General features: G+C 44.4%; 2 protein-coding genes across 3 annotated transcripts; one reads left to right on the top strand and one right to left on the bottom strand.

Annotated features, from left to right (window-relative positions):
* The first annotated feature begins 49,111 nt into the window (after positions 1-49,111).
* On the top strand, positions 49,112-69,342 carry GSG1 (germ cell associated 1). 2 transcript variants are annotated; one of them, XM_060194401.1, is made up of 6 exons: positions 49,112-49,329; positions 60,276-60,612; positions 62,357-62,404; positions 63,685-63,837; positions 65,227-65,338; positions 68,921-69,342. In XM_060194401.1, exons 2-6 carry the CDS (start codon positions 60,276-60,278, stop codon positions 69,267-69,269), a joined length of 999 nt encoding a protein of 332 aa, XP_060050384.1. In that variant the 5' UTR covers positions 49,112-49,329; the 3' UTR covers positions 69,270-69,342. The 2 variants fall into 2 exon arrangements, with proteins under 2 accessions (XP_060050384.1, XP_060050383.1); XM_060194400.1 differs by having other exon boundaries at positions 62,357-62,527.
* A 738-nt stretch (positions 69,343-70,080) lies between these two features.
* FAM234B (family with sequence similarity 234 member B) lies at positions 70,081-132,853 on the bottom strand. Its single transcript, XM_060194399.1, has 13 exons — positions 132,725-132,853; positions 115,319-115,717; positions 104,502-104,600; positions 97,058-97,255; positions 94,827-94,957; positions 89,060-89,207; positions 88,430-88,571; positions 85,188-85,331; positions 84,922-85,003; positions 82,977-83,135; positions 81,675-81,792; positions 73,859-74,079; positions 70,081-72,780 (listed from the first exon to the last, which is right to left on the bottom strand). Exons 1-13 carry the CDS (start codon positions 132,759-132,761, stop codon positions 72,775-72,777), a joined length of 1,884 nt encoding a protein of 627 aa, XP_060050382.1. The 5' UTR covers positions 132,762-132,853; the 3' UTR covers positions 70,081-72,774.
* Positions 132,854-144,179: the final 11,326 nt, after the last annotated feature.

Raw genomic sequence — 144,179 nt, 5'->3', positions numbered from 1 at the left:
AGAGCGGGCTGTGGGGCCTTTTCGGGAAGGAGCTGACAGTGGAAGGAAGTGCAGGGTAAGGAGGAGGCAGGGTGGAGTAGCACACACTGCCAGGGAGTGGACATCATGTTCCTGATCACTCTTTCCTCCAGCTGTGCAGCCACACGGCCACTGATATTCTTCCTCTGAGGAACCCGCCTCATCCCATCATACCCCCAATTCACCCTAGAATCTACATCATCCCCTGAAGGACCCCCGATCTCCCACAGTCACAGGCCTCTACTGCTGCTGTTCTCTGTGTTTACAAAGCTCAGTTTTCCACCAGGCTCAAATGACACCTCCTCAAAAAGGTCTTCCTAGATGTCCTCAAAGTGAGAATCTTTTTCCTCTATGCTTTCACAGCACTTTATACATTCATCCAAACTTCTGTGTGATGGAGGCCCTTCACTGACATGGATTTAACTATGATTTAATCAGTAAACAGATGAAAATGAAGGAGCAAAGAAGGAGAAAAGGAAAGAGAAAAAAAAGAAAGTCTAGCTGAAATGCAAAGAAAAAACAAAGAAGTTTCTTAGATTTGAGTTAGGGTTTCTTGGTGGTTGCTTTGTTTTGAGGTGTGACTTCCTAAACTATTCACCATTTCACATTATATGCCGCCTTTCGATATCCTGGATTATGATGTGACACTTCTTCTATAGCATCATGTGGTGGCCTTGCTGACTGTCCCCCTACCCCCATCTTGAGCTGTGAAAGAGTGGCTGGTTGCGATATTTATTTGGGGGTCCCTGGGGCCCAGCACAGTGCCTGGGAGACAGCTGGGGTTCACAAAAGACTCGTTGAAGAAAAATTCAAATGATTCTAGGGCTTCCTCATCCCACTCCACCCTCAGTTACATCGACACCAAGGTCTGAGGGGAAGGGCCTCACCACTCACCTCACAAACCCCCATGTGTGCCACCACCCCACCCTTCTTTGAAGATACTTAACATGAACAAATCACTTTCTGAGGCAGTACTCATCATGTCTGTGTTGGAAAGAGACAAAATCCAGCTTGAGAAGAAAGGAAATTGTCCTAGTGGTCCCTGTGGTCCCAGAACTATGGATGAAATTAAATAGGTCCTGCTGCTGCCCCCACCACCATCACTGATGACCTTCCCTCCAGAACTGGAAGCCTCACCTGAGTGGAATGATTACACTGCCTTTCTGCTATCAAGACTTGAGAAACAGGGGATCACCTCCATTTTCTGTGGTGATGCTAAGTCTGCCTTTGACACCCTGGTCATCCATCTGGAACTTTCCAAGTGATCTCCAACCTGGGAATAAAAGAGGGAGAACATATTGGTGGAGAAATCAACTCTTAATCATCTTTCATCACAGATCAGTGGCAGGATCTCAGTGATGACCTCAGGCATGTTCCCAGAAGGAACAGGAGCTCCAATTGTGGGGAGCACAGAGCACGGGGATCCATGGGAAGGACAGGCAATAGGTCTGGGCTTTTCTTTCTTTCTTTCTTTTTTAATTTTTTAATTATAAAAAGGAAACATTCACTAAACCATAGGATAAGAGGGGTACAACTCCACACAATTCCCACCACCAGAACTCTGTATCCCATCCCCTCCCCTGATAGCTCTCCTATTCTTTAACCCTCTGGGAGTATGGACCCAAGGTCATTGTGCGATGCAGAAGGTGGAAGGTCTGGCTTCTGTAATTGCTTCCCCCGCTGAACATGGGCATTGACAGGTCGATCCATACTCCAGGGATGGGCTTTTCAATGTCTTTCTCTGCTTATCTCCTCCTGCCCTTGCTTGTTGTAGGGTATCTAAACTTCTTGATTTCTCATTATCCATTAATTCAAGAAACTTCTGAAAGTGCTGGACCTGATGCTGAGTATTTGGCCTCAGTGAGGGAGACCTCAGTCTCTCCAGGAGACAAGCAATGAGAAATAATAAAGTTCAGTGTGGCATATGCTAGGAAGGCTCATAAATCAATGTAACAGAGCGTCCATGAGAGGTGACCCTATCACCTGGAAGAGGAAATAACAGAGACAGCAGGAATGATAAGTAAAGGACCACTGTACCTACCCTGCGTCAGATATGGTCTAGGTACTTTACACAGATTAATGTTTTCATCTAGCAATCCCATTTCTAGAAACTTATTTGAAGGAAGTGAAATCAGAACCATGAAGAGGCATCTATGTTTCCATGTACACTTTAGCATTATTTACAATAACAAAGATATAGAAAAAAACATGCTTACAGAAAAAAATGTAGATGGGTAGATAAAGATGCAGTATAAATATCTACATTGAAATATTGCATAGCCATAAAGAAAAGAAATCTTGTCTTCTGCAACAACACAAATGAACTTTAAGAACAATTAAAACAGGCTGGAAAGACAGCATAATGGTTCAAGCATAATGGAAAGACTTTCATGCCTGAGGCTCTCAGGTTCCAGGTTCAGTTCCCAATACCACCATAAGCTATAGCTGAGCAGTGCTTTGGTCTCTCTCTTTCTTGATTGTTTGCTTGTTTATTTGCCTTCAGGGTTATTGCTGGAGTTCAGTGCCTGCAGTAAGAATCCACTGCAACTGGCAGCCATTTTTTCTGTTTCATTGACTAGGACAGAGAGAAATTGAGAGGAGAGGGGAAGACAGAGAGGAGGAGAGAAATATAGACACCTGCAGACCTGCTTCACTGCTTGTGAAGTGACCCCCCCCCCCCCGCAGGTGGGGAGCCAGGGGTTCAAACCTGGATCCTTGCGCATGTCCTTGCACTTCGTATTATGTGCACTTAACTGGTGTGCCACGGTCCAACCCCCTGGTCTTTCTCTTCATACCTCTCTCTCTCTCTCCCTCCCTCCCATTAAAATAATAATAAAAAAGATGATTACATTATGTGAGATAAGTCCAAAAGAGACAGAAGACAATTTAGAACTTTATGAGAACAACACAGCACTAGGATGGTGCTGTGGTCCATCCCCTACCCTTCACTACACACACACACACACACACACACACACACACACACGAACATATAATAGAGGATGCTAGAGGGAGAATCTGGGCACCTGAAAAGGAAGAAAGAGGAGACCGAACAATGCAAGGCCTAGGCATGTTGAGATGATATCAACTGGTGGTTAGAGTTGGGGTCGGGGATGTAGCTAAGTGGGAAACAATATGTCTTGCAATTCTGAGGCCCTGGGCTTAATCCCTAGCACCAAAATAATGAATTAATTAACTGATTAATTAATTAAAAGGAGCATTGTGCAACCTTAAAAAAAAAAAAAAAGGAAGGAAGGAAGAGGGCCAGGGAGATGCTCAGCGCGTAGAGCAGGACTTGTCTGCATATGGTTGCAGATTTGATTCCTGGGACTGTAAGAGCCAAAGCTGAGCGGTGGTCCAAACTCTCCTCACCCCCCTCACCCCTTCTCATGGAAATTAATAAGTCTTTGGAGAAATCATTAAATTTTGGGTGGGGGTAGATAGCATAATGGTTATACAAAGAGACTCTAATGCCTGAGGCTCCAAAGTCCCCGGTTCAATCCCCTGCACCACCATAAGCCAGAGGTCAGCAGTGCTTGGGTAAAAAAATAAATAAATGATAGATAGATAGATAGATAGATAGATAGATAGATAGACAGATAGATAGAAAATTTTAAAAATAAATTATTAAAATTTTAAAGACCTAGTGGTCTGTAAAAGATTTTCACGCAGGGAGTCAGGTGGTAAGTGCAGGTGGCACAAAGTGCAAGGACTGGCATCATAAGGATTCCGGTTCAAGCCCCCCCCCACCTGCAGGGGAGTCGCTTCACAAGCAGTGAAGCAGGTCTGCAGGTGTCTATCTTTCTCTCCCCCTCTCTGTCTTCCCCTCCTCTTTCCATTTCTCTCTGTCCTATCCAACAATGATGACAACAATAATAACTGCAACAATAAAACAAGGGCAACAAAAGGGAATAAATATATATATATATAAAAAGATTTTTACGCCTAAAACCCTGAGGTCCCAGGTTCAATCTTTTTTTTTTATTTAAGAAAGGATTAATTAACAAAACCATAGGGTAGGAGGGGTACAACTAGGTTCAATCCTTAGCACCATCATAATAAGCCAGGGCTGAACAGTGTTCTGGTCTTTCTTCCTGTATCTCTCTCATTAAATATAAAATAAGTTAAATATTTAAAGTATTTAATTAAATATAAAATAAATTAAATATTTTAAAAATAAATAAAATCACGTGGATTTGAGGTGATTGACCTAAAAGGTGAAGAGCAGTGTGGAAGAAGACTGGAAGGAAGCAGGGCTGAAGGGAGGAGAAGAGCTAAGGGCAGCCCTGGTTCAGCAGCATGGAGTCTGGGGGAAAGGCAGTGCAGGGGCTGGGGGGGGGGTTGGAGGTGGTGGCTCTGGCTCCTGTAAAGTCATTATCAGGGAGAGGAGCCACAGTTCTCTCTGTAACGTAGGTGCCACGTCTCTCAGCAGCAAAAGAGTGGGCCTCAAGCTGTGTGTGGGCAGTGAGACCCAGCACAAGGAACTTACACAGTTAATTATAAACATGAAAGAATAATAAGAATTAAGAGAGTGAGAGATAGAGACAGAGATCAGAGATTGCTCCATCATTTTATATGATGTTGTAGTCGAATCTAGGGCCTCATGCATGCAAGGCATGCCCTCTGTCACTGAGTCACCTCCCAAGCCCTGAATGTAGTTGTGAACAGGTTCCTCCACCTTCACTTAAGACAGAAGTTGGCAGAGGTCAGGTGATGGTGTACCCAGTTGAGCGCACTATATGCAAGGACAAGGGTTCAAGTCTCCCCCCCCTCACTACCTGCAGGGGTGGGATGTTTCACAAGTGGTAAAGCAGGTCTGCAGGTGTCTCTCCTATTCATTACCCCTCTCTGCCCCTTCCCTCTCAATTTCTGTCTTATCAAATAAAAAAGTATACATATATTTATATATACATATATAATGGCCACCAGGAGTGATGAATTGGTCATGCAAGTACTGAGCCCCAGTGATAACCCTGATGGCAACTGAAAAAAAAAAAAAAAAGACAGACATTGGTATGTGACAGTCTCTCCCAACCCCTCCCAGCCAAATCCAACATAGTAGGTAGGCATTGCCTACTTGTGCCCATTTTTACCTTTTTTTTTTTAATTTTTTTATATTTATTTTATTTATTTATTCCCTTTTGTTGCCTTTGTTGTTTTATTGTTGTAGTTATTATTGTTGTTGTCGTTGTTGGATAGGACAGAGAGAAATGGAGAGAGGTGGGGAAGACAGAGAGGAGGAGAGAAAGATAGACACCTGCAGACCAGCTTCACCGCCTGTGAAGCGACTCCCCTGCAGGTGGGGAGCCGGGGTTCGAACCGGGATCCTTATGCCGGTCCTTGTGCTTTGCGCCACCTGCGTATTTTTACCTTTTTAAAAAAGAATATTATAAGGGGGTCAGGCATTGGTGCACCTGGTAAAGTACACACATTCACATGAGTAAGGACCCAGGTTCGAGACCCCACTCCCCACCTGCAGGGGAAAAATGAAGTAATGAAGCAGATCTGCAGGTGTCTCTCCTTCTCTATCTCCCTCTCCTCCCTTAATTTCTATACATCCTATCAAATAAATACAAATAAAGGGGAAGAAAACAAACAAACAAAAGCCACTGGGAGCAGTGGATTCATTCTTTGTGCTAGCACAGAGCCACAGCAATAACCCCAGTTGCAATAAAAAATCAGATTAAAAAATAGTAAAAATGAATTAAATGTGTGTAGCAGTACAGCCACCCCTGCTTTCACTACCATAGGGCAACAAGGAGTAGTTGTAACAGACTATGCTGTAAAGTCAGAAATATTTACTATCTGGTCCTCTATGAGAGAAAGAAAGAAAGAAAGAAAGAAAGAAAGAAAGAAAGAAAGAAAGGGAGGGAGGGAGACAGGAAGCAAGAAAGAAAGGAGGGAGGGAGGGAGTGAGGGAGGAAAGAAAGAGAGAGAGAGAGAGAGAAAGGAGCTTGCATTTGATCTAGAATTTTCTTTTCAGAAGTCAACAGAACCTAACATGTGCTTCATTGCCTTGCTGGTTGGCTCTGGAGTGCAAACATCTTCCCTGGTAAGGACATGCAGAGAGGCCTAGTCCAAGGAGCAATGAGGAAAGGCAGCTGGGGGCTGGCCAAGTGGTCCCAAGGTCAGGCTCCCAGTAGACCTCCATTCCACCTCCACTGAAAGCTCTAACACACCCCAGCATTGTGAACAGCACATCTCCAAGATAGGGGTGTTTGGGAGCCACAGAGCAAAGGCCCTGCCTGGGGGTGACTGAGATGAGAGCAACACTTCTGTGTGTTTACGCTTGTTTGTCTTCATTATAATTAGGCTGCCAGCTCCTCGGGGTGTTGTTAGCCCATTTATTCAAGGTTACTAAAGTCATTCAAGGTTCCAGGACTGTGCTAGGTGCTGAGGATCCAATGATGAGAAAACACTGTAGGGGCTGGGGAGACAGCATAATGGTTCTGCAAAAGACTTTCATGCCTGAGTGTCTGAGATCCTAGGTTCAATCCCCAGTGTGTTTATCTTTCCCTCTGTATCTCTCATATAAATAAAATATTTGCAAAAAGAGAAAGAAAGAAAAAGAAAAAGGGTCTGGGCAGCACATGTTATCAAGCTCAAGGACAGGGATTCAAGCCCCCTGGGGGGGGTGGGGGGATTCACAAGTGGTGAAGCTGGTCTGCAGGTATCTCTCTCCCCCTCTACCTCCCTTTTCCCTCTCAGTTTCTCTCTCTGTCAAAAAAAGAATACATAAAATAAAATAATTTTTTAAAGAAAAGAAAAAAAGACAAGACCATTGGAGTATCCTCGCCCAGGACAGGTGCTGTTCTGCTCTGATGCCAGCTCTGCACCAGTCCTTCTGCTCAAGCCAGCTCATGCGTTTTATCCACTGGGTTCAAGGTGTTTCCTGACCCTGGGCTGACCCTGTGGCCCCATCCCTCTTCTAGGCATTCTCCTCTCCCCATCCAGACTGCCCAGGTCGCCTGACTTACTGCAGAGGGTGGGGGGCACAGAGGAGCTGCCCCCCCACCACGCCTCCCCCAGCCTTTCCAGAAAAGCCCTCAGGATTCCTGTGTCTCAGCAACCAGCCCTTCCAGTTGGGCCGAAATTTCCTGCCCTGGCAGACCAGAGGCGTTTTCTTGTTTTGGCTTCATTATAAATGCTCTGCACAATCCAGGCAGCCCCACCCTCTACCCCAGTGGCAAGAAACCCATTCCTCTTGGACCTTTATTTTCATTTAGCAAGGGGCTGGGGATGGGGCACGGATAAAACCAAGGTCCATGAAAATGGAGGGTCCTAGTCTCCTGCTCTTTCCATCCCTCTCCTTCCACAGTGCCACCCCCCCCCACCAATCATCAAACACTTGACCTGGTGCCCAGGGAGAATGCAGCTGCCTTAATTGAGCTGCAGCATATAATGTCACAGGAGTCGGCAATAATTAAAGGATAAAGCAGACATCTGTGTCTTCAGAAAATAACACATAAGCACATGGCTCTGGGTGCGTAAAACTAATAACAATGTCATGCTAATATAATTAATGCCTCATTTATTAGGTCTAGTGGGGGGAATTAACTGTTCCACAAAAGTGACTCTCCGGGATGCCTGGCGCCTCAGAGCTGGGGCCACAAAGGACTTAGTCTTCAATGTTGTGGGAAGCTTTCTACAACCTGTGCTAGTCTTTGTTTTCCTAAGTAAAGCTCCACCAATACACTTCCTCCAGAAGGCCAAGGTCAGGTCTGTCCTTCCACATCCAGGCCCTGGTGGTGTACTTGGACTCTCAGTCAATGTTTGTAGAGCAAATAAACAATGATAACCTACAACACTAAACTTTAGGTGTAGAAAAATAGTAGTAAAGTCTCTGGCGCTGGATTTGTGGGGAGCAGCTGGCTCTTCCCTTCATCCCTTCTGCCTTCTTCAGTCTCATGTCTGCTTTTCTTATTCTCCTGCCTCCTCCCTCCATGAAGCTGCCAGCTTCTCCTTTCTGTTTTGAAAAGTTCCTTCCTGCACCATTACCATGTTGACGCTGATCTTCTGGGGCTCAGGCAGAAGCACATTAGGTCATGCCTAGACTCAACACAAATATCTCTGGAGAGGTGGAACAGCTCAATGAATTTTCAGTGCCCAGGTTGGCCACTCAGTGGCCTTGTCCACTTCCTCCTGGTCCTTCAGCTGTTCTAGGTGTTTGCCCTGTGAGTAACCCCCAGGGAAGTCAAGCATCACTGCCACAGCCATGATAGAAACTCCTCCTTGTAATGAAGGTATCACACCCGGACTTGGACTTCTCACTGTGTCATCCAGGAAAAAAGATGGCTTATGGTCTCAGACTTTCACAGCCAATCTGACTAGTTTCTCTACATGTGGGTGCCATAGCCAGCAGGGGTCACACAGCAGATGACTTACAGCTCCTTGAAGGAGGCTCCAATTCAGGGACCAGCCCTGTCCCTAGTACATGCCCAGTCTTCCATCTGCTGGTGTTTTAGGGTCAACAGTCTACTGAATACACACACACACACACACACACACACACACACACACACACACACACACACACACACACACACACGTCTGGTGGAGGTTCGATGGCTTAAGGAATCTAGCACAGTAGGTTTAACAGCTTCCAGAGAGTTGAGGGAACCTCAGCTTTAGGCTAAACAGCTTGTAAAAGATTCATTTGACATCAACCAAGAACTCCCATAGCACTTCCAGGAGGAAGGAGCTGGGGGAAGGCAAGGTGGCAGCAGTGAACTGTGCACAGCAGTGAAGGAGGGAGGGAGGGATGAAGTGAGCCTACGCCCAACAGGGCTGGCCCTTGGCGTGGCCTCTCAAACCATCTGGGCTCCAAAGCAAACCAGCTAAGGCATGTGTTTCCTTCCCACCAGGTCTGGGGCAGGGCCAGACCAGACAGAGGCTGGCACTGGGTAGGCTGGAGGAAAGGAAGGACCAGGAGGCAGAAGTCTGGCTTGACCCTGAGCCCATAGATCAGGTGGCCTTGGCAGGAGCTCCAAACCCTTTAGAACCCTCTTCTGAGTCTGTAGACCCAGCAGCTCCAAACCCTTTAGAACCCTCTTCTGAGTCTGTAGACCCTCTTCTGAGTCTGCATCCCTCAGCTCACAGCACCACATGGGACTCTGTTGCCTATCTCTGCAGATGAAAGCATTGGCAAGCCCTCTGCCCAGTTCTCAGCTGAGTCTTTGTACAGTGGCTTTTCCCAGATGGGGGTCAATAGCGCCTCTACTATAATTTCCCTGTGGAGGACAGATTCCATAGCCCAGAGACAGCTGTGGAGAAAGGATGCCTTTGTACACCTCAGCTGCCCCTCTGACTCATTTTCCATCTCAGCAATGACCAATGAGGGCTCCTTCCATGCCAAGAGGGACCCTTTGAAGAGGTTCGATTCTAAAAATACGTGGCCCAAAACAGGACTTTCTCTCTATTAGACTGTGCAGTTGTAAACCCAGTTTGCTCCAGACTTTTCCTTTTGAATCTTTCAGAGGAGATGATGTCTTTCAAAGCGAATAGCTGCTTTCTAATAATGTCTCCTTTCTCATTTAATATGGGGCCAAGAATCAAACCCAGGACCTTGCTGCATGTTCTCAACCACTGAACCACCTCCCCAGACCAATTTTCTTTATTTTATAGTTTGAGGTTAAAAAAAATATAAATTTAAATAGATAAATCAATTAAATATCAATTAATAAATAAACAATAAGTATCAACATACAAATAAATCAATATAAAATAAATAAAATATAAGATATAAAATTAATCAATATAAAAATAAATATCAATTTAAATAGATAAATAAAATAGGAAAAGCAAATATTAAAAAATATATATTTTAATCTTGAGAAAAAACACTGCTCCAACTTCCATGGAGTTCCACCCATGTTTGTATTTGGTGTTCTCTTGTAGTGCTAGGGACTGAACTCAGGGCCTCAGACTTCTTATCATCTTATTTAAGTGAGAAACTACTGTTATTTGAGAGATGCATCTGAAAAGAAAATATATATTTTCAGTGTTTTATTTCTGAAATAACTTCATCCTGTCACTGCAAAACCAAACTAACCAAACAAAACAAGTGTAGTGAGACCTTTCTAGCTTCTTGATTCTAAAAACCTCATACTATATGGGATGATCTCACTCACAGACAGAAGTTGAAAAATAAAAGAAAGGAAAACACAAAGCAGAGCTTGGACCAGAGTTGCTGTATTGCACCAAAGTAAAAGACTCTGGAGTTGGAGGGAATGTTCAGGTCCTAGAATATGATGGTTGAGGAGGACAGTGGAGGGGGAGGAGTGAGATTGTTATCTAGAAAACTGAGAAATGTTACACATGTACAAACTACTGTATTTTACTGTCCACTGTATACCATTAAACCTCAATAAAGAAAAATTAATTGATTAATTAATTAAAAAAATAAAATAAAAACTAAAAACGCCATCCTATCTCTCACTATCCCCTCTGGCCTGTCTGCTCTTCTTCCTGGCTGTCTTTCTCTCTTCATACTTCCAAATTTGCTAAATTTTGGAGTAAAATTCTGGTCAAAGGAGACAATTCTAACAAGTGTTTGGCTCTCATACAACTAGTTTCCTATTACAAGAGTTAGGTTAATCCCTCCCCATGCAAAGCTTTAATTAAAGATGGAGTTTAAAAATAGAACTACCAAAGCATCAGCAAGAAAATAGGATTTTTAAAACTATTATTAAGATAGGAGAAGTTTTCCTAAGCAAGAGACAAAACCTAGGCTGCTTAAGCAAAAATTGACGATAGACTGGCAGTGCCAATTTTCCATTTCTGTGGCTGAGAGACAAAATAATATCAAAAAGTAAAGACTAGAGCCAGTAAAATAGCTCACCTGAGAGTGTCTTCTTTGCCATGCACAGGACACAGTTACAAGCCCAGCTCACATAGCACTGGTGCTATAGTGTCTTTCCCTTCTTTGTTCTTTCTCTCTTTCTCTCTATCTGAACATTTTAATCTGGAGCAGTAAAGCCACAGAAAGGACTAAATAAATAAGCAAATAAAGTAGGAAAGAACCCGGGTTCAAGCCTCTGCTCCCCACCTGCAAGGGGGGCACTTTTCACAAGTGGTAAAGCAGGTCTTCAGGTGTCTCTCTTTCTCTCTCCCTCTCTGTCTCCCACTAAATGTCTCTCTGTTGTTCTATCCAGTAAAATAGAAAAGGAAAAGAAGGAAAAATGGCTCCTGGGAGCAATGGACTCATAGTGCTAGCTAGTGCCAAGCCCCAATGATAACCCTGGTGGCAGTAAAAATAAATAAATATAAAAATTTTCCATGGTACCAAAGTCTATGCAGAGGGCTGAGGAGACAGCATAATGGTTATTCAAAAAGACTTCCCTGCCTGAGGCTCCAAAGCAGTGCTCTGGTAAGGAAAAAAGAGAGAAAGAAAGAGAGAGAGAGAAAGGGAGAAAGGAAGAGAGAGAGAAAGAGAGAGAGAGAGAGAGAAAGGGAGGGAGGAAGGAAGGAAGGAAGAGAAATGAAAGGAAGGAAAAGAAAAGAAATAAGAAAAGTTTTTAAAGTTTTTACACAGCAAAGAAAAAGGAGTAAGGAGTTCTGTATATAATGACATGAAAGATCTCCATGGACATCACAGAATGAAGTGCATAAAGTAACCACTTACATAAAAATAACAAACAATCTATGGGTTTATGCAAATCCATGGGGGAAAAAAATGTTACAGAGCATATAGTCAATCCATGAATTCATCTCAGGATGAATGAAATTGGAGGGAGGAGGTCTAAAAAGCCACTGACTGACTACTATAGTGCTGGGGAATTTTGCAATGAGCACATGACACTTAAGTAATTTTCTTCTGTATCAAAATGGAGCCAAGATGCTAAGAGTAAAGGTTATCTAAGTAGCCCCAAACCAGCTTTTGAAGTTTACAACATCCAGTCAAGAATCCACATGTTTTTTGTTTTTTGTTTTTTCCTGCCTAACATCAAAAGCCTGCATTTGTGTAGACAAAAGAGAGAAAGAGAGGAAAGAGAGAGTGGGGTGGGAGAGAGAAAAAAGGAGGAAAGAGAGAAGAGGAGGAAGAAAGGAAGAGAGAGAAGGGTGAGAAGGAAACAAAACATCTGGTGCTCTTTTACCAGATATTTCTTTACTTTTCCTCTGAATGTCTCGGCATGCATGTCTATTCAGCCAAGTGGTCACAAGCCTGTACATCATGTGAATGTTCTTTCTTGCCCCAACTCCATCCCCCTGGGGCTGAGTCCAACTCCTGATTTGCTGCCTGGCCCTAATAGAAGCCCCACTGAGAGAAAAGCAGGCTTAAACATCATGGAATATATTCCACAAATGCCAGCCATTAGATGGGGGGGGGGGGTTACAAAAACTGCTACAGAAAAGAGGCAGAGATGAAGAGAAAATGGAGGTGGAAGGAGAAGAAAGTATGGGAACAGTTTTGATGTGCAAGTCTACAAGCATTCTGACCAGTGAAAGAACCCACAAGGAATTCACATGAACTTATAATCATTTCTGGCTTTTTTTTTTTCTACCAGGGTTATTGCTAAAGCTTGGGTTTGCATGATGAATGCACTGCTCCTGGAGGCCATTTTTTCTCTCTCTTTTTTTTAATATTTATTTATTTTCCCTTTTGTTGCCCTTTTTATTGTTGTTGCAGTTGTTGTCATTGATGTCATCATTGTTAGATAGGACAGAGAGAAATGGAGAGAGGATGGGAAGACAGAGAGGAGGAGAAAAAGATAGACACCTGCAGACCTACTTCACTACCTGTGAAGCAACTCCCCTGCAGGTGGGGAGCCTGGGGCTGGAACCGGGATCCTTATATCCGGTCCTTGTGCTTCCTGCCATGTGCGCTTTACCCACTGTGCTATTGCCCGACTCCCTCCTCTTATTTTTTTCTTTCTATTATATTTGATAGGACAGACAAGAGATTGAGAGATAAGGGGGCGATAAAGAGGGAGAAAGACACCTGTAGAATTGCTTCACAGCTCGTGAAGCATCCCCCCTGCAAGTGGGGAGTAGGGGCTTAAACCCAGGTGTTTGTGCCTGGTAATGTGTGTGCTCAACTAAGTGTGCCACTGCCTGACCCCTTCTTACAACTGTTTTTGTTCAGAAAAGCAAATAGGCCTGTAGCTATACTAGTGCTTTTTGTTTTGTTTTGGTTTTTTCCTGAGCCTGAAATCTGATATGCAGGTGGATCCTAATTATTGTCTGGGGAGATGATGACATGGCTGGGAAAAGGACCAAAAAGCTGGATCAGGGAAGAGAGTAGCTCCCTAATATGAGAAAGGGGTATAAATACTGTTGACTGTAAACCCCATCGATTTGATGTGTACAAAATGGAGGACCTTTCCCCAACACTTCATCTGCACTATTCCAGCCTTTAGGTCCATGATTGTTGATCAATTTGTTTGGCTTTGTATGTTAACTCTCTTTTCAGCCACCAGGTTCAAGATGCTAGCAGGATGTGACCAGACTTCGCTGGACAGACAACCCCACCAATGGGTCATGAAGCTCAGCTTCTCCAGAGCCCTTCCCCACTAGGAAAAGAGAGAGGCAGGCTGGGAGTATGGATCGACCTGTCAACACCCATGTTCAGCAGGAAAGCAATTACAGAAGTCACACCTTCAACTATCTGCATCCCACAATGATCTTGGGTCCATACTCCCAGAGGGATAAAGAATAGGAAAGATGGCAACAAAAGGGAAAATAAATAAATAAATAAATAAATATTAAAAAGTTAAAAAAAAATAGGAAAGCTATCAGGGGAAGGGATGGGATATGGAGGTCTGGTGGTGGGAATTGTGCGAATTTGTACTCCTCTTATCCTATGGTTTTGTCAATGTTTCCTTTTTATAAATAAAAAAATAAAAAGAAAAAGAAAGGAAGAAAAACACATGGGGCTTCCTGAAAACAGATAGAATGGCATGGCTTCCCTGAGAGTGAAGTTTCTGGCCATGCTATCCCATGTCAAGAGGGGTGTTTGTCAAAGGTGCAGTAACAGCCCAAGGTGGCAGAAAGCAAGAACTAGGGAGAGGAAGAACCAGCCCCTGAGTGACAGGGGAGGGTTTGTTTGTTTTGTTTTGTTTTGTTTGTTTTGTTTTGTTTTGTTTTGTTTTGTTTTGTTTTGTTTTGTTGCCTCCAGGGTTATTGCTGGGGCTCTGTGCCTGCGAATCCACTGTTCCTAAAGGCCATTTTTTCTCATTTTGTTGTCCTTGTTGTTATGGTTGTGGTTATTATTGTCATTGATGTTGTTGTTGGATAGGACAGAGAGAAATCTAGAGAGATGGGAAGACAGAGAGTGGGAGAGAAAGACAGACACCTGCAGACCTCCTTCAATGCTTGTGAAGAGACCCCCTGCAGGTTGGGAGCCGGGGCTCGAACCAGGATCTTTATGCCAATCCTTGTGCTTTGAGCCATGTGCACTTAACCTGCTGTACTACCGCCCAATCCCTGACAGGGAAGAGTTCTAAGCTGTGCAATCAAGTCAACAGCAGCTCAAGAAAATATGATAATAGGCAGAGTCTGAGAGAAATGGTTTGCTAAAGACATGTGCAACACGGCTATCTGAAATACACAAAAACACTTAAAATTCTACACTTAAATGCTTAAAATTCTGTTCTACCCCTTACTATTAAGGGGGTAAAACACACACATTACCAAGCACAAGAACCCAGGTTTAAGTCACTGATCTCCACCTACAGGGAGGAGGTTTCACAAATGATGAGTCAGTACTTCAGGTGTGTGTGTCTCTCTTTCTCTCACTCCCCCTTCTCCCTCAATTTTTCAATCTCTATCTAAAAAAATAAAAATAAAAAGGGAAAAAATGGCCACAAAGCATGGTGGATTCATCAAAACCCAATGATAATCTGCTAACAACAAAATAAAAATAGGGGGTCTGTTGCTATGTTTCATATTGGTTTGTTCCTCTTCCCCCCAACTCTGAGAGAATTGGTTTGGCCCTTGCTAGTTTCGCACCCCTTTTTCTCCCCGCCCCCTATGCTAAGGACGTGCAGAGTCCCAGCAGCAGGGGAGAATGATGGAGAAGCACATGGTGTGGTGATTTGCCCATTCGTGAATAAAGATTAAACTGCAGCTTCTCAGCCCAGCCGTGTGTCCTCGAGTCTCTCTCTACCGCCGCGACGCTAGCCCGGCCTGCTGGCGCCCCCGAACTTTAACAACAGGGGTCGGGCGGTAGCGCAGTGGATTAAGCGTACATGGCGCAAAATGCAAGGACTGGTTTAAGGATCCCGGTTCGAGCCCCTGGCTCCCCACCTGCAGGGGAGTCGCTTCACAGGCAGTGAAGCAGATCTGCAGTTGTCTTTCTCTCCCCCTCTCTGTCTCCCCATCTCTCTAGATTTCTCTCTGTCCTATCCAACAACAAACGACATCAACAATAACAACAGTAACCACAACAAGGCTACAACAACAAGGGCAACAAAAGAGAAAAAATGGCCTCCAGGAGCAGTGGATTCATGTTGCAGGCACTGAGCCTCAGCAATAACCCTGGAAGCAAAAATAAATAAATAAAAATAAAAAATAATAACAAAAATAGTCTTGACAATAAGAAAGTCCACAACCTGATCTAAAAGTGGGCAAAAGACCTGATCTGACATTGTACCAAAGGATAGTTACAGATGGCAAGTAAATAAATGAAAAGATAGTGGCCATTGAATGTCATTAGGAACCAGTCAATTAGATGATATTGAAGCAGACTGGAACAACTAATGTTGCGACAATGGCCAGATCACCTACAGCAACACAGAGTCAATACAACTCCTCACCCCACCCCACCCTAAGAACCCTATGTCTTCCCCTCAATCCTGCTGTAAGCCTAAATTAGTATTTGAAAAGGCTTTTCTTTAAGAGAAGAACTGAGCAGGAGGTGCAATGCACATGCCAGCATGGGCTCCTCCTGCAAGCCAGAGTCACTGACAAAACCAAACTTTCTTGGAAACAAGCAGAGCATTCAAATGAGCCACTACAAAGATAGGTGTTTGGACTAGGGGTATGGATCAACCTGCCAATATCCATGTCCAGTGGAGAAGCAAGTACAGAAGCCAGAACCCCCACCTTCTGCACCCCATAAAGAATTTTGGTCAACAAGTTAGCTTGGCAGTCTAGCAGAAAGACCCAAGAAGACAGACCCCATAAACCTGATTCTGGTTGGGTACAGCAAATGACACTCAGTGCTTAAACAACTGGGAGGAAGTCTAAGGTCGTTAGATAAAGAAAAGACTACAAACGCTGGATAAGGTCAAGAGACTGGCTCACTTAATAATGGCCTTTTGGGTCAATACCAGAACAGCCCATCCTCTGAGGCCCTAGTCAGGGAATCCTTAGTTTCCCACACAAATATGATGGGCCTAGACCTCTAATAGATGCCCCTCTATACCGTCACTGGTCACTTGTATCAGGAACATCAGCATAAGCCCTCTTGTAGGCCTCTTCAGAATCTTGCCCTTACAATAAAGTAGTAATGGCAGGGGAGCTGGGCGGTAACACAGCGGATTAAGCACAGATGGCGCGAAGCACAAGGACCAGTTTAAGGATCCCAGTTCGAGCCCCTGGCTCTCCACCTGCAGAAGGGTTGCTTCACAGGCAGTGAAGCAGATCTATAGGTGTCTATCTTTCTCTCCTCCTCTCTGTCTTCCCCTCCTCTCTCCATTTCTCTCTGTCCTATCTAACAATAATGGCAATACCAACAACAACAATAATAACTACAACAACAATAAAAAAACAAGGGCAACAAAAGGGAAAACAAATAATTATTTTTTTAAAAAAAGTAGTAATGGTAGGGCCTGCTCCACTCTCAAGAGGCTGGGTCATCCTACCCTGCCACTCTAGGAAGACTAGTCTTGAAATGAGTGCAGCCTAGAATGTCCCCAGCTATGACTATGAACTGTGAGCTCAGACCAACAGGGACTCAGAGGTTACACAGGCTCCTGTGTTAAATATGAATATATATATATGGATCTTTGGTCAGGTGGATAGGATAAATAGTTAATTTTATTCACAGATTTTATTCAAAACTGGTAGCTACTCTCTGCCCTAATTCAATTTTCTAGTTCTTTGCTCAACTCTGACACCATCTTCTCAGACAGTGTTTTTGTCTAACTCCATGTTAGCCATCAAACTCAAGCAAAAACCGCAATAGCAAAATACTTAAAATAGACTTCCCAGCTTCTTTCCACCCTAAGATTCCTATTATCATCTGCTCTACTCCTACCTTTTGGTATATGTTCATTAGTTATCTTGTTCTGTTTTATATCTTATCACCTTTCAGCCACCAAATTTCAGACACCATCATGATTCTGTCCTGATTCCCTATGCAGACGACCTCACCAATGTGTCCCAGAATCTCACCTCTCCAGAGCCCTATCCCACTAGGGAAAGAAAGAAACAGGCTGGGGGTATGGATTTGACCTGCCAATGCCCATGTTCAGCAGAGAAGCAATTACAGAAGGCAGAACTCCTACCTTCTGCACCCCAAAAATAATTTTAGTACGTACTCCCAGTGGGGGAGAAATGATAGGGGTAACATGACCAGAGGGCTCTGAACTCCAACTCCATCAGGATCCGGAAAGAGAAGAGGAAAAAGGGAAGAACATGTCGTGTATGTGTACTTGGAAAGGAAGAGTAGATGGGGCCATAGGAAAAATAGGCAAATAGATGCAGATGTAGACAGATAGTTGTAGAACATACAGATGTCTCATGCAGTGCTGAAGGCCTCAGGCATGCACTCTTGCACAATCTATCTCTGCGTTCACACAGGCCCAGAGACGCCCTTGCTTTTCTCCTTGTTTCTTCTTGCCATGACACTTCATCATGGACTTTCTGGCATGTGAAAATGGCCATTAATATCCTATAGTTATCACCGCTGCTTCACATCGCTGAAGAGAGCAAAATCAGAGTTCTGAAGGTCTTTGGTGTATGTTTCATAGGCATGCGTGGATGGAGATAACTCTTTTTTTTCTCTTTCTTGCTTGCTTGTTTGCTTTCTTGCTTCCTTTCTTTTATTTTTTTTTTCCTTTCTTTACCAGAATACTACTCAGCTCTGGCTTATGGTGGTGCAGGGGATTGAACCTGGGACTTCAGAGTCTCAGGCATGAGAGTCTCTTTGCATAACCACTATGCTATTTACCCCCACTCTCTTTCTTCCTTTTCTATTGCCACCATGGTTATTGCTGGGGCTCAATGCCAGCATTAGGAATCCACCAATTTCAGCAGCCATTTCCCCCCGTTTCTTTCTTTTTTTTTTTTATAGGACAAGAAGAAATTGAGAGAGGAAGGGGAGATAGATAGGTAGATATACTGATAGACAGACAGACAGACAGACTCCTGCAGACCTGCTTCACTGCTCATGAAGCATCCCCCTGCAGGTGGTAAATGGGGGTTCAAACCCAGGCCTGTATGCAGTGTAACATGTGTGCTCTACTAGGTATGCCAATACCCACCCTCTTGCTATCTGGAATTTAAAGGGGGAAAAAGTTCTGCTCAGAACAGGGGAATCATGCAGATGTATGACTCCAGAGGTGAAAGAAAGAGAGAAAGAAAAGAAGAGAGAAAGAAAGAGAGAAAGAAAAAAAGGAAGGAAGGAAGGAAGGAAGAAAAAGAGAGAAAGAAAGAAAAAGAAAGGAAGAAAAAGAGAAAAAGAAGGTCTTTGTGACAAACCTAGCTACTGCAACTCCTCTCCCGTTTTTTACTTCTCCTTGTTTCAATCATTTCCCCTACTTCTGCTTTTTAAAAAGTCATCATTATTGATTCAACCCCAGTTTAGAAAAATCATCAGATTCCAGAATGTTAGTTTCACACTGTGTGTGTATAACTCATTGTGCCCAGCTGCTCTCTGCTGTGGAACCCCCACCCCATACCCCCTCTGACAGCCACTAGAGTTTTTGCAAAGTCCAAAGTCCAAGAGGCAGTTTGGTTACTTTTTTTTTTTTTTTGCAGTTTTTTTAAAAAATCATTTTATTGGAGCTGGGGCCCTAACCAGGGAGTCCTGAGATTCCCAAACAGACATGATGGGCCTAGAACTCAAATAAATCCCTCTCTCCTTGTTACCAGTCATTTCTATCAGGAACAACAAAACAGACCCCTTTGTGGGCCCCCGTAGGACCTTGTCCTCAACTTGGATCAACAATGGTAGAGAATGTTCCATCCTCCGAAGGGAGGATGGACAACATACTCTATGCTTCACCTGAGGAAGATGGGTCAATACTGGGGCAGCATGGAATGTTCCTACTCATGACCACAGAATATGAGCTCAGATCTAGAGGGATGTGGAGGTCACACAGGCACCTAAGCTAATTATGGGCCCCAGAGCACATCAAATCGATGGGGTTTACAGTCAACAGTATTTATACCCCTTTCCCATATTAGGGAGCTACTCTCCTCCCTGATCCAGCTTTCTGGTCCTTTTTCCAGCCATGACATCATCTCCCCAGACAATAATTAGGATCCACCTGCATATCAGATTTCAGGCTCAGGCAAAAAAAAAAAAAAAAGCACTAGTATAGCTACAGGCCCTTTGAAATATAACCAAACTATGCCTACTAGCTATCTACAAAATGGAGGACCCCCCCAACACTTCATCTGCACTATTCCAGCCTTTAGGTCCATGATTGTTGAGCAATTTGTTTGGCTTTGTTGTTAACTTTCTTTTCAGCCACCAGGTTCAAGATACTAGCAGGATGTGACCAGACTTCGCTGGACAGACAACCCCACCAATGTGTCATGAAGCTCAGCTTCTCCAGAGCCCTTCCCACTAGGAAAAGAGAGAGACAGGCTGGGAGTATAGATTGACCTGTCAACACCCATGTTCAGCAGGGAAGCAATTACGGAAGCCACACCTTCAACTATCTGCATCCCACAATGATCTTGGGTCCATACTCCCAGAGGATTAAAGAATAGGAAAGCTATCAGTGGAGGGGATGGTATACAGAGGTCCGGTGGTGGGAACTGTGTGAAGTTGTACCCCTCTTATCCTATGGTTTTGTCAATGTTTCCTTTTTATAAATAAAAAGTTTTAAAAAGATTATTTTATTGAGAGGTTAATGGTTTCAGTATAGTGTTGATACATGGGTACAGTTTCTCATCTCCCCTCTTGGACTCCTTGAAGGGCCACCATTGTCAGAACTTGCTCCTCTGTGTGACCTAAAGCAGGTGGCTTTGTCCTTGGAGCAGAGCCAACCCAACCTTGGCTGCACAGCATGGGTCTTGCCAGAGAGAGGTATCACTTTCCATTCCAGGCACTACCTACAGCCAGAGTTGAGCAGTGCTCTGGAAAAAAAAAAAATCAATCACACACAGATCCTGACATGAAATCAGCCAAGACTGGCCAGGGCTATGCTGTGGGATTCCTGGGACTATGGAACTGGATCCAGAACCAAGGAAGGCATTTCAGTCCTGAGGCATCAGGCAAGACAGAATGGAACCATTCCAAGAATGGAACCCAGGGCTGGAGCTTAGCCCACCATTCATGCTCAGGCTCTCACATGAGTTAGACCTGGCAGCCTCCAAGCAGAAGAGGAGTAGTGACAGGTGTTAAGCAAAAGTGAGTCCGATCCTTGGATGGGAGCAAGTGAGAGGGCCCACAGCTTCACGGACAACTCTGGTTCTGACCTCAGCTCTACTGCTCCCTACCCGACACCCAGGAGCAGGCTGCTGGAGGACCAGTCTCTGCAGCTCTCTGCTAACTGTGCAGGTCTCCTAGAGAGGGACCAGCCACTCTCCACCGCAGATCTACCTTTTTCTATTCAAGATGTTTTAATTCATTTTACATGTGAAAATGAGAATGCCAGAAGTAGAGCCCAGGAGCCCACACAACCAAGTCCTATACTCTGCCCACTGCACTACCTCCCCAGCTGTTCCAATTTATCATTTTTAAAGACTTGTCTGTGGGGGCTGGCTAGCAGTACAACCAGTTAAGCGCATGTATTACCATGCACAAGGACTGGGGTTCGAGGCCCCAGCTTCCCACCTGCGGGGGGGTCGCTTCACAAGTGGTGAAGCAGGTCTGCAGGTGTCTATCTTTCTCTCCCCCTCTCTGTCTTTCCTTCCTCTCTCAATTTCTCTCTGTTCTATACAACAACAATAACAGCAACAACAATGGACAAAAAGATGGCCACCAAGAGCTGTGGATTCGTAGTGCAGGCACTAAGCTCCACCAAAAACCCTTGAGGCAAAAAAGAAAAAAAAAATAGAAAGGAAAAAAAAATGGTGGTGAATCTGTAGTGCTGTACCAAGCCCCAGTGATAAACATGGCAGCAATAATTGAATGCATAAATAAACAAATGATGTTTACTTGCTTATTTGAGAGAGAACTGGACCTTCACCTGGCATATGCAGTGTGTGAGATAGAACTCCTGACCTCATGCTTGCAAGGACATGGCTCTAGCCACTGTGCCACCTCCTGTGTCGTTCAGATTTACTTTTTCAAGGATGTCTGCACAGTGAACAGCCTTAAAGGACAGAGTCTTCCTTTGAACAAAAAATAAAGAAAAGGTGTACTGTGCAGAAAGGTTTGGGTCCCCTACACTTTCTCTTCTGAACTGGAAGCCACTCTATGTGCAGATAAAAATCTGATCCACTTGGTATATTTACCAAAAAATTCTGCCCCTAGCTTCCACAACCCATCTTGGAGAGATGGCATGAAAGAGAGGTGATAAAAGAAGCTGACTGCACAGCTAATGGGCTGCAGCCCACACAATTTGTATTAACAACACAAACACATTGTTCAAAACTCAGCTCATTTATTCATCTCCATGAAGATCTTTTCAACAACTCTGGGACAGATGTCTGTCATGTGATATATGAAGAGTGTTAAAAAAAAAAAAAAAAAGGCATCTACTCACTTCCAGTGAGCAGGCGTGGGCAGGCATGATGATTCGTGCTAGAAGGCAAGGGGCCCAGCTCTGACCTCTTCTGCTCCCACACTGGCCATCACCTGTAAACTGACTCTGAGTCTCTTAAGTCATGGCTCTACATAGCCATTACCAGGAGAAACTTGAGAGAAGTCAACAGGAAGGAATGATAATGGTTTCCCATCAGTCTTACAATCTTTGTGATACAAACTTTATGACCTGAAGAGAGGGAAGGCTGATAACAGCTGTTTGGAGGGATGCCCAGCTCCCTGGACTGATCTGAGAGGCTGACTTAGCCAGTAGTGTATTTGTGCATTTGTAGGGCATTTGCATCAGGTGTGTCACTGAGTACAGACCTAGCTATCACTAGTTACACATGCTGAGCTCACTGCCATCACTCAGAGACATGATTCCACTGGAGCAGCCCACCTGTGGGGAAGAGTCAGGATCAAACCTCAAGAGCCACTCACCACCATCAGGCCTCTGAGCCACATAATGTATCATCTCCTCTGAAGGGGGATGCTAATGGAATTAACTTCTGTGTTACATGATCATGGAGCAACAACTCTTATAAGCAAAAGCAAAGCAAGGGCAATCAGAGCCCAAATTAAATTCACACTACAAATAGTTGGTATATGTTTCTCACTTTTACAGCCATTTGGGCATACAGGTGGTTATTTCCTCTGTGGCATGTGCCTTACGGAAAGACATGTCTTGGTTGTGCCCTCATAGCCTAATAGCCATCCTTTTCAGACACATGGTTGACCAAAAGCTAGGAAGCCTCTTTCAATGAGTTATGCTGAAGATGCCAGATGGCTTCCACAGAGCCCCCACGCAGATCCAAAATGCTACTGCCACTGAGTCTAACAGCCCATACAATACAATGGGTTGGAGGCCAGGTGGTGGTGCAGCAGATTAAGTTCACATGGCATGAAGTGCAAGGACCAACTCAAGGATCCCCGTTCGAGGACCCAGCTCCCTACCTGCAGGGGGGGTCGCCTCACAAGCAGTGAAGCAGGTCTGCAGGTGTCTATCTTTCTCTCCCCCTCTCTGTCTTCCCCTCCTCTCTCAATTTCTCTCTGTCCTATCCAATAATGACAACAATAAGAACAAAAACAATGATGAACAACAAGGGAAAAAATGGCCTCCAGGAGCAGTGGATCTATAGTATAGGCACCAACCCCCAGTAATAACCCTGGAGGTACAGCAAAAAAAAAAAAAAATGGTTTGACCATCTGATCCTACAAATGTGGACTTACACTCCCCAAAAGGGCCAGGCTGTGGAAGTCTGTTAATGAACCAAATCTGACAACACTCCAGGGTTCTTGCCTCCTGTGAGTAGAACTAGCGGAGGAGGCCCTACAAGACAGTCTTCCCAGCTCCTCACCGACCATGTTCTTTTGCAAGCATGTGAGGTAAAGAGAATCTCTGGGAAGATGGCACGCCCCCTGGGAACACACACAGTGCATCGGGAAAGAAAGGGGATTTGCCTCTTCCCTTTACCAAAGCATCAGGGTTTTGCACTGTAACTGATCCAACCTTGGCTATTTGGGGTCTATGTGTGGGACAAGCCCTAAGTCTCCCATCCACAGTCACTGGGCCAGACAGCCAAGCAACCACGCTTGTCAAGAACCCAGAACAGAGAGCAGAGCACTCACCCCATATACCCCTCACTAAACATCAAAACAATGGGGCTGACCTTGCAAACCAATAATGATCATTGTTGATGCCTGAGGTGAAATGCTAACCTTGGGCAAGCCAAGATAGTCCTTCTGTAAATTAAGAGCAATTACAGGCCTGACAACAGATAGCAAATGCATGTACACAGGCCTTTGGTTCTGCAGATGAAAGGCCCACTGCCCTCTTCCTGTGTGAGTGTCCTACAGAAAAATTCCACATTCCTACCCTTTTCCTGTTTGGGCTGTGCCTTCCACTCTGCACCTGCCTGCTCCCCCCCCCCCCAGTCCAAGAAACAGAGCTGGAGGGGACTCTAGGGGGCTCTGTCTCTGGATTTCCAGGAGAGAAGGGAGGAGAAAACAGAGCAAGACTCCAGCCTAAACTCTGAACTGAGAGGGCAGCAGTGCAGCGGGTTAAGTGTGCATGGTGTGAAGCACAAGGACCAGTGTAAGGATCCTGGTTCAAGGCCCCAGCTCCCCACCTATGGGGGTCGCTTCACAAGTGGTGAAGCAGGTCTGCAGGTATCTATCTTTCTCATCCCCTCTCTGTCTTTCCCTCCTCTCTCAGTTTCTCTCTGTCCTGTCCAACAACAATAATAGCTATGGCAACAATAACAAACAAACAAAAAAACTCTGAACGAATATCATAGATGACTTAGAGTAAGCTCACTTCCAGCCTCTCATAAGGCAAACTCCAGATAAGGAACAATTTTGTCTATCCGAATGACTCTATTCACCTGCCATGCAATGTTTCAATGAGTGTTTTTGCCTCCTTTCTTCAAGGGCCTTGAACTCCTCCAGGATGAAAGGCCTTGGGCACCACAGTCAGGAGCCTAATAGGAACTAATGATGGGCTGTGGGGAACCCTCCTCCTCCCACGGGACACCTGCAAGGAGCCACAAGGGGCAGCTTGAAGAAGATTGAGCTCCTGGTGCTTCCCCAGAGTGACCAAGGGCCCAAGAAAGCAGGCAGAGAGGGCAGTGACATTGCTGCCACCAACAGCAAGGCTGGGCCTGAACCATGTGGCCAGATTCTGCCCCTTGTACCTTTCATTCAACCCCAACAGCAGCAGTCTGAGCTTCCAATCTCCAGGTGAGGAAACTGAGGCACAGACCCATGGCATCACTGGCACAAACCAGGATCTGAATCTCAGGGGGGCTGACTCTGGTAGTTATGCACTTGACAGGAAGAGAGAAGGAAACTTTGTCCAGTCTGTTTCATAAATCATCCGACCACATCAGGTGACCAGAGGACCCCACATGCTTCTGCATGGTCCTCTCTCTGCACCTCTGGTCTTGTCACTGGTGAACACCACCCTGGCCACCAGGCCAAGAATGTAGGTGGGCAGCCAAGGAGAGGATCAGTGGTACAGCGCAGGACTTGCATGTGTGAGCACTCAAGTTTTATCACCAGCACTACATATGCCAGAGTGGTGCCCTGATTTGTTCTCTTTCTCCCCTCCCCCCATAGTAAACCTAATAAAAAAAAATAAGAAGGAAGTGGAAGGAAGGTCAAGGATCTGAAGTGTTCCTCAAGTCTAAGGAGCTGCTGTCTCGGGCCAAGTTGAAAATTACTGTCAGCTCTGGGCATACACTTCCACAGACAGAAGACAGCTCTTTCAAAGTCCCATAGAACGACGACAGACCAGGTAAATCATACCAAACCAGGACTTGATGAAGGAATAGGAAATACCTAACCTGGAGAAGAAAGACTCAGTAGACAGGAGAGCCATTCTCCAACACCACAGAGGGAGATAGCCATGCTTGACCCCTAACCCCTAACCTTGAGGGAAAGGATTCACATCAAGGCAAAGAAACTGATTCCAGCTAATAATCAGAGCTCCAAAGCCTACGGAAGGGCTGCCTGATCTTAGTGAAGCTGTTTGAGTACATCTGTTGGTGGGGATGCAAATTGGCCTAGCCTCTATGGAAAACAGTATGGAGGTTCCCCAAAACATTAAAAATAGCTCTATCATATGGCCCAGCAGTCCTGCTTCTAGGCGTCAAGCTTAAGAACACAAAATCACTAACCCAAAAGAGGCATGCATGCCTATGTCTATTGCAATTCTATTGACAAAAGACAGAGTAGCAGCCCAAGTGCCCAGTGAACAAAAGACTGGGCACAGAAGATGTGGTGTCTACACACATGGAGTACCACCTGGATATAAGAAAACAGTGAGGGTGGTGGTGCACTTGGATGAGTGCACACACTACCTTGCTCAAGAACCTGGGTTCAAGCCCCTGGTCCCTCCACCTGCAAGGGAAAGCTTTATGATAGTGAAGCAGTACAGTAGTGTTCTCTCTCTCTCTCTCTGGCTCTCTCTCTTGCTCTCTCTCTCTCTCTCTACTTCTCCCCCTCTCTCTCTCTCCCCCTTCCCTCTCCATTTCCCTCTGTCTCTATCCAAAATAAATAAATATATAATAACAATTATTTTTAATGGGGGGTGGGGGGGAGTGACATCCTGCCATTGCTAGCACCATGGATGGGCCCAGAGGGAGTCTCACTAAGAAAAATCAATCCAGAGAAAGACAAATGCCGGATTATGCACCTCACATGTGAAATATAAAGAAACAAAGCAAGGAAACAGACAAAAGCCCAAACCAAACAAACCCTTGGTTTCTGACCGCAGAACAGAGGTTAGAGGGGGAGAGGGAAGAGCCGTAACAGGTGGTGGTTGGGGGTACAAATGCACTGGGAACAGGGGGACTGCTACCTTAGTGTTGGGGGTGGGAGGGTGGTAACAGATACTTGAAGAACTGTGACCCCATACTCCTGAGACACACAGATTTATAAACCAACCTGAGCTCGGTTAACAGCAACAAAGATACTGAAGAAACAAAAACAAGAAAAACCACAGGCATCCTTGCTAATAACATAGCCTTTCACTCTCACAAGAATCCTGTTTTGGGTCTAAATTACTGGTCATCCAAAAGAGAGAACCCAGCCTCTCAGATCTGGAGGAGTTGTGTCAAAAACATTTCTAAGCACACCGTTTTTAAATAGGCCTGCAAGATTTAGGAAAATAGAACTCCTGGTAATGAATGATAACTACAAATGATTGTTACACTCTGGTCTCTGCATTTCCATCATTTCCTGGGTGGTATCGAACCCCATTCCTTCTCTGCATGGCCTGTCTCTGCCACCCCTGAGGCCAGTAGGAACGCCACCCAGGAGGGCTGTGCTGAATGGGAAAAGGCAGGAAAACGCTGTCTGGCTTGCAATTCCCTGGCATGTGGCAGAGGGTGGAGAAGTGGTTGAGCTCTCTGAACAGGATGTTCTCTGGGTCCCTGGGAGCTGGGGGAAAGGAACCAAGGGCAAAATGGGAGGGGAGGGAAGAAGGGACAAGCCCAGGCCTGGTAGCTCTTTGTCCCAGGCAGAAACAACACTTGGGCATACAGTTGTATTTGCAAGTTGTGACTCTGCTGTGTTGTGTTTAGTGCTTCTTTAATTATTATTTTTCTTTTGGAGAAAATATGTCACAAGGATAGGAATAAAATATTTGTGGGTTTTGCTTTTAGTTTTGTTTGTTTTGGGGGGGCTTTTCTGGATAGAGAGACTAGAGCACTGATCTGTTATTTATAATATACTGTTTGGTTTTGTCTTTTTGGTGTCTATGTAGTTTTGGGGACTGAACCCAGGGCCTCACACAGGCCAGAGCTCTACCACTGAGCTGTCATCCCAGTTTGCAAAATAATCATTTAAACCACAGTTTATGGGGAGAGAGGGATTTACAGGAAATGACAAGCCAAAGAAGGAAAGCAACTTACAAGTGATACAGCAGGAAAAAAAGTTACACAAGAAGATGAAGTGAAAAGTTACTCAATTTTGCTGGGTCTGACCCCTGTGTATAGAGTATATATTCTCTTAATAAAAACAAAACAAGAATGTAAACACTGACAAATAGCTCACTTGGATAGTGCACTGCTTTGTCATGTGCATAATCCAGGTTCAAGCCCAGCCCCAGAGCACTGCAGGAAGCTTCAATGCTGTGATCTCTCTCTCTCTCTCTCTCTCTCTCTCTCTCTCTATCTGTCTTTATCTTTAACAGAGAAACTTTTATAATTTTTTTTTTAAAGATCAAGTAGTTTTCCACACAGCCTGGGTGTCAAGTCAAAGCAGCCTCAGCCTTGAGAGCAGGGCCCTCAGGCATCCTTCCAGTTGATGTACTTGTACTTGTATCAGTGAGGAGCATCAGCTCCATGCAGTTGGGGAGAGCAGGTCACACTTGACTTGGGCTTGTCTTTCCCTGCTCTAACTATGCCACTTTCTCCCCGCTGAGCCTGGGGTCCCTGAGTGTGCATACCACACCTGTAGGACAGTGGTAGGCACAGCTCCTTCATGGCTGAAGCTTGGTGATTCATGATTAAAATATGAGGGAGTTGATAATAGTCTGGAAGCTTCTTTCTCCCAGCCAAGTAATAAAACAGGGCCCAGCAGGAAGGGACTCTGTCCAGGAGGTCCTCCAGAGTCTGGAATGAGGGCCACGAGAATTCCAAGTGGAAGGGTAGGTGTGGATTTTTTCAGGGGGGGCAGGTAACTCACCTCTGTCCTATTTCTAGGCTGAGATTACAAACCAGAAAGGCTAAGGCAATCCCAAATGCACACCACTTTTCTGGAAATTTTGAGAAAGGGGGGTGGTAAACTGATGGTGTCCCTTCTCTAAAGGGACCTTCGAGGGCACAGAGAGGGGACTCATGCAGCACCATGCGTGATCCCACCACCAGCCGGGTCAGATTTTGCATCCGCAGAACAAGTGCACAAGAGGCTCCTTTAACACCATGAACTGAAACAAAGACTCTAGAAGGAGAAATCCAGAGAAGGCGGGGGGGGGGGGGGGGGGGGAGTGTCTGGGCAGAAAAAAATCCTAGAAGACCCTAGAACCAGCATGAAGCCAGAAGTGGCTAGGGGACTACTGTCCTGGGATACTCATTAGCACCCTAACACACAGCCACTGACCCCTGAATTGCCTGCCAGCAGCCAGAATGGGCTCAGGATAAGTGGGTGACAAGTGGGTGCAGAGGGGAGATGTGCTGGCCAGGGGGCATATCCCACACAATTTCTGTCAATGAGGAGAGCCAGGTGAGGGGGCTGCCTTACTTTGGAGCAACTGACAGTACAGGTCCTGAGCTGGGAAACCAGGGTTTCTGGGAGTGCAGGGGTGTGTGTCCCCTGAGATGCACAGCAGCCCTCTCAGAAGCCAGAGAGGTGTGCGATGCTGGCCGCCATCTCCGGGCAGGAAGCCAGCAGCACAGACCCAGGCCTGTGGGTGAGAGACAGCACACCAAGTCCCATGTGGCCCGTGTTGCACAGAGCCTGGCTATCCTGAGTGCTACCTCAGCAGAGGCTCCAGCTGCCCAGTGAGGTCATCTCAACTGATGCCATCACCCCCCAGCTCACAGGAAGAAAAACTGAGGCTCCAGGTGACCTGAGTAACATGAGGACATGCTTGAGCTCCCAGCCAAGGGACATGGCCCAGCATAGACTTTGGGTAGCTGCCCCCTGGGTTTATTCATACAGGTCTACTTTGTTTCAATACATGCAGTTGGGGGTCAGGAGGTGACACACTTGGTTGAACACACATATTGTTAGGAGCAAGAACCCAGCTTCCAGTCCCTAGTCCCCCCTGCAGGGGGAGGGGGAGTTTCATGAGCAGCAAAGCAGGTATCCAAGAGTTTCCCTGTCTCTTTCCTTCTCTGTCTCCCCATTCTCTCTCAATTTCTCTGTCCTATCAAATACAAGAAAAATAAAGCAAATATGTACAGTTGGCCCTCCACATCTATGGATTCTGCATTCACAGGTTCACACCCACCCACCATGGCTGTGTCCCTTAACTAGATTCATGAATATAGATCCTGCAGGCAGGGAAGGCAGACTGCAAGGGCCCTGAGCACCAGCAGATGTTGTCAATCACATCCCTCGCAGGACTGACCTCCAAGAGAAAAAGAAAAAGAAGGAAGGAAGGAAGGAAGGAAGAAAGGAAGGAAGGAAGGAAGGAAGGAAATAAGGAAGGAAGGAAGGAAGGAAGGAAGGAAGGAAGGAAGGAAGGAAGGAAGGAAGGAAATAAGGAAGGAAATAAGGAAGGAACTAAGGAAGGAAGGAAGGAACTAAGGAAGGAAGGAAGGAACTAAGGAAGGAAGGAAGGAAGGAAGGAAGGTAAGGAAGGAACTAAGGAAGGAAGGAAGGAAGGAAGGAAGGAAGGAAGGAAGGAAGGAAGAAAGGAAGGAAGAGGAAAGGAGAGAGGGACAAGTCCTCTCTATTTCAGAATGGATTTTCATCCAGGCCACCATGGATGCCAGTGCCAGAGACAGGAGAGGAAGAAGGGGCTCTGAGCCTGGCAAATGATAAGCCTCCCCTGGTCCTGCTCCCCACATGCACTGCCCACAACGCCCCTGAATCACATTCAGCAAAAAAGCAATCAGCAAGCCCCACTGTGTTAGAGCACATGGTGCCATGCAGTCCTCACCAGGCCCTGCTGGACTTCATGGGCACAGAAACAATGCTGTCTTTTATTTATTTATTTAGCTTTTTTTTAAAAAAAAGTATTTTCTTGTTTCTTTACCATAATACTGCTCAGCTCTGGCTTATAGTGGTGTTGAGGATCAAACCTGGGAGCTTAGAGCCTCAGGCATGAAAGTCATTTTTTGTAACCAGTCTGCTCTCTCCCCAGCCCACTGTCCTTATTCTCAAGGAATTTCTAGACTTAACAGGAATGGAGAGAAGATACTGTAAAAACACTTGGCAGAATGACAGGATTGAAAGGAATGAAAACAGAGAGGGATATTTCCACCAGCTAAAGAGTCACCAGAGGTTGTTCATACTTTTTTTCTTCCTCTCTCTCTCCACCCCCCACCCCATTTCTTCTCCTTCTCCTTCATCTTCTTAATAGAGACAGCTAGAAAGGCAGAGTGATTTCATCAGGTCTGGCAACACTACCATGTCTAAGGCCAACTGCTTTGCACAGCATTTCAGCCTGCTCACTGGCCTCAGTAAACAAAAATGGATTTGCATATTCTCAAAGGCAGGCTTGGATTTCGACAGCCTAGCACTTACTCGGACTACAACTAACAGGCTGCACAATTCCTTTCATCTTTCCATTCCTTTTATGCCAATTATGGTTATTAATAACAGCGGCGTCCGTTAATTAGACATGCCCTCTGTCTGGCACTGTTAAATGAGCTCTCTTCATTATATCATTTCACTCCCTCTAAGACTCGATGGAATAGTTATAATTATCTCCACTCTGCAGATAAGGAGACTGAGGACTTGAAGAGACTGCAGAAACTTGTGGAAAGTCACAGAGCCTGGGAAGTGGGAGAAGGGAGATTTGAGCCAAGTGCTGCCTGCACTGAAAGCTCCAAAGTTTATATTTCCTGGTTTTCATTTTATAGTATCTGTAGCGTGTAGAAAAGCTTTTATTGACTCCATTCTAAAGAAGACAGTGTCCCCCAAAGTCCTGATGAATTACCTGAGAGTTTCGGCTGTAACCTTACAAGCCCATCCTCCCTGCAGCCCAGCCCATCACCTCTGCTTGATACAACAACTCCTGATACCCAGAGGGAAAGCCTGGCTGCTGTAATTAGCCCTGAGTCTGAAGTATAAGCAAGGGTGCAACCCACGCACTTTTTAATTTTATTTATTTATTGGTGTCAGGGATGGAATCCAAGGCCTTGTGTATACAAGGAACGTGCTCAACCACATCCTTTGTCCCTTGCATTGTATAACCACTATGCTAACTCCCCCACCCTCTCCTTGCATTTTAAAATCATTCTGAAGTTGCTTCCTGACTTGTACTGCCTCAAAATCTGAGAAATTCTACCCATCAGTCAATGGAGAATACAGATGGTTTGGACTCCTCAAAGCCAAGGTGGGAATGACTTACATTTCAGAAAGTTGCTGCCCTGGGCTCTCACAGAGATACACAAAGCCAGGTGTATGTGACCCTGAGCAGACTCCCATGCACAATGATCCACATCAGACTATCAGGTATATAGGGGTCACTTGAGACTCCTCTGAGATTCCTCTCAGCTGGTCTTGTCCATGTATCATCTGTCCCCTGGATAAACCACCTTCTCAGAACTTCCACTATGCATATGTATGTATGTATTTTGCTTTTTTACTTTCAGATAGAAACAAAGCGGTCAAGAAGCAGAAAGAGAACGAAAGAGTCAACACCATGAAGCTTCTTTCAATGCAGTGGGGGCTGGGCTCAAATCTGAATTGTAAACATGGCAAAGAAAGCAGCACACTATCCAAATGAGCTATTCCACTGGCCCCTTCTGTTGTATTTGCAGATTATCCTTGTCAGTTGAGCACAATGTGTCCATCCCTGTGGCTTTTCAGTTTGCACAGACCTTGCCTGAGGGCTTCCCTCCTGCGGTGACCTATCAGGAAGTCACATGTCACCATTTGTAAAGTCACAGCCTCAGGTCCCAGGGTTACCACTGGGGCTCAGTAACTGCATGACAAATCCACCACTCCCGACAGCCATTTTTTCTTCTTTATTTGATAAGACAGAGAGAAATTAATAGGGGAAAGGGAGATAGAGAGGGAGACAGAGACACCTGCAGTACTTGTTTCACCACTCGTGAAGTTTTCCCCCTTTGTAGGTGAGGAACAGGGGCTCGAATCTGGGTTCTTGCACATAGGAACCTGTGGGCCAACCAGGCATGCTACCACCCAGACCCTGGAAATAGGAATCTTAAAAGAGTGAGTGATTATGAATGCTGACTGATAGAACATAGGACAATGAAACTTATGCCCAGTTGATGCTAATCTGTGGTGAGGGAAATCAACCCTCCCACCAAAACACTCAAAGTTTACTGACTTCCTAGCAAATTGCCATAAATCTACACACATGGAAATGCCTTTACATGTTTAAAGTATTCAAGTCTGTTGTATCTTTGTTTTCCACGTTCAAACTGTTCAATTTTGTTGTTGACTTTTCATGTTACATTATGACCCCCTTTCATTTCATCTCACCTTTTTTTAATGACCAACTACCCAATTGGTCATGCAGCAAAAATGTTTATGCAAAGAACAATGGCAAAACTTTCAGACATGATCCCTACACATGCCATTTCTCTGTGTTATGAAGAACAAAAGCAATAAGGCCTAGGGGCATATACTCAAAATATGTGTGTGACTTGGAGGTGGGAATGGGAGTTGAAATACTTCCAGTTCTACCACCTCATCAGTTTCCTGGGGCTGCTCCAATGAATTGTCATGTTTTTTGATGGCTTACAAAAGGAGGAAGTTGCTCTCTTCAACTTCAGGAAGGTCAAAAAATATGAAAGTTTGCTCTGAGCCAAAAGCAAGGCATCAGCAGGGTCACTCACTCTCCCTCTGGAGGCTCCTGAGAGAATCTGTTCTTCTCTCTTCCAACTTCTGATGGCTGCTGGTGCTCCTTTGCTTGTGGGCCCACCACTCCAGCCTCCACCTCTGGGTTCATGCTACCTTCTCCTCTCCTGTGTGACTGACATCCCCCCCATTGTTTCCTTCTTACCTGGATACATAACACAGCACTTTGGACCACCCTGCTAATCTAGAACAATCCCCTCAATTCAAGGTCCTTAACATCATTTTATCTGCAAAGCTCATTTTCGTTTTCTTTCATGTATGGTAACATTCATGAATTCCAGAAATTAGGGCATGGGTCTCTTTGGGGATGGTTACTCTGATTGGAATGTACTTTGAGACTCTTGTGGCCACTTTTTCTGCTAAATGCTGTACCTAAATGCTGTTTATATTGCTTTTACCAGATCCAGACTTATAGGCTGCTACTAGACTCTTCTCCTAGACTTCAAAGAAGTTTCTCTATACCAGGACATAAAGTTTCAGCTACTATAATATATAATAACAAAACAACCTGGGGTTATCCATCCACTTCAAGTCAGCTTTGGTTAGTAAGGGAAGCACCTGTGTTTCGGGCAATGTGGGGCTGCAGAGATGGGGGCAGGTATAGACTTTACTCCCAGTAATGAGTCAGGCAAAACTAGAAAACATAGGGGGTCCCACTTTCCTTTATAAGCAAGAGTAGAATAAATGTTCAAGTAAAAGAAATTAATACTGGCAACCACATTGTGTCAAAAGCCCATATTCCCAAAGGATCTGGTATCTTCCCTGAATATATTCACATCTTCTCCCAAAACACATCAGGCACAGTTTAGAGTTTCTCTAGACACTTTGAATATAGGTGGAGAAACAGGCAGAACTGACTGAAAATTTATGAAAAAATTTTCAGGGATATAATATGAGGGGGCAAGAGGTGGTGTACCTGGTTGAGTACACATGTTACAATGCTACAATGCTTACAGACAGGGAGTCGGGTGTTAGCACAGAGGGTTAAACTCACATGGCACAAAGCACAAGGACCAGCATGAGGATCCTGGTTCAAGCCCCGGATCCCCACTTTCAGGGGAGTCACTTTACAGGCGATGAAGCAGGTCTGCAGGTGTCTATCTTTCTCTCCCCCTCTGTCTTCCCCTTCTCCATTTCTCTCTGTCCTATCCAACAATGATGACATCAATAACAACAATAATAATAACTGCAACAATAAAACAACAAGGGCAACAAAAGGAAATTAATAGATAAATTAAATTAAAAAATTAAAGAAAAAACAATGCTTAAAGACCCAGGTCCAAGCCCCCAGTCCCCCATCTGCAGGGAGAAAGTTTCATGAGTGGTGAAGCAGGGCTGCAGGTGTCTCTTTGTCTCTCTGCCTGTCTATTGCCTTTATCCCTTCTGATTTTTCTCTGTCACTATCCAATAAATAAATAAAATTTAAAAAGAATGTAATGTGAAGACAGACATCTATCCTTTCCCCAAATTTATCTATTGCTACAGGTTTTACCTAATTTGCTTTCTCATCTATGTTCTTTGCTCTCATAGATAAATATCATTGTAAGCCAACCTTTTCAGACAGCAAGAGAGACAGTAACAGAAGGAAAGAAGGAAAGATGTTACAACAACAAAGATTCCTCCAAAGGTGATGGGGGTCAGGCTTGAACCTCAGTCACATGCATGACAAAGCAAGTACACTATTCAGGTGAGCTATCTTGCCAGGCCAATACATTTCTCTAAGCCTTTTGATAGTAAGTTGTTTACATCATAGTCCTCTACTCAGTACATGGCTGTATATTCTGTAAGAACAGAAATGTTTTCTCATGCAACTATAGCGCAGATATCAGCTTTAGTAAATTTAAGCTTGATACAGTATTTTTACCTAGTCAGCCATCAAATTTCCAATTAAATTAGCTGACTTTTTAGAAAGTCCTTTATCTTCCTTTGGCTTAGAGTCCAGTCTCAGATCAGGTACTACATTTAGTTGTCATGTTTCTTTAATTTCCTCATCTGGAATGTTTTCCTGAACTTTTATGACACTGGCACTTTTGAAAACAGAAAGCTGTTTTCATTTGGGCTGTTAGAAAAGTCAAAATGTATTTTTCAAATAGAAAAACATAGAATAAATATGTTATGACTTTCCAACAGCCCAATGTTTACTCAGCTCATCCTCACCTTTAGATCCACGTGATGCCATCTCTGTCTGAACACTATGCATATACTAATGTGCCCTTCCCAGGTTCCACACTGAAAACACCTGATCTCATCAGCTTCCATCCTCAGATCAAAGTGTTAGCTGCTTTTCCTGCTGCTCTTTCCCTTCCAATTAAGAAGCAAACATTGGGGCTTGGGGTGGGGTGGGGGTGGGGCAAACTTAAAGATCAGGCAAATAAAATAAATGCATCCTATCAGAAATCTCTTGGCAAACATACCCATCCAAATAGGTTTTTGTATACCTATGTTCATAGCACCACAATTTACAACAGCCAAAACCTGGAAGCAACCCAGGTATCCAACAACAGATGAGTGGCTGAGCAAGCTGTGGTCTATATATACAATGGGATACTACTCAGCTGTTAAAAATGGTGAATTCACCTTCTTCACCCCATCTTGGATGGAGCTTGAAGGAATTTTGTTAAGTGAGATAAGCCAGAAACAAAAGGATGAATATGGGATGATCTCACTCATAGGCAGAAGTTGAAAAACAAGACCAGAAGGGAAAACATTAAGCAGAACTTGGTCTGGAGTTGGTGTATTGCACCAAAGTAAAAGACTCTGGGGTTGCGGGGAGGGTTCATGTCCTGAGACATGATGGCAGAGGAGGACCTGGTGTGGGGTTGTACTGTTATGTGGAAAATTGGGATATGTTAGGGTTACTATTTTACTGTCAAATGTAAACCACTAATCCCCCAATAAAGAAATAAAAAAAATCTCTTGAGTTTAACATCCACAGTCATTGTGTCTAAGCACTTCTTCATGACCACAGCTGTCAAATGATGACCTCCTAAGCCAACAGACCTTTCTCATGTACAGTAGGGCATACACCGCATAGATTTTATGAAAGACTCGCCAAGGTCTGTGCTGGAAAATCCAATAAAGCCAATGAGTATCATGATCTGTAGACATGAGAGCCAAGAGTCAGAGCACAGCTGGCCTGGCCCTGGCAAGGGACCACACCCTTTGTGACCTGAGACACAGCACTTGTCAACTACAGAGACAGGCAGATGTGCAGTCATCCAAGATACCAAACCCCAGGTCCCAGGAGCACAGGGTGAAGGGACAGCTTAAAGAACATGACGACCCTGCTGGCTGATCTCAGTGCACAGATAACACTGAGCAGGGACACACTGTGTATCGGTCACCATGTCAGAGAACTCCCAAGATACTTGCCATGACCTCCCTCATATATACTCTCTGTGCAACGCCTCCACACCGGGACCCAGCTTTGGACTGTGCCCCTCAAAGCAATCTGAAGGCTGTTGGGGCACTGGAGCTTGAACCCTTGGTTTGAGTCTTTAAAAAACTCACTTATAGGGAGTCGGGCGGTAGCACAGTGGGTTAAGCGCAGCTGGCATGAGGTGCAAGGACCGACGTAAGGATCCCGGTTCAAGCCCCCAGCTCCCCACCTACAGGGGGACACTTCACAGGCGGTGATGCAGGTCTGCAGTGTCTTTCTCTCCCCCTCTCTGTCTCCCCTCCTCTCTCCATTTTCTCTCTGTTCTAACAACGACAACATCAATAGCAACAACAATAACTACAAAAACAATAAAAAACAAGGGCAACAAAAGTGAAAATAAATAAATAAATATTTTTTAAAAAACAACTCACTTAAAAAGCAAGTTTGTTTTCAGTTAGCACAGTGTACAGTAAGTTATAGCATTCCTTTTCCCTGCTTTTATTCATATATTTGCTTACTTATCTGTAAATTTATCAACATGGATCTGCCAATTCCCCTTTTTTCCAATGGTTTCTCATTCAGTGCTACACTTAAGTACCCTGGAGCTCAAACTGCACCAGATGTAACCAATCACAATTCTTTCTAGGTGGCCCTGAGTTTTTGTGACTGTCCCCTCACCATCCTTTTTTTTTTTTTTTTAACGTTTCTTTACTTTCAGGCAAAGTGCTCTAATCTTGGCATATACACTACCTTGTGCCAGCTCCAGAAGTGGCAATTTCTTCAGGGCACTCTTGGCGTTAAAAGCCAAGATTCATCACAATTGGGGAGACTTTGCTTCCAGGCCCTTTCAGCAGGCAAAGCTAGAAAAAAAATAGATACATTTACACACATGCGTATAGATACAGTACAGTTTTGCACACATATACACATTTGTGTGTGCATGTGCCCATTCACACATGCATGTGTATGTGTGTGTGTGTGTGTGTATATATATGTTTGTGTGTGTACAAATACATGAAATCATGAGTTCACACTGATTGATGCCTCTAATTCATACCCACTCCCAGAGGACTTTTTCTTAGCCTATTTTTCCATCCTCTATTTTCATGCCCCTTTCCCATGTGGGGAACTATTCTAGCTCCCAACAGCATTCACACATTTTGTCATTTCCCTGAAGCTGGAACAGCTTCACAGCTGCTTGACACACATCCACATGAGAAATAAGGCTCATGCACTGAATGTGCAGGAAGTGGTTGCCGTTCTACCCCATCAACCTTCTGGGAGACTGAAGGTAGACAGTCAGACTTGGTGCTCATGAGGGGTATAGATTTACTCTTTCCTTTGACCCTCCCTTCACGGTGGAGAGAGTATGTGTCTTTCATCAACTGGATCCGTTAGTTCCCACATGTTTTCAGCTGTAGGTTTTTCTCTCCTTCCCCAGCTTGCTTTATTATATTTTTGAACCCATAAAACATCAGCCTGACTCCCAACATCAAAATTATAGCAGTATCTTTCTCAGAGAAGTGCCACAAACCACTGAGAGGCTCCCCCTCCTTCCCTCAGCTTCCCTGCTCTCTGTTCATCCTTCCTGTGTTTCTCCCCCAAAACAGTGAGCAGCTCACTATCATTTTTTCCTTTTTTCTTGTATAGGACAAGATGCCATCCTATACACAGCAGCTCTTAGATTTTCCATTCTTTCAGTTACTAGTCTCTAGAAACCACTATATATCAGGCCAGAGAAATAACCTCGTCTTGGTTTGCCACATATAGGTACACACTACTCCATTGTGTGTGTGTGTGTGTGTGTGTGTGTGTGTGTGTGTGTGTGTGTGTGATGCTTTATTCCACCCATCACTTGTACATGGAGGCCTGAGTAATTTCCAATATGTTATAATTACAGTTAATGCTGCAATTAGTAACTTTGTGGATAGTTTTGCATTGTCAGAGACACTGTTCCCAAGGTGAATTCCTAGAAGCAGGGTTTCCAAAATCAAGGGATTAACCAACACTCAAGCTCTTTTGTTTAACCATGCTAAATTCTTCTCAAGATGGGAGGTACCATTTTGGAGTCCCTCCAGCAATGAAGGAAAGTTCATGTTTCCCCACAGCCTCATCAACTAAAAACCCTGTCAATTGTATTACTTTTGCCAATCGAACAAATAGAAAATTGGCAATCATTGTATTTTTAATAACTCTTACTCTAGGGATGGGGAGATAGCCTACTGCTTATGCAAAAAGACTTTCATACCTGAGGCTCCAAGGTCCCACATTCAGTCCCTAGCACCACCAATAAGGCAGAGCTGAATAGTGCTCTGGTCTTGGCCTTCTCTGTTTCACCCTCTCTTTCTCTCTTTCATTAAAAATAAATAAATATTTTTTAAAAATTAAAAATAGAGGCCAGCTGGTGGTATACCTGGTTGAGCACACAGGTTATAATGTGCAAAGACCTGGGTTCAAACCTCCAATCTCCACCTACAGAAGGAAAGCTTCACAGGTGGTGAAGCAGTGTTGCTTGTGTCTCTCTGTCTCTCTCCCTTTCTATCTCACCATACCTCTTGATATCAGCCTATTTATATCAAATAAATAAAGATAATAAATGTTAATTAAAAATAAAAATAGGACTTCCGGAGGCGGAGCTACGAGCAGCAGCAGATCTGTCTCTCTCCTCTCCTCTCCTTTCCCACATCAACTAGGAATACCAAAGGATACCACTTGGGACTAAAACAAGACAGGACTAGAACGACTACAAGAACCCACCAAACCACCGGTGAGTGCAAACACATGTGGCTGGTGACAGAGAGGAGCCTAGGGAGAGACTAAGTGGCTCTTAACAGTCCGACGGTTTATCAGTTGAGACACCACCTCCAGTCTGTTCCACCAACAAGGGGACAGCTGAAGGGAGGAGAGGACTCCCCAGAGACTCACCAAGTGCAACTCTGAGTCTCCATTGCTACTGCCCTCAGAATCTGGAGCAACTGCAGGGAGGGTCACTGGGAGACAGAGATCTATCCAGGAAACTCAGGAGAAGACCTATACCTCCATGGCATAGCTGTGGGACTGTGAAAGTCTCCTTGTATAACCACTGGACTATCTCTGCCACACCCTGCCTTATCTCTTGGTCAGGAGTCAGTGATTAAGCTAAGAAGCCTACTTATAGTTTAGAAGCCCTCAGGCTCCCATAGCCTACAGAGAAGAAAAAAAAAAAAAGAGGCTTTTAAATCACTGAGCTCCAACTCAGGGATTAAAATACTATTGAAACAACTGTTAACTTCCACCACTGTGAACCCTTTAATTACCTTACTTAGACACAAGTCAAATAGTGATCAGTAACTTGAAAAGTACTAAGAGAGGGAACTCATAACATAATATATAAAATGGGTAAACCAACAAGAAGAAATATTGGAGAAACTAACCAGGACAACAGTCCAACAAAAAGCCCCCCAAAGGGTGAAGCAGAAAATAACAAGTTCAACATCCAAACATTAGCTAAGGAAATAATCACAGGAGTGAGTAAAGAGTTTGAAAGAATTGTAGTCAGAAATACAGGAACAACAAATAAGACTCTGAAAGAAAACACTAAGTATCTCAAGGTTATTAGATAACTAAAAGCTGAAATAGCTGAGCTAAGAACACAACTAGCTGAACAAGCTAAAACAGTATCCGAACAGGGAAACAAAATAGATGAACTCCAGAAAACAGTAGAGGGCAGAGAGAATAGAATCAATGAGGCTGAAGACAGAATTAGCAAGATCGAGGATGAATTAGAGAAAACTAAAAAAGGAGTAAGAGATCTCAAAAAGAGATTAAGATATGCTGAAAACAACAACAGAGACCTATGGGATGACTTCAAAAGAAACAATATACACATTATTGGCTTACCAGAGGAAGAAAAAGAGGGAGAGGAAGAAAGCATTCCTCAGGCCATACCTGAAAACCTCTCTAGTCTAGACAACATCAAAGACATAAAGATTCAAGAAGCCCAGAGGGTCCCAAACAGAATTAACCCAGACCTAAAGACACCAAGACACATCATATTTAGAATGGAAAGGAATAAGGATAAAGAAAGGATCCTGAAGGCTGCAACAGAAAAATAAAGAGTCACCTACAGAGGAAAACCCATAAGATTAACAGCAGACTTCTCCACACAAACACTACAGGGCAGAAGAGAATGGCAAGATATCTATCGAGTGCTCAATGAGAAAGGCTTTCAACCAAGAATACTATATCCTGCTAGACTGTCATTCAGACTAGATGGAGGCATCAAAACCTTCTCAGACAAGCAACAGTTGAAGGAATCAACTATCACCAAGCCTGCCCTGAAAGAAGTTCTGAAAGGTCTTCTATATACAGTCAGACCATCATAAATAGGACATATATCAGAACACTCTAAAACTCTACAAGAATGGCGTTAAAATATCTTCAATCTTTGATATCAATAAATGTCAATGGCCTGAATTCATCTATTAAAAGACACAAAGTAGGAAGATGGATCAGAAAACACAACCCAACAATATGCTATCTACAGGAAACCCACCTAACTCAACATGACAAACACAGACTTAAAGTGAAAGGATGGAAAACTATCATAAAAGCCAATGGCCCACAAAAAAGGGCAGGAACAGCTATTATCATATCTGACATGACAGACTTTAAAATAGATAAGAATAAAAAGATAGGAATGGACACTACTTAATGCTCAGAGGATCAGTCAATCAAGAGGACTTAACAATTATTAACATCTATGCACCCAGTGAGAAGCCATCTAAATACATCAAACATCTACTGAAAGAGCTACAGTAATATATTAATAGCAACACAGTCATAGTAGGGGACTGCAACACCCCACTTTCTCAATTTGACAGATCATGTAGGCAGAAAATCAATAAAAACATAAGGGAGCTAAATGAAGAGATAAACTAGGACTATTGGACATTTTCAGAGTCATTCATCCCAAGAAACTGGAATACACATTTTACTCAAATCCACATGGGTCATTCTCAAGGATAGACCATATGTTAGGCCACAAAGACAGCATCAGCAAATTCAAGAGCATTGAAATCATCCCAAGCACCTTCTCAGACCACAGTGGAATGAAACTAACACTTAACAATCAACAAAAGATTAGTAATAGTCCCAAAATGTGGAAGCTCAATAGTACACTTCTTAACAACTTCTGGGTCAAAGAGGGAATCAAGGAAGAAATCAAAATGTTTCAAGACTTCAATGAAAATGAAGACACAAGCTATCAAAATATTTGGGACACAGCTAAGACAGTACTGAGAGGGAAGTTCATAGCTATACAAGCACACATTAGGAAACAAGAAAAAGCACAAATAAACAGCCTGATTGCACAACTTAAAGACCTAGAAGAAGAAGAACAAAGGAACACTAAAGCAACTAGAAGTACAGAAATCACTAAAGTTAGGGCAGAAATAAATAATATTGAGAATAAGAAAACCATACAAAAGATCAACGAAAGTAAATGTTGGTTCTTCGAAAGAGTGAACAAAATTGACAAACATTTAGCCAGACTCACAAAACAAAAAAGGGAGAAGACCCAAATAAATCAGATAGTAAATGAAAGAGGAGATATCACAACAGACACCACAGAAATTCAACATATCATCCGGGGCTTCTATGAACAACTATATGCCACCAAGCTAGAGAACCTGGAAGAAATGGACGATTTCTTAGATACCTACCGACTTCCAAAACTAAGTAAAGAGGAAGTGGATAACATGAACAGACCCATCACAGCTAATGAAATTGAAACAGTTATCAAAAATCTTACTAAAAATAAAAGTCCTGGACCAGATGGCTTTACAAATGAATTCTACAAAACCTTCAAAGAAGAACTTATACCTCTACCTTTAAAAGTCTTCCAGAAGATTGAAGACACTGGAATACTCCCTGCCAGCTTCTATGAAGCTAAGATCACTCTGATACCAAAAGCAGACAGGGACACAACCAAATAAGAAAACTACAGACCAACATCTCTGATGAACATAGATGCGAAAATATTGAACAAAATTCTAGCCAACCGGATACAGCAGTATATCAAAAAGATTGTTCATCGTGACCAAGTGGGATTTATCCCAGGCATGCAAAGTTGGTTTAACATACGTAAATAAATCAATGTGATCCACCACATCAACAAAAGCAAGACCAAAAAACACATGGTCATATCAATAGATGCAGAGAAAGCCTTTGACAAAATACAACACCCCTTTATGATCAAAACACTACAAAAAATGGGAATAGATGGAAAATTCCTCAAGATAGTAGAGTCTATATATAGCAAACCTACACCCAACATCATACTCAATGGTGAAAAACTGGAAGCATTTCCACTCAGATCAGGTACTAGACAGGGATGCCCACTATCACCATTACTATTCAACATAGTGTTGGAAGTTCTTGCCATAGCAATCAGGCAGGAGCAAGGAATTAAAGGGATACAGATTGGAAGAGAAGAAGTCAAACTCTCCCTATTTGCAGATGACATGATAGTATACACAGAAAAACCTAAGGAATCCAGCAAGAAGCTTTTGGAAATCATCAGGAAATACAGTAAGGTGTCAGGCTACAAAATTAACATTCAAAAGTCAGTGGCATTCCTCTATGCAAACACTAATCTAGAAGAAATTGAAATCCAGAAATTAATTCCTTTTACTATAGCAACAAAAACAATAAAATATCTAGGAGTAAACCTAACCAAAGAAGTGAAAGACTTATATACTGAAAATTATGAGTCACTACTCAAGGAAATAGAAAAAGACACAAAGAAGTGGAAAGATATTCCATGTTCATGGGTTGGAAGAATTAACATCATCAAAATGAATATACTACCCAGAGCCATCTACAAATTTAATGCTATCCCCATCAAGATCCCAAGCACATTTTTTAGGAGAATAGATCAAATGCTACAAATGTTTATCTGGAACCAGAAAAGACCTAACATTGCCAAAACAATCTTGAGAAAAAGAACAGAACTGGAGGCATCACACTCCCAGATCTCAAATTGTATTATAGGGCCACTGTCATCAAAACTGCTTGGTACTGGAACATGAATAGACACACTGACCAGTGGAATAGAATTGAGAGCCCAGAAGTGAGCCCCCACACCTATGGACATCTAATCTTTGACAAAGGGGCTCAGACTATTAAATGGGGAAACCAGAGTCTTTTCAACAAATAGTGTTGGAAATAGTGGGTTGAAACATGCACAAGAATGAAACTGAACCACTGTATTTCACCAAATACAAAAGTAAATTCCAAGTGGATCAAGGACTTGGATCCACTTGGACCACAAACTATCAGATACTTAGAAGAAAATATTGGTAGAACTCTTTTCCGAATAAATTTTAAAGACATTTTCAATGAAATGAATCCAATTACAAAGAAGACTAAGGCAAGTATAAACCTATGGGACTACATCAAATTAAAAAGCTTCTTCACAGCAAAAGAAACCACTACCCAAACCAAGAGAACCCTCACAGAATGGAAGAAGATCTTTACATGCCATACATCAGATAAGAGTTTAATAACCAACACATATAAAGAGCTTGCCAAACTCAACAACAAGACAACAAATAACTCCAATCAAAAATGGGGGGAGTACATGGACAGAATATTCACCACAGAAGAGATCCAAAAGGCCGAGAAACACATGAAAAAATGCTCCAAGTCTCTGATTGTCAGAGAAATGCAAATAAAGACAACAATGAGATACCACTTCACTCCTGTGAGAATGTCATACATCAGAAAAGGTAACAGCAGCAAATGCTGGAGAGGGTGTGGGGTCAAAGGAACCCTCCTACACTGCTGGTGGGAATGTCAATTGGTCCAACCTCTATGGAGAACAGTCTGGAGAACTCTCAGAAGGCTAGAACTGGACCCACCCTATGATCCTGCAATTCCTCTCCTGGGGATATATCCTAAGGAACCCAACATATGCATCCAAAAAGATCTGTGTACACATATGTTCTTGGCAGCACAATTTGTAATAGCCAAAACCTGGAAGCAACCCAGGTGTCCAACAACAGATGAGTGGCTGAGCAAGTTGTGGTATATATATACACAATGGAATACTACTCAGCTGTAAAATATGGCAACTTCACCATTTTCAGCTGATCTTGGACAGACCTTGAAAAAATCATGTTGAGTGAAATAAGTCAGAAACAGAAGGATGAATATGGGATGATCTCACTCTCAGGCAGTAGATGAAAAACAAGATCAGAAACGAACATACAAGTAGAACCTGAAATGGAATTGGCGTATCACACCAAAGTAAAAGTCTGTGGGGTGGGTGGGTGGGGAAAATACAGGTCCAAGAAGGATTCAGAGGACCTAGTGGGGATTTTATTGTTATATGGAACTGGGGAATGTTATGCATGTACAAACCATTGTACTTACTGTTGAATGTAAAACATTAATTCCCCAATAAAAAAAAAAAGTCAAAAAAAGAAAAAAAAAAAAAGAAAAGAAAAAAAAGAAAAAGCAGCACATAGGGCACCAAAGTAAAAACCCTGTGGTGAGGAGTAGACATGTGGCTTCCTGGGCCGGTGGGGGGTGTGTGTGGATGGGTGAGATGGGACACAGTCTTTTGGTGGTAGGAATGGTGTTTATGTACACTCCTATTAAAGTGTAGTCATATAAATCACTAGTTAATTAATATGAGAGGGGGAAAATTGATTGTATGTCTCAAAGTTTTTAAAACACAGACTAAGTCTTTTTAATATATAGGCTGTGTATTTGATATGCAGACTCTCTCAGAAGCCTAGACCAAGTAGATCAGAAACAACTGGTGGCACAGCTATATACAAGATACTGGGTACTATACAGCAAACCCTAACAAAAGGACTTTTCAAAGTTAACCCAATTACCAAATAATGTGATGATAACAATAACTATATATTGTCTTTTGAACCCTAAGATAGCAGGAACCTCACATTTCCACTATAGAGCCTATATTTCCCCCAGTCCTGGAACCTTAGGATAGGGCCCACTTTCCTGCATGCCTCTCCCAATCCATATCAAATAACATTGCATCTGCCGATCACAACCTAGTCAACGCAACAATTGCCACCCCAGCATGCTTCACTTCAGACTGTGTCCAGAGACTTCAGGTGTGGAATGACAACCCTTCAGCTTCATTACTCAGGTGAGACCTTTCCTTTCATAGTATTCTCTAATTCCATCCAAGGTGTTTCACTTTCTAACAAAGTCTCAAAACCTAGATATACACCAGGTTCTGTGAGAGAGGACATATGTTTATACATATCCATAAACTAGTGCAAAATATATACCTGAAAGCAGAAATACACTAGAGTTTGCAGTGAGTACCCCCCCCCAACACTTCCTCTCCATTATTCCAACCTTTGAGTCCATTATTGCTCAACAATTTGTTTGGCTTTGTATGTTAACTCTCTTTTCAGCCACCAGGTTCCAGATGCCATCAGGATGCCAGCCAGGCTTCCCTGGACTGAAGACCCCACCAATGTGTCCTGGAGCTCCACTTCCCCAGAGACCCACCCTACTAGGGAAAGAGAGAGGCAGACTGGGAGTATGGATCAACCAGTCAACGTCCATGTTTAGCGGGGAAGCAATTAAAGAAGCCAGACCTTCCACCTTCTGCAACCCACAATGACCCTGGGTCCATGCTCCCAGAGGGATAGAGAATGGGAAAGCTATCAGGGGAGGGGAGGGGATATGGAGATTGGGTGGTAGGAATTGTGTGGAGTTGTACACCTCCTATCCTATGGTTTTGTTAATGTCTCCTTTCTTAAATAAAAAATAAATAAAAAAAAAAATGGATAGCCAATAAGATAGTTCATCTGGGAGTGGGCCTATTCTGCCATGCATCCAACCCAGGACTGGGCCCAAGCCCCATTGCACTGGTTGGGGGGTTGCGGGGATTGGGGGAATTTCAGTGTTGTGATGTCTTTCCCTCCATGTCTCCATGTATCTCTGTCTTTCAAGCTGAAAATGCTGGACCAGAGCAATGAAGTCCTAACAATGGAAAAAGAAAGAAAAAAGAAATACCATATGATCCTATAATACTACTCCTATGCATTTATCCAACGGATACTAAAACACTAGTTCAAAAGGGTAAATACACTCCTATGTTCATGCAGGTTTCTTAGCAACAGACACAAAGACAGACAGCCTACATGCCCATCAATACATGACTGGACAGATGAAGGAGCTTTGGGATATATCAATGGAACACTGTTAAAAAGAAAGAAGGAGGAAAGAGATAGAGAGGGGGGAGGGAGAGAGAAAAAGGAACATAGCAAGGAAGGAGAGAAGGAAGGAAGAAAGAGAAAGGAAAGGAGGAAAGAAATTATGCCTTGTAGGAAAAAATGGACAGAACTAATGTGATTATGCTAAGTGAAATCAGTCAGGAAGTGAGAGAGAATTACCAGATGGTTCCACTCAGATGTAGACTATAAATAACTAAAGCAAACTAGCAAAAACCAACAAAATAAACTCAGACTCAGTAAAAACTATGGCAGCTCTTGGTAAAAACTACCCCAGGGAAAGGGATGGATGGGATCTTTTTGCTAGTGAGAGGACATTGAAACTTTGGTAGTTGAGGGGCAGAGAGTCTTATACAGAGAGGTGGCACTGTAGCCCCTGAAATTCTATAGGCTTGTTCACCAATGACAGTGTCAACAGAAAGGTAATTCCCATCAATCATTGGCTTTGCCAGGAATGGCTTGAGCTGTGCTACCCACAACTAGCAGCTACTAGTCTCCAGTGATGCCTGAGTCCTTACAATGTAACTTAGGCTACTGAAGAAGTAAATTTCTCATTCTATTTCACTTGGAATTTTAAAATAAGGACTGGAGAGATCACACAATTTTTCTACAAAAGATTCTCATGTCTAATGCACCAAAGGGTCCCAGGTTCAATCCTTAGCACCACCACGAAGTCAGAGCTGAGCAGTACTTTGGTAATTAATCAATCTTTTTTAAAAATTTTATTTGTTATTAGTATTAGGTTACAAGACTGTAAGATTATAGTGTATAGTCCCACACCACACCCACCAACAAAGTTCTGTGTCCCCACCCTCCTCCCACCTCCCAAAGATAACACCACCATAGTTCTCACAGTCTTAAAAATAGTTTTCTTGCTTCTAGTTTTTTTTTTCAAGTTCATGTGAATCAGATCTCTAGATTCCACATATGAGAGGAACCATCTGGTAGTTGTCTTTCATTTCTTTACTTATTTCACTAAGTACAATCACCTCCAGTTCCATCCATTTTGTCCTGCAACACCTTTAGCTAATTGTCTGTTGATGGATATTTAGGCTGTTTCTACTCTTTGACTATTGTGAATAATGCACATGAAGATAGGGGTTCATACGTCCATTCAGATTAGTATTCCAGTATCCTTTGGATAAGTGTCTAAAGTGATATTACTGAATCATAATTGTAATTCCACTTTGATTTGTTGAAGGACTCTCCGTACAGTCTTCCAAAGGGGCTACACCAGTTTGCATTCCCACCAGCAGTGTAATAGAGTTCCTTTTTCTCCACAACCTCTCCAACAGCTGTCATTTCCTAGTTTGTTGATGTAAGCTATTGTCTCAATTGTAAGATGGTATCTCCATATAGTTTTAATTTGCATTTCTCTTATGAAAAGTGAAGTGGGGCGTTTTTTCATGTATCTGTGGGCCATGTGTATCTCTTCTTTAGAAAACTGTTAGTTTACTTCTGTGAGCCAATTTTTATTGGGTTATTTTTACTTCTTTTATAGATCTGTACCAATTCTGTATAGATGTTTGATATCAGTCGCTTATCAGATGTGCAGTGTGCAAATATCTTCTCCCATTTATTGTGTTGCCTGGTTATCCTTAGGTAGTGTGTTTTTTTATGTATAAAAGCTCTTTAATTTCTTGTAATCCCATTTATTTACCCTTTTGTTCATTTCCCATGGTTGTGGGGTTGAGGCTCCAAATGCATCTCAGATGTGAAGATCCTGCCAAGTTACATCGACATTTTCTTCTATAAATTTCAGAGTTTCTAGTATAATATCCAGATCTTTGATCCATTTTTATTTGACTTTGGTGTAAATCAATTTTTTCTAAACAGCTAAAATAGAAGCAGTGCAAACTATGTACTCAGCAAGGTGACATCTTGCTTTCAATGTAGCGCTGCTAAGATATCACTATTGCATTGCAGGGGGCATGTGCCCACTGTGTCTGGAGTGGGGAGGCACACATAGACCTGAACCCCTGATCTTGCATGCAGATCATGCTCTCTGCCCCCAACCTATGACCCCAGCCCATTTTCCTTTTATTATTTATTTATCTGTTGGGTAGAGACAACGAGAAACTGAGATGAAAGGGGATATACAAAGAAAGAGAGACACCTGAAGGCCTGCTTCACCACGCATGAAGCTTCCCCCCTGAAGGTGGGGAGTGGGTCCTTGACCTGGGTCCTTGTATATGATAACATGTGAGCTCAATGGAATGTCCCACCACCTGGCCCTGTTTCCCTTTCTTTAACATGGCTACTAGGACACTGCAGTGTCGCATGGGCTGACACTGTGTTTCCCTTGGAAGTGCTGGTTGCTAAGTTTTAGAGCTCAGTGTGATGGAGTTAGCACCACGGGGCAGGGGGGAACCCACCATGCTCAGAGCACCTGATTTACTGAGTCTCATGACACCATTCTGGGTGGTTCCAAGGTCATCCAGACCCCCAGTGAGTACCCCCAGAATGGCCCTATCTTTCTGGGTATGGAGGGTGAAGGCTGGGGGTGGGGCACAGTGACGCTCCTGCCTGTCACTGTGATGTCACAGAGCATAGCCCTTGTGTCAGCCAGACCCACCCAGGCCACAGTCCCAGCTGCAGGCCACCCCTCCATCCTCTCAGCCCATACCACCTGACCCCTCTGCTGGCAAGAGGGAGCCTGAGTCCTCCTCACTCCAGACCCTCCTCCCAGAGCAGCCCAGTAAGACCCAGCCGGCACTGGCGAGAAACAACTTTGCCCCAGAAGTGCAGAAGTGAACGAGCAACCCCCTCCACTGACTCAAGATGTTTACCTCACCCCGAAGGTAGGTCCCCAAGGTACTAAAATCCCAGGACCATCTCCCATGTGTCCTCTTAATGGGTGACTATGACACAAGTCACACAGACTCACCAGCTGCACTACTCCCAGGAGCTTGAAGACACATTGTGGGCTTACAGGAGACAAAATTGAAAGGTGTCCTTCCAGACTTTTTGTTGTTGTTGTTGTAAATTTTAGTATTTTTATTTATTGGATAGAGATAGCCAAACATCAAGAGGACAGAGGGAGATATGGAAAGATACAGAGAGAGAACTGCAGCACAGCTTCACCACTGGCAAAGCTTACCTCCTGCAGGTGGAAACCAGGGGTTCGAATCTGGGCCCTTGTGCATTGTGACATGTGCAGCATTCAACCAGGTGCACCACCACCCAACTCCCAGACTAGTTTTTACTGATAACCCTGGGCCACCTATATCTTGGTATCTGCATTCCCATCTGCTTCTGTTAAAAAAAATCCCTTCAGCTATTCACCTACTTTTTCCCTCTGCTCCCAGGGCAGCTGAGAATCCCACACAGAGCTCTTCTCCTTTCCCTCCCTCTGTGTGATTCAGTTGCCCAAATCTGGGCTCTGGTAGAAGGTACAGTGAGACAAGTGAACCAGAAGAGCAGATACTGTCTGCCAGGCGGTTCTGGGGCCACCCCAAGGCTGTGGTGGCCAGCTTGGGCTAGAATTTGCTGGCACTGAGAAAGCAGGATTTAGGCTCGCTTTGGTCTCAAGGGATCTGGGAGCATCTGCAGCCCCAGGTAGACCCTCTCCCTCAGCAAAGATGTCTCAGCTAGCCTGGGGAGGGGGTAGACCTGTGTGAGGGAGTGACTTGTCCCCCCATGTGAGAAAGCTGGAAACTGCCAACTAGAGCTCAGGGTCACCAGAAGAGAGAACACTGTTCACTTTCATCTAGCCTCTCTTAGGAAAAAGGGTATAAACTTAACAGCCAGGCAGAGAACACACACACACCCCAAGGTGGTCTTCTGTCCACTTGACAGGAACCTGGGAAGGACAACACATTGAAACACAAAACAGAGGCCCCAGAGTGGGGGCACAGTCAGCTACCCAGATTCAGGAGCCCAGAGTGAAGAGACCAGAAGTAGGAGACCCCTCAGAAGTGGAGAGGAGCACCAATGCTCAGAGTACATGAGCACTGAATGCTGGGAAGCACAGACACAGCACAGGGGAGGATCTGTTTCCTAGTAGACGTCACTTAATCCATTACCATCTGTGAGAAAGTACAGGGGAGGTGGCGGTCACTCCCCTTGTCCCTAGACAGCTTGAGTACTGGGATCCAGGGCAAGTCAGATCAGACTCTGGGAACATGGAGAGGGCTGTAAGGACTCAGGATTTGTGAGTCCAGCAGGTTGGGGTTCAGGGACAGTCCCCTTCCTCTGAGTTTCCACTTCACTGCCTCTGACCTTGTCATTTTCTCTGGGGGACACACTAGGGAAGGTGATATGGTGGACCAACCAGTGACTAATGCTCCAAACTGCATGGTCCTGGGCCTTTACCTCATATTATAGAAACCTTGAGGGGGAGGGAAGACAGAACCTGATTTGGGGCCAGGGCCTTTATGGGAAGGGCAGGGACATGCCTGGCCTTTGGGGGCCAAAGTCCCTAGAACCACCTGAGGAATTTTATCAGCTGACCCCACCCCTCTCTGCACCCCCTTCTGCCAAGCCCTATTGGGGGTCAATACTGGAGCCTTGGCAGAGTGAAGGCTAAGTCCTCTGTCAGGGTGGGACCGCTCCCCACCTCTGGGAGGGTCCCTGGTAGGCCTTTCTCATCAGAGGCAGGAAGACCCAGAGGAAGGGCCTCCATCCTTACAGCAATCTGCCCCTGCCCCACCCATTCAGGAATTTGGGAGACCAGTTGCAGGGCGTGGCCCTCCCAACAATGCAAAGCCTCTGGCCAGTCGCCTTGGCAACACCCAACTATTGCTAGGCAACCGTGGCTCCTCATAGTAAAGCTCCAGTGAGGAAAGGGGGAGTTGTTACTCATCAGACTGGGCAGGGACCAAGGGAATCTTGGGGACAAGCGGGGCAGCTGCATCCCAATTACAAGGGGGTAGGGAGCAGGAAAAGAAGGGCCTATGACTGCCACCAGAATGGAAGGGGGTTGGGGGTTGGTAAACTTAAGCAGAGTTTCCCCACTCAAGAGAGTGACACCATGGCTCACCGCCCTGCCCTGCGCCTGAGTGATTGCCCCACAGGAAATGCTGATGTGGCAGCTCCCCCTCAGTCCCCCTGCTTTACCCCCAGCTGCTTGGGCCTGGAAGAAAGGCAGCTTCCTCTCCTGGAAGTGACTGCCCTGGCCAAAGCACTCAAACAATTCCACTCAAAAGCAGAAGGGAAAGGCCACAGGCCAGGAGAGGCCCCCCAAATGCCTTTCTGTGGTCCTCCCTTCTGGGGACACCAGTGTTCCCAGAACTGGGAGGGGGGCATCTCAGCATAACTCCAGAGTGCCCCCTGATTCCCGAGCATCTAGGGCCATGTGGACATGAGCCTCTGATAACTGAGGTTAACCCCAGGCCCAACACTGAGCGTCTTGGGTAATGTTTGCATTTGGGACATGGGGGGGGGACATTTGGGTGGCACTGCTCTTCCCTACTGTCAACATGTCCTTAAAGCAGTGTGACACATGCTGTTACCAAGGACACACCACCCCAGAGGTTGTGCCCTCAGCAGGGAACCCCACAGCTGGGGAAAGGATAAATCCTTCCCATCTGTCACTGGCTTCTGTGTGATCTGTTTGTACCCCAGGCGCTGTGGACCAAAGATAACACTTGTCCATGAGGTCAGGCTTTGCCTCCCCTCATCAGAAAGTGCAGGAATGTTTGCACAGGTGGGAGGAAATGTTTGGGCAGAGGCTGTGGAGAAAGGTGCAGGGGAAGGCAGAGTGTTATTCCTGAGGGCTCCTATCTCCTTAGCAACAGAAGGCTGTGTGGACCATTCAGTCACATCTTCACACACAGGCTTCCCAAGTGCATTCAAGAACCTGCTTCCACTGCAACCCCCATTCATTCATTCATTCATTCATTTCTCAGACTCAGGGCTAGACTCTGGGCATCCTTACTGAGGACAACGTCGAGCCCCTTAAAGCCTGTAACAAGCAGGCCACATGGCAAGGCACACGGAATATGTGAGAATAGAGAGCAGGGGCTTAGGTAACAGTGTGAGCATTTGCACTCCACTCCAGCCATTGGGCTCCCAATAACAGGGAGGACTTGGTTTGCGGGGGTCCTTGTGTACTATAACATATGCACCCTTCCAGGTCCCTAGAAAGAGAGAAAACACAAAAGCAAGTACTACTCATCCAGCACACATGTGGTACCACCGACCAAAGCTGGAACCTCATGGATGCAGACCTGTGCTCTACTGCTGAGCCCTCTTGTTGCTTTCATAGCCTGAAACCTACAAGTAAACTCACAAATGAGTAAAAGATAGAAATCCTGTTTACAAAGTGTGTGTGGGTAGTTTCCCAGGTCTATAGTTCCCCTTTATTTGTACCCAGTAAATGTGGTTTTGTGCAGGGGAGGGAACAGTGACTGAGGTGAGCACTCAGCTGTCACAGGCCAGTCCTGAGCTCTGTGACATCATAGATGTTATGTTGGGGCAAAGGGGGTCCCTGAGATAGCAACAGCCCAGCAAGCAGCCATGAAACTCTGTTTCGAGGTGGCACACCTTCTTATCTTGCCGCATCAGGAGTTTCTGGGCCTAGCCTACTTGTACATATGTCGCATTAGCTAGTGATTACTTTTTCTCTTTTCAGCAAAGGGAAGAGAAAAATGTTTCCGTGTGCAAATTACAATGAAAGGAAGTGAGTGGGATGCAGGCTCTGTTTTTTGTGTCTAGGCAGACTTACTAAGTTTTGCCCCAGTAAGGGGGGATAGGGAATAATTCAATACTGTGGCCCTGGGTTCTTGGAGAGAGGACCAGGGAGGGGTCTCAAAACTGGGCACAGCCAGCAGGCAGCCAACCAGCCCAGTGCACACACAGCCTCCTAAGGGGCAGACTCGAGGTTTGGAGGGACTGAAAACTAATTTTGGAGGCCCTGTGTAAGAAAAGTACTGTGAGGGGCTGGGCGGTAGCACAGTGGGTTAAGTGCACATGGCACAAAGCGTACGGACCAGCCAAAGGATCCCAGTTCGAGCCCCCGGTGAAGCAGGTCTGCAGGTGTCTATCTTTCTCCTCCCCCTCTGTCTTCCCATCCTCTCTCCATTTCTCTCTGTCCTATTCCAACAACTACGACAATAATAACAATGATAAACAAGGGCAACAAAGGGAAAAAATAACCTCCAGAAACAGTGGATTTCTAGTGCAGGCAGCGAGCCCCAATAACCCTGGAGACAAAAGAAAAAGACGAAGAAGAAGAAGAAGAAGAAGGAGAAGGAGAAGGAGAAGGAGAAGGAGAAGATGAAGGGGGGAAAAAGAAAGAAAAAAGAAGAGAAAAATACTGTGAAATGGGCATTACAAATTAGACAAACCTTAAAAAGGCACTGAGTGGGGCTGAGCAGTGGCACACCCACTTAAGTGCACATATTGCCATGTACAAGCCCTGGGTTCAAAGCCCCACTCCACACCTGCAAGAAGGACACGACACTTCATGAGCAGTGAAGCAAGTCTGTAGGTGTCTCTCTTCCTCCTTCCCTTCCTGTCATTCCCACCTCTCAATCTCTCTGTCTTTTATCAAATAAAATTAATTAATAAAGGGAATAAAATGGCTGCCAGTAGTGGTGGATTCATAGTGCTGGCACTGAGCCCCAGCAATAACCCTGGTGGGAAAAAAAAATGAGGAGGGAGCACAACTGGAGTTTTGCTAGTTTTGTTCTAAATCCACCTCTCAGTCCTAGGAAGTAGCTCAGTGGTTAGAATGTGCCCTTTACTGTGTGTGAGGCCTTGGGTTTGGTCCTCAGCAACGCATGGAACATAACAAACTATGCTGGGGGTGGGAAGGTGGGGAGACTTTGTAAACAGAACACTGCTATGATGTGTGTGTGTGTGTGTGTGTGTGTGTGTGTGTGTGTGTACGCGCATGCGCGCACACACGTCTTTAAGTGCACAGAATTTAAAAACAGAGCCAGGGAGGCTGCTCAGCATTACAGTGTCTGTATGAGGCCTTCAGTGCATTCCCTGGCATTGCATAAATCCACCTCGAGGCCGCCGCCTCCTAGAACCCACTTAATTCAGCCGCTCCCATCCCCTTGTGCCTGGAGCAGGCAAACTGGAGGCTATTAAAGCAGAAGAGGGTGCGGTTTATGAGCAAAGGCAATAAAAACTTAAGACAGGAGGCTCTGCCAGGAGGTGACTCAGGCTGCCCGAGCCGGGCCTGCCAGGATTTGGAGGGCAAAACAGAGAGAGGAACTGTGCCCTACTGAGGGGTGGGACAGAGAGGAGGGGGACAGAGTAAGTGAAGAAAAATGTGCACCGGACTCATCAGGAAGATTCTGTGGTGCTGTGTTGTCCGTGGGAAGTATTTGAGGGCCGGTTGAGTCACTGGCACTGAACCGGCCACCCAAAAATGTGTGACAGGAAGCAGTGCTGCATACCACTCTCTAGGGAGCAGCTGGAAGAACCCCCCCCACCCCCCATCCCTGAGTTCAGCCTGAACCCTGAATTCCTGCAGGCTGACACACTGCCTTCTATAGATTAGTGTCCCTGCAGGCCAGAGAAAGCTAAAAGAACAACCCTACAGTACAGGGAGGGGCTGCCTTCAACACCCTATTTCTGGAGAGCTGGGCTGGGCTGGGCTGGGGTGTGGCAAGGAAGCAAGTGACAGGAGAGGGGGGAAAAGTATGAGGAGACAGCGCCACCCAGTGTTGAAATGAAGATGAGTCAGGAACCCACTCACACTTGAAATGAGGATGAGCCAGGAACCCACTCACCATCTCTCCTCCCCCCCCCCCCCCCGAAAATTGACCACAAAGTTCCAGCTCTTGGGAGAAGAAAGTTGTCACGGAGAATGAAGGGCTGCCTGGGGGACTGGAGTGTCCGCCTGGACACAAGCACATGACATGACCATCATGTTTGCTGTTGACAGCAGTCTGAGAAGAGCAGAGAATGTACTGGGTATGAGGAAGCAAGAGACTCACTGAGCTCAAATGTGGACCAGCTGAAACACTGACATCATAGGACAACCTGCCTTTGATTCCCCAGACTAGGCACACAAGCATAGAATGGAAGAAACGGGGTTTGGTGACAAATCTAGATGAGGTAGAAAGAGAGTAGGGGAGCACAAAGACTAAACATAAGCCCAGAGGCGGTGAAATGCCCTTTTGAGCATTCATGATCTTGTGCAAGGACCTACCTAGGTTCAAGCCCCCAGTCCCCACCTGCAGGAGGGGACAGTTCACAAATGGCAAAGCTGTGGTGCACGTGTATCTTTCTCAACCCCTCTTTCTCTTCTCCCTCCTCAATTTCTCTCTCTCCTGTCCAATACAAGGAATGGAGGGGGCTGGGCGGTGGCACACCAGATTAAGCGCACACAGTAAGATATTGGTTCAAGTCCCCAGCTCTCCACCTGCAAGCAGGGTCACTTCACAGGTGGTGGAGCAGGTCTGCAGGTATATATATTTCCCTCTCTATCTTCCCCTCCTCTCTCAATCTCCCTCTGTCATATACAACAAAAATGGGAGGCTGGGAATGGCCTCCAAGAGCAGTGGATTCATAGTGCCAGCACTGAGCTGCAACTATAACCTTGAAGGCAAAAAAAAATAATAAAGGGGGATGGGCAATAGCACAGTGGATTAAGCGCACATGGTGCGAAGCACAAGGACCAGTTTAAGGACCAGTTCAAGCCCCTGGCTCCCCACCTGCAGGGGGGTTGCTTCACAAGCAGTGAAGCAGATCTGCAGGTGTCTATATTTCTCTACCCCTCTCTGTCTTCCCCTCCTCTCTCAATTTCTCTCTGTCCTATCCAACAACTGCAATGACAATAATAACAACAATAACAAGGGTAACAAGGGCAACAAAAAGGGGGAAATGGCCTCCAGGAGCAGTGGCTTCATCGTGCAAGCACCAAGCCCCAGCAATAACCCTGGAGGAAAAATAAAATTAAATAAAAATTTAAAAATATAAAAAGGAAGAGAAAAGGGGGAAAATGGCTTCTAGGAGCAGTGGCTTCACAGTGCAGGCACAAAGTACCAGTAATAACCCTGATGGCAAAGGAAAAAAAAAAGTCCACAACGAGCCAAGAAGTCCATCCCTGCATATATGCCAAGGGCTGTGTACAGATTTCCTGAGACTTGCTCCTGAATGCCAGTGGAGTCCTGGGGAAACCCAAGAATCTGCAGGTCTTCAAAGGCCACAGAAATCAAAGACCCTTCTGGTGCTCAGCCAGAGTTGGGGGAATAAAGGCCAGCTCTTAAAGGACTTGATGAATGACCATCACAGAATATAGACAGAATCACAGGAAGCAGACAGACTGACATGGACAAAGAGGGAGGAAGGCCTCTGTCTCAGGGAGACAAGAACCATTTTTCAAAGGAGGAGTGACTGTTTACACCTGATGAGAAATCAGGAGGGAAAAGGAACAGAAGGCATCCTGGGGGAAGATGGAGCACCTGCGGGCATGGTGGATGCGCCATGGGGTGGCAGGGACGCACAAGCAACAGTGGGACGGCCCCGCCCTCATGATAATCAGCTGAGGACAGTAGGGACAACTTGGCCAGCTGTGGGAAACTAAGCAGCCGACCCATTGCACTGATCTGTCTGATTTCTCTTGTGAAGTTGCAGAAAGTTTTCCCCCCTTTGCCTGGAGACAGTGACAGAGTGATAGCCAAAGCCTCAGGGAGTCTGGAATCTGATGCTCTGCAGCCCTAGTCCATCGACACCCTCATCCTGGTGTCCCATGTCGGCTGGCACTTAAACGACCCTACCAGGACTCTAGCCGGAGTGGGGAGACCATCCATGACACAAGCAAGCCATGTCCGTGTGTCTCTGAGGCCGCAGTTCCTGTTGATACAGAGCTTACTAGAGGATGGAAACCCCTACTCAAAGGAAAGGGAACTTCTGAAGTGGTGGTGGCCCTGTAAAATCAAGGCTGGTCTCTTAAGCTCCAAGTGCCAGGGTAAAGATTGTCAGATCACTTTGTTGGGATCTTCTCTCTGCCAAGGCAGCCCCCACCCCCTGCTCTCTGCTTAATCCTGGAGCCCCACTGGCAAGCTCTTGCACCTAATCTCCCAGAACAGCTGGCCCATAGTTGCACTGTCAATTACTAAGATGCCCCAGTTGCTTGAGAGCAGCATTTAATCCAGGAGCAGGAGCAGGAGCAGGAACAGGAGAAGGAAGGAAGGGAAAGGTAAATTTCACTCCTTCAATCTCCAGCCAGAGGGATTTGGAGGGTAGGTGGCCCTTCAGACAAGCCGCAAGACTTCAAAATGGCCAAGGTAACCCAACACCCCCTCATGACTGCCAATAGCTGGTTTGCCCATAGCTGATTCTCCTAAGGGGATGCATCTGTCTTTACTAAACCACATTATTTGAGAGGGGTGTTTGTTTGTTTGTTTGTTTGTTTTTGCTACTCTGTTGATGAGAGACTGAACAGGTAGGTGGGTGCCCTTTTGGTACCTGTGCACGTCAGGGAAGAAACTCCTGCCTGTTTCTAGAAAAGAGAGTCACCTTGGAAGTGGGGCTGGCCAGCAGATGCAAAGATGCCCCTTCTTCACACTGGCCTCAAGGGAGAAACCATTGCAATTATTGTCCAGTTTCAAGAGGTATCTGAATGCTGGAGAGCAGAGGCAGGTGTGGGGTGAAATGCAGTGTGTGATCAAAAAGAAGAACTTTGCCAGTGATAGGGAATTCTTGGAAAGGATTGACTGCATTCCCCATCAATGATTAAGGAGGTCCTTGGACTCTCCTCCTTAAAGAAGCCTCTCTGAGCATCGTTCCAAGTCCTTTTCTATCTCAGCTCCCCTCATCCTTAAATTGACTGTCACCTTCAGGTAATTTGGACCATGGTATGGAGGCTGAGATTAGTTTCTGAACAGCCCTGCAGAATCACTTGGGAATAGGCATAACTGGAAATGGATTGGCATTGGGGTTGATTTCTGATATAACATGATGACCAATAGATGGTTCCAAGTCACAAAAGATGGAAAGCAACACTGAAGACTGAGGATTGCTGAAGTCCTTAATTCCATCTTTGTAGCAAATGAAGAATGAAGATGTTTCAACTAGAATTCTAGTCCACTTGCTACTCAGGTTATGAATACAAAAATGATCAGACAGGATAACTCGTAGCAGAACAATGACTAAAACAAGTGGGTTTTTCATAACTGACAACAGGGTGGAAAGAGACTTGGGGAGAGCAGGGGGTGTGGAGGTTACATAAGACTCCAGTATCTGGACATCTGAGATCTTTGCTCCTTCCAGATGTTGAGGGGTTGGTTCTCCCCAAGGTCAGCTTGTATCTTAGGTGAATTGAGAATACTCAGTGGAACCAGAATTTTTTTTTAATCATACTGCCAAATTGCTTTCCATAAGCTATTTTATCATGTTGTTGTTGTTAATCTTGGTTTTCTATCCATAGGACCCATGTCTATTTCTCACTATCATAAATAATGCACTTTGATCCCCACCTGCAGGGGAAGCTTCATGAGCATTGGAACAGTGCTGCAGGTGTCTTTCTCCCTATTTCTATCCTCTTTATTTCTATATCTATAAGGAAAAAAAGCAATAAACATGGCCATCAGGAGTGGTGTATTTGTCATGCAGCCATCAAGTCCTGATGATGACTTTTCCAACAATGAACTTTGCCTGTAGTATGCACTCTATGCGTGAATACCTGGAAATTTTGAATGACACGATATTCTATTTCTAGGATAGTTTCCTGTTGTCTGTAAAAAGATCTAAGCTGGAGATGATGAGAGAGGCAGACGGGTGAACCAGCCTCATTTAGCCATGGTCTGATGGACCTCTCTTAAGCTAAGCAGATTTGGGTCTGATTAACACGGATCTGAGTGATCTCCTGAAAAGCTCAAGATGCTTTACTTCTCAGAAACATCTGTCAGCACTGAGCACAGGGCTTCTTTTGCTTTGAGTGGGTACTAAAGCTGAGGTACAAATTGCTATGCCCCACCTGCAGGGGAAAGCTTCACAAGCAGTGAAGCAATATTGCAGATCATTATCTCTCTCTCTGTCTCTTTCTTTCACTCTCTTTCTCCCTCCCTCTCCCTATTTTCCCCTCTAACTCCCCTCCCCCTCTTGATTTGTCTCTATTCAATAAAGAAATATATATACATATATATATATATATATATATAATTTAGAATCATAAAAGACCTTAGCAAGTAAGCTGCACTAGCTTTCCAATAAGCCAGACATGCTTTCTTGCTAGAGCACTGAACATTCACTCCAATTCTACTCATCAGCCTGCTCCCCTTCTTAAAGCTACGAAGATACCTAGGAGGAACCTTTGAGAGGCAGGGTCAAAAACAGACAGGCAGGCAGCACATGGGCTGCAGTGGCTCTCTTCCCTTCTGACTCAGTCCCCACAGGCCCCATGGGACACTGAGTGGCTCCAGACTGGTCCATCACACACACACACAGGGTGTGCCACCAGGGCCTGGTAGTACCAGCCCCCCTTTTTTGAAGCTCCAGCTGTCCACCTGGCCAGGTGGAAACCTCCTGACTGTTAGAATCACTGGTAGTGATCTTGTTTTCATTAATGTGCGTGCATCCTGGGGAATTCACTGAGGGTTTCGACTCCTGACACCACACGGGAGCACCATGGGCCATGCACCTGGGTAGGATTTCAGGAATGGTGGAGTGGTGCTGGGATGTCTCTCCTCTCCCCTCTCAGAAAAGGAACCACCATCCTGATGGTACTCCCTCCAGAAGCCAGTCTACACTTGCACCCTCATTCGGAGTGCAACGTGTGGGGTGCTGGGGGAGGTGGGGAGTGGATGGCGGCTGTCCCTCAGCACCTGTGCCCTGTCTCTTACAGATGGAGCTCCCGCAGGTCCTCTCTGGCCAACGAACATTCCTATCTGCCACCCTCAACCTGCTATCACTCGGCCTCTCCGCAACATGCCTGCTCAGCAACTACTGGTTTGTGGGGACACAGAAGGTGCCCAAGCCCCTGTGTGGGAAAGGTCTGGCAGCCCAGTGCTTTGGCGTGTCGGTGCCCCTGGATGGGAGCACCCCCAACACATCTTCCCCGGAGGTGGTGCAGTACAGCTGGGAGACTGGGGATGACCGCTTCTCCTTCCGGGCCTTCCACAGCGGCATGTGGCTATCCTGTGAGGAAGTCATGGAAGAACCGGGTAGCCACCTCGCCTCAGGTGCCTGACTCCCTGCACCCCCATCCAGTGTGGGTAGAGGTGGGGGGTGAGTGCTACCACTACACCACCTGTGGGCCTCTGCCCACCCACCCCCAGCTGACTCAGCCTCTCCGACTCCATCTCTACAGCCAGGCCAGCAGCCCCCAGCCTGCCACCCCAACTAGTCCGCAGGTCCAGTTATTTACACAAAGTGGCCCCGTGTATGCCTAAGGTCCCGGGTTTGATTCCCAACCCTCATTACAAATAACAATGATAAAACTACATGGCTCTTTCAGGGCTTCACTTAGGCAGCTGGCATAGTGAGAATCTGTGCTCCAGCAAACCAGAATTGATAAGAAACAAAAGCCAGGAAAAGAATATTTCTCTTAAATATATATATATATATATATATATATATATATATATATATATATATATACTTGGAAGGCTGGGAAACAGTATGATAATTATGCAAAAAGACTTAGGCTCTGAGGTCCCAGGTTCAATCCCCAGCACCACCATCAGCCAGAGCTGAGCAGGGTTCTGGTAAAAAGAAAGAAAAGTTGAGATCGCTTTATCCCCACCAAAAAGACTTTTTAAAATTTATGTATACGGGGCCTGGTGGAGGTGCAACTGGCTAAGTGCACGTCACCAAGTGCAAAGACCCCAGTTTAAGCCCCACCAGCAAGGGGAGGTGCTTAAATGTTGAGGCAGTGCTGCAGGTATCTTTTTCTCCCCATCTTACCCTACTTCTCTGTCTCTATCATAAAGCATAATATATATTTTTAAATAATATAAAATAAAAATTATATATCTCAGAGAGAGACACCAAAGCATTGTTCCACCACTTCTGGAGCTCCCTCAGTGCTGTGCATGGTGCTCCCATGTGCCAGGGATCAGAATCAGAGTTTCTGGGCCGGATGGTGGCGCACCTGGTTGAGTACACATTACAATGTGCAAGGACCCAGGTTCAATCCCTCTGTCCCCACCTGCAAGAGGACAGCTTCCTGAGTGGTGAAGCAGTGTTGCAGGTGTCTCTGTCTCTCTCCCTATCACCCCGTCTCTATTTCTGTCTCTATCCAATAAATAAATAAAGGTAATTTTTTGAAAAAATGTAATAATCAGTTTCACCCAATAAGGTAGGTACTCTAGCTGATCAGCTACCCCCTGGCCACACAAAGAATTTTCTTATTTCTAAGCATTAGAATGGCAATTAAAAGATGAAGGCAAAAGAGAGGGACTAGATCAAGCTAGGTCGGCACATATAGGTGAACAGAGCTTCTGCCCTTCCACTCAGCTCTACTCCACTGGTATGGGTGCTTTTACATCACATTTAAGTTGCTCCTGTGTCACTGGGCACTGTTTCTACTCCAGAAACCATCCAGAGCCACTAAACAAGTGCAATGCCCTGGGTTCAAGCCCCAGAACCACTGTGGCCAGCAGCAAGCTCCACACATGGTGTGCTAGTGTGTCTGTGCTCTCTCAAAAACAGAAACTAGAAAATGGTGGCCAGTAGTAGCATGCCCCCAAGTTCATTCCCTGGTGCTGCATTAAGGGAAAGAAATGGAGGAGAGGGGTTCATCTTGAATGATTCCTGTGGACGTCCCCCATTCATTCGCCCATACATCTTTCCCTGCTTTCAAACACACCATTTGCGGAGGGTCTATGATGTCACAGAGCAGGACAGGGAGGGGGTTGGGGAAAGCCTTTGTCCCTGGGGTCCTGGGCAGCACCCCCATCACCTCATGCCTTGTCTGCGTTTCAGGGGAGAGGTGCCGAAGCTTCATTGAACTCACACCACCAACCGAGAGAGGTGAGAAAGGACTACTGGAATTTGCCACGTTGCAAGGCCCACGTCACCCCACTCTCCGATTTGGAGGGCAGCGGTTGATGGAGAAAGCTTGCCTCCCCCACCCTCCCTCAGGGCTCCTGGCAAGTATGTGGCTTTGACAACCAGTTTCACTGGGGCCTCTCCCATCTCTGTTGCAGTTGGATGGGCTGCTTTTCCTCTGAGTCCCAAAGATGGGGGTGGGGCAGATGGCAAACCACCATCCAGAGCTGACTCCTATTTATATGCAGGAAATGCAACAGCACCAACAAAAATCCAACAGGGACAAATACAATACACAAGTGGGCCAGGTGGTGGTGCACCTGGTTAAGCGCACACATTACCATGCTCAAGGATCTGGGTTTGAGCCCCTGCACCCTACCTGCAGGGAGGAAGCTTCACGAGCAGTGAAGCAGGTCTGCAGGTGTGTCTCCGTCTCTCTCCTTCTCTATCTCCCCCTACTTTCTTGACTTCTGTCTCCATCCAATAAATAAAGATCATTTTAAAAAGAAGGGGTAATGCACAAGTGAGAGACTACCAACAGCTCTAACCTGTCAGTGCTGTTGCCAAAAAGCCATGTTCAAAGGCTTCAGATTTCCCCTTCTTCCTTCCTTCCCATAACATTCACGTGTGTGAAATTAGGAATGAAGAAGCAAAAGAGGAGACATGGAGCGAGGAAGGGAGGAGGAAAGGAAATCAAATAGGCTGCTCCCAGGTTAAAGAGGCAACAGAAGGGTCCAGGTGATGACAGGTTTGGTTGAGTCCACACACTGACATCTTCAAAGACCTGGGTTCAAGTCCCCAGTCCACTTCTGCGGGGGTGGGGGGAGCTTCACAAGTGGTGAAACAGGTCTGTAGGTGTGTGTCTCTCTCTCCCTCTCTTGTCTTCCCCCCTCCTCTCAATTTCTTTCTGCCCTATCAAACATAAGAAAAATAAAATCAAAAAATTAATCTTTAGAAGAAGGCAAACAATGATGCAAGAGTGATTGGTAACAAAGTGAGGGCTGGCGAGGCTTTGTGAAACTTGGAAGATTTCTGCTCAGCTCTTGCTGAGAGCAACTGGCAGTCCATTGAGTTCACTTGGTTGCATATGGGGGTACTGAGCAAAGTGGCCACTGTGAGTGACAAGCAAGGAGCCTCAAATTTAGGAATGTCCCAGCTAGTCTAGACTAGCTGCTCAAGCTCCTCCTGTGATGGGGATCATCTGTCTGTCTGTCATGTGACTATCAGGGTAAGCATTCCTTCTTGTTCTGGTTTCTTGATAGAAATCCTCTGGTTCTCACTGGGAGCCCAATTTGCCTACATTGGACTTGAATTCATCAGTTTCCTCCTTCTACTAATGGACCTGCTGCTCATGGGGAACCCAGGCTGCGGGCTCAAGCTCAGTGCCTTCGCCGCCATCTCCTCTGTCCTGTCAGGTGAGATCACAGGTCTGGAGAAGGCAGAGGAGGATGCCTGGGGATGGGGGTCAGTGGTACAGCATCTGCCTTGCATGTTGGAGGCCCTGAGCAAAACCCCAGCACATTATGAGAGAGAGAGAGAGAGAGAGAGAGAGAGAGAGAACTAGCAGTGCTCCTCCATAGGTGCGAAAGTAGCACTTTGTGCTCACTCCTCTCCCCCCCTTTCTTACTCTCAGTTCATTAAAAATTAATAATAATTGGCTGGGGACATGGCCTAGTGGTCAAAAACATCTATGAAACCCTGATTTAGGTGGCACTGCCTCAAAGAGACAGGGTGGAGGCAGATGCTATTTCCATGGGCATCTTTGATTTTGATGGAAATTGACCTGGGAGGTTTCACAGTAGATGCTCACTATTTTGCCACAGGATTCCTCTCTGGACACTTTGCAAGTTTTCTCAAGGTGTAGAAACCCAGATTGGTGTTGTGTGTGTGTGTGTGTGTGTGTGTGTGTGTGTGTGTGTGTGTGTGTGTGTGTGTGTGTGTGTGTGTGTGTGACAGAGCACAGCCTCTCCTTTTTCCTTTCTTTCTTTCTTTCTTTTTTTTTTTTTTTTGCTTCCAGGGTTATTGCTGGGGCTTGGTGCCTTTTCCATGAATCCACTGTTCCTGGAGACCATTTTTCCCATTTTGTTGCCCTTGATGTTACTCTTGTTGTCATCATTATTATTATTGTTGTCATTGCTGCTATTGTTGTTGGACAGGACAGAGAGAAATTGAGAGAGGAAGGAAGACAGAGAGGGGGAGAGAAAGACACCTGCAGTCCTGCTTCACTGCCTGTGAAGCAACCCCCCTGCAAGTGGGGAGCCGGGGGCTCGAACCGGGATCCTTGCACAAGTCCTTGCGCTTTGTGCCATGTGCGCTTAACCCACTGCGCTACCGCTCAACCCCCTTCTTCCTCTCCTCCTCCTCCTCTTCCTCCTTTTTCTTCTTCTTTTTAATATACACATTGGAAGCTACAGAAAGAGACTAAAGCACTGTTCAGCTCTGGCTGATGGTGGTGCTGGGGATTGAACCCGAGACCTCAGAGCCTCAGGCATCAAAGTCTTTTTGCAGAAGCACTATGCTGTCTCCTCAGTCCAACACACAGCTTTTCAAAGGCTGTCAAGGCTGCCAATCCAAGATGAATAATCAAGCTCATGGGAGCAGGGGTGGGAGGAGGAAATGTAGACAGTGGCTGCAGGTGCAGCAGACACTCCAAACTTTCCCCAGCCCTCAACCTCAAGCCGTCTTCCTGATCAGCTGCCCATGTGTGTCACAGAGCACAGTGAGAAGGTAGCTTCAGATTGCTGACCCCTGGGGATGGCAGTGACAGCCTTCTCTAAGGACCCTATGTTCTGTCCCGTCCACAGGCCTCCTGGGGATGGTGGCCCACATGATGTACACTCAAGTCTTCCAGGAGACTGTCAACTTGGGTCCAGAAGACTGGAGGCCACACGACTGGAATTACAGCTGGGCCTTCTAGTAAGCATGAGTGGCTGCAGCCCCTCCCCGCCAACCTGCCCTGGATTCTCTCAATCCTTCAGCCTTTCCTCTTCACCCAGGAGCCTGTTGCTCTTATGAAGGGCTCTTGTCCTACCTCTGAGGAGGCAGAGCCATTCCTTGGGTTTGCTTTGCCAGCTGTCTTGTCCAGCTTTGCTTTTCCACTGATAGGATAGTGGTTGCTGCTGCTTCACCATGATAGTGGCATAGACCTGGGAATGTGGCTGATTTGGCATGGTTTGTGGAAATGTCACTCTGTGACTTACAGGTTTATGTTTCAAAAGATATTTGCAGGTAGAAAAAAGAATCCACCTCAAAATTTGAGTTGAATCTTATACATTTCTCCTACAATAAAGAATAACTTTGTCCCTAATCCATTCTTATTTTCCATCAATCTATTAGAAACAAAATTTCTTCTGCTGGTCATGCTCTAATTCACTTTCTTTCCTCCCTCCCTTCCTTCCTTCCTTTTGCCATCAGGGTTATCACTGGGACTCAGAACCTGTACAATCACTCCTTTTTTTTTCTCCTAGTTCTTTTTTTAAATTTTCTTTATTGGGGAATTAATGCTTTGCATTCGACAGTAAATACAATAGTCTGTACATGCATAACATTTCCCAGTTTTCCATATAACAATACAACCCTCACTAGGTCTTCTGTCATCCCTCTTGGATCTGTATTATCCACACCCACCCAATTCCAGTTCAGGTTCTACTTGTGTTTTCGTTTCTGATCTTGTTTTTCAACTTCGGCCTGAGAGTGAGATCATCCCATATTCATCCTTCTGTTTCTGACTTATTTCACTTAACATGAATTTTTCAAGGTCCATCCAAGATCAGCTGAAAACGGTGAAGTCACCATTTTTAATAGGTGAATAGTATTAAAGTTCAGCCACTCATCTGTTGTTGGACACTCATCTGTTGCTTCCAGGTTTTGGCTATTACAAATTGTGCTGCCAAGAACATATGTGAATACAGATCTTTTTGAATGGCTGTGTTGGGTTCCTTAGGATATATCCCCAGGAGAGGAATTGCAGGATCATAGGGTAGGTCCATTTCTAGCCTTCCAAGGTCTCCAGACTGTTCTCCACAGAGTTTGGGCCAATTTACATTCCAACCAGCAGTGCAGGAGGGTTCCTGTGACCCCACAACCTCTCCAGCATTTGCTGCTGTTAGCTTTTCTGATGTATGACATTCTCACAGGAGTGAAGTGGTATCTCATTGTTGTCTTTATTTGCATTTCTCTGACAATCAGAGACTTAGAGAATTTTTTCATGTGTTTCTCGGCCTTTTGGATCTTTTCTGTGGTGAATGTTCTGTCCATGTACGCCCCCCATTTTTGGAGGGGGTTGTTTTCTTGTTGAGATTTGCAGGTTCTTTATATATTCTGGCTATTAGCCTCTTATCTGATGTATGGCATGTAAAGACCTTCTCCCATTCTATGAGGGGTCTCTTGGTTTGGGTAGTAGTTTCTTTTGCTGTTTTTTTTTTTTTTAATAAGAGGGGGAGGGAGTAGGAGGAGAGAAACACTGATACCACTACTCCACTGTAAAGCTTCCCCTTTGCAGGTGGACTTAAACCTGGATCCTCAAGCATGGTAACATGTTCCTTCTACCAGGTGCATCACCACCTGACCTCACTTCTCTAATTTTTCAAAAACTATCTGGTCAATTAGGTTTCTCTCAAAAAGGAAAGCAGCAACCATGACAAAAGAAACACATTTGTGGTCCAGAAGGTGGCACAGTGGATAAAGCATTGGATTCTCAACCATGAGCTCCTGAGTTCAATCTCCAGCATCACATGCACCAGAGTGATGTCTGGTTCTCTCTCTCTCTCATCTCTCTCATGAATAAATAATTCTTTTTAAAACAAGAAAGGAACTCATCCAAGGTCAGTGTCTGCTGTAAGATTCTTCTTCTTTTGGGAGCACTCTTAACCTACTTCATAGGAGCTCACAGGACTTAAAGAGTAGCTGTCTGGAGTTAAGACAGAGCACTGGGCCTGAATTTTCATTCTAAAGGACTAAGTGTGGAAATAGCCATGTGCCCACATTCCATCTTGGTACCAGACATGCTCTTTGATTCCAGAAGATGGTGCCTTCAACAGCTTAGCTCCTTTCCCATATCCATTGCTTTTTACCTTTCTTTCTTTTTTCCTTTATTATTGTTGTAGTTGTTGTTGTTGTTGTTATTGATGTCATTGTTGTTAGCTAGGACAGAGAGAAATGGAGAGAGGAGGGGAAGACAGAGGGGGAGAGAAAGATAGACACCTGCAGACCTGCTTCACCACCTGTGAAGCGACTCCCCTACAGGTGGGGAGCTGGGGGCTGGAACAGGTACCCTTACGCTGGTCCTTGCGCTTTGTGCTGCATGTGCATAACCCACTGCACTACCATCCAACTCCCTTCACCTTTCTTTTTTTTATTTTATTTTTTTTCCTTTTTGTTGCCCTTTTTATTGTTGTTGTGGTTATTATTGTTGTTGTTACTGATATCGTTGTTGTTGGATATATCAGAGAGAAATGGAGAGAGGAGAGGAAGACAGAGGGGGGAGAGAAAGACACCTGCAGGACTGCTTCACCACTTGTGAAGTGAATCCCCTGCAGTTGGAGAGCTGGGGCCTCGAACTGGGATCCTTACATTGGTCCTTGCACTTTGCGCCATGTGCACTTAACCCGCTATACTACTGCCAGGGCCCTGCTTTTCACTTTTCATCTACCTTCAGGCTGTCACTGTCATCACCACTGCACTACTCAACCCCCTCCCCAAAGCCCCTCACTAACCCCATACACAACTTCCTGTTTCTTGGGCTTCCCAGAATCATGCAGAGATAGAGGTGGGCTTGACTTTCTGAGCTTTAAAGAATGTGTTTGGTATCATCCCCCAGCATCCTTTGTTGTTGCTGTCCTTGAATCCATCCAACTTCTCTTACCCTCCAGTTTCTCTGCCATCCATCATAAACTCCCTTGGAGCCACAGACCACACTGTTCACTTGGGGGGCAGATTTCATAGGTGACCGCTATAATATATACAGATTTGGCGTCAATATTCTCTGCATGACTTTCATAGGGTCAACTTTGGGGACACCAAGGTTGCTAAGGGCAAAACAAAGGAAGATGGAAGAAGAACCATCACTCCTAGAATCTGAGTAGAAATAGCGAAGGGAACAGAGATAAGAAAGTCACACCCCTAGCTCTCAGCTCTGAGTTCCAGGCTCTGGGCTCTGGGCACTGGCCACAGTCCATAGCTGAGCTGCAAGTCCAGGGAACCCTACAGATACAGGTTGAGGAAAGGGAGACTGAAAAATCATGTGTGTGTATGTGTTTATTTATAGAAAAATGGCACAACCAATTCAGTGAAAGCAAAGCCCATGACTTAATGTGACCTCTCTCTGCCTATGACATGGTGGCCCATGGGGACGTAGCTAGTCCAGGTCCCTGCCCACTGCCCTCCACCTCATTCCAAAGAGGCATTGTCAGCTTTGACCGGCATCCTGGTGTTTTCCTTTCAACCCAGTAAGGCGGCCAGATTCTAACTGTCTGCTCTTTTGTGCCCATCTGTCTCTAGCATGGCCTGGATCTCCTTCACCTGCTGCATGGCGTCGGCTGTCACCACCTTCAATAAGTACACGAAGCTGCTGCTGGAGTTCAAGGGCAAACACAGCAAGAGCTCCCGAGACAACCTGGGCTGCTTGCCGCACCACCACCAGTGCTTCCTTCCCCAGCTCCCCTGTGCAGCCACCCAGGGGGGTCCACCCATAAGCTGCCACCGTTACCTCCACCCGCCTGTCCGCTCCGTCTCTGAAGGCGTGGACTTCTACTCAGAGCTTCCCAATGAGAGCTTTCAACCAGAAGGCAGCCAGGGGGCCAAGGAAGAACTTGTGGGGTCCTCGGTAGTCCAGGAAGAACAGTGTTAGGAGCCAGAGGGTTTGGAGAGTAGGCTGAGCCCCACCTCCCACCCCTATTATCAATATGCACTATAAAGCACAACTTGGTGTCCCCCGTGTGCTTTTTGGAGGCTGAGAACACGGGCATCTTGCCCAAGTGCTAGGCCAGAGGTTGCATGTGGGGTATACCGGGTTCCTCTGCAATGTCTCATCTCATTCTGCCACCCTCAAACCCCACGCCTGCAGCAGACCTGCCTCATTTGCTGGGCTAGATGCTGGTTCTCTGTGGCTCTGGCAGAAGCAAATGCAGATAAAAAGAGTAGAGTGCAGTCCCTGCCTTGAGGAGCTTCTTGATCTGGTCATTCAGCTGGGGGTGGAGGCAAGGCGGCTGGCAAGCCAGCAGTGGCTGGTCGTGGCAGCCTTCCATGGTGCACCGAGCTTTTCCTGGAAGTCACAGTGGATTGAGGCACTTCTTGGGGCTTTGCCATATAGAGAATTGATGTTCAAGGGCCCTGCATGGTGGCCGGGACTGCTAGCAGGTGTAGAGAATGAATTTCCATGTAGAAAGGCCTGGGTTTGGTCCTATGACAGGTCCCTGATAGTTTTATTGATTTATCCCAGAAACCCTTGCTGCTAAGGAAGGCATGGAGGGCACAGGGTAGCATATCCACTTCCGGACATGGCGCACGAGGTGATTCTCATGGGAGGCTGTAGGGGTGCACACACTTCCCTGCACCCCCACTTTCTCCTCCATCTACCCACCTTCCCTGAAGGCAGAGCAAGCTGTCCTTGCTGACCAAGAAGAATGAGAGGCACACACACACACACACACACACACACACACGCTCCTACAGGTGGTATTTATTCCCCTAAGAATTCACAATTTCATTACTGCTTCCTGACTATAGCCCACTGGCTCTACTTCAGTAGGGGAAAGAGAATAACAATTCATATTCAAGGGTATGGGGTCACCAAAGCAGAAAAATGTTGAGACACTCTGGGTGTTGGGGAGCAGGAAAATCCTGGAAGGGGAAGGGAGGCTGGAGGGCAGAGCTTGGCAGTTGTAGGAGTCACTGTGATGCTTGAGCAGTGGTCACTGAGCTGGAAGTCGTGCTGTGGGCAAATGAAGGAAGGAGCACTTGCCTCCCCTGTTGGGTTGGTAGCTAATTCCTTAAGGAGAAGCGAGTTTAGGGGGCACTTTTGACAAGAGACCAGCACCCACTCTGGCTAGGTGACGCTTCCTCAATCTTCAACCATTATTTACTGTTCCTGTTGCTGGCAACAAGAGGCAGAAGGAACCCAGAACTTGCACGGTACTTAGCAAGGACAAACTCAAAACTTCTGAAGAGTCAGGACTATGCTTGCAAGCTAAAGAACCTAGAGAAACTAGCTTCCTAGTCAAGTCTTTCTAGGATCTGCCTCACACACAGTCTTCTGCCAAGACATTGCTCCCAGCCCAGATCCTCAAGAAACAACACTACATTTTGACTCCTAGCTGGGTCCCCAGAGCCTAGTGGAGACCAGGTCTGGGTACAGATGGCTGGAGAGCCCAGACTGTCACATGCTCACCCCTCCTCCCACCGCACCCCCCAATTCAGGTCTTCAGGACTATATAACTCAGTCCTTAGAGCTCTCTGCATGGCCAAACTCTGTGGCTAAGCTCTTCTGCCTAGCTAGAGACTAACCCCACTAATGGATCTGAAACCACCCCCACTCTCCTGGGTGGCCTCTAGCCATTCCCCTAAGGCTACTATAGGTGAAACCACACACACCTTCCAAAGTGCTGAAACCAACTGTGTCTTCAGGAGCTGAAAGTAGAAGAGGAGGATCTCCCCAAGCCTGACAAGGTGAGCCATTGCAACTGACTCCCCACTCACATCACTGCACCTGCCTACCAGCAGATAATACATATCTTCTTACATCTGGAAGCTTTCATTTTGGAGTCTTGAGATTTTTTTCTTCAACTCCCTTTAGCACAAGATTAAAAGATACAAAGCTGAGCAAAGGGAGCCTGAGTGGCATTTGGGGGCTGACCTATGCCAGACAATAATTCAAGAAGCAGGTTTTCTGGAAGAGGACTGAGGGATTTAGGAGAGAACTTAGTAACAGAAGTAACATTTACAACGGGAAAGAGAGGAGCAGCACAGGAGATAAAGAATTTGACCAGTTAGATAAGTCACAGTATTTACACAGTAATTTGATGGAAATACAATGCTTCGAAGGCATTACATGAAAAAAGTGGTTGCATACCAAAGTCATACAGCAACATCACAGAAGCAGCTGTTTTTGTTTTTCACACAGTGCCAGCGAGTGAATCCAGAGCTTTGCACATGCACGATACCACCAAAGTCCAATTTTAATTCTATATTTCTAGAGACAGAAGAGAGGGAGAGACACCAAGGCACCAGTCCACTATGCATGGAGGTCCCCTGGCGCTGTCCATGGTGCCCCAGGTAGTGCTGGGGGATCAAAGCCACGGCCTTATACACAGTGAGGTATGCGTTCTATCCGCTGAGCCCCTCCAGGCTCCCAGAATCAGCTTTGCTCTTGTGTAAGCAGAACAAAAAACATCCCTGATTGAAAGAGAAAGCAGATGGGGGCAGGGGGGGGAGCAGGGAAGAGTGCCAAGACCATGGAGAAGGCATGAAGCAACAAGGACAGCAACCTCAATTGTTTCCCACTCCCCATTTCCTCTTAAGAGGAAATCACACACATAAGTCCACAACCAGCAAAAGGATCATGACAACACAGTTTCTGTCAGAGGCTTCTTATTTACACCGAATCCTCTGTCCTCCTTTGTAAATAGGAACATGTATATTCTTAGGGTCACGAGATCAAGATGGAGAATTCAAGGAGACAAACAGGCTTTTTGGGGACAAGGAAGAGATGAAAAAATCGCAGGCCTTTCCCCCACCCCTGCCAACACACACACACACACACACACACACCACACAGTCCTCTCTCCCAGACACGTCACTGCTGCTTGAGTAGGAAGAAGCCCAGGCACAGAGAGAGCGAGCAGGGGTGGCCCTCGAGGCACGAGGTAGGCTGTCAGCAGGTCTCAAGGCCGCAGTGCAAGCCAGATGCATTTCCGAAGCACAAGGAGCTAGCTGGCCCCTGGATCTTGGGCTAGGTCTCAGAAGACTTCAGCACAATATTACAAAACACAACACGCACAGCAAGATGGGGAACAGCGTTTCCCAGTGGGTAGAAGAATGTCACCAGGATTTCCCAGCAAGGGTTCATAAATTAGACACAGAAAAAAAAAAAAAATGGAACTCTTAAGAAGATTCACATTTCCAAAGTCTCCTCCACCAAGTACCTAGCAGGGGTTGGCATGGGATGGAAAAGGAGGTGAGATACCCCATCCTGTTGCTAGCAGAGAACTCCAACGTGCCTTCCACAGCACTCACTGCTGACATGCTGCAGGGAGGTGGGGTAAGGCCATCATCTTCCTCCACACCAGCTGGCTTCAGGCTGATGAGAGAGAGGCGCCATCTGTTCTGCTCACTTCTCACCTGGAGACTCCATTAGACTAGATCTGAGAGGAGATGGGCACAGTTGAGTTCCACAGCCTCCGTAGTAGAGAAAAGAAGGGACCTAGACATGAGACTGTCCTTCTGGTTCTCTGTCCTTTTGTCTAGTCTGATAGCTGCAGTGTCCCTCCAGGAAGGCTAGCCCCAAGTCCCCACCTGCTGGGGGAATCTTCATGAACAGTGCATCAAGGGCAGGTGTCTTTTTCACTCCCTCTCTATTCCCTCCCCCCTCTTAATTTTTCTCTATCCTATCAAATAAAAAGGGAAGGGGGGAATAGCTGCCAGGAGTGATGGATTCATTACATGATGAAAAAAGAATAGGGGGCCTGATGGTGGTGCATCTGGTTGTGTAAGCACATTACAGTGTGCAAGGACCCAGATTCAAGCCCCCAGCCCCTACCTGCTAGGGGGAAACCTCACAAGTGATGAAATAGTTGCAGATATCTCTCTGTCTCTCTCCTTCTCTATCCCCCTTTCACTCTTGTTTTTTCTTTGTTTCTATCCCAAAACAAATAACATTTAGAAAGGATCTGCCCCCCCAAAAAAAAAATGAAAAATGAAAAGGAATAAAATAAATGGTTTATAAAAAGATAAAGGAAGAAGGAAGGGAGGGAGGAAATAAAGAAGTAAGGAAGAAAGAAAGGGAAAGGAAGAGAGAGAGAAAAAGAAAGAAAGGAAGGAAGGAAGGAAGGAAGAAAGAAAGAAAGAAAGAAAGAAAGAAAGAAAGAAAGAAAGAAAGGAAGAAAGAAAGAAAGAAAGAAAGCCATTCTCCCTGCTTTCTAGACAACAAAGTTGAAGTATTTCATTAATTTGACATTGGTTTACAATGCATGTAAGTATCAGGGGCAGTGCCTTAGCCAGAATGTGTATAAGACTTCCTGCCCCCAGTGCCACCCCACCAAAAGACCATTACCCTCTTCCTCCCCAAGCCCTCTGATAACCACTGTGCCTTTGCCAGGTCTAAGGCTGAGTGGTATTGGGTTTTGCTAGCTTACTTACTCATGTTATTTCTATTCTAGGAGTTGGCAGCCTGTGTCCTAAACCCTCAGTAGTCACCCCAGAGTGCTCTTGGGAGCTAGTCACCTGGTAGGGAGAGACGATGAACTTTATCCGAGAGAGGAATCTCCGCAGCTCCCCACGGCCAATTTTGGGGGTGGTCTCCATCAGCTGGAGCATTTGGCTTTCCATCAGGGCCCACCGCAGACTCAGCTTGCTGACCACCAGGGGTGCTGCATGGCCCTCAGAGCTTGGCCCTGTTGTCCTGGTCACGTAAAAGGCATCTTTCCAGAGGTCGTTAATGCCAACTGAGGAAGGACAAAAGCAATAGCAGTTAGCAAGGACACTGCCATTCACAGGCTGGCAGTTCCGGTTTGGCAACTAGGTTCACACAGTCACTGGCCCTGGGGATTGACAGGGAAAGTTTACTGAGCACCTAACAATGGCAGACACTGAACTGGACACTGAGCTCGACTGAGCTGAGCACTGAGCTGTCCCCCCAGGGAGACAAAGTGGTGGGTAGCTATCAGTGGTAAAGCAGCATATTCTTCTTGGTCTCTGAGACTATTTGTTAGAAAGCCCCAAATCCATGAATAAGAGGACATGCCAACTCAGGCAAGAGTCAGTAGAAATATGGAAGGAACATGGAACAGGACAAACGACTGGCCTGGCTGAAAAGTCATGATGTATTTTTTTTTCTATGTTTTTCTATGTAAAAATGTACCATGACTTTGCCAACAACCTGATATTACAGGAAGTCTGAGATTCCAAGGGTGTTGATACAGGGCCACATAGCTAGTTACCTAGTCAATTTGTTTGGTTTCAACTTGAGAATAGTGCCATAAGACTGGGCAGTGGCTCAGTAGTAGAGCACCTGCCTTCCATGAATGAAACTCTGGGTTCCATACCCAGCACCACATAGCCGAGACAAACAGAACTCTATGGGTAGTGAAGCAGTGCTTAAGTACCTCTCTCAGAAAAATATCACAAAAATTAGGCCAGGGAGGTGGCTCTGCACTAAAGTACATATGCAAGGCTCTGAGTTCGTTCCTTACATTGCATTAAAAATATTAAATGTTCTTGAAAAAATGCTCCAAGTCTCTGATTGTCAGAGAAATGCAAATAAAGACAACAACGCGATACCACTTCACTCCTGTGAGAATGTCACACATCAGAAAAGGTAACAGCAACTTCCTGTTCCAGAGGCGGAGCTACGAGCAGCAGATCGCTTTCTCTCCTCTCCTCTCCTCCCCTCCCTTCCCCTCCCCTCCCCTCCCCTCCCCTCCCCTTCCCTCCCCTCCCCTCTCCTCTCCTCTCCCGGATCAACTAAGAATACCGAAGGAGACCACCCGGACCGAAACAAGACAGGACTAGAATGACCACAGGAACCCAGTAAATCACCCGTGAGTACAAACACGCGTGACAGAGAGGAGAGAGGGGCCTAAGGAGAGATTAAGTGACTGCTAACAGTTCAACAGTTTATCAGTGGAGACACCACCTCCAGTCTGCTCCACAACAAGGGGACAGCTGAAGGGAGGAAAGGACTCCCCAGAGACTCACCAAGTGCAACTCTGAGTCTCCATTGCTACTACCCTCAGAATCTGGAGCAGCAACAGGGAGGGACACCAGGGGACAGAGATCTAACTGGGAAACTCAGGAGAAGACCTATACCTCGGTGGCATAGCTGAGGGGCTGTGAAAGTCTCTGCATAACCACTGGATTATCTCTGCCACACCCTGCTTTATCTCTTGGTCAGGAGTCAGTGATTAAGCTAAGAAGCCTATTGACAGTTTAAAAGCCCTCAGGCTCCCATAGCCTACAGGGAAGAAAAAAAAAAGAGGCTTTTACACCACTGAGCTCCAACTCAGGGATTGAAAAAACTGTTAACTTCCACCACGGTAAACCCTTTAATTAAATTACTTGGACACAAGTCAATCCAAGCAATAGTGATCAATAATTTGAAAAGTACTGATAAAGGGAACTCATAACATAATATATAAAATGCTTAAAACAACAAGAAAAAATATTGGAGAATCGAACCAGGACAAGAGTCCAGCTAAAAGTCCTCCAGAGGGTGAAGCACAAAACAACGAGTTCAACATCCAAACATTAGCTAAGGAAATAATCACAGGAGTGAGTAAAGAATTTGAAAAAATTGTAATCAGAAATGCAGGAAAAACAAATGAGAATATGGAAAAAAATTCTAATTATCTCATGGTTATTAGAGAGCTGAAAGCTGAAATCTCTGAGCTAAGAAGGCAAACTAGCTGAACAAGCTAAAACAGTATCAGAGCAAGGCAACAAAATAGATGAACTCCAGAAAGCAGTAGAGGGCAGAGAGAATAGAATCTATGAGGCTGAAGATAGAATTAGCAAGACTGAGGATGAATTAGAGACAACTAAAAAAGAAGTAAGAGATCTCAAAAAGAGATTAAGAGATGCTGAAAACAACAACAGAGTCCTATGGGATGACTTCAAAAGAAACAATATACGCATTATTGGCTTACCAGAGGAAGAAAGAGAAGGAGAAGAAGAAAGCATTCTCCAGGCCATAATAGCTGAAAATTTCTCTAGTCTAGACAACACCAAAGACATAAAGATTCAAGAAGCCCAGAGGGTCCCAAACAGAATTAACCCAGACCTAAAGACACCAAGACATGTCATACTTAGAATGGAAAGGAATAAGGATAAAGAAAGGATCCTGAAGGCTGCAAGAGAAAAACAAAGAGTCACCTACAAAGGAAAACCCATAAGATTAGCAGCAGACTTCTCCATACAAACACTACAGGCCAGAAGAGAATGGCAAGATATCTATCGAGTGCTCAATAAGAAAGGCTTTCAGCCAAGAATACTATATCCTGCTAGACTGTCATTCAGACTAGATGGAAGCATCAAAACCTTCTCAGACAAGCAACAGTTGAAGGAAGCAACCATCACCAAACCTGCCCTGAAAGAAGTTCTGAAAGGTCTCCTATAAACAACCAGACCACCACAAATAGGACATATATCAAAACACTCTAAAACTCTTCAAGAATGGCGTTAAAATATCTTCAATCTTTGATATCAATAAATGTCAATGGCCTGAATTCACCTATTAAAAGACACAGAGTAGGAAGATGGATCAGAAAACACAAGCCAACAATATGTTGTCTACAGGAAACTCACCTAACTCAACAAGACAAACACAGACTTAAAGTGAAAGGATGGAAAACTATCATACAAGCCAATGGCACACAAAAAAGGGCAGGAACAGCTATTCTCATATCTGACATGATAGACTTTAAAATAGATAAGATTAAAAAAGATAGGAATGGACACTACTTAATGCTCAGAGGATCAGTCAATCAAGAGGACTTAACAATTATTAACATCTATACACCCAATGAGAAGCCATCTAAATACATCAAACTTCTACTGAAAGAGCTACATACAGCAATATATTCACAGTAACACAATCATAGTAGGGGACTTCAACACCCCACTCTCTCAACTTGACAGATCATCCAGGAAGAAAATCAGTAAAGACATAAGGGAGCTAAATGAAGAGATAGATAAACTAGAACTATTGGACATTTTCAGAGTCATTCATCCCAAGAAACTTTTATTCAAACTTTTATTCAAATCCACATGGATCATTCTCAAGGATAGACCATATGTTAGGCAACAAAGACAGCATCAGCCTATTCAAGAGCACTGAAATCATCCCAAGCATCTCCTCAGACCACAGTGGAATTAAACTAACACTTAACAATCAACAAAAGATTAGTAACAGTCCCAAAATGTGGAAGCTCAGCAGTACACTTCTTAACAACTTCTGGGTCAAAGAGGAAATCAAGGAAGAAATCAAAATGTTTCAAGACTTCAATGAAAATGAAGACACAAGATATCAAAATATTTGGGACACAGCTAAAGCAGTCCTAAGAGGGAAGTTCATAGCTATACAAGCACACATTAGGAAATAAGAAAAGGCACAAATAAACAGCCTGATTGCACATCTTAAAGACCTAGAAGAAGAAGAACAAAGGAACACTAAAGCAAACAGAAGGACAGAAATCACTAAAGTTAGGGCAGAAATAAATAACATTGAGAATAGGAAAACCATACAAAAGATCAATGAAAGTAAATGTTGGTTCTTCGAAAGAGTGAACAAAATCGACAAACCTTTAGCCAGACTCACAAAACAAAAAAGGGAGAAGACCCAAATAAATCAGATAGTAAATGAAAGAGGAGATATCACAACAGACATTGCAGAAATTCAACATATCATGTGAGGCTTCTATGAACAACTATATGCCACCAAGCTAGAGAACCTGAAAGAAATGAATGATTTCCTAGATACCTACCAACTTCCAAAACTAAGACAAGAGGAAGTGGATAACATGAACAGGCCCATCACAGCTAATGAAATTGAAACAGTTATCAAAAATCTTCCCAAAAATAAAAGTCCTGGACCAGATGGTTTTACAAATGAATTCTACAAAACTTTCAAAGAGGAACTAATACCTCTACTTTTAAAAGTCTTCCAGAAGATTGAAGACACTGGAATACTCCCTGCCAGCTTCTATGAAGCCAACATCACCCTGATACCAAAAGCAGACAGGGACACAAACAAAAAAGAAAACTACAGACCAATATCTCTGATGAACATAGATGCGAAAATATTGAACAAAATTCTAGCCAACCGGATACAGCAGTATATCAAAAAGATTGTTCATCATGACCAAGTGGGGTTTATCCCAGGCATGCAAGGTTGGTTTAATATACGTAAATCAATCAATGTGATCCACCACATCAACAAAAGCAAGACCAAAAACCACATGGTCATATCAATAGATGCAGAGAAAGCCTTTGACAAAATACAACATCCCTTTATGATCAAAACACTACAAAAATGGGAATATATGGAAAATTCCTGAAGATAGTGGAGTCTATATATAGCAAACCTACACCCAACATCATACTCAATGGTGAAAAACTGGAAGCATTTCCCCTCAGATCAGGTACTAGACAGGGCTGCCCACTATCACCAGTACTATTCAACATAGTGTTGGAAGTTCTTGCCATAACAATCAGGCAGGAGCAAGGAATTAAAGGCATACAGATTGGAAGAGAAGAAGTCAAACTCTCCTTATTTGCAGATGACATGATAGTATACATGGAAAAACCTAAGGAATCCAGCAAGAAGCTTTTGGAAATCATCAGGCAATACAGTAAGGTGTCAGGCTACAAAATTAACATTCAAAAGTCAGTGGCATTCCTCTATGCAAACACTAAGTTAGAAGAAATTGAAATCCAGAAATCAGTTCCTTTTTCTATAGCAACAAAAACTATAAAATATCTAGGAGTAAACCTAACCAAAGAAGTGAAAGACTTGTATACTGAAAATTATGAGTCACTACTCAAAGAAATTGAAAAAGACACAAAGAAGTGGAAAGATATTCCATGTTCATGGGTTGGAAGAATTAACATCATCAAAATGAATATATTACCCAGAGCCATCTACAAATTTAATGCTATCCCCATCAAGATCCCAAGCACATTTTTTAGGAGAATAGAAAAAATGCTACAAATGTTTATCTGGAACCAGAAAAGACCTAGAATTGCCAAAACAATCTTGAGAAAAAAGAACAGAACCGGAGGCATCACACTACCAGATTTCAAACTGTATTATAGGGCCATTGTCATCAAAACTGCTTGGTACTGGAACATGAACAGACACACTGACCAGTGGAATAGAATTGAGAGCCCAGAAATGAGGCCCCATACCTATGGACATCTAATCTTTGACAAAGGGGCCCAGACTATTACATGGGGAAAGCAGAGTCTCTTCAACAAATGGTGTTGGAAACAATGGGTTGAAACATGCAGAAGAATGAAACTGAATCACTGTATTTCACCAAATACAAAAGTAAATTCCAAGTGGATCAAGGACTTGGATGTTAGACCAGAAACTATCAGATACTTAGAGGAAAATATTGGCAGAACTTTTTTCCGCATAAATTTTAAAGACATTTTCAATGAAACGAATCCAATTACAAGGAAGACTAAGGCAAGTATAAACCTATGGGACTACATCAAATTAAAAAGCTTCTTCACAGCAAAAGAAACCACTACCCAAACCAAGAGACCCCTCACAGAATGGGAGAAGATCTTTACATGCCATACATCAGATAAGAGTTTAATAACCAACATATATAAAGAGCTTGCCAGACTCAACAACAAGACAACAAATAACCCCATCCAAAAATGGGGGGAGGACATGGACAGAATATTCACCACAGAAGAGATCCAAAAGGCCGAGAAACACATGAAAAAATGCTCCAAGTCTCTGATTGTCAGGGAAATGCAAATAAAGACAACAATGAGATACCACTTCACTCCTGTGAGAATGTCATACATCAGAAAAGGTAACAGCAGCAAATGCTGGAGAGGGTGTGGGGTCAAAGGAACCCTCCTGCACTGCTTGTGGGAATGTCAATTGGTCCAACCTCTGTGGAGAACAGTCTGGAGAACTCTCAGAAGGCTAGAAATGGACCTACCCTATGATCCTGCAATTCCTCTCCTGGGGATATATCCTAAGGAACCCAACACATCCATCCAAAAAGATCTGTGTACACATATGTTCTTGGCAGCACAATTTGTAATAGCCAAAACCTGGAAGCAACCCAGGTGTCCAACAACAGATGAGTGGCTGAGCAAGTTGTGGTATATATACACAATGGAATACTACTCAGCTGTAAAAAATGGTGACTTCACTGTTTTCAGCCAATCTTGGATGGACCTTGAAAAAAATCATGTTGAGTGAAATAAGGCAGAAACAGAAGGATGAATATGGGATGATCTCACTCTCAGCCCGAAGTTGAAAAACAAGATTAGAAAAGAAAACACAAGTCGAACCTGAAATGAAATTGGAGTATTACACCAAAGTAAAAGACTCTGGGATGGGTGGGGAGAATACAGGTCCATGAAAGATGATGAATGACATAGTGGGGGTTGTATTGTTAAATGGGAATCTGGGGAATGTTATGCATGTACAAACTATTGTATTTACTGTTGAATGTAAAACATTAATTCCCCAATAAAGAAATAAATTATTTAAAAAAAAGAAAAGAAAAGGTAACAGCAGCAAATGCTGGAGAGGGTGTGGGGTCAAAGGAACCCTCCTGCACTGCTGGTGGGAATGTCAATTGGTCCAACCTCTGTGGAGAACAGTCTGGAGAACTCTCAGAAGGCTAGAAATGGACCTACCCTATGATCCTGCAATTCCCCTCCTGGGGATATATCCTAAGGAACCCAACATATCCATCCAAAAAGATCTGTGTTCACATATGTTCTTGGCAGCACAATTTGTAATAGCCAAAACCTGGAAGCAACCCAGGTGTCCAACAACAGATGAGTGGCTGAGCAAGTTGTGGTCTATATACACAATGGAATACTACTCAGCTGCAAAAAATGGTGACTTCACTGTTTTCAGCCAATTTTGGATGAACCTTGAAAAAATCATGTTGAGTGAAATAAGTCAGAAACAGAAGGATGAATATGGAATGATCTCACTCTCAGGCCGAAGTTGAAAAACAAGATCAGAAACGAAAACACAAGTAGAACCTGAAATGGAATTGGCGTATCACACCAAAGTAAAAGACTGTGTGGTGGGTGGGTGGGGAGAATACAGGTCCAAGAAGGATTCAGAGGACCTAGTGGGGGTTTTACTGTTATATGGGAAACTGGGGAATGTTATGCATGTACAAACCCTGAACACTTGTGCTTCTCCTGGAGGGAGCATTCACCAACCACCCGGGTCCCCAGGACACCAGAGCTGCTGTGGGTGAAAGCATTGCTCCTTGTTCTCATCCTCATATGCCCCACCCATGGCACAGAGACGCCTCCCAGTGCTGGCACTCACCTGCAGAAGCCGTCACAGAGCCCGTGGCATTGGCCAGATCCAGGAGAATGGTGGGGAATGCTGGATGCAGGAGGTAAAGGTGGTAAAGGGTGGGCAGCTCAGTTCCCAGGGGGTGATCCTGGCAACAAAAGGAAAAGCACATGTAACTCATGTCACCTCACCTGGGGATGAAAAGGCAGAGAAGAGAGGGTACTCATAGGTCCTCTCAGAGCTAAGACCTGAACCCGTGGAAATGTCCACCTCCAAAACACAGGCTGCAAAGCCCTCCAAACACTGACAGGCCACGAGTGACTCTACTTCACTGCAGCCAGAAAACACATTCTATCCCCACTGAGGAGGGGAGGGCAAGCAGGCGGTGTACATGGCCTCCCAGGCTCTGCCTGTGGGGGGACTCGGGTACCAGGGCACCTCAGCTACAAGTGAGGAAGCCAAGGGGTGAGATGGAGGGTGAATCACCCACCAGCATGTGCTAGGACGTAGTGGATGATGAATGGTAATCTAGAGTTCTTTTTTTTTTTTTTTTTCCAATAAACTAGATCTTCAACAGATCAGATCCTCAAACTGAGGAAACAGAGAAGCGCCTTCACGAATGGGTGAAGCGTACGGGGCTAGCACAGCTCAGCGACATGTGCCATGTGCAAGGGCAAGTGACTGACATGCTCAAACAGGTACAAAGCCTCAAAAAAAAAAACCCTGCAGAAAAATAAATAAATAAACACTACATTTGAAGGGGCAGGATATGGCTCGGTGAGTAACAACACATCTTGTCAAGCGTAAGGTCCAGGGTTTGATTCCCGCACCACATGGGAGCAACACAGACAGCATCAAGGGAACTCTGTGCATAGTGGAGCCGTATGTTGGCTGCTCTCTCCTTCTCTAAAAATACAGAATAAAATTTGAGCTGGGAGACCAGGTGGTGGTGCATCTGACTGAGCACACACATCTGTTGCACAGACTTGGGTTCAAGCCTTCAGTCTCCACCTTTAGGGGGGGAAGCTTCACAAGCATTGAAGCAATGCTACAGGTGTCTGTCTCCCTCCCTGTCTCCCTCTTAATTTTTCTCTGTCTCTATGCAAAATCCATACAGAATTGAGCTAGAAGATGGTCTAGCAATATCATACAAGTGCAAGGCTCTGGGTTCATTCCCCACACTAAGAAAAGAAATAGCGTGCTGGGGCTCAGTAGTAGTAGCTCAGTAGTAGACACTTGCTTCACACTGCCTGGGAGGAGTGCTCAGGAGGGGGGCAGGTTCTACCACTGCCTTTTACAAACTGAGAGTAAGACCCTCTCAGACTCACTCACCTTCTGGGGAGGTGTCCAGTCAGCCAGCTCTTCTGCCCAGAAGAGGAAGACAGACTTCTGGTCTGATGTGAAGGCAGAGGTGGCTGGGATTTCTCGCAGGTGGCAGGGAACACTGTAGCTCCAAATGTCAGAACCAGAGTCCCCATCCACCACCATGATCTGCAGAGAAGACAGAGTGAGCTTAGTCCCACTCTTCACTGGCTGGGAGGACAGTACCACCCTCCTTCATCCCCATCCCAGCTAGCACCCTGCCCTTCTCTGCCTGTGCTCAGCCTCTGCCTCTCCAGAGGACTTAGCACCAGGTGGAGCAGCAGACTCCTCTAAGTGAGCAAAGTGGGGGAGCAGACAAGCTTCTCAGGAGTCCCTTGAATAGGTCATCTTGGAGAAAGCAGACATGCAGACACACTCCGGGGATAAGGTGGCAGCTCAGTGAAAGCACACTCTTCACAAGTATAAGGAGGCTCTGGGTTCAACCTCCAGCCGGTACCAAAAACAGCAAGTTAACCAGCCACACATGCTGTTTCCTTCAACCACCGCAGGAAATCTAGAAGGGAGGCAGTATGATGACCCCTCCTAGTTGGCAGGATATATCACTGGTCCAAGGTCATCAAGGAGCTAGTAATGACAGGATAGAAACCCTCTGCATCTTGGCTCTTAACCAACCTGCACTGTGCCTTCCTCCCACAAGCCTCCTGGGGATGCCAATGAAAACACCCATCTCTGCTTGGCATTCCTCTGCCACTTGGCCAAACGCAGCTTCTCCCCCATCTAGCAAGACTGGACACATCTCCCCGAAAGGGACACTTACATCATCCTTTCTGTCCTCTGCTGGTGGGCACATAGCCCCACTGTCTCAATGCCACATCCACATCTGCAGCCTCGCCTCCAGAACCTACAGCTGACCTCGTTCTGATCTCTCTGGTGGGACTTGTCTTCAGCCTTCCTTTTTTGTTTCTTTTTTTCTAATTTTTTTTTAAATCTTTATTTATTGGATAGAGACAGGCAGAAATGAAAAGGGAAGGGGGTGATAGAGAGGGAGAGAGACAGAGAGACACCTGCAGCACTGCTTCACCACTCGCAAAGCTTTCCCCCTGCAAGTAGGGACTGGGGGCTCAAACCCAAATCCTTGCGCATTGTAATATGTGCACTCAACCAGGTGCACCACCACCCAGACCCCAGCCTTCCTTTTTTATCCATCCATCTATCATCCCTCTCTCCTTCCCTCCACCCTTCCATCCCTCTCTCAAGGTCATCTGCAGCAAAGAGCACTGCTCCTTCCTCCACTGTACTCCAGACTGCAGCAAAGACTTGTCCTTCTTGCAAAGGCTGCTGTGACTTTCTGCTTTCCTCTGGCACCTGCTGCCCTCACTCAGTTCCACTCATGCACACACAGCTAACTGAAAAGGCCCTGCTCATCTTTCCTTCCTTTATAAAGTCTTCCATAACAAGCCAGTCATCTCAGACATCCCTCTTTTCTCTAAAATCTTAGGTTTGTGTGTGGACTAAAGGGTTGGATTTATTTACTCCTACTTTTCCCCAAGAGAGGCCAATAGTTCCTATGACTTCACTGGACATTAACGGCCCAGATGAATGTACAAGAAAGAGGCTTTCTAGAAAAGGCTCCAAAACTCTAGTGGTTAGCACTGAATTTGTGAATTTCCCTTTTACCTTTTCAGTTAGGCTTTGCCTTCTCTGAAGGATTTTTTTTTTTTTTTTTTTTACCAGAGATGCAAGGAATTGGAGCTAAGACTTTGGAACCTCAGGTATGAGAATCTTTTTGCATAACCATTGTGCTGCCTCTCCTATACAGAAGAGACCTTGGTTTTGTTTCTTTCTTTCTTTCTTTTTAGGTTCATTCTATTTTCTTACAATGCTTAGCACTGTTTGGACACAAAACATCCACACTATACTTATTTTTTGACTGGTTTGAGCCTCTGAGTTTCACCTTCTTATCTCGAGTGCCATCCTTGATCTGCAGAAGGAAGTCTGGTGTCCGATCATTGGTGAAATACCCAGGGGTAGGCTGGCTGGATATGAGAACAAAGGAGGTAAGAGACCATGAGAGTGACAGTGAGCAAAGGAGACAGGGCAAAGGGATTCTCCCCTCCTTCTTCCTGCATCAGCTCCAGGTACCAAACAATTGTCTGGGGCAACTGTTTAGACTGGGAAAGTGGATCCATACAGCCTAGGGGGGTGGGGAACACTTCAAACCTGAGCAAGCCTTTAAGGCTCAGTGTCCAGGATGGCGTGAGATTCTGCCCCCGAAGCAGGACAAGGCCTTGTCGTGTCGTGATCAGGAGGTTGCTGCAGTTGGAATTGGGCGCCTTCACCATCTGGAGTAACTCAACACCGTCACTGAATTAAACGACAGCCTGACAGTTAGTCCCTGGCTTGGATAAGACTCCCCACCTACTTACACTGGCGTTCTCGTTCAGTGTACACATGTCTGTACATGCCCCTGTGTTCATTTCTCAGCAGCTCCTTACCAAGTGAGGCACGTTGTCATTGCACCTGAATCTCATTTTCTGGATCCTTAGAAATTAAGGGCCTCAGGCCAGGTGGTAACACACCTGATTAAGCACAGGTTATCATGCACAAGGACCCAGGTTCAAGCCCCATCTCTCCATCTGCAGGGGGGGACTCTTCATGAGTGGTGAAGCAGGTCTTCAGGTGTCTCTCTCCCTCTCTATCTCTCAATCCCTCCCCTCTCAATTTCTCTCTGTCCTAGCAAATGTCCTAGCAAAGGAATGGTGGATTCACCCACCGTGTGGGCACCAAGCCCCAGCAATAACCCTGGTGGCAAAAGAAAAAAGAAATCAAGGGCCCCCAGAAGAGGCACGAGCATTCAAAAGGAAGTCACAGAAGAGTTAAAGAGCATACCTCTAGCTGTAGATGCTATAGGGAAGATGACAGATTCAAGGATGCTGGCAGAGAAAGCAGATGGAGACTAGGATGGGATGCCTGACCTTGTCATTAAGCCTTGATAGCAACTAACTGGTCTACTCCTCATCCTCAAATCATTTTTCTCTGTGTACAGCTGGGACCATTCTATTTATTTTTTTTAATATTTTATTTTATTTATTTATTCCCTTTTGTTGCCCTTGTTGTTTTATTGTTGTAGTTATTATTGTTGTTGTCGTTGTTGGATAGGACAGAGAGAAATGGAGAGAGGAGGGGAAGACAGAGAGGAGGAGAGAAAGATAGACACCTGCAGACCTGCTTCACTGCCTGTGAAGCGACTCCCCTGCAGGCGGGGAGCCGGGGTTCGAACTGGGATCCTTATGCCAGTCCTTGTGCTTAGCGCCACCTGCGTTTAACCCGCTGTGCTACAGCCCGACTCCCGGACCATTCTATTTAACATCTGTCAAATTCACTGCAGCAACATGATATTGCCTAGTGTAATGTTGATTTGAAACTTCTAGTAGAAAAGAAGAATGATAATTGTTATGTAGACCTAGAGCTAAATGGGTAAAATCCACTGCATATAATTACATATTTTTCATATAGAACAAGCATGAATTTAAAAAATAATAATGGCGCTGAGTAGTGGCACACCTGGTTGAGCACATACATTACAGTGTGCAAGGACCCAGGTTCAAGCTCCCAGTTCCCACTCACAGCTTTATGAGTGGTGAGACTGCTGCAGAAATCTTTCCTTCTGTTCCCCTCTTTAACCCCACTCTTCCCTCCTCATGTCTGTCTCTACCAAAAAGAAAAATATGGCCACTGGGAGCAGTCACTGAGCTGTAGCAATAACCCTGGTAATAATTTTAAAAATAAATAAATATGTGGTGCAGGAGGTGGTGCAGTGGATAAAGCACTGGATTATCAACCATGAGGTCCTGAGTTCAATCTCCGGCAGCACATGTACCAGAGTGATGTCTGATTCTTTCTCTCTCTGCCTATATTTCTCATGAATAAATAAATAAATTCTTTAATAAATAAATATAGGCCAGGGGGTGCCACACCTGGTTGAACATACATGTTACAATGTGCAAGGACCTGGTTCAAGCCACCAGTCCCCACCTACAGAGGGAATGCTTTGCAAGTGATGAAACAATGTTGCGGTTCTCTCTATCTCTCCCTCTCTATCATCCACTTCCTTCTCTATTTCTGGCTGTCTCTATCCAGTAAATAAAATTAAGATATTTTTTTAAAAATTAAAAAAATTAATAAAATAAAAATAATAAATAAATAAAATTAATAAGGATGATGCCATCCTTTGTTTCTGCCACAAGGATGCTTTAACTAAGAAAAATACAGGAAGAGTGAGGTAGGTGCTTTAGCATAGATAGCTTTATAAGAAGTTACTTTAAATCATTTTTCTTCCCACCTAAAGCTTTCCTCCTTACCCTCCCTTGTCCTCACAGAATCGCTATTTTACCTTGCAGCTTTTTTTTTTAATCGGAGGGATTAATGGCTTATGGTTAACAGTTATAGGTACATACTTGTATAAAATTTCTCAGTTTTCTGCAAAACACTCTCACCCCCATCCTAGGTCCTCCTCCACCTTCATGCACCAGGACCTGAAAGCTCCCCTTCCCCCACCCCAGAATCATTTACTTTGGTGCAATATCCAGTCCAAGTTCTGCTTTGTGTTTCCCTTTCTGGTCTTATTTCTCTACTTCTGTCTATGAGTGAGATCATCTCATATTCATTCTTCTCTTTCTGCCTTCTCTCACCTAACATGATTCCTTCAAGTTCTATCTAAAATGAGGTGAAGGTGAATTCATCATTCTTTTTTTTTAAAATATTTATTTTATTTATTTATTCCCTTTTGTTGCCCTTGTTGTTTTATTGTTGTAGTTATTGTTGTTGTTGTCGTTGTTGGATAGAAATGGAGACAGAGAGAAATGGAGAGAGGAGGGGAAGACAGAGAGGAGGAGAGAAAGACAGACACCTGCAGACCTGCTTCACTGCCTATGAAGCGACTCCTGCAGGTGGGGAGCCGGGGTTCGAACCGGGATCCTTATGCCGGTCCTTGTGCTTTGCGCCACCTGCGCTTAACCTGCTGCGCTACAGCCCGACTCCCCGAATTCATCATTCTTAACAGCTGAGTGATATATATCATTCATCTGTTGTTGGATACTTAGGTTGCTTCCAGGTTTTGGCTATTACAAATTGTGCTGCTATGAACATAGGTATACACAGATGTCTTTGGATGGGTGTATTTTGGTTCCTTAGGATAGGCAGGGGATAAATCCTTGGACTCTCAAGTATAGAATCTTAAAGATCTGCCTTTATAACCTACACACAAACTAATCACCTCTAGTCACCAACTCACCCTGAAACCAAGAGAAGGCAATTTCTCAGTCGCATTAGCCAGACCAGAAGGTGGTACATGAAGACCAGCACTGCTTCCCCCAACGTGCCACCCACGTCAACACCATCCCACCCAAACTGAGGGACGCCAGGGGACCTCACTGTGCTGAGGCCACATGGCCCCCCCTTACCCATAGATGTCGATGAGCTCAGACAGGTTGATAGATCTTCTCTTCTCCCACTCCGGCTCCTCTATCTGCAGGGAAGTCGGTAAGCTGTCTCGGTTCTGGGCCTGAATGAAAATGTCCCGCAGAGCAACAGCTTGGATATTTCCTAGTACCACAAGAAAAACCAACACTGAGAAGGTGAATGCAACAGAGCTCTCCCCAGGGTGATGTTCTGAGAAAGACACAGAGTGCATACTACGTGGCCTGCACAGAGTAGTCCACCATGGAATGAGTAGACAGGTCATTAAGTGGGTGCTGGACAGAGATTTTTTTTTTTTAACCAGAGCACTGTTCAACTCTGACTGATGGTGGAGCTGGGGATGAATCTAGGACCCCAAAGCCTCAGGCATGAGTCTTTTGCCATCACCATTATGCTATCTCCCCAGCCCTGGCAAAGACTTCTCGCTGGAGGTGGCAGCCAGGGAGAGCAGAGTTGATAATCTGTATTGGGGGCTGGAAGACATGGCCCTTCCAAGGGGAGGTGAAGTGACATAAAGGCTGGTATCTGTAGGTCCTGAGCACTCGGCCCATCTCACCAAGGAAGCCTGCCCATCACCACAGGTGACAGGAGCCAAAGCCAAGCCTGCTTCTTACCAAAGCCAAAGAGGATGTAGACAGCCCCGTTGTTGGTGACATAGACCTGAGGACCGATTAGATTTCCCACGCCCACGATGTTGTACTTCACCGGGCGGCCTACTGGCTTCCCCGTACGACCAGACACCAGCAGAAAGCACAGATCGGGCTGGAGAAGAAAGAAGTAGGTTGAGGTGGCAGAAGCCTCACCCTTTCTCTTTGCATGGCTTCTCCCCAAGTCCCTGCTTCCTGGCCAGCTACCAATTCGGGAATGCCTGCCACGGTTGAACAGCACAAAGCTTATCCTGCCTTGTTCAATTTCCTCAGAAAGTGAGGCAAGCATCCCATCCCTTCACTGGGGCATCTCTAGGGTAACCCAGGCTCATCCTCTGAACTGCAGATGTTGATAGAATCTCCTGGGGCACAAGATCCCCACCTCGAGCTAAACACAGGCTCAAGGGCCTCCTCGCTGGGTAGCCGGCTCAAAGGTTACAAAGCAAATGGCATAAGGGCTTTCATCCAGGAAAAGGGATAAATCAATTCACGGTAGCTCTGCAGGATGACATTAGGACAGTGAAAGGAAGAGAAGAGGAAGCAGATTTCCCAACAGCATGACAGCATTTTCCAGAGAGAACCAAAAGCAAGATGGGCCACCTCACTGATAGTCCCATTTCATGTGTGAGAACTTGTGTTCCTGAGTCTTCGTGGCCAGCTTGGGAGACAGGGTGTCTGGCTACTGCCTGAAGGTTCTAGCCGTGAAGCAGGGCTAACCATGAGGCTTGTAAGGCCCCTTCCCACCAAGGCTCTAGCCTGGATTGGTCCCTCTAACTCCAAGCCAGGCCTAGTCATCTCACACTCACATTAACTCAGATCAAAGAATGTAACTACTCTAAGTCACAGATCTGATACGTTTTGTTCCCTGTGAAGGCAGCCTTCCTCAGCTGCAGCTGCAGCACGTTCCTTGGGTTGTATGTTGGCTAACAGGCCAAAGTAGGTCAGTCGAAAGATGAACCGGCTGGGGCTGGGGTTACATCTGAAACTCAGGGGAAGAGCATATGCCCCACATGCCTAAGGCCCTGGGTTCAATCTCCAACACCAAAATAAATACACTAATCAATAATAACAACAAATAAAAACAAAGACAGAGTTACTGCTCTAAACCAACTGCCTCCCTGGGATTCTGCAAGTACTCCTTATCACCTTTCAACAGAATGGAAACTAGTCCATATGTGCATACTACTGTGCATGTGAATAAATTCTGTGAGACAAATTGTTCGTTATATTTTTCTCTTGTTTTCTGGTAGAGATAATAAGAAGAAAAGCACAAAAAAGGAGGAGCAAGAAGCCAGTTTTCCTACAAAAGCCCTCTCTACAGAGAGTCCCTGAAGGGCATGAACCACTGTCTTGCCAAACATTTACCTAAGAAACTAGATGGGGTGTCAGGATGAAGATTTTTTTTAAAAAACATTTATTTATTTATTTATTTATTTATTTACTTACTTACTTACTTACTTACTTACTTGTTATTGCATAGAGACAGAGAAATTGAGAGAGAAGGGGGAGGTAGAGAGGAAGAGAAACAGAGAGACGCCTGCAGACCTGCTTCACCACCTGTGAAGCGACTCCCATGCAGGTAGGGAGCCAGGGGCTCAAACCAGGATCCTAACCAGTCCTTGTGCTTTGTGAGGACCAAGATTTTTGACCGGCAAAATAGTTTACTTGGTAGGGTCATGTGCATGACCCCAGGTTCAAGTCACTCTTTGGGGGAAACTTTGTTGGTATGTAGTATCTCTCCCTCTCTCTTCCTCTTTCCCTCTCTATCTGAAAAAGTCAGTCCAGGTTAGCAAAGCACTTTGGGGAAAGTGACAGTGCCCTTGGCAGGAAATCACTAAATACCAAGAGACTGAATTCTGTTCTAGATAATCACACCCACAGACTTCACAACTCTGCCCCACATGCACATTACAAGAGTCACAGGAGCAAATACATGCCCTGCTAGCATTAAAATGAGCCATGACAATGTTTCTTTTTTTTAAGAATTTTTTTATATTTTTAGTACTTTTTAAAATATTTTTATAACTTTTTTATATTTATTTATTTTCCCTTTTGTTGCCCTTGTTGTTTTTCATTGTTGTTGTAGTTATTATTATTGTTGTTACTGATGTCATCATTGTTAGATAGGATAGAGAGAAATGGAGAGAGGAGAAGAAGGCAGAGAGGGGGAGAAAAAGACACCTGCAGAACTGCTTCACCACCTGTGAAGCGACTCCCCTACAGGTGGGGAGCCGGGGGCTCAAACCAGGATCCTTGTGCTGGTCCTTGTGCCTTATGCCACCTGGGCTTAACCCACTGTGCTACCGCCTGACTCCCAACAATTTTTCCTTTTTAGTAAATAAATAAATAAATAAATAAATAAATAAATAAATAAAGTCTCGGGGCCAGGCAGTGGCACACCTGGCTAAGTGCATATACATTATAATGTGCAAGGAACCCTGTCCATGTCCCTGATCCCCGCCTGCAGGAGGAAAGCTTCACAAGCAGTGAAGTAGAGCTGCAGGTATTTCTGTCTCTCAATGTCTCTCTGTCTCTATCAAATATTAAATAAAGAAATAAAATATTTAAAAGAGAGAGAGAAAAGGGGGGAAATGAGCCATTAAAAGCAAAGTGGCCTGTACCCACATTTCCCCACAGAAATGCTTTGTCAATTAACTGACTTTTTCGTCCACAAGCATTTCTCACAGTAGAATGGCAGACTTGCAGCACCAAGAAAACATGGTCAGAATCTGAGAAAGGGTCTTAGATATGCTATGATAGAAGTTTGAATAAAAAAAAAAAAAAGGAAAGAAAAACCAAAACAAACAAATCAAAAAAAAAGAAAAGAAAGAAAAAGAAACAGGCAAGCAGTCTCTAAGTCTTTGTAAGAACTAAGGTGATCATCACTGGTCATCTCCATCATGAATAACATCATAAACCCTCTTGTGAGCCTCTACAGGACCTTGCCCTCAATGTAGATAACAATGGTAGAGACTGCCCCACTCTCCAGAGGGAGGCTGGGTCAACATACTCTGACACTCAAGGAAAACTGGTCCTGAAATGAGTGCAGCCTAGAATGTTCCCAGCTATGACCATGGAATGCAAGCTCAGACCTACAGGGATGCAGAGGTTACACAAGCTCCTGTGCTGAATATGGGCCCCAGATCAGATCGATGGGGTTTACAGTTAATGGTACATATATACTTTTTCCATAGTTGGGAGCTACTCTCTTCCCTGATCTAGCTTTTTTGTCTTATTTCCAACTCTGGCACTGTCTCCCCAGACAATACCTTTAGCCCACCTTCATGTTAGTTGTCAGGCTCAGGCAAAATTAGTAAAATCATGGGCCCCCTGGAATATGCCTAAAATAGACTTCCTAGCTTGGAGTATAGATCGACCTGTCAGTGCCCATGTCCAGTAGAGAAGCAATTACAGAAGCCAGACCTTCCACCTTCTAGAACCCCATGATCTCTGGTCCATATTCCCAGAGGGACAGAGTAGAGAAACTTCCAGTAGAGGGGAGGGAATATGGAACTCTGGTGGTGGGAATTATATGGAATTGTACCCCTTTTATACCACAATCTTGTCAGTCATTATTAAACCACTAGTAAAAAATTATTAAAAAAAAAAAAAAAACTAAGGTGGTTATTGTTTGGAGGGATGGGGCATAGAACTTTAGAGAACTGGACTCTGTAATGCTACACATAATAAAATAATCACAGATAATAAAATCAATAGTAAAATTTTTTTAAAAAATTTTGGTGGCAAAAAACAATAACAACAACAACAACAAAACAGAAGCAAAACTTGGAAAAAAATAAATAAATAAAAATAAAAAAAAAAAAAAAATTTTTTGGTGGGAGAAGAGTCAGTGATGGGAGGGTGACACACCCATAGAAAAAACTATGAAGGGCTAGGGAGACAGCATAATGGTTATGCAAATGGTTTCGTGCCTGAGGTTCCTGTGGGCCCAGCTCAATCCCCAGCACCACCTTAAACCAGAACTTAAGCTATAGTTTCTTTCTGTATCTCTCTCACTAGAAATAAATGAAATATATTTAAAAAGAAAATGCCAGTAAGAAATATGTCCCCCAGTACTAACAGTAGTAGCCAAGCCACTGAATTATTTTTCCATGCTTCTTTCCCTCACATTTGCAGTTTTTCTATTAAAAAATTACAAGTTGAAATTTAAAAAAGCTTCAAGAATGGAAATTGACAAGACAATCCTGCTCATTCATGTATTCTTCCAGATCAGTTAGACAAACTGAGATGGTTTTGTCTGTGTACAGATTTACTAGTTCCTGAGAATTAAAGTTCCAGTAAAGCACTAGAATAAATATCTTTGTCATCAAAGCTCAAACTATTGGGTTGTCAGAAATGTCATGATATATTTCTCCATGCCAAAAAAAAAGCATCAAGAATTTTCTGACAACACTCCTTTCTTTGGTCATTGCTTGTTTGATATTTAAGGCTGCCTCTTCTATAAACTTGGTGTCAGTCTATCTTACTATCTCACAAAAAAAAAAAAAAAAAAAAGTGAAATGCATACAGTTAAACAATAGTGCACATATATAAACATGGGATAGAAAACTCACTAGTCTATCCATTTTTTATCCTTTTTTCATTTTTTAAGATAGAGTCTAAAAGGCAGAGAGAGAGAAAGGCCATAGCACCAAAGCTTCCTTCAGTGCAGTGGGGAAGGAGCAGGCCCCAAACCTGGGTCACACATATGGCAAAGCAGCACACTATCCAAGTGAGCTAATTTTTTCTGGCCCTATTCTAGATATTTTAGATATTTTAGATATATTAGCACTTCTAGGAGATGTAGCTCAAGGCTGTATAGCTCATGCTTCACATCCATGAGAGCCTGGGTTTCACACCTGGCATTCCCCAAAAGATCATAAATCTACATACGGTACATGGAAGATATCATACACTCGATACAGCTAATGCATATAGCAGGCTATACACTTATACACTTATAGGGTATCTACAAAACTATAGGGATTATATAGCCTTATAAATTATATAATATATACAGCACACAATTACCTATAATATAATGCACAAAGCATTCTTTTTAAAACATATTTATTTATTCCCTTTTGTTGCCCTTGTCGTTTTTTATTGTTGATGATGATGTTGTTGTTGTTGGACAGGACAGAGAAAAATGGAGAGAGGAGGGGAAGACAGAGAGAAGGAAAGAAAGATAGACACCTGAAGACCTGCTTCACCGCTTGTGAAGCAATTCCCCTGCAGGTGGGGAGCCGGGGGCTCAAACCGGGATCTTTATGCTGGTCCTTGTGCTTTGCGCCACCTACGCTTAGCCCACTGCAATACTGCCCGACTCCCCAGAGCATTCTATATTATAAAGTGTGTGGGTGTGTGTGTGTGTGTGTGTGTGTGTGTGTGTGTGTGTGTGCTCTTAACTTTCAGAGCAATCCTGCAGGTAGATCTAATAACTCATTTTACAGAGAAGAGCCAGGTCTTGTGACTCCCCAGAGACCAGTTACCAAGTGGCAGAGCAGGAATGGAAACCCAGGCCTATCTAGTTCCACTAGGAAAGGGACACATGGGACTGCCAGGAAAGCAGGTTCATTGTGTCACTAAAACTCACAGAGAGGCTTTATCCAGACCAAAGCCCATTAGAAAAGATCTGGAGCAGAGCTGATTATTCACCCCACCACAGGGAACAGATATCATGGACGCTGAAGCATTCCCACAGGAAGCAAGGACCACAAAGAACCATGCGCACCTGAAGTTCCCTGATGGCCAGAACAACCACATCTCGGATGCCATCCTCGTCCACATCTGGCAGCAGCACGCCTGGGGCAGCTAGGGTGCCATTGGATAAGTGCTTTGGGTTTAGTGTCCAGAGGGCTTTTCCTGGGGAAGGACAAACAGACTGGTGAGTTAGGGCTTATACCAGTGGGAAAGGAGACACCAGGTGCTCAGGCCAAGAAGGAAGTACTGAAGCATTGATGGCAGCCCCTAATTGGTTTTCTCCTTCAGTTTCTACCTTACTGGGGTGATGGCACATGGGGGATGAGGTCAGCTGAAACCCTGCAGTACCTAGCTAGCAAACCCAAGTAACAATTTCTTAACTAGAAATATTTTTTTAATTGCCTCCAGGGTAAAGACTAGGGCTTGGTGCTAGCACAACAAATCTACTACTCTTGATGACCATGTTTTTTTGGTTTTTTGTTTTTTTTTTTAACTTGATAGGACAGAAAGAAAATGAAATGAGAGGGGTGTGGGAGAGAGACATAGAGACACCTGCAGTAGTTGCTTTATCACTAGTGAAGCTTCCCCCACTGCAGGTGGGGAGCAGGGACTCAAACCCATGTCCTTGTGCATGGTAACATGTGCACTCAACCTGGTGTACCACTGCCCAGTCTACCACACCTAGATTTTTAAAAATAAAATGGAGGAACTGAAGCTAGCCAATGTGCCTGGGGTGGAGGAAACTGAACTCCTAGTGAGGATCACAGCTATCAAGGAAGCACGCCTGTGGCCAGCCAGCCATGAGGTCAGCTCTCTACCCTGTCCACATGAAGCGAGAAATCACAGGAGATTTCAAGATGGTTTCAGTACTAGAATAAACTCACATTCTCTTTATTTTATTTTGTTTTATTTTATTTTATTCTATTCAGAAGAACTCCTCCTGCAGACTCCAACACCTAAAGTAGAAAGGAAGCTGTTGATTCAGCTGTGCTGAATCCATGACATAAGGTGTGAATATAACATATGGCAGTGCACTCATGACTCTGTAAGGAGCCTTCATGAGATCAGATTCTTTCTCCTTCCCCAAGCATGCCTGAATGCAGTAAGAAGATTAAAGTCAGTGGCCTGGGGAGTGACTTAGTGGTGGAGTACACAATTTACAGGCAAGGGACCCTTAATTCAATGCTCTGGTGTGTGTGTGTGTGTGTGTGTGTGTGTGTGTGTGTGTGTGTGTGTGTGTTTTTAAAGAAATAAATCTTGAGGGTGGAGAGGAGACACACCAGGTTGAGCTCATACATTACCATTCACTAGGACTCGGGTTCGAGCCCCTGCTCCCCACCTACAAAGGAGATGTTTCACAAGCAGTGAAGCAGGTCTGCAGGTGTTTTTCTCTCCCTCTCCACGTACCCCTCCCCTTTGAATTTCACTGAATAGAAATAAGAAAAATAAAATAAAAATGCCTTTTTAATAAAAAAAAAGATAAAGAAATCAATCTTATTTAAAAAGAAAAGGTCAGGGAGTCGGGCTGTAGAGCAGAGGGTTAAGCGCAGGTGGCGCAAAGCACAAGGACCGGCATAAGGATCCCGGTTCGAACCCCGGCTCCCCACCTGCAGGGGAGTCGCTTCACAGGTGGTGAAGCAGGTCTGCAGGTGTCTATCTTTCTCTCCTCCTCTCTGTCTTCCCCTCCTCTCTCCATTTCTCTCTGTCCTATCCAACAACGACAACAACAATAATAACTACAACAATAAAACAACAATGGCAACAAAGGGAATAAATAAATAAAATAAATATTATTTTTAAAAAAGTATGGGACTTTGATCAGGTCCCTCTTAAAAATAAATAAATAAATAAATAAATAAATAAATAAATAAATAAATAGAAAAGGTCAAAGCAGCACACCTGGACAAACTTCAGTTTCTCCACAGACATAATTCGCAGTTCACATTTAAGTCCATACAGGGGCCCTGTTGGATGTCAGATGTGGAGAGACAAGGCCCAGTGGCCTTCTGCTCAGAGAACAGAGAGGGGAGACTGTGTACAAAGGCCTCAGGATAGTTCCCATCTGGAAAATGAGGCCTGGCCCATACAAATAGGCTTAGTCAGCCTCCTCAAATCACCAGTCTCATTCCCTCAATAGAGAAGTAAACCAGATCTTCCTCCTTAGGAGAGTTCTACCTCCCCCTCCCCTGTCACCCCCATCCCTGGGCACTAGGATGTGTGATGAGCTCACTGAGCAGTGGGCTCCAAGGAAACCATCTCTACCTGACGTCGCATTGACAGCGCTGAGCATCTTGTAGGTCCCTGTCACCAGGCAGATGGTTTCTGCGCTGCTTCCCAGCATCAGGTCCAAGCATGTGATGTCACGGGCCTCCTCGGGGAGGGCGGTGGACCACAGCGTGCTGCCATTCATGCCAGAGAGACACACGAGGACAGCCATTGGCTTGGGGGCACCTGGACGCACTGGAGATGGGAGAGGAGGTGAGAGGTGAGAGGGAGAGCAGGAGGCCAGAGTCTAGAGAAGAAGATGGGGCCAGACAGTGGCACACCCGGTTGAGTGCACATATTACTATGCATAAGGACCCTGGTTCAAGCCCCTGCTCCCCACCTGCAGGGGGGATGCTTCACAAGTGGTCTCTCTCGCTCCTCTATTTCCCCTGCCCCTCTTGATTTCTCTCTGTTCTATCCAATAAAATCAAATAAAAATGAAATTAAATAACATAAAACAAAACAAAATAATAAAATAAAGGAGGAGGAGAGGCAGCCCCTTGTTGCCAGCAACATGTCTGAGAACAGAGCATGCGCTACGGCGGCCCAGTGCATAACCACATCCCTCCTCCAGCTGCACATCTTTCTCCTCTTGCTCTGAGGTGTGACTTTAAGAGCCCAAGCTGTCCCAGGAACATCTGGGAAGGTAGGTGGCTTTATAGGTAGAGCAAGAGTTCAATCCCCACCATGCTGGAGCTGTGCCCTAGTCCTTCTCACTTGTTCTCTCTCTCTCTCTCTCTCTCTCATAAAATGGAAATAAATCTTTTCCTTTTTTTTTTCTTTTCCATTTTACTGGATAGGGTAGAGAGAAATTAAGAGAGGAGGGGGAGACAGGGAGAGAGAAAAATAGACACCTGCAGACCTGATTCACCAATTGTAAAGTGTCCTCCCTGCAGGTGGGGAGCCAGGGGCTTGAACCAGGATCCTTGAGTGGATCCTTGCTCTTCACACTATGTGCAATTAACCCAATGTGCCCAATCCCCAACAAACCTTTATCTTTAAAAAAAAAAAAAGTTGACAGTTGTAGAGGTGGATGTTGGCACACCCAGTAGAGGGCACACCATAACTTGCATGAGGACCCAGGATCAAGCCCCTGGTCACAGGACGGAAGCTTCACAAGTGGCAGAGCAGTGCTGCAAGTGTCTCTCTTTCTCTCTTTTTCTTATTTCTGTTTTTTAAAAAAAGCCACCAGGAGCAGTGTAATTATCATGCAGGCACTAAGCCCCAGTGATAACTCCGGGGACAAAAAATATATTCATGGTTGCACACACTTATATTCTGTATCTTGCAAAGCATCTTGCACATATCATAATCCACTGCTTGCTGAACAGAATACAGGAGCAAAATCAACAATAGGGGAAAGTATATTTCTTTTCTATTTTTAATGCCACCAGGGTTATCACCGCAGTTCAGTGCCTGCACTATGAATCCACCACTCAGGTGGCCACTATTTCCTTTTTCTTTCTCTCTTTTTTTTTTTTTTTTGATAGGCAGCGGTGAGATAGGGAGAGGTAAAGAAAGACACCTGTAGTATTGTTCCACCACTCATGAAGCTTTCCCCCCTGCAAGTGGGACCAGGGGTTTGAATCCAGATCCTTGCGCATAGTAACACAAGTGCTCAAACAGGTGTGCCACTGCTCAACCCCCAATATTTTTCTTTTTCTTTTTTCTTTTGCCTCCAGGGTTATCGCTGGGGCTCATTGCCTACACTACAAATGCACTGCTCTTGGAGGCCTTTTTCTTTTTACGCTTTATTGGATGGGACAGAGGGAAACTGAGAGGGGTGGGGGAGGTAGAGAGGAAGAGAGAGAGATACCTGAAGATCTGCTTCACTGCTTGTGAAGTGAACCCCATCCCCCTGCAGGTAGGGAACAGGGAGGGGACTTGAACTGGGATCCTTGCATGGGTCCTTGCATTTTGTACTATGTGTGCTTAACCCAGTGTACCACTGCCAGGCTACTACCCCCAATATATTTCTTTTTTTATTATCTATTTACTTATTAGATAGAAACAACCAGAAATTGAGAGGAAGGGGGAGACAGAAAAGGAAAGAGGAAAAGAGACGCCTGTAGCACTGCTTCACCACTTGTGAAGCTTTCCCCATACATGTGGGGATCAGGGACTTGAACCCAAGTCCTTGCATATTATAACATGTGTGTTCAACCAGGTGTGCCACCACCACACAGCCCCAATATATTTTTTCTTTTTGCCTCCAGGATTATCGCTGGGGCTCAGTGCCTGCACTACAAATCCACTGCTCCTGGAGACCATTTGTTTTTCCATTGTTGATGTTATTGTTGTTGCTGTTGTTGTTCTTATTGTTGTTGGATAGGACAGAGAGAAATTGAGAGAGGTGGGGAAGACAGAGAGAGAAGAGAAAGACAGACCCCTGCAGACCTGCTTCACTGCTTGTGAAGTGACCCTCCCCCACCCACCCCGTACAGGTGGGGAGCCGGGGGTTTGAACTGGGATCCTTGAGGCAGTCCTAGATGCTTCACACTATGTGCACTTAACCCGGTACACTATCACCTGACCCCAGTATGTTTAAGAATAAAATTAGTAGGAAAAGATAAACTCAGAAAGGCAAGACAGAGCTTAGAGTACATGCAAAGCAGGAAGCAAAATATCTACATTCTAACTGTCACTAGCAAATGCTTCTCAGGAGCTTTAAAAAATAAGGTTTTTAACAAACCTGAGGACTACATACAATAAAAATCATTAGGTTTTCCTGCTCTGTGATCTACTGGGAAAAAGACATTACACCCCAGTCAGGAAAAGAATACTTGGAAAAACTTTTTTAATATTTTATTTTATTTTTGCTACTAGGGTTATCACTGGGGTTCACTGCCTATATGATGAATCCACCGTTCTTTTCTTTTCTTTTTATCTTTCCATTTTATTTAATAGGACAGAGAGAAATTAAAAGGGGAGGTGGGATAGAGAGACAGAGAAAGAGACACACCTGCAGACCTGCCTTACCACTTATGAAATATCCCTCCTGCAGGTGCAGACCAGAGGCTCAAACCAGGGTCCTTGCACATAGTAATATGTGTGCCACCACCACAGCTGCTACTTGAAAACACTTAATACTGAGCTTCAGGCCTAGCTAGGAAAGAATTCCAGAAGCTCACCTCTTGAATTAGAAATCCTTTGTGTCATTTAATTAGCATATCTGAACCATCACCTTATCCTTAGCCGGTAAGGTAAGTTGCCTTTCAGGAGTAGGATACTAACTGCCACATGCCCTCAGCTTCCAACTACAAACTGTATGTTTGAGAGTTTCCTGGAGCCTGTTCCTCTACACCACAAATGACATTTAACTGACAAACTGGTTTATCTGTCTGTTTCACACCGTGCAGGCAGGAGCAGTGATACACCTGACAAATTGGTGAAACGCACACACTGCCAGCTTCCCAGGAAAGCTATGATGAACACACTGTCCCACTGCAACTCAATTCTCTGACTCATCTTTACTTGGACAGGGATGGGCTCTCCCTTCCCCACACTCACCTGCCCAGCTCAGGAGAGCAGCACAGTTCCCAGGCAAGCTGCTCAGCAGGCACTCACTGCCTCGCTGCCAAGTGAACAGAGACGCACATGTGTTCAATAAGGGTACATGTGCCCGTACTCCTGTTGGCACAGGCGTGAACACAGCAGTCCAGGGCACGAACCCCCAAAGCAGACTCCTGAGATGCTGAACTCAGCTATATTATTTATGAACTGTGAAGACTTTGGACTAGTTCCTTAACCTTGCCCTGTCTTCGTTTTTCAATCTAAAATGGGAAAAACAGTAGTATCAGCCTACCTGACAGTCTTGAGTCATGGATCAAGTGTTCTAATACACGTTTGGGGCTCAGGCTAAGTGTCGGCACTACGAATCTACTGCTCCTTGAGGCCATTTTTTCCTTTTTTTTTTTTTATTGGGTAGGGCAGATATTGAGAGAGGAAGGGAAGATAGAAAGGGAGAGAGAAAAATAGACACCTGCAGACCTGCTTCTCAGCTTGTGAAGCTACCTCGCCTACAGGCAGGGAGCCAGGGGCTTGAACTGGGATTCTTTTGCGAGTCCTTCCACTTCATACTATGTGTGCTTAACCCAGTACACTACCACCTGGCCTCTCTTTTTCTTTTCTTTTTTTCCACTAGAGTTATCTCTGGGGCGGAATGCCTACACAATAAATCCCAGTTCCAATTCTTTTTCTTTTTTTTTTTTTTGCCTCCAGAGATATTGCTGGGGCTTGGTGCCTGCACCATGAATCCACTGCTCCTGGAGGCTATTTTTACCCTTTTGTTGCCCTTTTTTTTTATCATTGTTGTGGTTATTATTATTGTTGTTATTGATGTTGTTGTTGTTGGATAGGAAAGAGAGAAATGGAGAGAGGAGAGGAAGACAGAGGGGGGAGAGAAAGACAGACACTTGCAGACCTGCTTCACTACTTGTGAAGCGACCCCCCTGCAGGTGGGGAGCTAGGGGCTCGAACTGGGATCCTTATGCCAGCCCTTGTGCTTTGCACTATGTGCGCTTAACCCACTGTGCTAACACCCAACCCCCCTCTTTTTTTTTCTTTATTTGACAGGACAGAGAGTAATTGAGAAGGGAAGGAGAGACTGAGATAGAGAGAAACCAAGAGATACCTACAGTATCTTCACCACTTGTGAAGTTTCCCCCTTGCAGATGGAGAGCAGGAGCTCAAATCTGAGTCCTTGTATATGGTAACTGGGTGTGCCACCACCTGGCCCCCTTGATTATGTTTTCTTTACAGCTTAGGGCTGATACATCTTGTGTCCAAACAAACCCATAGCCTTGCTATTCCTCGTACTGACCCATAGTCAACCATTGTCAAATGTGTGCTACGCCTTGCAATCTAACAGTGGATGGGGAAATTTTTACTCACAAGCAAGGCTCGTGGGTCACAGGGAGAAAAAAAAAAGAAAGAAAGGAAGAGAAGAGAAAAGAAAAGAAAAGAAAAGAAAAGAAAAGAACCAGTAATTAAGGTTCAACCACAAGGAAGTCAATTTCTAGACTAGAGAGTCTCTGTAACATAGCTCTGCCCAAATCAGTCTTATACATTTCACAAGCCCAGCAAAGAACTGCCATTGTCATGATAAATCATGACTTTTCTGATAACCCAACAGCATCATCAGAGTGATGAGCAGCTAGACACTTAGCATGGGGCCAGGATGATGAAAACATTAGTCACTGGAGCACTTCTGGTCTGGTATCGATTGACAGACTACACCTTGAATCTACTTTAGTGAAGGCTGCAAGACACACCAGAAGGCCCCATGAACCTATGCTGAAATATATATATATACATATATATATATATATGTAGGTATGTATGTAGGTATATATGTAGGTATGTATATTGCAGTTGACATGTGTCACCAATAGAGTCCTAGAGAAAAAAAATGCCTTTAGTTAGTATAGGTTGTGGCAAGCCTCATAGTGAAATTACAAAGAGGGGCTGGGTGGTGGCTCACCCACTTAAGCACACACAGAACTAACTGCAGGGCCTGCACAAGGATTAAGGTGCAAGCCTGCTGTATCTCACCTGCAGGGGGGTCGATTCACAAGTGGTGAAACAGGTCTGCAGGTGTCTTTCTCTTCTCTATCCCCCTTCCTTTCTTAATTTCTCTCTGTCCCATCAAAATAAAAAAATTTAAAAAAAAATGGTGGCCAGGAGCAGTGGATTTGTAGTGCTGGCACCAAGCCCCAACAATAACCCTGGAGGCAAAAATAAATACATATATAAATAAATAATAAAGATATTGTGGTCCATGAGGTGGTTCAGTGGATAGGGCATTGGACTCTCAAGCATGAGGTCCTGAGTTTAATCCCCGGCAGCACATGTACCAGAGTGATGTCTGGTTCTTTCTCTCTCTCCTCCAATATTTCTCATTAATAAATGGATAAAAAATATAAAAACAAAATATGAGCAGGGTTAAGAATAGTACATGGGGCATGCATTTCCTTAGAAACATCACCATGGGGAGTCGGGCGGTAGCACAGCAGGTTAAGCTCACATAGTGCAAAGCGCAAGGACCAGCATAAGGATCCCAGTTCGAGCCCCCGGCTCCCCACCTGCAGGGAGTCACTTCACAAGTGGTGATGCACGTCTGCAGGTGTCTATCTTTCTCTCGCCCTCTCTGTCTTCCCTTCCTCTGTCCATTTCTCTCTGTCCTATCCAACAATGACGACATCCAAAACAACAACAATAACTACAACAATAAAACAACAAGGGTAACAAAAGGAAATAAATAAATAAATAATTCTTTTTTAAATCTTTAAAAAAAGAAAAAAAGAAACACCACCATTTCCAGGTTCAAAGGGACTAAAAAGGAAGCAATTATCCAGAGGAAAAAAAAAGTGCAAGGCTAAGGAGCTAGCATAATGGTCGTACAAAAAGACTTCATGCTGAGGCTCTGAGTTCCCAGGTTCAATCTCCCACACCACCATAAGCCAGAGCTGATCTAGGGGGGGAGGAAGGAAAAAAAGGAGGAGAGATGGAGGAAAAAGAGAAGGGGAAAAGTCCTATAAGATGACTTTGAAAGTGGCTGTGACCTTCCATCAAGAAGGCACCCAGCTAGAGTTGGCCCCAACTGGAAGTCAGTAGAATAAACTTCTCATTATCTTCCTCCCTCTAATCTCTAGTCCCAGCTCCTCTTTGACCAAACCCAGTTGGGAGTCCACAGGCAAGGGACCCTGTTAAATCCATGCAGCCAGTCCCCCACCCCCCAATCTGAGAGCTGTGAGAGGAGCTGGGAGAGAGGGATGAACATAGAGGGATGAGCAGAAAACAGCCAGGCAGAATGTAAGTGTAGAAAGACAGACAGGTTGGTATGGATATAGGGAGCTCAGGTAGAGATGGCATTTATTATCATCCAAGAGGAAATGGGAGAAGACACAAGAAACCCAAGTCTTAGTGCTGTGGCCACAGGCATGCGGACTGGTCACATCCACCCTGGCTCTCAGTTTCCTCACTGGCTCACATGACAGCTTGTTCCCTACAGCAAAGGCATATTCTGAGTTCTTGAAATGAACTGCATTCATATGTGGGAATACATGTGTGATCGTTGTGTGGTGGCTTTATTTGCTGTGGACCCTTTTCTTGTGCTGTGTGGGGGTGCCCAGAATGTTTTATTCTGAGCTGACACTCTCATCAATTACTGAAATTCTGGCAACCAGGCAGGTGGTTCAGTGCACAAAGCACATTCTTTGTAAACCTGAGGTGATAGGCTCAACCCGCAGCACTGCACGTGACCAAAGAAGTACTCTGTATTCTCTCTCCACTATGTGTGTGTGTGTGTGTGTGTGAGAGAGAGAGAGAGAGAGAGAGAGAGAGAGAGAGAGAGAAAGAGAGAGAGAGATAAAGTAATAACTAGGAATAAAATAAGTAATAAACAAGCTTCTCACAGCCCTGAAAGGGACACATGTCTTACCAATGGTAGTCCCATTTCCTGAAGTCACAAAGGAGAGCAGCACGTCCCGCAGACCATCTCCATTCACATCTGCCAGTTCCAGAGGAGAGAGGTCCCCAGCTGAGAACACAGAAGACAACATGAGGCTCCTTAGCAAGTCAGAAAAGGCAGGGTATCCTTGCTGGGCTACCACCTCCAGGAAACCCAACAGATTCCCACCAGATGTGGGTAAGAAGGAGCAGACAATGCTTCTGCCAAGTCTTCGCTAGGCACTGCTGAACCCACAGTATGAGGAATAAAGCAAGCCCTAGGCTGTCGAGGATGGAGACAAGAGGGCAGAGAAGCCCAGGACTTCTAGATGCAAGGAGTGACAGTGTGGTGGGCCCAGGGACCGAGAAGTCAGAAACTCTAGCAGGAACACAGCCAGGAGCACCAGAAAAACCTAGGTCCCCAACTATGGGACAAGGAGAGCATGAGTCAGCATATGCTGAATGCAGTAACAAAGAATGAACCAGGGATGATACTTCTTTTTTTTTTTTTAATTTATTTCTTTATTGGGGAATTAATGTTTTACATTCAACAGTAAATACAATAGTTTGTACATGCATGACATTCCCCAGTTTCCCATTTAACAATACAACCCCCACTATGTCATTTAGGGATGATACTTCTGAGTGGTCTCTTCAGTCCAACTTTTTATTGTCTATCCTGGGGGAGGGAGAGACAGAGGAGGAGAACACAGTATTTCTCCACCATCACTGAAGTCCCCCTATGCTGTCCACAGTGCTCTCATGCACAGTAAGGCTAATTTTTTTTTTATAAAAAGGAAACACTGACAAAACCATAGGATAAGAGGAGTACAACTCCACACAATTCCCACCAACAGAACTCCATATCTCATCCCCTCCCTTGATAGCTTTCCTATTCTTTAACCCTCTGGGAGTATGGACCCAAGGTCATTGTGAAATGCACTCTTTTTTTAAATATTTATTTATTTATTCTCTTGTTGCCCTTATTGTTTTATTGTTGTAGTTATTATTGTTGTTGATGTTGTTCTTGAATAGGACAAAGAGAAATGGAAAGAGGAGGGGAAGACAGAGAGGGGTAAAGAAAGACACCTGCAGACCTGCTTCACTGCCTGTAAAGCTACTCCCTTGCAGGGGGGGAGCCGGGGTTTTGAACCACGATCCTTCTGCTGGTCCTTGTACTTTGCGCCACGTGCACTTATCCCACTGCGCTACAACCTGACTCCCGTGGGATGCATTATATTATCTGCTGAGTTAACTCCCAGCTCCTAGATGGAAATGCTTTAGATAACAACAGTCCTACCCCACCTGAACACCACACAAGCAACCCAGGAGGTGGCACAGTGGATATAATGTTGGCCTCTCGGGCATGGGGTTTTGAGTTCAAGCCCCAGCATCACGGAGTGGTCTGGTTCTCATTCTGTCCATTACTCTCTCTCTCATCAATAAATAAAACCTGGGGACTGGGCAGTGGTGCACCCTGCTGAGTGTACACATTACCATATGCAAGGACCTGGTTTAAACCCCACTCCCCACCAGCAGAGGGGACACTTCAGGAGTGAGTAAAGCAGGTCTGCAAGTGTCTACCTTTCTCTCTCCCCCTCCTCTCAATTTCTCTCTGTTCTATCCAATAAAATAGAAAGAAGAAAAAACATTTTAAAAAATAATAATAAAAGGAAAAAATGGCCACCAGGAGCAGCGGATTTTGTATTACTAGCACTAAGCCCTAGCAATAACGCTGGTGGTGATAATAAATAATCAATCAATCAACCCCACAGCAAAGACCAATAGGGGAGGCAAGACTTCTACCCTCATTCAGCTATGACACGGTCTCCCCCCAGACTCAAGGTCAAATTAGGGAAGGCCAGGTGGAGCTCTGGCACATTCACCCTCACTTGACAGTATTAAGGACCTCCATACTTAGGAAGACCCACAGTCCTACCCACTAGGAATGAAGCTGATCCCCTGATCCCTAGCCATAAAGTGGTGTCAGCAGAGGCCAGGTTCCCATCTCCACTTGGCAGTGACAAAGTGGGCAGTGTGGAGTCACAGGGGCCTGTCCAATGTGAGGAGAATTCACACAAAGCCAGAGAAAATAATTTAACAAAAATAAAAGCATAGGGGGCCAGACGGTGGCACACCCAGTTAAACATATATAGTACTATGCACAAGGACTCATACAAGGACCCAAGTTCGAGCCCCTGCTCCCCAACTACAGCAGGTTTGCTTCACAAGTGGTGAAGCAGGTCTGCAAGCAGGTGTCTATCTTTCTCTCTCCCTACCTCCCCCTCCCCTCTCAAGTTCTCTTTGTCCTATTGAATAAAATGGAAGGCGGGGGAGATAAATGGTTGCCAGGAGTAGTGGATTCATCAAGCTCCAGTCATAATCCAAAAAAAGAATGAAAATAAAGGCACACACCCTATAAGTCAGCACCTTCACCACTAACTGTAGGCCCTAGAGAAATTCTTATGTGCTGCGTCAAGAAATATAAACAAGAATCTTCTTATTCCTGGCAGCACTGTTTAGATTAAAAATAAACAGGATGGGAGAGATAGCATAAGGGTAATGCAAACACTCTCATGCCTGAGGCTCCCAAGTCCCAAGTTCAATCCCTCACATTACTATAGGCCAGAGCTGAGCACTGCTCTGGAGAAATAATAATAATAATAATAATAATAATAATAATAATAAATAAGATTCATTTATTATAGACTGAGTAGATAGCATAATGGTTATGCAAAGAGACTCTTATACCTGAGACTCCAAAGTCCCAAGTTCAATCCTCTGTACCACCATAAGCCAGAGCTGAGCAGTGCTCTGGTAAAATAATAATAATAATAATAATATCAAATAATGTCACCAAAGTAGGATTTCTGTTCATCAACAGTCACATGGAGCAATAAATCCAGAGACGGATTCGACTTCCGGAGGCGGAGCTACGAGCAGCAGATCCCTTTCTCTCCTCTCCTCTCCCGGATCAACTAGGAATACCAAAGGAGACCACCCGGGACCGAAACAAGACAGGACTAGAATGACCACAGGAACCCGGTAAATCACAGAATCTGGAGCAGCGACACCAGGGAAGGGACACCAGGGGACAGAGATCTAACCAGGAAACGCAGAAGACCTATACCTCGGTGGCATAGCTGAGGGGCTGTGAAAGTCTCTTTGCATAACCACTGGATTATCTCCGCCACACCCTGCTTTATATCTTGGTCAGGAGTCAGTGATTAAGCTAAGAAGCCTATTGATAGTTTAAAAGCCCTCAGGCTCCCATAGCCTACAGGGAAGGAAAAAAAAAAAAAAGAGGCTTTTAAACCACTAAGCTCCAACTCAGGGATTGAAATAACTGTTAACTTCCACCACTGTGAACCCTTTAATTAACTTACTTAGACACAAGTAAATCCAGGCAATAGTGATCAATAATTTGAAAAGTACTGATAAAGGGAACTCATAACATAATATATAAAATGCTTAAAACAACAAGAAAAAATATTGGAGAATATTTTTTCGAACCAGGACAAGAGTCCAGCTAAAAGTCCTCCAGAGGGTGAAGCACAAAATAACGAGTTCAACATCCAAATATTAGCTAAGGAAATAATCACAGGAGTGAGTAAATAATTTGAAAAAATTGTAATCAGAAATGCAGGAACAACAAATGAGAATATGGAAGAAAATACTAATTATCTCATGGTTATTAGAGAGCTGAAAGCTGAAATCGCTGAACTAAGAATGCAACTAGCTGAACAAGCTAAAACAGTATCAGAGCAGGGCAACAAAATAGATGAACTCCAGAAAACAGTAGAGGGCAGAGAGAATAGAATCTATGAGGCTGAAGATAGAATTAGCAAGACTGAGGATGAATTAGAGACAACTAAAAAAGAAGTAAGAGATCTCAAAAAGAGATTAAGAGATGCTGAAAACAACAACAGAGTCCTATGGGATGACTTCAAAAGAAACAATATACACATTATTGGTTTACCAGAGGAAGAAAGAGAAGGGGAGGAAGAAAGCATTCTCCAGGCCATAGTAGCTGAAAATTTCTCTAGTCTAGACAACATCAAAGACATAAAAATTCAAGAAGCCCAGAGGGTCCCAAACAGAATTAACCCAGACCTAAAGACACCAAGACATATCATACTTAGAATGGAAAAGAATAAGGATAAAGAAAGGATCCTCAAGACTGCAAGAGAAAAACAAAGAGCCACCTACAAAGGAAAACCCATAAGATAGCAGCAGACTTCTCCACACAAACACTACAGGCCAGAAGACAATGGCAAGATATCTATTGAGTGCTCAATGAGAAAGGCTTTCAGCCAAGAATACTATATCCTGCTAAACTGTCATTCAGACTAGATGGAGACATCAAAACCTTCTCAGACAAGCAACAGTTGAAGGAAGCAACCATCACCAAGCCTGCCCTGAAAGAAGTTCTGAAAGGTCTCCTATAAACAAACAGACCACCACAAATAGGACATATATCAAAACACTCTAAAACTCTACAAGAATGGCGTTAAAATATCTTCAATCTTTGATATCAATAAATGTCAATGGTCTGAATTCACCTATTAAAAGACACAGAGTAGGAAGATAGATCAGAAAACATAAGCCAACAATATGCTGTCTACAGGAAACCCACCTAACACAACAAGACAAACACAGACTTTAAGTAAAAGGGTGGAAAACTATCATACAAGCCAATGGCACACAAAAAAGGGCAGGAACAGCTATTCTCATATCTGACATGATAGACTTTAAAATAGATAAGATTAAAAAAGATAGGAATGGACACTACTTAATGCTCAGAGGATCAGTCAATCAAGAGGACTTAACAATTATTAACATCTATGCACCCAATGAGAAGCCATCTAAATACATCAAACTTCTACTGAAAGAGCTACAGCAATATATTCACAGTAACACAATCATAGTACGGGACTTCAACACCCCACTCTCTCAACTTGACAGATCATCCAGGCAGAAAATCAATAAAGACATAAGGGAGCTAAATGAAGAGATAGATAAACTAGAACTATTGGACATTTTCAGAGTCATTCATCCCAAGAAACTGGAATACACATTTTACTCAAATCCACATGGGTCATTCTCAAGGATAGACCATATGTTAGGCCACAAAGACAGCATCAGCCAATTCAAGAGCACTGAAATCATCCCAAGCATCTTCTCAGACCACAGTGGAATTAAACTAACACTTAACAATCAACAAAAGATTAGTAACAGTGCCAAAATGTGGAAGCTCAACAGTACACTTCTTAACAACTTCTGGGTCAAAGAGGAAATCAAGGAGAAATCAAAATGTTTTGAGACCTCAATGAAAATGAAGACACAAGCTATCAAAATATTTGGGACACAGCTAAAGCAGTCCTAAGAGGGAAGTGCATAGCCATACAAGCACACATTAGGAAACAAGAAAAGGCACAAATAAACAGCCTGATTACACAACTTAAAGACCTAGAAGAAGAAGAACAAAGGAACCCTAAAGCAACCAGAAGGACAGAAATCACTAAAGTTAGGGCAGAAATAAATAACATTGAGAATAGGAAAACCATACAAAAATAAACGAAAGTAAATGTTGGTTCTTCGAAAGGGTAAACAAAATCAACAAACCTTTAGCCAGACTCACAAAACAAAAAAGGGAGAAGACCCAAATAAATCAGACAGTAAATGAAAGAGGAGATATCACAACAGACACTGCAGAAATTCAACATATCATGCGAGGCTTCTATGAACAACTATATGCCACCAAGCTAGAGAACCTGGAAGAAATGGACGATTTCCTAGATACCTACCAACTTCCAAAACTAAGTAAAGAGGAAGTGGATAACATGAACAGGCCCATCACAGCTAATGAAATTGAAACAGTTATCAAAAATCTCCCAAAAAATAAAAGTCCTGGACCAGATGGTTTAACAAATGAATTCTACAAACCTTCAAAGAAGAACTAATACCTCTACTTTTAAAAGTCTTCCAGAAGATTGACGACACTGGAATACTCCCTGCCAGCTTCTATGAAGGCAACATCACCCTGATACCAAAAGCAGACAGGGACACAACCAAAAAAGAAAACTACAGACCAATATCCCTGATGAACATAGATGCGAAAATATTGAACAAAATTCTAGCCAACCGGATACAGCAGTATATCAAAAAGATTGTTCATCATGACCAAGTGGGGTTTATCCCAGGCATGCAAGGTTGGTTTAATATACGTAAATCAATCAACGTGATCCACCACATCAACAAAAGCAAGACCAAAAACCACATGGTCATATCAATAGATGCAGAGAAAGCCTTTGACAAAATACAACATCCCTTTATGATCAAAACACTACAAAAAATGGGAATAGATGGAAAATTCCTCAAGATAGTGGAGTCTATATATAGCAAACCTACACCCAACATCATACTCAATGGTGAAAAACTGGAAGCATTTCTACTCAGATCAGGTACTAGACAGAGCTGTCCACTATCACCATTACTATTCAACATAGTGTTGGAAGTTCTTGCCATAACAATCAGGCAGGAGCAAGGAATTAAAGGCATACAGATTGGAAGAGAAGAAGTCAAACTCTCCTTATTTGCAGATGACATGATAGTATACATGGAAAAACCTAAGGAATCCAGCAAGAAGCTTTTGGAAATCATCAGGCAATACAGTAAGGTGTCAGGCTACAAAATTAACATTCAAAAGTCAGTGGCATTCCTCTATGCAAACACTAAGCTAGAAGAAATTGAAATCCAGAAATCAATTCCTTTTACTATAGCAACAAAAACCATAAATATCTAGGAGTAAACCTAACCAAAGAAGTGAAAGACTTGTATACTGAAAATTATGAGTCACTACTTAAATAAATTGAAAAAGACACAAAGAAGTGGAAAGATATTCCATGTTCATGGGTTGGAAGAATTAACATCATCAAAATGAATATATTACCCAGAGCCATCTACAAATTTAATGCTATCCCCATCAAGATCCCAAGCACATTTTTTAGGAGAATAGAAAAAATGCTACAAATGTTTATCTGGAACCAGAAAAGACCTAGAATTGCCAAAACAATCTTGAGAAAAAAGAACAGAACTGGAGGCATCACACTCCCAGATCTCAAACTCTATTATAGGGCCATTGTCATCAAAACTGCTTGGTACTGGAACATGAATAGACACACTGACCAGTGGAATAGAATTGAGAGCCCATAAATGAGGCCCCACACCTATGGACATCTAATCTTTGACAAAGGGGCCAGACTATTACATGGGGAAAGCAGAGTCTCTTCAACAAATGGTGTTGGAAACAATGGGTTGAAACATGCAGAAGAATGAAACTGAACCACTGCATTTCACCAAATACAAAAGTAAATTCCAAGTGGATCAAGGACTTGGATGTTAGACCACAAACTATCAAATACTTAGAGGAAAATAAAACTCTTTTCTGCATAAATTTTAAAGACATTTTCAATGAAACAAATCCTATTACAAAGAAGACTAAGGCAAGTATAAACCTATGGGACTACATCAAATTAAAAAGCTTCTTCACAGCAAAAGAAACCACTACCCAAACCAAGAGAACCCTCACAGAATGGGAGAAGATCTTTACATGTCATACATCAGATAAGAGTTTAATAACCAACATATATAAAGAGCTTGCCAGACTCAACAACAAGACAACAAATAACCCCATCCAAAAATGGGGGGAGGACATGGACAGAATATTCACCACAGAAGAGATCCAAAAGGCCGAGAAACACATGAAAAAATGCTCCAAGTCTTTGATTGTCAGGGAAATGCAAATAAAGACAACAATGAGGTATCACTTCACTCCTGTGAGAATGTCATACATCAGAAAAGGTAACAGCAGCAAATGCTGGAGAGGGTGTGGGGTCAAAGGAACCCTCCTGCACTGCTGGTGGGAATGTCAATTGGTCCAACCTCTGTGGAGAACAGTCTGGAGAACTCTCAGAAGGCTAGAAATGGACCCACCCTATGATCCTGCAATTCCTCTCCTGGGGATATATCCTAAGGAACCCAACATATGCATCCAAAACATATGCATCTGTGTACACATATGTTCTTGGCAGCACAATTTGTAATAGCCAAAACCTGGAAGCAACCCAGGTGTCCAACAACAGATGAGTGGCTGAGCAAGTTGTGGTATATATACACAATGGAATACTACTCAGCTGTAAAAAATGGTGACTTCACTGTTTTCAGCCGATCTTGGACGGACCTTGAAAAAATCATGTTGAGTGAAATACGGCAGAAACAGAAGGATGAATATGGGATGATCTCACTCTCAGGCAGAAGTTGAAAAACAAGATCAGAAAAGAAAACACAAGTAGAACCTGAAATGGAATTGGCATATTGCACCCAAGTAAAAGACTCTGGGGTGGGTGGGTGGGGAGAATACAGGTCCATGAAGGATGATAAATGACATAGTGGGGGTTGTATTGTTAAATGGGAAACTGGGGAATGTTATGCATGTACAAACTATTGTATTTACTGTTGAATGTAAAACATTAATTCCCCAATAAAGAAATAAATTTTTTAAAAAAATCCAGAGACCTTCACACCATGCATAACTAGTGGCGAATGCACATAAGCTCTCACTATAGGAAAACCTCTTTAAATGCAGCATTAGGGAAGAAATCCAGTGTTCTGTGCATGTGCAGTGCTGCTGGTACCCTCCCTGGTCAAATTGCTATTTTGCCACCAGGATTATCTCTGGGACTCAGAGCTCTGCAAGAGCAGGCATGTTTTTCATTCTCTCTCCCTCTCTCTCTCTCTCTCTCTCCTTTGCTTCTTTTTTGATAGATAAAAAGAGAAACAGACATGGAGGAAAGAAAGGAAGAGAAACACCTCCAACAACACTGTTCCACAGTTCATGAAGCTTTCCCCATAGGTTTGGGTAGCAGAGGCTTGAACCTGGGTCCTTGGACACGGCAATATGTGTTCTGTCCTGGGTGTGCCACTGTCTATCTTCTTTATTTTTATTTCTCCCTTATGAGAAAATAGAGGGGAAGTGGAGAGTAGATGAGAGGCAGGGACAGAGGAGGAAGAATACAGTACAGCATTGCTGCATCAAGCACAGGGCTGTCCATGGTGTTCTCATGTGGTGCCAGGCACCTATCTAATCTGAGATCTCATCCAGACATTTTATCTACTGAGAAATCTCCTGTGCTCCCCTCCACCCCACATAACTTCTGTTAAATAATGACAGGGAAAATCTCAGCAGCAGAGCACAAGACTTGCATGTCTGGTACCCCAGGGTCAACCCCTGACACCACATATGCCACAGTTCTGGTACCCTCTCTTACAAAAAAAAAAAAATCTCTGAAAAATGTTAAACAAGAAAGCAGGTTACAGGCAGAGGGGACAGTACAATGGTTACACAGAGACTCTTGTGCACAATAATGGGAAAAAAAGATGGACACCAGGAGCAGTGGATCATAGTGCAGGCACTGAGCCCCAACAATAACCCTGGAGGCAAAAAAAGAGAGAGAGAGAGAGAGATACTCTTGTGCATACACAGTCACCTAGACTTTCTGTACTGAAAACTCACTTGTGAGAAGCTGCCTATGAATCCAGTAGCCCCAAAGCACCCGCTTCACAAACACTGTTTGCTTCTCAGAAGCCCCAATGTCTCAAGTTCGATCCCCTGCACCATCATAAATCAGAGCTGAGCAGTGCTCTAGTAAAAAATAAAAAAATATATAAAAAACAGGGGCAGCAAGACAGCTCACTCTGGAGGGTGCCTATTTTGTCATGGGCACAGATGAGATCTGAGCCTTGTCCCCACCTTCCTGGTAATATCTGTCCCTCTCTCCTTCTGTCTCTATCTGAAAAGATCTATTTGTAGCAAAGAAGCCCCAGTGATGAATAAAAAAGTAAAAGTTGTTAAGCACACATGGTGCGAAGCACAATGACTGGCAAAAGGAATCCAGTTCAAGCCTGGTTTCCTACCTACAGGGAAGTCGCTTCACAAGCGGTGACGCAGGTCTGTCTTCCCCTTCTCTATCCATTTCTCTCTGTCCTATCCAACAATGACATCATCAACAACAATAATAATAACTACAATAGTAAAACAACAAGGGCAACAAAATGGAATAAATAATAAAATTAAAAAAATTTTAAAGTAAAAGTAAGTCATAAGTGACAATACAGTCATGTGACTACATTTATAGAAAACTCAAAGCCAGATACAATTATAGGATATATATTCAGGGACACATATATTTATGTGGTAAAGCTTTCAGAGGAAAAGGCCAATATAAAACTTGAGGGGGGCTGGCTAGGGAAACAGTTATACAAAATGGTTATACAAATGGTTATACATAATGGTTATACAAAATTATACATAATGGTTATACAAAAACACTGTTATTTCCTGAGCCCTTCACATTGTTTTTACTTCTGTGGATTTAATAAAAATGGCACCAGTTAAAAAAAAAAAAAAAAAAAAAAACACTGTTATGACTAAGGCATGAGTTCCCAGGTTCAACCCCCAGCACCACCATAAGCCAAAGCTGAGCAGCGCTCTGGTTTTGTTGTGTCTATCTATCTATCTATCCACCTCATTAAAATGAATATTAAAATATTTAAAAAGCAAGCACTTGGGGGTGGAGCCCTCTGGTGACAGGGAAGGAAGGACAGTGGGGATTCCACGACCTTATACTATTCTATTTCTCAAGCTGGAAGGGTGGACAGACCAGCACTTGGTTGAAGTCTTCACAATACACACTCTTCACAATACACACAATATATTACAAGCACTCAGACAGAGAAGTCAAAGCTCACCTCCCTGGGGGCCCAGGCGGCGGCTCCAGGTGCTATGCAGGTCTCTGGGCGGGCAGGGGATGAGGAAAGCACAGACCAGCACCAGGATCATGGAGAAGACCACCGTAAGCAGGAAGACAGACGTGCGCACAAAAGACACCAGGGGAGAGGTGGTCTTCTGCTCCAGGGGCCCCAGGGGCTCTGAGGGGAACCCCTCTGCTGCCACCTCCGACAGGTGTGGCTTGGCAGGGCCTGCGGCCTCGGTGTCTGAGTCGGGCTCCGGGGCCTCGCCCAGAATGCTCTTGCCATTTTTCACCCCGCCGTTCTTCTGCTGCAGGTTGAGCACCAGGTCATCCTCGCTCTCGTCACTGTCGGCCTGTGTGAGGGGGTCATATTCCCCAAGGTCTGGGCTCTTCTTCCCTGAGGAGGCAGAAGGACAGAGACTCACTGAGAAGCCCTCACCTAGTACGCAACACCAAGGAAAAAGCAAAACGGTAGGCGGCATGCCTTCTCATACGTGAGTTTCTGGGCTGGAACTCCAGCACCACATCTGAGCACCATGGATTGTCGGAGGCCTCTGAATCCATATTGCCTTTTACTTGTTGGCACATGTTTGCACTGCTGCTACTTCCTTTGTTTAAAAGCTTCCCTGAAATTCCTCATGTCCTCCTTTGTTACAGCTCCCTGTGGAGGTCAGAAGCTAGCGAATAATTGCTCAACCGACTTTCAAAGACAACAAGTCTGGATATGGATACTAATGACTGAAACCAGCTCCCCTTCTCCTCTAAGAGTCCGGCAAAGTACAAAGGTGACCTGGACCTGGACTCAATATTTTATACAGCATAAGATATTTTTCATATAGCATAAAAAATATTGTGTGATATGTGGCATTTAGACAATGGTCAAATTTAAACAAGTAGTCAAACTTCACTCTTATACATGGACCTGAAATTATTCCCTAGTGAATGATCTCCTTACATTTAACTAACTACCCTTTTGTATGCAACCATGAAAAACAGTTTTGAGGTTTCTCATTCCTCTTTGATGTAATAATGCACACTCTTGTCAGCAAATACTGTGTTGGAGTTCTAGCAGTCATCGGCATTTCATATAGTGTCCTCGTGAGATGTAACCAGTACCAGCCCCTTCAGACTACTCTCACACTTGTCAGTAAATGCCTGAGTTAATCTTTCAATCCTGGAACACACTGGAACCCAGGATCCTAGCAGCCACATCTTCTGTCACTGCAACAATGAACAACACCAAGAAAATGGCAAGGATGGTGGAGCAGTGCTCTGCTATCTCTCTTCTTTCTCATTCTGTCTTTCAGAGAAGAATGAATTAAAAAATGGGCTGGGAAAGTGGCTCAGGAGTACCATGAATGTGCAAGGCTTTGAGTTCATTCCCTGACATAGCATAAAAACAGCTAAATCCAAGCTGACAAATTTAGACCTTTGCAAGATGGAACAAGGTAGAAGGGAGGACTCTGTCACACACTCTTTCTCTCTCTTTCTCTCTCTCTCTCTCTTTCACACACACACACACACACACACACCATGGCATTAAAAACAACTAAATCCAGGTTGACAAATTTAGACCTTTGCAAGATGGAACAAGGTAGGAGGGAAGAGACTCTGTCACATACATACATACATACACACACACACACACACACACACACACACACACACACACACACACACCAAATTTATCTTTGACCAAAGTTAACTTTATAAGAAGGCCCTGGAGACAAAAAGACTACCTTTGAACAAGGGCATCTCCTATAGAGGATCTGGTCTGTGGAGAGGGCAGAATCTACCCTGTTTTCTTTCTTTTGGGGGAGGAGGGCAAGGAAGAAGAGAGGATTAACTTAACTCTTCTCACTTCCCAAAGTTTTCTGTATTAACTAAGTTACTTAAGGATGGTGTGTATGGGGTTGGAGTAACTTGGAATTTGGGGGCCTATCCTATGTGTACGAGAGGTATACATTTATTAATTCATTACTCCTTTTTTCCCATTTTTGTTGCCCTTGTTCTCATTATTGTTGTTGTTATTGCTGTTGTTGGATAGACAGAGAAAAATCAAGAGAGGAGGGGAAGACAGAGAAGGGAAGAGAAAGATAGACATCTACAGACCTAATTCACTGCCTGTGAAGCAACCCCCTTGCAGGTAGAGAGCCAGGGACTCAAACTGAGATCCTTATGCCAGTCCTTGGCACCTCACGCCATGTGCACTTAACCTGCTGCACTACCGCCCAGCCCCCAATTCATTACTGTTTTTTCTTATCAGCCTGTTTCATGCTGCTTAGGCATTTGTCCAAACTTTGAAGAACTCAAAGGGGGAGGGTGGTTATCAGTACTGTAATATGCCAGCTACTGACAACTATCTTGGGGGAATGTGGAGCTATGCTCCTATTATAATAATAACCCTGTAAGTCAGCATCCCCTCCATAAAGAGGTTTTTAAAAAGCAAGAAGCTGGAGGTTACAGAGGTTGTACAGTGGAGCATGAAGTCCTGGCATCAAGAATGCTGGGGTGATGCTGCTCTAACTCTCTCTCTTTCTCTCTCTCTCACCCTTTCTCTCTCTCAATGCTCTGCTCTGACTCTCATTAGTAAATGAATAAAATCTTTTTAAAATGTTCTACCACTTATTTTTTTTTTTAAGGATTTTGTTTATTAATGAGAAAGATAGGAGGAGAGAGAAAGAACCAGTTATCACATTGGTACATGTGCTGCTGGGGCTTGAATTCAGGACCTCATGCTTAAGAGTTCAGAGCTTTATCCACTGAGACATCTCCCAGACCACTCACTTATATTTTTTTTAAAGGAATGAAATGCCAACTAAAGGTGAATAAGTAGGTGGAAAAAAAGTTCTAAAAGTATTGTTTTCAAGAATTTAAGAAAATTAGAAAGGGAACAGGTGGTCCGGGAGGTGGCGCAGTGGATAAAGCATCAGACTTTCAAGCATGAGGTCCTGAGTTCAATCCCTGGCAGCACATATACCAGAGTGATGCCTGGCTCTTTCTCTCTCCTCCTATGTTTCTCATTAATAAATAAATAAAATCCTAAAAAAAAAAAAAAAAGAAAGAAAGAAAAGAAAAGAAACAAAGAAGAATCAGATACATTTTAGTTTAAAAGAGAATCTCAATTTGTTTGAATCTCACTAATGAAAACTATGCACAGCTCTTAAATCAACTTTCCATAGGTCGAAAGCCCATATCTCCTTGGGAGTTCTTAGATCTGAGCTGCTCCAGTCCTTCCTAGAGCTTCCCTAAACTTTCAGAACAGCAGTTCACTGTGCCCTGCTTCTCATGGCTTAATAGCCATGGCTGCCCAATAGTTTCCATGGAAAACACTTCAGAAGTTGTATACACAGAGTTATCTAGACTCTCTGTACTGAAAAGTCACTTCTGAGAAGTTGCCTGTAATTCCAGTGGCCTAAAAGCACCCGCTTCACAAACTGTGCCTGCTTCCGAGAAGCTATTCTGAGCCTGGACTCAGGGAGGGATAGGAGGGAGTAATGAGGCTTACATAACAAGCGCCCTGCTTTTACTCAGACAGGGCTTTTGTCTGGAGTGGCCAAGAGGTGGGAATTACAGAGGAGAATGAATCTGCACCATCCCTTAGATCTCCCTGCCAAAGACAAAGTGATTTTAAGCCTTGATTTTGTACTACAGCCAAGTAAACACTGAGAAAAGGCTAGTTTGTGGCTAATGTAAACTCTGCTCCTAAAATTTTGTTAAAATCTTTTGGAAAGGGCTAGGAAGATAGCTCAGTGGTAATGCACTCGTATGCCAGGACTTGTATGCCTGAGGTCCTTGCTTGATCCCCAGCACTTCTATGTGCCAGAGCTGAGAGGTGTTCTGATCTCTCAGTCTCCCCCATCAAAATAAAAATATATAAATCAGGAGGTTGAGCGGTAGCACAGCGGGTTAAGTGCACATGGCACAAAGTGCAAGGACCGACATAAGGATCTCGGTTTAAGTCCCTGGATCCCCACCTGCGGAGGGGGGGTTTGCTTCACAAGCAGTGAAGCAGGTCTGCAGGTGTCTATCTTTCTCTCCCCCTCTGTCTTCCCCTCCTCTCTCGACTTCTCTCTGTCCTATCCAACAACAACAATAGCAATGGTAACAACAAGAGTCACAACAAGGACAACTGAAGGGAAAATAATAGCCTCCAGGAGCAGTGGGTTTGTAGCGCAGACACCAAGCCCCAGCAATAACCCTTGAGGAAAAAGAATATATATATATATATATATATATATATATATATATATATATATATATATATATATATATAATCTTTGGTTAAGAAAAATATATGAGTGGGCTGGGTGGTGGTTCACCGGATAAAGCGCACAGATTACCTTACCTGAGGAGCTGAGTTCAAGGTCCCAGTCCCCACCTGCAGGGGGGTAAGATTCACAAGCAGTGGAGCAGTGCTACAGGTATCTCTCCTCTCTGTCTCTCTCTCTCCTCCTCAAACTATCAAAAATGGCTGCTAACGATGACCTCACCAATATATCCTGGAACCTCACTTCCCCAGAATTCTACCTCACTATGGAAGATAGAAACCAGTTAGGGGTATGGATCAACCTGCCAATCCCCATGTCCAACTGAGAAGCAATTACAAAATCCAGAACTACCACCTTCTGCACCCTATAAAGAATTTAGGTCCACACTCCCAGAGGGGGAGAAGTATTAGGGGAAGATGTCCAAAGGGCTCTGAACTCCAACTCCATCAGGACCTGGAGAGAGAAGGGAGGGGGGGGAGAAAAAAAGAATCTACCTGTGAAAGCTGATAAATTAGAAAACTATTGCCGGACATTAATAAAAGTGGATTTATCTACAAATTTAAAATATGTATAAATGGCTGCCAAGAATGTCGTGTAGGCACCAAATTCCAGTGCTAACCCTAGTTGCAAAAAAAAAAAAAAAAAGAAAGAAAGAAAGAAAGAAAGAAAGAAAGAAAGAAAGAAAGAAATACAAAATAAAATATAATTCAAGATTCAAGATTCAGTCCCCATACACCATAACCTAGAGCTGAGCAGTGTTCTGGTAAAAAAAAAAAAAAAAAAAAAGGGGGGGGTGGTGTGGAAGGAGAGAGAGAAAAAGTACAATCCAGTGCATTAAAAAGGGGGAAAGGAAGGGTTTCTGACAACAATTTTTCTCTAGTGACATTAGTGATATCATGTCATATAACATGTCTCATTCTACTCAGGATATGAAATGAGGTACTCACCAATGTACTATTTGGAGACCAATCCAGGAAGTAAAATATTTAGCATAAAGTTTAGTGTTGGGTTCATGGACAATGGATAAATGTTCAGTTAAAAAAAGAATAAACATCTTACAGAATATTTTTTCCAACATTAGGATTTTTGCAACAACAACAACAACAAAAAACACTCAGAAGATACTGAGTGATCTTGTATTTTATGGACTAGAAATAACACTTTTTTTTTTTTTAGAAATAACACTTTTAAGCTATTTCTTTTGTCCAATTCATATTGTATTTTTTTAAATTTTTTATATTATCTTTATTTATTGGATAGAGACAGCCAGAAATTGAGAGGGGAGGGGAAGATAGAGAGGGAGAGAGACAGAGAGACACCTGCAGCCCTGCTTCACCACTCATGAAGCTTTCCCCTTGCAGGTGGGGACCAGGGGCTTGAACCTGGGACCTTTTTCACTTTAACATGTGCATTCAACCAGGTACGCCACCATCTGGCCCCTTGTATTTTATTTTTAAAGGTACAAACTATGATCCAATAAACTGATTATTAGGGATTTAATTCAAAATAGTATTCGTAGGCTAAGCTACAGGGCCAACAGAGGTTCAAGCTAACTTACAATATTTATCTCTACTTTGGGAACCTAATTATTTTGTCCCATTAAGGTACACCATCCCCTAACCATCCCATATGTCTCTATAATAATTTGCAAACAGAACCACAGGTTGTTATAATAATATTATCTCTAGGGGCCAGGGTGGTGGCATATCTGGTTGAGTTCACACATTACCATGTGCAAGGTCCTGGGTTCAAGCCCTGGATTCCCACCTAAAAGGGAAAGCTTTGCCAGAGGCGTGGTAGTGCTGCAGGTGTCTTTCTTTCCCTTTCCCTCTGTCCCTCTCAATTTCTCTCTTTTTTAATTCTCTTTTTCTTTTTCCTTTTTTTTTTTTTTCCTCCAGGGGCTCAGTGCCAGCACTACAAATCCACTGCTCCTGGTGGTCATTCTTTAGATTTTATTGGCTAGAGCAGAGAGAGATGGAGAAAGGAGGGGGAGACAGAGAGGGGAAGAGAAATGTAGACACCTGCAGACCTGCTTCACCACTCATGAAGCATCTCCCCCTGCAGGTGGGGAGCCAGGGCCTCGAACCCAGATCCTTGCACGGGTCCTTGCACATGTGTGCTTAGCCGGGTGCATCACAACCTGGCTCCAGTTTCTCTCTGTCCTGTCAAATTAAAAAAAAAAAAACAAAGCCCTGGGGGTAATGGGTTTGTTGTACAGGCACCAAGGCCCAGCAATGACCCCAATAGCAATTTAAAAAAAGGAACAAAATAAAATAAAAATTATAAAATAATATATTAATTCTAATACCTTCTATAGCTTTAAAAGAGTTAAAAATGATCATATGAAAGAACTTTTTAATTTTTTTAAATACTTATTTTCCCTTTTGTTGTTGTTTTATTGCTGTAGTTATTATTGTTGTTATTGATGTTGTTGTAGATGGATAGGACAGAGGGAAATGGAGAGAGGAGGGGAAGACAGAGGGGGAGAGAAAGATAGACACCTGCGGACCTGCTTCACCACTTGTCAAGTGACTCCCCTGCAGGTGGAGCCATGAAAGGACTTCTTAATGTGGCATATACATACTATGGGATATAGTGAGCTTTCAAATATTAGGAAATGCTGACATATCTGCAATGCAGATCCACCCTGGATCCATTATGCCAAGTGAAATCAGTCACTAGCAAAAGGACATACGTGTGGTTCTATTCATTTGCAGAATCTAAAGTTCTCAAATTCACAGCAACAGAAAGTAAATGGTAGTTTCCAGGGCTTTGGGACAAGAACAAATGGGAAATTATGGTTTTAATAAAGAATTTCAGTTTTTCATAAGAAAAGCACTCGGCAAATTGACCTCACCCCCCCCACCCCAAAATCAATAGGCTTAACAGTACTGTACGCTTAAAGAGGAGAAAATAAAAACACCTATCCCAAAAGATGTAGGCACACCAGTGTTCCTAGCAGCACAGTCTGTAGTAGCCTAAATTTGGAAGCCACCCAGATGCTCAACAGATGAATAGCTAAGGAAGTTGTGGCAATATTAACACAAGAATACTACGTATTTGTTTAAAATGACAGTCACCTCCTCTACAATATCATGATCAGAACTTGAAGGCATCATGTTAGTGGTTGAGAATCCAAAGCTTTATCCACTGCGCCACCTCCCAGACCACGGCATTACGTTAGTGAGATGAGTCAGAATGAGAAAGATAGTGAATGGTCTCACTTATAGGAGGAACTTAAAAATAAAAAACAGTAAGTGGAAACATAAGGTGAGACATGGGCTGGGTGTGGCAGATTGCACCAAAGCAAAGGACTCTGGGGGAGGAGGGAAAGGAATGGGATGGAGGGACATTGAGGTTCTGGGGTGTCTCCTAGACACCAATGAAGGGGTGAGGAGAGACTGGGCCTATGTGTTAAAGATTAAACCATTAAACCTGATGGACCTAGTGGGGGTTGCACTGTTATGTGGAAAACTGGGAAATGTTATGCAAATTATTGTATTTTACTGTCGACTGTAAACCATTAATCTTCCAATAAAGAAATTTAAAAAAAAAAACTGTTAAACCCCTAAAAATTTTGTTTAAAAAAAGGGAGGGGATTAAGACAGTACATTTTGCTGTAGTTTACCACAATTTAAAACAGTGTTTTAAAAACTCAGAGCACATGATAAAGCAGAAAACATACAGAGCAGCCCCCAATCTCAGGGATGGAAGAAGCTTGGATGAGCACATACCAACCCCAAGCCTGGTCCAAAACCTCCAGCTCCTGCAGACCTCCTGCCCCAGCCCAGGAGCCCTCAGTACATACCTGAGTGGAGGCAGCACACAGGAGCTCCCCTTCTCCCACCTAGAAGCAGGGCCTCACACTGCTTCAAGCGTCCACTTCTGAGCATTTGCCAAGTATCTGCCTGAGTTTTACTTTCTGGGCCTCCTCTTCTGCACGTAAGTCTTTCAGATACTCAAAGACACCAATTGTTTTGAAACACACACAATATTTCAGAGTGAGAGTCTTGGGGCCAGGAGGTGGAGTGCCTTGCTAAGCACACATGATACAATCCTTAAGGAACCAGGTTCAAGCGTTTCGAGCAGTATAGCAATTCCTCTCTGTCTCTATCCAATAAATAAATATTTTTTAAAAAAATTATTAGGGGGAGTCGGGCTGTAGCGTAGCAGGTTAAGCGCAGGTGGCGCAAAGCACAAAAACCGGCATAAGGATCCCGGTTCAAACCCCGGCTCCCCACCTGCAGGGGAGTTGCTTCACAGGCGGTGAAGCAGGTCTGCAGGTGTCTGTCTTTCTCTCCCCCTCTCTGTCTTCCCCTCCTCTCTCCATTTCTCTCTGTTCTATCCAATAACGATGACAACAATAACTGCAACAATAAAACAACAAGGGCAACAAAAGGGAATAAATAAATAAAATAAATATTAAAAAAAAAATGATACGGGGCCAGTAGTGGCTCACCTTGTAGAGTGCTCATGTTACCATACACAAGGATCTAGGTCCAAGCCTCAGTCTTCACAGGCAGAGTGGAAACTTCTCAAATGGTGAAGCAGGGCTACAGGTGTCTCTCTGTCTCTCTCCCTCTCTATCTCCCCCTTCCCTCTTAATTTTTCTGTTTCTAGTCAAAATAAATAATAAATATTTTCTAAAAATAATAATAACTAAATGTTATTTATTTGACAGAAAAAGCAGAAATTAAAAGGAAAGGACAGAGAGGGAGAGACAGAGAGACACCTGCAGCACTGCTTGACCACTTGTGAAGCTTTTCCCCTGCAATTGGTACTGGGGGCTTGAACCTGGGTCCTTATGCATGGTAATACGTGCTCTTAACCAGGTGTGCCCAGCCTCCCCCCCCCCCATTTTTTAAGAGTGTAACTCTTTTTTTTTTTTACAAAGCTTTTTTATATTTATTTATTTACTTTCCCTTTTGTTGCCCTTGGTTTTTTTTTTATTGTTGTTGTAGTTATTATTGTAGTTGTTATTGTAGTTGTTATTGTTGCTGTGGTTGAGTAGGACAGAGAGAAATGGAGAGAGGAGGGGAAGACAGAGAGGGCGAGAAAAAGACAGACACCTGCAGACCTGCTTCACCACTTGTGAAGCGACTACCCTGCAGGTGGGGAGCCTGGGCTCGAACCAGGATCCTTACGCCGGTCCTTGCCATGTGCGCTTAACCCACTGCACTACCACCCGACTCCCAAGAGTGTAACTCTTGACAAGCAGACAAGTCAAAACTTGGCTCTACCTCTAGGAAATCATGTGGCCTCACTTAAGTTTCTTCAGCCAACCTCAATCTTCCTCTTGATGGATTGAGAACTTTACTGTTCTTGTCTCTGTGATTGTTAGGAGGATTCAGTAAGAGAGCAATGAGTCTCTCAGGGCTGGGCTGACTGCCACACTTGACGCATTTTAGCTTTTGCTATTACTGTAAGCACTGTATGTCTCAACCTCCCTGCCCACCCTTCTCAGCTCCGTGTCAAGCATCACTGTCAGTTTCATCCCAATACTTGAAGAAGCACTCAAGTGTCCTGGACATCCGGGTCAAGTTCCCACAATGGAACACATCAGTGCTCTGTAAAGCAGTGCTCCTGGAACTGGATACAAGCCCTGAGGATACAGGAAACAGCAGAGTCTGGTCGTCCAAGTTCACAGCAGACACAAAAACTCAGTTTTTGTGGCAAGACCTCAGACCTCGCCAGCTTTCTGGCCACCCGAATCACAGCACCAACGCAGCTCAGGTATTGTCTACACACACCTATAGTGCTATTCAACTGGGAGTTCAGCCTCCAGAGAAAACTTTACCAGCCAGACTTACTGAATTCAATCTTGCCAGTTAGTTTCCACTGTGCCACAAGCATGCCAGCCAGCCTAAAACAGCCCTAAAGCTGCAGTGAAGGCATTACTAAAATACTGGCTAGCACAACAGTTTGAAGGAAGTGCCTTTTCATTCTATCATATGTTCTCTCACACAGGCACAGAGAGAAGTAGGCTGCAGATGCTACAGAAACTGGAGAAATCTTTAACAAATCTATGTAAGTAATATGCAAGCATGCTTTGGAAAAACAAAGCTGCTGCTGAACTGATCCTTTTTAGAAAAGATGATCTGCTTCTAGATAAGGATGGTAAATAAGGAAGGTAACTCTGCCAACCTCAGCTGGGTGGATTGAGGAGGGGTGGAGGGAGAAACACAAAGAAAGGAAAATAGAGAAGTTTGAACCCAATAAAGGAAGCAGTATACCAGTAGTAGTAGGGTCTCTGGAAAAAGAGCTGGGTTCGGAGAACTGAAGACAACAGTGGTGAGGACCCTAACAACATCTCTTTGAGGTAGATACATCATTGTCTCCATTTTAGAGATGAGGAAACTGAGGCTCCATGTTTAAGTCACTGATCCAGCTAAAGGACAAATAAGAACTAGCTGTGTAGGGTGTCAAACCCAGGCAGTGTGGCTTCAAGGCCTGTGCCGACTACATGGAAAAGATCAAGGCTTGTGGATGGGAAGACAGCATAATGGTTATGCAAAAAGGCTTGCATGCCTGAGGCCCCATGGTCCTAATTCCCCCATAACCAAAAGTAGAGCTGAGCAGTGAGAGCTCTCGTTTAAAATTAATTAATTGGGGGAAAAGATCAGAGCTTTAAAGGACAAGAAAGGGAGCTCAGGAGGTGGCTTACCCAGTAGAACGCACACTCTGCCAGGCCCAAGAACCCAGGTTCAAGCCCCCAGTCACCACACAGGAGCACCTGCATGAAGGAAGCTTCACAAGCTGTGAGGCAATGCTGTCATGTCTCTCCCTTTATCTCTCCCTCTCTTCTTCTCACCCTCTTTTGAAAATAAAGAAGACTCTTACCAGTTTGAAGTCTGGTGGCCAAAACAAAGAGCAAGGGAGAAAGGTACAGTGGCAAACAGCAAAGGTGAGGAGCCAGGTGGCGGTTCACCTGACTGAGCACACGTTACTGTGTGCAAGGACCTGGGTTCAACCCCCCCAGCCCCCAACTGCAGGGGGGAAGCTTTGCAAGTGGTGAAGCAGGGCTGCAGGTGTCTCTCTGTCTCTCTCCCTCTCTATTCCCCCTCACCTCACAATTTCTGGCTGTCTCTATTCAATAAATAAATAAAGATTTAAATTTTTTTAAATAAAAGAGCAAAGGTGATCCATTGTACATATGACTGAACAATGGAGAAGCAAGAGCCATATTTAAATGGGTATGCCCATTTAACTTTTGGAGTATTCCAAAAGTTCCTGCCATAAAGTAAACTGCATAGTAATAGCTACTACACCACACTCCAAGAAAAACTGATGTAGACTAACCAATATTGAAGCATATCCTAGTAAGCACTAAGTTTCAAAGGCAAAGAAAACTATGAGTAGTCAGGATGAAGGAAAAATAATTGAGACATGAATGATCAGAACAAAAGTCAGGCTGACTTACCCTCAATAAGATACATTTTAAAACATACTGAGGATCCCAGGCAGGGGCCCTATCAAACAAAATAGAAAGAAAAAAAATTAAAAAGGAAAAAAAATGCTTGCCAAGAGCAGTGGATTTGTAGTGCTGGCACAGAGCCCCAGTGATAACCCTGGTGGCAATTAAAAAATAAATTAATAAAACATATTGAAAGATAACGCAGCAATCTGGAAACGGTCCTCCGAGAAAATCTGGTACAAGGTCCAAGAACTGACCCAGCCAGGACATCGTTCAGTGAAAAAGCAAACATATAAGAACTCAGGCTGTCACTTCTAGGTCTTTAAAAGACAGTGAAAAATGACAGCCTGCTCTTAACCAAACTCTTGAGCAGGGTAAATATTGACTTTTACAATATAAAAATGTTTCTTTTTTAGATACCACAAAGACAAACATCAGCTTAATTGCTGCAAACTGCAAGTTTTAATGAGAGAACTCATAAGTAAATATTTTTCTATCTAATGACCAAGAGACCAAAGAGAGAAAGAGTAAGGTATAAAGCATACAGACTCGCACCCAGGAGACAATTCAGTGTATAAAATGCGTGCCTTTGCACACATAAGGCCCTGGGTTCAATCTGCAGCACTACATGGCAGAAAGCACTAGGGAGAACTCTATGAGTGGTAGTGTAGCGCTTCAGCATTTTTCTCTGAAACACACACACATATATATATAGAGAGAGAGAGAATATACACTGACTTGCCTAAAACTATATTGGGATAAGTCTCCAAAAGCCAAACTAATCTCTGCTGATTTCAGCCACTCCTCAGATTTTTCACTCATGAAAGATCTTCCGGGTAGGGCAGTGACACACCTGGTTGAGCGCACATTTTACCAGGCACTAGGACCTAGGTTCAAGCCCCCAATCCCCCCCACCCCCACAGAGGAGAAGCTTTGCAAGTGGCTGAGCAATGCTATAGGTGTCGCTCTTTCTCTCTAGCCTCTCTATCTTCCCTTTCCCTCTCAAGTTCTCTATCTTTATCAAATACGTATTTTTTTCAGACTATAATAGAACAGATACTGATTACATCAGTACAAAGAAGCTTTCTCTGGCTATTACTTTTCCATTTTGAATGACTAGGAACTCAAGTCAAACAGCATTCCCACAAAGACATAGAGGGAGGCAAAAATAAAAGAGAGAAGTAACTTTATCTTTCCCAGAGGTTCTCAGGAAAACACACTGTAGCACAGACCAACATATAACATAACACAGAATGGATGCCAGTCTCTACTGCAACTCAAGTAAATAACTCCCAGCACCATGTAGTTTTTGCAGGGCACACCATCATTCTCAGTTATAAGTAATAAAGCAAACAAGCACACTAAACTGTACTACAATACAGTCCTGGAATATTTGACCTTTAAACTTTTTTTTTTTATTTCTTTATTGGGGAATTAATGTTTTACATTTGACAGTAAATACAATAGTTTGTACATGCATAACATTTCCCAGTTTTACACATAACAATACAACCCCCATTAGGTCCTCTGTCATCCTTCTTGGACCTGTATTCTCCCCACCCACCCACCCGAGTCTTTTGCAATATGCCAATTCCAGCTCAGGTTCTACTTGTGTTTTCTTTTCTGATCTTGTTTTTCAACTTCTGCCTGAGAGTAAGATCATCCCATATTCATCCTTCTGTTTCTGACTTATTTCACTTAACATGAATTTTTCAAGGTCCATCCAAGACTGGCTGAAAACAGTGAAGTCACCATTTTTTATAGCTGAGTAGTATTGCATTGTGCATATATACCACAACTTGCTCAGCCACTCATCTGTTGTTGGACACTTGGGTTGCTTCCAGGTTTTGGCTATTACAAATTGTGCTGCCAAGAACATATGTGTACACAGATCTTTTTGGATGGGTGTGTTGGTTTCCTTAGGATATATCCTCAGGAGAGGAATTGCAGGATCATAGGGTAGGTCCATTTCTAGCCTTCTGAGAGTTCTCCAGGCTGTTCTCCACAGAGGTTGGACCAAGTGACATTCTCACCGGCAGTGTAGGAGGGTTCCTTTGACCCCACACCCTCTCCAGCATTTGCTGCTGTTACCTTTTCTGATGTATGACATTCTCACAGGAGTGAAGTGGTTGATATCTCATTGTTGTCTATATTTGCATTTCCCTGACAATCAAAGACTTGGAGCATTTTTTCATGTGTTTCTTGGCCTTTTGGATCTCTTCTGTGGTGAATATTCTGTCCATGTCCTCCCCCCATTTTTGGATGGGGTTATTTGTTTTCTTGTTGTTGAGATTTGCACGTTCTTTATATATTCTGGTTATTAGCCTCTTGTCTGATGTATGGCATGTAAAGATCGTCTTCCATTCGGTGAGGGGTCTCAATCTTTAAACTTTAAAATGGACTCAAAATATATCTACTTAAGTAAGTCCCATGGACTGCTCTGTAAATGTGACATTGTCTTTCTGTTATTAATTAACCTCACTCAGTGAATGGCAACTAAACCTTTTTTTTTTTTAATGAAGTATCAGAGAATGTAACCCAAGGCTTTGTGAGCAGCTTCCCTGACCCAATTTGCTATTCTTTTTTGTTTGCAATATTTTTTTTATTTATTTGATACAGAGTGAAACTGAGAGGAAGTGGGAGTCGAGAAGGAGAGCAAGACACCTGCAGCACTGCTTCATCATTTGTGAAGCTTCTCTTCTGCAGGGGGGAATTAGGTGTATGAACTCAAATCTTTGTGTGCTCAACTAGGTGTGTCACCGCCAAGCCCCTGACCCCTTGCATTTTATTTGTTTTTGTTGTCGTTGTTTGCCTCCAAGGTTATCATTGGAGCTTGGTGCTAGCACTATGAATTCATTGCTCCTGGCAGCCATTTTTTCCCATTTTTTTAAATTTATTTATTTATTTTTGGTTTCTGTTTTACTAGATCGGACTGAGAGAAACTGAGGGGAGCTCTCACCCTGGTACTTGTGCAGCTCCCTGTACCCACGTGCATTTAACCTGGTGCACCACTACCCAGCCCCGCCTTTTTTATTTTTCCAGGGAAAGCGTGAGAGAAATCACAGTACTCTATCACTGATGCAGCTTTCCCAGTGCTGCACCTGGAGTCAAACACCTTTCCTTTTTGAGTTTGGTGGACTGTTCTGTGAAGCACACCCCCAACCACTGCCCTTTCCTTCCCCAAAGGATGACATCTGTCACTCATTCACAGTGACATCAGGCTTTTCTTCAAATACCACATTATGAGAAATGATAACAGTTAACACATGGTTAACATGTCAGAGGTTAACAAACCTTTCAGCCTAGTCGTCCCTTATTTATTTGTTTGTTTATTTTTATTGCTATCAGCGTTATCGCTGGAGCTCGGTACCAACACTACCAATCCACTGCTCCTGGTGACCTTTTTTTTTTCCTTTATATTTTACTTGATAAGCTAAAAAGAAACTGAAAGAAGAGGAGACGATAGGGAGAGAGTGTGACACAGGGATGCATGGAACACTGCTTCACTGCTCATGAAGCTTCCTCTCTGCAGGTAGAGAGTGGAGGTTCAAAACCGAGTGCTTGCATGTGCACCACAGTCTGCCCCACCTCTCACTCATCCCTTCTACTATACCACATGAGCACAGGAAGCAAGCACACGGTTGTGGAATGTGTGGCATAGAGTAGATAGTCCATAACACTATTATTATGTTTAGATTAATGGGTTCTAACCCAAACCTAGCTCATGCTCATAGTCCATTCTATTCTGCTTCCTTATACACTAAAACAGCAAGCATACTAACTCAGGTCATATGACACAGCAGCCCAAGCAGAACAGCAATCTTACAAGTCCAATTACATGGTATCTGAAAGAGGGGAGGGGGAGGCAGAGAGAGGCGGGGGACGCGCAATAGGGAAGCAACGTCAACCTGATATGAAAATTGAACATTGTGCTTTGAGAAGAGAATGCGAAGAGAAGGGGGGCAAGAGGGAGAAAAGGAAAAGTGCAAGCGGGAGGAGAAAGGAAGCCACGTCACATAAGAATATATATCTGGTGTATCTAAATAGGGGCCCCAGAACCAGGCCCTGCTTTCCCTAGTCTGTCAGCTGACCAAGCCACTGCAACTGAATACTGAGTCATACCGTCACAGACCTGAGAAGGCAAGAGGATTGAGAACCTCAAAAACAAGATTTTCTTCCATTGTCATCTTCAGAGAATAGCAAGTACCCCTGCTGGGAGGGGTAAAAAAGGAATCTATACAAAAAGGGTGGGGGAAGGGGAGAAGAAGTGGGGGCGGGAGAGCCAACTATGCCTGACATCTTGTTACCTTTGTAATGCCACTATTCTATGGGCAGAATACACAAGGCTCCTTTCTCCTACATTAATTAATTCTGCTGGAGGTAGAGACAAGCCCCCCATCCTGAACTGCAATTATTACATAACCATCCCAAGGTAAGATATTATCAGTGTGCCTTTCAATGTTTTAATGAGCCCCGTGTGTACAAAAAATAAATAAGTAAATAGAGCTGACATCACAAAATCTGAAGATGGAATTGCAAATTCTATTATATCACGTCTGTATCGAGCTCAGTGTCATCCAGGGCACAAGGTCCAGGTTGGAAGGTCCCCGAGAATGGCAACCTGCCATCTCAGAGAAGCTTTTGCTGGATCTCCAAGCAGACACCATAGTAGCCCTCCCCCTCTACCCAGCAGGCCAAGGAGAGGATCTGCTTTCTCACTGGAGTCGTCAGCAAAAAAAAAAAAAAATGTTTACATAAGCTTCAGTTTGACATTTTTTCTATGTAAACCCATAAAAAATATAACAAAAAGCTTTAATGTTTAAAACTCATATAGGTAGAGCACACGTATCATTGTTAGATTGGCCAGTTTCTTGCTGCATATTCCCACTGTAGAGGTTTCAGAGAAGAATAAGAAACAAATTTTTAAAAAATAAAATAAAATACTCCGGGAGGTGCTGCCCAAAGTCCTGAATTGGTTCTGGAAACTGTTCCTCACAAGTGCTTATTTTAAGGGACATTCCATACAGCTAGCTGCGTCTTGGAGGTGCCAGATCACTTTCTTAATATACGTCTGTCATTGACAGGAAAATAAAATTAAATAAATAAATAAATAAATAACCCTGGATTTAGAGTCCAAAGACTCCAGGCGTTCAAGCCCGGGCATTTTCCAACACTGCTTAGGAGACCTGGCACAAATCAATTAACCAAACAAATGCACAGCTCTTCTTTTTCTACATCTGTCACCCAAGAGAGGCAGTGCCTGTCCGCAGAGTCGTCACTGTCACCGGGCGAGGCTGCCGCAGAGGGTCCCCCCGTCTGTCCCCTGCCCCCGCCCGGATCCCGCCCGAGATGCAGCTGGAGACCCTGCGGTGCACAGTCTGCGCGCCCGGAGAGGATGCTCCCCGACCAGTCCTCCCCCGGGGACTCCGTGGCCCCGCGCGACTGCTCCAGGCCACCTGTCTGCAGGGCCCCCGTCGTCCGTACCCTACAGCCGCCGGCCCTGAGCCCCAGGACTCGCTGGGGTGCCCCTTAATGACGCCTGGACCCCAGCCCGCCGGGCACCTGCACCGGCTCACCGCCTCCTCTCTCCTGCAGCCTCTCGAGGCGTGACGCCTCGATCAGCTCGGGCCCCCCAGAAGCTTCCCTCAGTGTCGCCATGCCGGGCGGCGGCGGAGACGGGGGGCGCGGGTGGGGTGGTCGCTAGACTACGGGGGCTTACCCGGGAGCTTGAGCGCCCTGGACAGCACGGTCGCCATGGCGGAGGCCCCAGTGCGCTTGCGCACCCCGCAGTGTACCGGGAATTGTAGTTCCGCGAGACTGGGCCCTGCGGAGGTGGAAGCCTTGGTGCCGCAGTCTCATCACCTGCACTCCGGAGGCGGAGCCCCATGCGCTCCCACCCACGCAGTCACCTCCCCTCCCAGACTGTCGCTTTTCTCCTCCACGGACAGGAAAGCATTAACACTCCCCACCCCCATGCAGATCCAAGAGATGGGGTAGCAGGTGTTCTGGGAGGCGCTGGTGACAGCCCCTGGCTTTGGAGTCACAGCAACCCTGCTGGGGCAAGTCGTTTAGTGTGACTAAGCTTCGGCTTCATTTTTATATACATTTCATTTTTGCAAGTTAGTCTTTTTTTCTTAAATATGTATTGGTATTCCATTTGGGATATGATTCTGTAAAATCTGCAGAGAACAGCCTCACGCCCCTAAAGGCCACTCCCCACAGTGAAAGGCTTGGTTGGGGAGGGGGGTAACTTTGGTGTGGTGGGCAGCAAATACAGTCATATCGCTTGATGTTTCCTGCACACTTTGTTTCAGTGTGGTCACCCCAAAGCGTCTCCCCTACTCCCCAAGCTGCCTCTACTGGGTGTGTTATCTCCCAGGCCCCAGGCCTGATCTGCTTTCCCTACCACCACCTCAGCTTTGCTGATCTTTATTATTTTATTTTACGTTGCCAGGTTAATGGTATTTTAATATATACAGGCAGAGGAAGAGAGCACAGCACTGAAGCTTCCTTCAACACAGTGAGGGCCAGGCACAAACCTGAGTTTTGCATATGGCAAAATACCTATTTTACAGACCCCAAATTAGTTTGTTTTTTTTTTAATTGAGAGGTAAATGAGGTTGGAGGAGGCAGTATAATGGTTATGTCAGGGAGTTCGGCGCAGCGGGTTATGCACACTTGGCGCAAAGCGCAAGGACCAGTGTAAGGAGGATCCCGGTTAGAGCCCCCCCTCCCCTACCTGCAGGGGAAACGCTTCACAGACGGTGAAGCAGGCCTGTGGGTGTCTTTCTTTCTCTCCCCCTCTCTGTCTTCCCCTCCTCTCTCCATTTCTCTCTGTCCCATCCCGCAACAACAACAATAATAACTACAAAAAAAAAAAAAAAAAAAAAAAACAAGGGCAACAAAAAAGGGAAAATAAATATTTTTAAAAATTTTTTTAAATGGTTATGCCAAAGGTTTTCATACCTGAGATACCAAATGTCCCAGTTTCAATCCCCCCAAGCTACAACCACCACCACCATCACAAGACAGAGCAGTGGTCTGGTGATAAAAATAATAAAATAAATAAATAAATAAAATACCACTCTGCCATTGTATTTGGAGCTGAGGATCAAACTCAGGGCCTCCCTATGCAAAGCAGACACTCCTAGTGAGCCACCTCCCAGCAACCTGATACTTATCTCATACTCTGGAGAAGCAGATTCTGAAGAATTTCTGCCTCCCAGCTCCCTGAGTTTTCCTCTTTATCTCCCTTGGCTCTCCAAATCCTCTTCCTCTCCTCCATATTGTGTTGTCTCTATTAACACCAGGCCTACATCTCAGAACAGTCACTCTCAAATGCAGTATACTCTCAATCTTAAAAGGGGGAAATTCCAAGCACTCACAGATAAATCCAGACCTTTTATGTAGAGATGACCTGCAGATTCCTCCCCAAGTGAGGGCCTTAGTTATGCAAACATACCCCCACCCCAGCCCCATGAAGGTCCCTGGGAAATATGCCTGGGGCTGTCTGACTTGAACTTGGCTCACCTTCCCAGAAGTAGAACTGAGCTGCCCAACTACCGTGCCCGCTGTAAAAAGGAGAAGCTCTGATGATCACAGCTGAAGCCAGAAGAGCCCCTTCTTTCCCACCCACAGCAATCTGCAGTGGCTGTATCTCCCCAACCCATCCAGGTCCCAACAGCTTGCTGGAGAACCCCACATCCTTGGGTTCTCCTACCTCTGTGAGATTCCAAACACATGCAGCCCAGCAACATCTCTAAGTGTCCCATGTCAGCTGCTGCTCTTGCCTGTCTCTTCTACCTGCCTCTGGGAACCAGCAGTATTTGTGGACACTTGGTACCAGGCCTTTTTTGGCGATCTCTGCATTCTTTTTTTTAATATATATATATATATATTCATTTTCCTTTTTTGTTGCCCTTGTTTTATTGTTGTAGTTATTGTTGTTGTTGTTACTGATGTCATCCTTGACAATCTCTGCATTCTTTCAAAAGCAGTCCCTTCCAATGTGGCAAGTATACACACAGTGCTCTACTACCCAGCTAGATGGAGAGATTAACTCCTGCCATTTGCAACACCATAGTTGGAACCAGAGGGGTCAGGCTAAACCAAGTCAGGCAGAAGAGGAAAAGCAAACACCAGTGGCTCCACTCAAGTAGGGAGACAGAATAAGCTAGACAAAACAAGGAAGCAGAGAAAACCAAGCCAAAACCACTGCTTGGAGTCTGACCATAGCACTAAGCTTGGCATGGGGGTGGGGGGACTTAGACTGGCTGAAGCCCCACCTCCCCACCCCCGCAGGAACAGAAGGGATGATGCTTTGTGGTGTTGTGGCATATTTACATTTACATTTGTAAATATGTGAAACTGCACTCCGAAGAAAACACACACAGTGCTGAAAACCAGCATCCCCGCGATTAGAATCGAAAAGTCATGTCTTCCCAGTCTTCCACCAGCCAATGATGCCATTTCCTGCCTTAGTATTGCCCCCATGTCACAGAAGCTAAGCACAATGGGAGCTACAAAACACCACCTCTGTCTCCCACTTCAAAAGGTACCAAAACTATGCTACCTGTTCTTTAAGGTCAAAGGCAGTGTTTTCATTAAACAGAACATTACTATTTTTACTTCAGAGGTGATCCTATAACACACAGGTTCAACAATGCTTGTCTGTCTTTCTCTCCCCCTCTCTGTCTTCCCCTCTATTTCTCTCTGTCCTATCCAACAGCGATAACAATAATAACAGCAACAAGGGTAACAAAAATGGGGGAAAATTGGCCTCCAGGAGGAATAGCTTTGTAGTGCAGGCACCAAGGCCCAGCGATGACCCTGGAGGCAAAAATAAATAAATAACCAGAGCTGAGCAGTGCTCTGTTATGTCTGTTTCTCTGTATCTCTCTCTCTCCCTCTCTCTCTCTCTCTCTCTCTCTCTTAAAATAAAATATTTGAACAAAGGAAGAAAGAAGGAAAGAAAGAAAGAAAGAAAACTAAGGAATAGTTTCTAAATATATAAAAATTTTTAAAAAGCAGCTGGGTGTGGTAGATTCATCATGCAAGCAGTAATCCTGGTGGCAATCAATATAAAAATAAAAGTATCTGGTGGTGTGAACTATATAGAATTATACCCCTGTTATCTTATAATCTTACAATCCGGTTAATCATTATTAAATCACTAATAAAACTTTTTTAAGTAAAAGTAAATAAATAAAATATAAGGGGTCTGCCAATGATTCCAATGTGGGGAGTGAGCTTATCCCGCACCATCAGGAAAATGCTTGACCTGAAGATACCAGACTCCACAGGCTCAGGGCTCAGACCCCCATAACTGCCCCCCACTACCTCCACCTTCTAGATGCTAATTGCAAGTGCACATTCCTGCCTGGGCTTTCATCCGGCTAGCTGCAGGTGGAGAGTTCCCACCACCCTGCCCCCACATTGAGTAATTTAGCAAGCCACTCACAGACCCAGAGAAACCATTCACTCAGCAGGTGGTTATAAAAGAAGAGGAGAGGAAGAAGAGACCATATGATAGTTTTCCTTCACATGATAGCCCCTAATAAGATAAATAGATGACTTAGAGAATTCAAAATCAATATGAACCCTCAGAAACACCCAAGTTAGTGTCTTGACAATTGGCTTTTGCTCACTAATTTGACAGCTTTCAGAAACAAAAATTTGCCATTCATTGACATAAAGCTGTGATGTAGAATTTCTACAGATACACCTTGGGACCAAGAGGTATACATTCCCAAATATGTATTATTTTATTGCCTAATAGAATAACTGAACATGATGCAAAGAATATAATGATATAGGGCGGGGGAGACAGCATAATGGTTATGCAAACAGACTCTCATGCCTGAAGCTCCCAAGTCCCAGGTTCAATCCCCTGCACCACCATAAGCCAGAGCTGAGCAGTGCTCTGGTGTTTCTCATTGTGTGTGTTTCTCTCTCTCTTCATCTCTCTCAAAAATAAAATAAATAAAAATTTAAAAATATATTTAAAAAAAGAATATAGTGATATTATCACTATAAGTATTAAATATATGTAATAGAAATAATTTACCCAGACTTATTACTTGGAACATATCATTAATTTTGAATAATTCATTCTGTTTGATCCAAACAAGGGAGTGAGATTCTGCCAATCAGATATTCTAGTTAATAGACAGTAACAATGACAATGCTTGTAGAATTTTCAAAATAGTTCTCTAAGAGGACACCACCATAAGAAGATAAGTGTAAGATTTTGAAAAAGGTATATAACAAATACATTTAGACTACCTTCAGCTTGATTTCCTGATTTCAAAGTTAGATCAGAGAAACTATTTATTGCATAAATTATTTCTACCCAGCAATAACTTATCATGGTCTTCAGTAAACATTTGGGGAGTCCGGCGGTGCGCACAGTGCGCAAAGCGCAAGGACCAGAGAAAGGATCCCAGTTCGAGCCCCTGGTTCCCCACCTGCAGGAGAGTCACTTCACAAGCGGTGAAGTAGGTCTGCAGGTGTCTATGTCTTCCCCTCCTCTCTCCATTTCTCTCTGTCCTATCCAACAACAAAGACATCTATAACCACAACAATGTTAAACAAGGGCAACAGATGGGGAAATAAATAAATAAGTATAAAAAAATTAAAAAATAAACATTTGTTGAAAATAATGTGTGACTTAAAATGGACAAAGGACAAATAGCCAAAGAACTCACAAAACCCAGCAACAACAACAACAAAACCCATTAGAAAAATGAGGAGAGGGCTGGGCAGTGGGCACCTGGTTGAGCACACACATTACCATGAAGAAGGACCCAGGTTCAAGCCCACAGTCCCCACCTACAGGGGGAAGCTTCACAAGCAGTAAAGCAGTGATGCAGGTGTCTCTCTCCCTCTCAATCTACACTTCCCCCTCTCAGTTTCTCTATATCCTATCAACTTATAAGAAATAAATATTAGAAAAAGAAAATAAAAGTAGGGAGAGGACATGGAAACATTTTCACTAAAGAAGACAACCTGGTGGCCAGCAGACATATCTAAAAGCACTCCATATCAGCAATTCTCAGAGAAATGCAAATAAAGACGACAATGACATACCACTTTAATCCTGTAAGAGACACATGGGTCTGAAATGATGAAACAATGAGTGCAGGCAAGATTGTGGGATGGGTAGGGAAGAATACTTCCACTGTTGCGGGAACCCACATTGGTTCAACTGTTGTGTGCTTAGAACACTAGAAATGCGGCGGGTTAAGCACATGTGGCGCAAAGCACAAGGATCGGCGGAAGGATCCCGGTTCGAGCCCCGGGCTCCCCACCTGCAGGGGAGTCGTTTCACAGGTGGTGAAGCAGGTCTGCAGGAGTCTATCTTTCTCTCCTTATCCAACAACAATGACGACATCAATAACAACAACAATAATAACTACAACAACAATAAAAAAAAGGCCAACAAAAGGGAAAATAAATAAATTTTTTAAAAAGAATAGAAAAGGGGGAGTCAGATAAATGGTGGTGCAACTGGCTAAGTGCACATGTTACAATACATGAGGGCCTTGGTTCAAGACCCTGGCCCCCACCTGCAGGGTAAAAGCTTTCTAAGTGCTGAAACATCACCAACAACATAACAACCACCACCATCCCATTGAAATACCTACTAGAGTCATTTGAAACACTTGTCATGATTCTGGGAGCTTGAGGAAATAACTGAGAAACTGAGCCCTCAACAATGGGTAGAAGTTGGCTGTGTGAGGTGAAAAATAGAATGTGTCAGAAAATATTTGACTTTGGGGAGTCTGATAATGGCACACCTAGGAGAACGCACACATTATCACGCACTAGGATCTAGAGCAGTGAAACAGGGCTGCAGGTGTCTCTCTCTTTTTCTCTCCCCCCCCCCATTTCTCTCAATCCTGTCAAATAAAAGAGAGAAAAAAAAAAAGACAAAAAGTGCCTGCCAGAGCAGTGGAGTTGTTATGCAAGCACAGTGGCCCAAAGGAAGAGAGGAAGGAAGGAAGGAAGGAAGGAAGGAAGGAAGGAAGGAAGGAAGGAAGGAAGGAAGGGAGGGAGGGAGGAAGGAAAGTAGCAGAGAAAGGAAAAGGTGGACAGGAGTGTGCTCACATGGCCTGGAAGGCCCTGACAGTGAAGGGCTGTGACAAATGGAGAGATAATCCATGAGGCCTGGAGACAACGCACCGCACAGAGCACTGCCTCACTGTGCATGAGGCTCTGCATCGCACAGCAGCACCAAAGGACCTCCATGGACAGTGGAGCAATGCTGAAGTTACTCTCCTTTCTCTGTATCTTTCTCTTCTTCTTTCCTCTCTCTCTCAGAAATGATGAAAAAGTTGAACCAGAGAGGCTACTAACTGGTATCATGCATGCTAGGGCCTGGGTTCTTTGCTTGGCACCACTTTTTTTTTTTTTGCTTGGCACCACTTTTAAGGGGGGAGTGATAATGGTGGTTAGGGAGATAGCTCAAGTGGTAGAGTACAGATTCACATGCATGAGGCTCTCAAATGAGAGAGCCTCTGGGCATTTTAAGTTCCAGAATGGTGTTCTGGATCCTCTATCTATCTTTTTTTTTTTTTTTTAAAGATTTTATTTATTTATGAGAAAAATAGGAGGGAGAGAGAAAGAACCGGACATCACTCTGGTATTTGTGCTGCCGGGGGATTGAACCCAGGACCTCATGCTTGAGGGTCCAATGCCTTATCCACTGCACCACCTCCCGCACCATTCTATCTATCTATCTATCTATCTATCTCTTTATCTCTATTTTTATCATGTGAAACTCTATCTAAAGCAAAGTTAAATTAAAAACAAAAAACCTTTAAGTGATATGCTCCAATCGATTGCCTGATGGAAAGAAAATTAGAGGAAAACTAGAATGGAGACAGACCACTTACAAGAAGGAGGTCATAGTGGATTGAATTACTCATGTTTGGCTTCTCAGGCACAATGCAGACGCCAATTCCAAATAGTCCCCTGCCTTCTTGTTCTGGAGAGAAAGAATGTGGGGATGCTGCTTATTTCCCCCTTGGGAACCAAGCTATGAAGCTAACAGAACCCACATCCCTTCTCTTGCCAGCTTAACTGTCCCTGTGGCCACCTCACTCCAGAGGCTCTTCTCCCTGCACTTTTGCTCAAGGGGTGAGCAAACCAGGTTACACAGGCACCGAGGCTCCCACGTTCTCTAGGCTGAGTGAGCCACAGTGCTATGAGGAGTGTCACAGCCCAGCACACACTGAGTGGAAGGAAACTCACTCTCTCCATGTCACTCTTTCACCAGAGGAAGCTCTGTGACCACTATATAAGATACAAAACGTGAAGGCAAGTGGCCCCAACACTTGATCCTGTCAGATAGTATTCATTATTATCTCTCTTACATATATTTTACTTATTTTATTTTTTATATTTATTTATTCCCTTTTGCTACCCTTATTTTTTTATTGTAGTTATTATATTGTCTTCATTGGATAGGACAGAGTGAAATGGAGAGAGGAAGGGAAGACAGAGGGGGGATAGAAAGATAGACAACTGCAGACCTACTTCACCACTTATGAAATGTCTCCCCTGCAGGTGGGGAGCCGGGGGTTCGAACCCAAACAGGGATCCTTACGCTGGTCCTTGTGCTTTCCACCACCTGTGCTTTACCCGCTGCACTACTGTCTGACTCCCTTATTTTATTTTTAATGAGGGAAAGGTACAGAGATACACCAGAACACTTTTTCCCTCATTTTAATGAGGGAAAGGTACAGAGATACACCAGAACACTTTTCAGTTCTGGTTTGTGGGGGTGCCGGGGATTCAACCTGTGACCTGAGAGCCTCAGGCAAGAAAGCCTTTTTGCAGAATCATTATACTATCTCCCTTGCCTTTCTTTAGCTTTAACTGTAACCTTGCATTTCTATTCTCCCATCAGAAACAATATTGGCTATATTCTCCTCTACTCTTTGGCTTTAAAGATCAAGGAGGCAAAAAAGCCTTCTGGCTTCTATTCCAGAGGTATTGCATTTTACACCTTTAGCCTAATTGATCTGTGGACTGGTTATGTCTTTTAGTGAATAGATAAAAATCACAAACTGGGGAGTTGGGCGGTAGTGCAGCACATTAAGCGCACATGCCACAAAGCGCAAGGACCGGTGTAAGGATCCCAGTTCGAGCCCCTGGCTCCCCACCTGCAGGGGAGTCACTTCACAGGCAGTGAAGCAGGTCTGCAGGTATCTTTCTCTCCCCCTCTCTGTCTTCCCCTCCTCTTTCCATTTCTCTCTGTCCTATCCAACAACGACATTAATAACTACAACAAAAATAAATAAATTTTTTTTTTTAAAAAAATCACAAACTGGCAATTTAGAGAAGAAATACAAGGGGGGGGCAAGGAGAAACTCCTTCTATTCCGATTATTTGGGTGTTTTGTTTTGGAAAGATTAAATTAGATTCAGTTTTTTATGCTTCAATGGAAAAAAGTTTATAATTTAATATATTCTTATTGGTTTGTTGCTTCTATAAGTTTATTATTTGTTACTACAAAGCAAGTTTCAGCTACCTAACATAATGAACTAGATCCAAATATACTAATGGGAACATGCCCATGATAAGTTTCAGAAGTACACACAATGGTTCCATTTACTCCTGTCAAAGTGTGCAAATATACACTAAAAAGGTTCAACAGACTATATGTCTGTGTCCACCACTACCCAAAATCCCATGTTGAAGCCTAGATTCCAGGGTAATGGAATGAGGAGGTGGGGCCTCTGGGAGGGGCATTGGCCATGAAGATGGGGCCTTCAAAGTGCCATTAGTGCCCTTATAAAAGGGTCTCCACAGAGAGCCTTTGTCCCTTAGCCATGTGAGGACACAGCAAGAAGCTGCATGCCTGTGAGTCAAAACAGGAACTCTTACAAGATCCGGGCTCTGTTGGCAACTTGATCTTAGCTTCCAAGCCTCCAGAAAGCTGAGAATTAAATTTCTGTTGCTGGGATTATACCCAATATGTGGTATTTTTTTGATAGTAGCCCAAATGAATCAAGATAGGACAGAAAATTACCAAACCATCAAGAGAGGATAGTCTCTGAGAGGTAAGTAATTCATAATAGGAGAGTTTTTTCAGGAGAAATTTCACTGTGATTTCATATGCATGTCTAATAAGCACTTATGAAAATAGACTAAGAAATTAGTGTCTGTCATAAGGAAGTATAAAAAATCTAGGTATTAACTTCCATTGGAATATGTTTCTAGTGTATACTTAAATTTTATGAACTTTATATTATCCCTAGCATAATTTTGTAGTCTATCCATTCCTGTTTATTTTATGGTAAACAAATTTAACATCAATTGTGGGGGGAGGGAGCAGAAGAAAGAAGAGGGAGAGGGGCAGGAGGGAGAGGACAGAGGGGGAAGAGGAGGGGGAGCAGTCCCTAAATGGACTTGTTCATGCTAAACCTCATGTTACTAACCAGAGATTTTAGTTCATTATAATTTTGGTTCTTCCAATAATGAAATCTCAAACCAGTCCATCAGGAAGCACTTGATCAGCACCAGTGAGGCAATCTGCCTGATAGATCCCTGTGATCCTCTCAAGCAAAGTAACCTTTTAATAGCCAGTTTACTTTTTGTTAATTTTTTTTTTTTTTTTTTTTTACCAGAGCACTGCTCAGCTCTGGCTTATGGTGGTGCAGGGATTGAACCTGGGATTTGACGGAGCCTCAGGCTTGAGAGTCTGTTTGCATAACCATTATGCTATCTACCCCCCCCTTTTTGTTAATTTTATCTCCTTGTTTCTGCTCCCTCTGCCCATGCAAATCTTTTTTTTTTCCTCCTCATAATTCTCCCTCTTCTTTTCCTTCCTTCTCCTCTTCTTCTCATTATTATTATTATTCCTCTTCAGAGCTCCTTTCTGTTTTCTAGGTTGGCTGATGTCTGACTCACTAGCCACTTCTTCTTCTATCGTTTGCCCTTCTTCCATAGCCAGTCAACAGCATCAGGTTGAGCCTGATGTAAAGTTTCGAGACCTCCTTTGAATCTGGAGAGGTGGCAGTCGTTGACTATGTGGGTCATAGTCTGTCTGTAGCCGCAGGGGCAGTTCGGGTCATCTCTGGCTCCCCAGCGAAGGAACATAGCCGCGCACTGGCCATGGCCTGTTCGATAGCGATTGAGGAGGGCCCAATCATAACATGCTAAGTCAAAGCCGGGTTGAAGCTTGCAGGGATCTGTGATGAGGTGTTTGTTCTTTACCTCAGCTGACTGCCAACTCTGTTTCCAAGAGTCTGGAACAGAGAAGTTCAGTGTAGGCTTGGGGACCAGATTGGGTGACGAGACGTCAAGCGTTGGACAGGGTGGGCGAAGATATCCGCGTAGATTGGCAGGTCCGGTTGAGCGTAGACATGGGAAATGAACTTAGATGATGCCGCATCCCGACGAATATCTGGCGGGGCGATGTTGCTAAGAACTGGCAGCCATGGAACCGGGGTGGAACGGATGGTTCCAGAAATTATCCTCATGGAGGAATATAATTTGGAATCGACCAAGTGGACATGGGGGCTACGGAACCATACTGGGGCACAGTATTCTGCAGCGGAATAGCATAATGCCAGAGAGGATGATCGTAGTGTGGAAGCGCTCGCCCCCATGAGGAGCTGGCCAGTCTTGCAATGATGTTATTCCTCCCGCCCACCTTTGCTGCAGTTTTATGAGATGTTTGTGAAATGACAGAGTGTGATGGAGAGTAACGCCAAGATAGACTGGCTGGGCTTCATGCCGGATTCTCGTATCGCCAAGCTGCACATTAAGCTCGCGCGAGGCCGAGGCATGGTGTAGATGGAAAACAGATGATACCGTTTTTGCAGTGCTAGGGATTAGTCGCCATTTTTTACAGTAATCAGATATCAGAGACATGTCTTTCGTGAGTGTTTCCTCGAGGATGTTGAACTTGGATGCCTGAGTTGCACAGCAGATGTCATCGGCGTAGATGAACTTCCTTGATGAAGTTTCTGGGAGTTCATTGATGTAAATATTAAATAGCGTAGGAGCCAGAACAGAGCCCTGGGGGAGGCCACTTGAGACAAGTCTCCATCTGCTAGACTTGTCACCCAGATGCACCCGGAATCTTCTGTTTTGGAGAAGAAACGATATAGTGTTGGCCACCCATGGAGGCTGGCATCTTAAGATCCTGACTAGGAGACCAC

The sequence above is a fragment of the Erinaceus europaeus genome, chromosome 7 (assembly GCF_950295315.1).
Source record: "Erinaceus europaeus chromosome 7, mEriEur2.1, whole genome shotgun sequence".
NCBI lineage: Eukaryota > Metazoa > Chordata > Mammalia > Eulipotyphla > Erinaceidae > Erinaceus > Erinaceus europaeus.
This window is presented reverse-complemented; position numbering and strand designations above follow the sequence as displayed.

Excerpts from the sequence above, each read along its gene's own strand:
- GSG1 (XM_060194400.1), top strand. The coding sequence starts at position 60,276 with ATGGAGCTCCCGCAGGTCCTCTCTGGCCAACGAACATTCCTATCTGCC. Across the intron at positions 62,528-63,684 it reads TCCCTCAGGGCTCCTGGCAA|AAATCCTCTGGTTCTCACTG; the intron begins GTATGTGGCTTT and ends GTTTCTTGATAG. Across the intron at positions 63,838-65,226 it reads CATCTCCTCTGTCCTGTCAG|GCCTCCTGGGGATGGTGGCC; the intron begins GTGAGATCACAG and ends TCCCGTCCACAG.
- FAM234B (XM_060194399.1), bottom strand. The coding sequence starts at position 132,761 with ATGGCGACCGTGCTGTCCAGGGCGCTCAAGCTCCCGG. Across the intron at positions 104,601-115,318 it reads CCGCCTGGGCCCCCAGGGAG|CTGGGGACCTCTCTCCTCTG; the intron begins GTGAGCTTTGAC and ends CTGTGTTCTCAG. Across the intron at positions 94,958-97,057 it reads CGCTGTCAATGCGACGTCAG|GAAAAGCCCTCTGGACACTA; the intron begins GTAGAGATGGTT and ends GTCCTTCCCCAG.